The sequence below is a fragment of the Alosa pseudoharengus genome, unplaced genomic scaffold (assembly GCF_046254945.1).
Source record: "Alosa pseudoharengus isolate Yale_2024_CS ecotype anadromous, Long Island Sound unplaced genomic scaffold, YU_APseudo_1.1 YU_APseudo_1.1_scf_22, whole genome shotgun sequence".
NCBI classification, from domain to species: Eukaryota; Metazoa; Chordata; class Actinopteri; order Clupeiformes; family Clupeidae; genus Alosa; species Alosa pseudoharengus.
Window position 1 is genome coordinate 8440440 of NW_027468680.1, and position 144179 is coordinate 8584618.

The window sequence follows — 144179 nt, forward strand, 5'->3', positions numbered from 1 at the left end:
GGCGAATAGCTTAAACAAATTTAGGGGTTTGTCCAGTCCACATTGGCAGTGGTTTTGTTATCAAACGTCAGGCGCCTGGCACAAAAAGGTTGGTCTTAAGTTTCTTAATCAGTCATGGATGTGTTTTGGGCGTTACATCCTTTAAACCAATGAGAATGACATCTGTCATTCCCTTTAACAGCAAGCAGCGCAACTTCAAACAGCGCTTCGGTATTTTGATAGTCAGCGGCGCATTTGAAGGAATCTGCTTGCACAGAGAACATATGGAACAGATATTCTACTACACCATGCTTTACTAAAACCTAGCAGTGTAAAACCTACACGCATCTGTACTGCACTCGTCTATTATTTGATCTCATAGGCAAAGTGAAACTAACTTCACCGTGGTGTCATAGTCTTCAGTGTCTTCAGCTGTACTTCATATGCGCCTTTCACTATAGACCAGATTTTTCTTGGTCAGTGGTGTAATGCCTTTTGTAATGCAGACCACACCTTAGGTCGTTAATTGCCACACCCCTGGGCGCATCGTGTAATAAAAAGAGAAGGGCATGGCGAAAAACTCGAGTGTAAGATAGGAATACCCTTTGCATCGTGATAAGAATATGCTATGTGCTGGGTTTTAGATCGCCAAGATAGGGCCCAGAGAGTGAGAGAGAGAGAGACAGAGAGGGACCAAACATATAAGCACATGCACAAACACACACAAGAGCACAAATACACACACACACACACACACACACACACACACACACACACATACACACACACACACACACACATTATTATACTGTTCAAGAAAATCTATTAATCTGCATGTGTGACATGTTCACACTTTTTACTGCATTATATACAATTGCTTTGGCAAAACAAGTGACCAATTTGTCATGCCAATAAAGCATTTTTAATTGAACCACCAGTTACACCGTGTTCCAAATTATTATGCATTTATGTGTCATAAACATTTATTTTTTTGTTTTCCAATTAAACTAATGTTATCATTGGGAGGTTTGTTTAATAAAATGAAAATTATACTGACTGTCATTTGCATCACCTATTTAGGAAAATCTGAGAAAAATGTAATTTGCATAATAATTTGGAATGCAGTGTAAAAGCCAGCCTCAGCCCCAGCCCCAGATGAAAGCCTGGCCTCTGGCTGTGTGACCTGTTTGAGCTGTGCGATGATGAGCATGCGTGACCTGTGTGACCTGTGCGATGATGAGCATGCGTGACCTGTTTGAGCTGTGCGATGATGAGCATGTGTGACCTGATGTTGAGCTTGTGTGACCTGTTTGAGCTGTGCGATGATGAGCATGCGTGACCTGTTTGAGCTGTGCGATGATGAGCATGCGTGACCTGTTTGAGCTGTGCGATGATGAGCATGCGTGACCTGTTTGAGCTGTGCGATGATGAGCATGTGCGAGCGGCTGCTGTTGGCGTTCATGTGCGTGGCGGCGGTGGTGCGGGTGCGCGTCCCCTGCTCCATCAGCTGTTCCACCCGCGTGGCGCTGTCGCACGGAACCCGCCGCAGGCCTTCCACGTAGAACCCCCGCAGCTGGTCCTCACGCACACGCAGTCCGCCAAGAGAGCGGCCGCCTCGGGACAGCAGGTCAATCACCTGTGGTCAGGGCAGTCTCCATCAGTTACATACACACACACACACACACACACACACACACACACACAAACACAGCAATGCACAGATGCTGTATGAGTTTATGATACTGACGGGAGAGCTAGGCCATGGTTCCAAGCTTTTGCAACTGAATTTCAATGAAATTCAATCTATTTTAGTTTTTAAAATACTGTAATATACCCAACACTGGCTGAGGCTTGAGGCAAAGTGAGGTGTTCCGTGGAATGTTGAGGAACCCAATGCATTTTTATACAGGCCCATGAAATAGGCTATTTTTAAATGCATTAAACTCATTAAATGCATGCTTCTTAATCGAAAAGCTCGGTCAAAAATCATGTCAGCATATGTCTATCGCTGTGGTCTCTATACAGACTCTCTGCATAAACAAAATATGGGTATACACACCCCTGTTATAGCCCAAAATAATGTGTGTGACATAATGTTGCTTTATTATCAGAAAACATAAGTCAGTGTGACTTGGCGTTTTGGTTTGACCTTTGGTGTACTTTAGCCCCATAAAGGTTGATAACCTCTGATCTAGATCTCTCACCCAGGTTGCTCACCAATGGCCCAGCCAACTCACATGTACTGTAGATATACATGTGCCATAGAGTGGTGGTTTTTGACTATCAAGAGCTGTTGGATTTGGTTTCAGAATGAAGAGATATTTATGATGGCCGATTACCTGCTCATTATAAATCTCCAGCATGCTAAAAAACACCTAGACATTGGAGGAAAAGAGAAACAGAATCATAATTAAACAGTAAAAAAAGAAAGATAAAATAAAAGCATTTCCATGACCGTTTGACTTTCCTGGAGAAGTTGGATACCTGACACTGGCAGCTGTCCTGGTTGGCCCTCACAGCCTGGAAGAGTCTCTCGCACAAGGTGGGCACCAAGCCCTTATTGGGGCCGTAGCCAACCATGGAGTAGCTCTTCCCCGAGCCTGTCTGTCCGTATGCCAACAGGGTGGCATTGTAGCCCTGCAAAGCATTCTCCAGGATGCCCTGTCCAAGGTCATTGAATACACTCCCCTGTGTGCAATGATAATAAACCATGATTTCAGTGTGTTATCTGTGATCCACAGTGTGCTATAGCAAAGTCCTTTTAGGCAAGTCCCTCCATTCGGCGGCCATATAGCAACGCTTTTTGGGCACTCGTCGGCCGTCCTATTCAGCAGAAATGCGCGTGCGCAAGGCTTTACGACACCAATCTTGAGTTCACAACACATGATTGGCACGATGTCTTCACAACACACCACATGATTGGCTCAATGTATTCACATGTCGACGTTTTGCCGAGGAAGGGGTGGGATATGTGTAGCCAACGGCCATATTGGCGTTACAAACTATCATCTATTGCCGTTACAAACTATCATTGGACCACCACTCCCCTCCCTGCAGGACATTTACACCACCCGCCTCACCCGCAAAGCACTAATGATTGTCAAGGACACAACCCACCCTGCACACGAACTGTTCAGCCTCCTGCCCTCTGTAAAGAGGTACAGGAGCCTCTGCTCCCGCACCACCAGACTTGCAAGTAGCTTCATCCACCAAGCAATCAGGATGCTGAACACTCTACCCACTCTCCCATCACTGACAGCCCCCCCACCCACCAGCCAGCCAGGAACCTAGGAACCTAGGATCCTGTCTACCCTAACCCCCCACCCCCCCAGGACCGCCCTGTGGAACTGCACTGTGACTGCGCAGCCTAACGTGTTGCTGCTTCATATAAAGCCTGATATACTTGGAATGACTGCATATCAATGTAAATATACAGTACACACAAGCACAAGTTTAAACTTCATCTAAATGTTATCAATGTTATTTATCACTCTGCCACAATACTGCTGCTGCTGCTACTACTGAACTACTCTGTCAGAAGGTTACGCTAGGACTATGTAAATATACAACACAACTACCTCTATTTTTTTTATATATGTTCTATATTTCTATATTTTGATATATGTTCTATATTTCAGTCTCGCACTTTAATGTCTGTATGTGGTATGTCTGTATATATATTTTTTTTTATTGTCTATGGCTATGTCTATGTCTAAAGTATGTCTATGTCTGTATTTAAAGTATGTCTATGTCTGCATGGGAAAGTAAGAAACGAAATTTCCAGTGCATGTAAAGAAATTGACAATAAAGCCGACTTGACTTGACTTGACTTGACAAACTAACCCCATGCATTTCTATGGAGGATTTTTTGAGTGCTGTGTCTCCTCATTAGAAAGTCTCTGGCTATAGTCTTATGTACTTGTTTCTGATTAAATGCAGAAATACATCAGAGCTGGTTCCCCATACTGTACATGGGCTTTTCTCAGTGGAGAGCTCTATTGAGATTCTCTTTTCATCAAGGCCTAGTTGACTAGTGTTCCCACACGCAGTCCTCGGTCTGAATGATTGACTGAATGCTTCATTAGTGCTTCCCACACACACACACACACACACACACACACACACACACACACACACACACACACACACACACACACACACACACACACACACACACACACACACACACACACAATTAATAGAAATAAAGTCTCCTGATACAGGCTGTTGTCAGGTACTAATTAATGTGTGCATTATTCATGTATGCTTTGTAATCACTGAAAATACCATAATTTCCCAACTATTAGCCAAGGTTTATACATTGATTTTGAAAAATGTCTTCAGCTATGAGGTTAATAAACAGGGGCAGTTAATATATCGTTTTGATTTTTTTTTCTTTGTCCTGCGGCTAATAACAGGAAATTACTCTATATAAATTGAATTGCCCCAAAGTATATTTTAGAGTGGGTACAGGGTGCCGCCCAGGCTGCCTATGCCTGGAGAAGCCCCTGCCGCTTCATTACCTGATCTGCATAGCGTCCACCTGCCGCTTCATTACCTGATCTGCATAGCGTCCACCTGGCTCCTCGGCAGCAAACAGGCCGTCCCTGTTCCTGACGAAGCCGCTGTGAGACCAGTACGCGTAGTCGAAGGTGAAGGTTCGTCGCACCTGTGGGTTGCGGGGGTCCTGGATCGTGATGGTGTTTGCCGCCATGGACACCACGCAGCGGCTTCCTGCATCTCTCTCCCTCTAGAAATAAACACCACATCTCTCAACACCCCATCTAAACGTTCATCTGCTTCCATCAGCATTGATAACCAAAACAGCACATCAACAGAAAGACGCTACTACACCCGGGCTTAGTAGATAAACAGGCTTGACATGGCTTGACCGCACTGACCTTGTTGAAAGGCCTGACCCGTACTGCCACTTTTACGCAGTCTTTGCCGGCCATCTCCTCTCCCTTCTGTGCTTGTGCCGTGTTTGTCAGCGGGCAGGGGGGCGGGGGACGGGCATGGCGATGCCCTCTGGCCCTGACATACGAGGACTGGAGACGGAGCTGGTAATCAGAGCCAGGTAGCCACAGCCGAGCCATGGATCACTTTCACTGCATCACTCAGGACATTAATTATACAACAGCTTCAAACACAGCCGGGGAAGAACGGACTGCCCAATTATTGACCGTTCAAGCCCTCGTGTCTATTTTTGTTATCTGTGTTTTTTCATTTAAATGTATATCTTTCATGGCATGGAAATGGTCCATAGTTGGCAAAGCTCATTGGACTCACGGTCCTGATGCAAAGTCACTATCCACCACTATCCTATAAGTTGGGTGGCTAGGCTGGTGAATATTTTTGGGGCCATGAGATGAGTTTACCTCCGAGATCTTGGCTTTATTATGACTTCAGTATCAGTATGGTGTCAATGTTTGTTATGGTCTGTACACTGGGAAATGTACTGGCTATGCGGAGTACTGGACAAATCCTGACCTTGGTTATGGTTATGGTTAGTTAGCAACTACTTTTGTCCAAAGCAACTTACAGAATATGAACATTAGAGTAGTTAGAAATTGAGTTTTTCTGTTTCTTTTTTTTTTTTTAATGGTATGTTAAGCAAAATAACATTAATACTAATGATATCAATAACAATATCTAATATCAATAATGAAAATATACAAAACAAAAACATAAATATAGTGTCTTTCCAGTAATTAATGACTTTTTATTTACATGGTTCATTTGAAGCAATTGTTTCTCTAAGGCAGGCCATTCAAACTTTGGGTAGTGTAAAGGATAGGTTTGAAGTGAGACAGCCCCCACCTCCCAGGGATACAAATAATTGGGGGGGGGGGGGGGTACTTGGTCACAGGAGAACCAGAGTAGGCTACGATAACAACTAACAATGTGCTACACTATAAAGCTATTCTCTAATGTACCATGGGTGGTTAAACACATTACAGTTTGTTGGTGACATGGTGATGAACACCATAATCATAATTATTTATATATTTATAACATTGTGTTACGGCCTTCAACTCCTCCCCTGAGACTGACTAAAAACCAGAGGTGTAAAAATCCGGCTTCAGAAAGTAAAAGCCACATTTACTCTAACCATTCACTAAACTGCCACATGTAGAACCAATACATGGTAGGATTTTTACTTTCTGAAGCCGGACTTTTACACCTCTGCTAAAAACAGACATGTGTTGCTTGGTATCATCACTCCACTAGATGGCGGTATTACACATCCCCTTTCAGCTCCCCTCAACTGCACAAGACCAGTCCAGTGCAGTATCGCCAGTTACAACCAGCTGCAGTGCTGCAGCCTCATACCAAATGCAGACATCCATGGGTCTGGTTTCCCGAAAGATAAACAGCCATGCTTGTCCTCAGCTTGTGACCTGTGCGTGCAAATGTGGGACGACTTCGTGCTCATGCTCTAGGAAGGCGTTCTTCAACCCCTCCAGACTTATTAAAAACAGACATGTGTTGTGTGGTATCATCAATCCACTAGATGTCAGTATTACATATTGGCTAAAATAAACAGACTAATCCCTTATCAGCTCCAAGGTACAGTGCTGCCTGTCTGTGAGGAATCACTGTGAGGATTTACTGTAAAGGTTCAACAGATTTGTGGTTCCTCATGGAATAATGGAGCCATGTGATTAGCCATTAAAGATCCTTTATTTAGAGTGTACACCAGCAGGCAACACAAACATATAGTAGGTGTGTGCACTCTATAAGCCCTATAAAATGGCAGTGTCATGAACTGGGAAATGTCTAATCTTTTTTCATTTCCTGAGTGATCCTTAAGTGTGGAAAAAAGGGGAGAGACCTCGACCTCCACGTAAAGCTGAGGAAAGTGCACTGGAACATCAAATCACAGTTTTAGGAAACAGTTTTTAAGTGATGTTTTTTGGGCTTTTCAGCCTCTGTCATTAGACAGAACAGTGTAGAGAGTACAGTGATGACAGGAGATGGGGAGTGCGTTCAGAAAAATGACCCCAGGTCGGACTAAACCCTGGGTTTCTGTGAGTCCCACTGAGCACACTTACGGTGTAGTGTAAGATGCTGACTGTACTGCTGCACTGTCTCCATCCGGAACACTATATTCTTATTGGATAAAAGGGCCAGCTTGAAATCATTTAGGACAGAGGAATGAATCCTAGGCCTCTGGGGGCCTAGGGATCTGCATAATAGACATAGGGTGGATTGCCCTAATGCGGGACATTTTTTTCCTTTCGGACTTCTGTAGTAGGCTATATTAGGCTACAATGTGAGGGTGTACAGAACAGAACAGAACCCTACAGCTTTGGCTTTCCCATAGATTCACCGACATTTATCAGTTTGGGGAAGAGCTACACCCCACTGGAGCAGTTCCGCCACCTCAGATACATTTTAATTAATAATAATATATTCTTTCATACAAACAATGTAGCACGATGATATTTGTTAAAATAAATGGTGAGTTAATTATTCATGTGTACAGAAGTGACCAAGAAGCTAGCAATTCTTGTCCAAAAAGTATTGCTACACCACAATACTCAATATGTTGTCCAACGGTGAGTCATTTTTCCCTGTTGCACCGACACTGGATTTTAGGGTTCCCCCACCTGCCAAATCCCACTTTAACCACTGGGTGTCCCACATTAAGCAGTCTCCCACATTAGGACAATTAAGTATACAATACGAAAAGGACTACAGGACAGATACATATTGTAGGACATAAAGAGGCAATGTTTTAATTATGTCATCAGACGCTTCGGTCATTCATGTTGTTGGCGGAGTACAAAACAGGTTTATTACCGGCAGACAGCGTGGGTGTTGGATTATCAGTTACGCCAGATCTTGTGCATAGGTCACTTACATGTACAACACCGAATCAAAAAAAATTGAGACATTGTGTAAAATGCAAATAAAAACAGAATGTGATAACATACAAGTTTTGTAAACACTCATTCAGTTATCACACCCAGTGATCTGTTAGGATTTCAGTTGCTCAACTTTATGGGGTATTCTTAATCATGTTTTTCATTCCATGATGTACCTAATTTGACAGGTCTGGACTGCAGACATTTGAGCACCTGGACTCTTCCTCTATGAAGAAATACTGTTTAAATATGTGCAGAATTCATTTTGGCATTGGCAATATTATAATATAATACATCATTCAGAATTGATTGTGCCTTGCCACTAATGCAACTCCACACTGTCATAGTTGTTGGGTTTCAAACTAAGCACTAAAACAAGTTGGATATTTGGATAGGCCCTCTCCTCTTTAGCCCAGATGAGTCCATGATTTCAAAAAAGAAATGCAAATTTTGATTGGTCTAACCACCGTTTTCCACTTACCTCAGTCCATTTTAAACAAGCTCAGTCCCAGATAAGATGGTGGTATTTCTGTATCATTTCTAAATACTATAAATAATAATATAACAAATTTGGCTGTTCCATGGTAAAGTTTACACAAGCATTTCTAAATTGAGTATCAAACTGTCCTCATAGACAATGGTTATCAGAAGTTTTCATGAGCCCAAACAATATTTTTCTTTACAAAAACAGGTCTGGTTTTAATGCAGTTCCATCTGAGGTCCAAAAGACCAAGGCCATCCAATATTGTTTTTCAGCTCTATCCCTGGTTTGCAAAGATTTCTCTGGATTTTCTGAATATTTTAATGATATTATGTACTGTAGATAATGAACTCCCCAAATACTTAACAATTTCATGTTAAGCATTAAAATTAAATTTTTTCATCATTTGTCCACACAGGTTTACACAGAGTGATGAATACCCTACATCTTTACTTCTAAGAGACTCTTTTTTTTTTAAACGTGTTGCTCAAAATGAACATATATTTTCCATGAAATAGTCAAATTTGTCATTTTCAACATTTGATAGGTTGTCTGTATCCTTTTTGCAGCTAAATATGAGTTTACGAGATTTGCAGATTATTACACTCCGTTTTTAATTCACATTCTACACAACGTCCCAACTTTTTCTGATTTGGGGTTATACTGTACAAATAAAGTCAGGAACGATTAACATATTGTTATTGCCTTTGTCAACACAAAGCCAAAGACCAACAGTGCGGGGCATGGCCAGTCCATGAGACCTGTGTGGCTACTATCCAGAGGTCATTTCCTCTTCTTCTGGTCAGCGGCCAGTTCCTGGGACTCGGGGATGCACTGAAAGCCCGCCAACATGGCCACAATGGAAAAGCCTGGAGGTACACAGAATGGGTAGTAGGAAATTAAAGGTTGTCACACGAGTCATTTCACGATAAATCAATGGATTTGGGGGAAATCTTCCCATCTGACATGATGTTACAGTATACATTTTTTGTCTTTTAATTGACAATGTGTACCTGAACATCTGAAAGGCATGCAAGAATTCATAATATGATCATATGGCCAAGTTGGCATAACCTTGTAAAATAATGAGGTCTTTTTTTGCAATTTGCAACATCCTCTACATCTATTTTCTATACAGGCTAATTTCTATACAGAACTGAGTGATTATTATACAGTATATTCTTAGATAGTGCAAATTTAATGTAAAATATTTAAATAGATTTTACAGTTGAAAGTCAAAAGTTCACATACACCTTGTCTAAATACATTCAAACTCAGTTTTCCACAATTCCAAACCCCTCAATATCCATCCCCTATTTGAGTTCAGTTGATCCAAATATCTTGTTATGATGGTGCAAAATTTGAGAATAATAGTAGAAATGATTTTTTACTTTCAGTTTGATTTATTGTATCATATTCTCAGACAGTCAACCATTTACATACACTTTGTGACAATTTTTGGCAGTGTCTTTTTAAGACGGATTCCTGCCGTTTTTTACACCTCTACTGTAAATCTCTTCTCTGTTGCTCTAGCGGTCCTGAAAAAAATCCCCTCGTGGCCTTAAAACGGATTAAATGTAACTTTACACTTTTATCTTCATTTCGGGAATTGGGATCTATCTGTCCCCGCCCCCTCTCCAGTCACTCCTGCTACTGTCTGTTGCACAGTTAATAGCTTGTTTGCAACTTGTAGAATTGTCCCACCCACAGGCACTTCTTAAAAATAAATAAATAAACAAACAAACAAAAAACAGAATGTGTATAGCAGTGCCATTGAAAATTAATTTAGTGATGGGTGTGAACATGCAATTGAGTGTTGTCAGATCACACATTAGAGTCCTGAATATCAATGTTCTATATATTGCACCTTTTTGTGGTAGACGAGGAACGACATTTCATCTTTGCAAAATGTTATATGTATGTTGCTAAGGTGACAATAAAGCACTACATGTACATGACTACTTGACTTGAAGGTAATTGTGTTCTACTAGCCTGGAAGCCAGCCCAAATGAAACCCCACCCAGTCATGTAACTGTACAGTTTTTCTGACAAGCTGAGGTGCGTTCAAATTCGCAAACATAGGCGAACGTTCACAAACGTTTGCAAAACAATTTTCTGTTTGCCTTGAGTTTTCCATAAACATTTGCGAACACTTGCAAACAGTTTAAGAAGGTAGTTCTCCGCAAACATGTTGGAAGTTGGATGGAGAGTTACTACTGAGATGGAATGTTTACACAAAATTGTTTAAAATGTATCTGTTCATACAAACATGTTCACCATGAACGTTTGCCTCAGTTCAAGGAATTTGAACGCACCTCTGGTCAGTCAGATTGCAAACCACACAGTTTGCAGACTCAGTCGGAGTCTTCATGCTAGCTGAGCTCTTCCTCCTCCTTGCCCTGCAGCTTCCTGTCCAAAAGGCTCTTCTTTGATGTCCATCCCTTCGCTGTCCTCACAGTCAGGCTCATCAGTAATCAACATGAGTGACTCAGGCAGGATCTGAGTGTATTGGCTCCTCTCTCCCTCCGTCTCAAATAATAATAATAAAAAAAAATAACTGAATGGGTTATTCCATATCAATTCAACACAATTGTTTTTATCCAAACAGTCCCCATCATCATACGAAAATTGCAACTTGTTATCTTAGGCTATTTAGTTCCCTTTTCAAATATAGATAGACATGCCCTAGAAAATGGCTACAAATGCCACCATTTCATGTGTACCACTTTTTCCTCTCAATGTTCACAATATTCCTCTCCTCTCTCCTGAAATCATATTCCTCTTTATCACAAGTCTGCATTCAAAGTTTATCTATCTGTGGCATTATCAACTTCAGCGACGAGAAAGGATGACGCTATAGTTTAAAAATTGGAAGTGGGTGGTAAACGGTAGTAGCAACGCCTGCAAACATAAAACATTGCAGTTTGTAAAGTTTAGGCAAAGAAGGAAGTAAAGTTAGGAATCCCTGATCAATGTAACGTCTAAACCAATGATTTCAAAGTTATCGCTATGTTTACGCCAGTCACCATGCTAGTGTTGGAAACATTTTCCAATCGTGAGTCCCTAGACCCCTATTCAATCACTATGTAAATAGAGTCTGTTTTTTTTTTTTTTAAAAGGCTAACAAAGAAATGTATTTTCATTCATGCTTATGCTTTTACTATGTCAATGTATATGCAATTAGTTGTGTGAAACTCAATAAAAATAATTGAATATAAAAAGGCTAACAAAAAATAGTAAATTATGCAACAACTTTTGACGGAATAGCAGAGTTATTATAAAGTCAATGAAGTCAGTATTTGTATAGGTGACATCGAGCATGAGAGAAAACATCCTGAATATTAAATGATTTCTCAAGTAATAACAAACGTTGGACAAACGATAATAACAACACATTCAATTATTTTTTTACCTCAGTTCATCTTGAGTTTCTCACTCAGTTGAATCATGTGTGATAATTTCTGACGATCCTCCTTTCTGACATAGCAAGCAGATTGACTTGAAGGCATCATGAAGATTTGACAAGTAATAACAAAAATCCTGAACAAAAAAACACCCCTGAACCAATAACTGTAAAGCTTCTCATCTGATGTTTATCAAGGAAGTGTTCATTGATAAAATAAATGGCTGGACGGCAGGAAGTAAAGCATATTTTACAGCAGCTTTAAATACCTGAATTCAGTGGTCAACCATCACAATAGATGTAATAGATTAACAATGTTTCCTTTGACCTAAAAAAATAGCACCTCCATTCAACACCTAAATGAAACAAATTAGTGTTGTGCTTACTTGCAACTAGAAGAGGTGCCATTACACCAATAGTTAGGGGAGCTGTTTTATAGATGAAGGCTTCAGAAAGAAAATGCCCTAGAGCCAGCACAAATGTCCACAGTGTGATGTGATAAAGCCTGAGAGAGAGAGAGAGAGAGAGAGAGAGAGAGAGAGAGAGAGAGAGAGAGAGAGAGAGATTCATTAGTTGGGACAGAGCATTAAACACAGAACTTTGATAAATGGTGGAGAGAATCTTACGTTCTGTTATGGATGTCCATGGCACAGAAGAAACGAATTATAGATGATAACAAGGTCCATATTCCAAATGTTCTAGCCTGAAGGCCATTCACTGAAAGCACAAAACAAACAAATGATAATATAACTACCAAAACGTATCTGGGTGTGGACAATCTTGCAAAAAACATCAGTGCTTTACACCTGAATATCTACAGTTGTAGCATTTTATGATAGGTTTAGGTTTAGGTATATTTACAGTTGTGCAAACGTTGTGAAAAGATTGTCAATAGTGCAAAGAGAGCAGCAAATGCAAGTCGGAATTAACACAATGCATTGTGCATCATACATTCCCAATACTAATGAAACTGAAATTAAACATAAATTTGCAAATGTGTATATTTACACTTTTACACTTACAAATTTAAGTTAAAGCGATACTCCACCATTTGGGGAAATACACTTATTTTCCACCCCCCCATCGAGTTAAACTGTTGAGTTTTACCTTTTCCCAGTTCATCCAGCCGTTAGCATCTTTAATCTGATTCAATGAGCTGGAGCTAAAAGTGTTACTGTCAGACTCAGAGAACGGCTGGATGAACTGGGGAAAGGTAAAAGTCAATTGTTTAACTCGAGGGGAGGTGGAAAATGAGTGTATTTCCCCAAATGGTGGAATATCCCTTTAAGTTTTCATTGAAGTGCAAGCAATATTCTGTAAAATGTTTTTTTTATTATTGTAATGTATTACACAAAGTATCGCACTGTTTAATGCTCTTTAAAATACTGAGTATAAACTCAGACTGCAGTACCAATGAGCCTGGCTCTTTGGCGTTGCGGTCAAGCTGCACGTTTAGTACCCCGGAGACCCCGGGTGGGGTCACTGCTCTCTACTTTTGCTACATACGGTGTCAGAAGTGGGATGGCTTGCCATGAGACCATCAGAAGTGTGTCCGTTGTGTGAGCCATATGAGGGGACCCCCAGGATAGGTTGGCCACCGTGTGAGGGACCCCAGAGATGGGGGAAGCTCTAGTGTGTGAGGCATCCTGAGATGGGAAAAAGTATGTCTGGTGGATGTGTGAGGGACGCCAGTGTGCGTGAAGCACGTGGGCACGCTTCCCGAAGGGGAGGGCAGTGTGACGGAGTGCCATCACTACAGTTGCGCTCTGACTGCCATACCAACGAGCCTGGCTCTTTAGCGTTGCAATCAAGCTGCACGTTTAGTACCCTAAAGACCCGAGTTTGAGGCCGGGTGGGGTCACTGCTCTCTCTCCCTTTGCTACAATTATGGTAAGACAAAAGTAGCCATCATAAAACGGAACAGTCAAACCTTACCAAACTCCGGCGACCCAGTGTAAAGTTTCTCTGACAGGAAGCTGTGATCGCGAAAACTTTGAACTGTGTTGCCCATAGCAATCACAGACACCATAACCAGCCAACTGCGCAGCACATTCAAAAGCCGCCCCATTTATCGTCCTGATATTGAGCGCACACCTGCAGAACAGACAATAGGGCAATACATTAATGATGTGACTTACAACCAACAGTAGAATTAAATAACCTTTTATAATAGTCGTTAGTCACAATATCATATGAACGTTATCATATCAGTAATTAGAAAAACTTCAACAACTGCACAACGCCCAAACTGGATCTGCACCTGGTCATCTTAGTTACGTGATCCAGCTTCATGGTCAGACCAGTGCACTGATGATGGTCTGAGACTGAAAACGTTTTGCACTTTTCACTTCTTTTACAATAAACAAGTTTGCTTATTTAAATGGACAGAATTTGGTGTGCAAGTTGGTCTTCATCCTGGTCTGACTGTAGCACAGTACTTCAAGTTGGAGCTACCGTACCTGCCTGGCCTTGGTTTGGGGCGTAACACCCAGGAGTCATCCTACCAGCAAATACGTCTACAAAATCCATTGTATTCTTAAGGTTTGCAGTGTGCAGAGTATCCACATTTTCCAAAATTTGAAAAGAAAATGAACCACATTTTCCAAAATTTGAAAAGAAAATGAACCACAGTCACGTCGATTTAATCAGGTTTGGAAAACTCTTGTAAAAGAGGACAAAGAATAGTTTTCTTAGCTCTCTTGTACTATCAACAGAGTGTACTGTGCCAATGTACCACTGTTTATGATGAAACAAATGCTTTGCCAGTGGCGCAAAGCAAACTTAGGAGGCCCCCTGCAGCTAGCAGAGTGCTGGGGATCCCCGGTATGGGGACATTTGTATAGCAATATTATTTGCAAATACGTACACATTTGCAAATTTGTCCACACATTTATAGTAAGTAAGTATATATACTCTTTTGATCTCGTGAGGGAAATTTGGTCTCTGCATTTATCCCAATCCGTGAATTAGTGAAACATACTCAGCACACAGTGAACACAGTGAGGTGAAGCATACACTAATCCGGACACAGTGAGCTGCCTGCAACAACAGCTCTGGGGAGCAGTGAGGGGTTAGGTGCCTTACTCAAGGGTACTTCAGCCGCTTTCTACTGGTCGGGGTTCGAACCAGCAACCCTTCGGTTACAAGTCCGAAGCGCTACCCCTTTGCAGATTTGTCCACATATTCACAGATCTATACACACATTTGCAGATTTCTCATCTACACGTTCACAGATCTGTGCATTTACATATTTGTCTACAGTGACAATACATAGTAAATGTAAATAGGCTACATTTGTAAAATATCTCACCTATTAGGCCTACCTACTGCCCCCCCCCCCCCTCCCTTAAAAGGACACCAGGCAAGCCTGATGCTTTTTCTGTACGAAACTCCCCCTCACTCGGTCTGAAGCTCTTTTCCTTTTCTTTGCATCTTCCGTCAAGGGTTTTCGCTGCTTCTTAGCCGGCTCTGCCATTATACACACGTTTGCAACAATCAGCAATCAACAATTGGGCTTTAATCAGTAGGGTATATTAAATTATTTTTTCCTGCTCGATTTAAGAGTATTTTTTCAATGGGTGACAGTTCTGTATCATATTTTAGGACAAACTTTCCTGTTATCAGATTTTTTAACTGTAAATATCGTAATTTTTCCTTATCAGTTAAGTTAAAGTTGTTTTTAAGCTGCCTAAATGGAATAATTTCATTCTGAAAAATGATATCTGAGATGGTCATTACTCCTCTGTTTATCCATGAGATCCAATTTATTTTCGTATTTTGAATAGTGATGGCCGGGTTATTCCAAAGGTGAGTTGTCCTCGGGACACTAATATGATCTCCTAAAGTATCTTTTAATTCCCTCCATGTTTTTAATGTACTGTTTATTACAAAGCCTGCATGTTTAGTTTTTTTCTTAGAAAAGAGCTGAAAACCAGTTGCCTGGCACAAATTGGTGGTTATGTTTATCCAACTTTCATCTGAACCATTGATTATTTGCTTGACGTAATATGCCTGTGCTGCAAGATAATACAGCTCCATATTTGGGATTAAGTTTAGCCCACCTTCCTTTCTGCTGCTCTGGAGGAGTGTCCTGCTTAACCTGGAAGCTTTGTATGACCAAATGAATGAACTAAATAGCCTGTTGATGGTTCTAAAGAAATCCTTTGGAGGCACCACTGGTATTGTTTGAAAAACAAACAGAAAACTTGGGAGCCATATCATTTTTATCTAATTCTACCGATAAGATTAATTGGTAAGTCTACCCTTTTGTCTAAGCTTGTTTTCAGGTCTTTGATTAATGAAGAGTAATTATCCTTGTACAATTTACTTTTATCCATACTAATATAACATCCTAAATATTTTCCTTTTGCCATTTACTTTTGCTAGGTTGTAACCCTAGGGTGGGAAAGATTTTGGTTTTATTAACGTTAATTTTCTTTGATTCTTTTGAAAACTGCTCTATGGTTTCCATTAAATTAGGGATGGACTTTTCAGCATTAGTTAAGTACAGTAAGATGTCATCTGTGTACAAGCTAAGTTTATAGCACTCTCTACCCACCATTATACCACTCACCTTTTCGGATTGGCGGATCTTCTGAGCCAGTGGTTCAATAGCCAGGGCCAACAGTGAGGGGGTTAGGGGGCACCCCTGCCTTGTTCCTCTTGTTATTTGGATCTTTTCTGACAAAGTCCCACTTGAGTAAACGTAGGCTGTGGGTGTCTTGTAAATAGTTTGGATAATGTTTATTATTTCTTTAGGAAAATTGTAGGCTTCCAATCCACAGAGGTAGGGCCACTGAAGCCGATCAAATGCTTTTCAAATGCTTTCTGCATCAACTGCCATTAATGTTAGGTCAATGTTTTCCTTTTAAGCAAACTGTATTAGTGAGATGCATGTTCTTACATTGCTTTTTAAGTTTCTATTCTGTATAAATCATGTTTGGTTATAGTGGATAATTGAAGTAAGGACTTTAGCTATTGTATCACCTTTGTAATTATTTTATTATCGCAGTTGATTAGGCTAATTGGTCTAAAATCAGATGGCTTAATACATTCTCTTCCTGGTTTAGGGATTAGAGTAATAATAATCTGATACATGGATGGAGGGAGTGTTTCCTTAGAACTGACACATGTTATCACTTCAAGAAACAATGATTTTACTTGTGTCCAAAATGTTGCATAGAATTCCACTGGCCCCTTAACTTTTGGGAAGCTATCTATTGCTTTCTTAACTTCCGTTTCAGAAATGTCCTTAGCTAATTCTTGGTTGTGCTTTTCCGATAAGTGTTTTATAGTCACAGTTTCCAAAAAAGTATTTTCTTTAACATTATTAAATTTCTCAAAAAAAGTCCACTACAACTTTTCACCTGACTTCCGGGTAGCAGCAAAGAGCAAAGTCTGCGGTAGAGCTACAACTCTCATTCATTCAGCTGTTTGGAGTGAAGATGCACTGTCAAATATCTGAATAGGCTACGGTATATACAATGTAGCTGATCATTTTCCATTCATCACATTAACATTAACATTAACGTTAACTCTCACGGGGAGGGAAAGGTGGACACTGCTACATCTGTTCAATTACTGTACGCTTATATCACGCAGATCTAACGTTACACTAACAATCTGATGTTATACCATGATCATTTTCAGATTATTTTCGCCTTGCTATTGGAGGCGAATTAGCCTAAATGACTGAAAGCCGATTTAAATTTGATTGACAAAGTCCCATGCACAGCAGCATAAATTGCAACAAGCGAAGAAACATTCCCGGAAGAGAAAAACAACCCGTGCAATAGGCTACATAGGCTACATCACTCACCTTGTCAAAGTAGGCTAGTCTGTGGCAAATTGAGTAGCCTAGTTAACGCCGAACTGTATTGTTGTCGATTGATCATTTGTGTTGTTTCACGACCAATTAGCTAACATGACTGACAATTATTTCCACCAATTACGTCGTCTACTTGTGACAGCTTGAATCGGGCGATATCTCCGGATGGCCCATTTGAAAACACGTGATATATCAAATTTCCCTGATTTGTCAACCCTGAACCCTTCCCATAGACTGGCCATCCCCTCGTCCTATACGCAAGTCGACCTGACGTTTGTAGTTTTTAGTGTTTTAACACGTGCTGGTTCCTAAAAAATCCGAAAATAAATGGGGTCGAGTTTAGCAAAAGAACACAAGGAATTTACCTCCGGCAGTTGTCTCTCCAGCAGTAGTCCTAGACCCAAGCTTGAGGGAAAAAAAGGCTAGGCATTGTGCAATGTGCATCAATATAGACAAATTGGACATAATATGCGTCAGCGTAAACTGTGTATAAATGTGCTATAAAAAGAAATGTTACCTACTTTACTTACAAGAGCTAGCCTACAAGTTCAGATCATACAGATTTAATGAATAAATCCACTTTCAAAATGTGCACAGTTTAAGTAGCCTACTTCTTAATTCTTCATACTGTCCTGTTTTTTTATTTTTATTACACACTCTTTATAATCAGCTGCCCATTACTACCATGCCTTACTGCTGTGGACATTTATCACAACCAAATGTTGTGTTTTTACAATAAACTGCTACATCAACAGAATATGAAGGGGTGGATATTGCTTTGGAAAGTAAATGTAAAACAGGTTTCTAGGCCAAGTATACTGATGTATACAAGGAATTTGGTCTCTGAATTTATCCCATCCGTGAATTAGTGAACACACAGAGCACACAGTGAGGTGAAGCACACACTAACCCAGATGAGTTGCCTTGTTACAGCGGCACTCGGGGAGCAGTGAGGGGTTAGATGCCTTGCTCAAAGGCACTTCAGCCATTCCTACTGGTCGGGGATCGAACCGGCAACCCTTCGGTTACAAACCCGAAGCCCTAACCAGTATAGACAATAACTTGTGTTGTTTTCAACACATCTCTGTGTCCAGATAGGGACAACACAGTTTGTGTTGTTTCCTTTTTTATTTGATACACAATATGTTAAAAATAACACAACTTGCGTTGTTTTTTTTAACACATCTCTGTGTCCAGATAGGGACAAAACATTTGTTTTAAGAGTGTGGTTGTCTATTCATGGAAACCCTATAGGGCCTTCACCGAAAAAAAGGTAGATATAAAAGGTGATTATGGAAGACCAGAGGCACTGCTGTCTATTTAATTTGTCATTAAAGTCACAAATGGTACACAAACGGTATCTTGTAAACAAGGCACCGTTTTTAAATTCAGATTTCTAGATCCTGAGTTGTTGAATGAGGTTCCCAAGACAAGTAAATGGAGGAACAGTATACCCTAGGCAGGAACTGCCTGCAGGCCTGCACTGGACATGGTGAGGACAATGATGGAGAGAGACAATCCAGCATTATTTTTATGAAAGGTTAGCCTGGAGATTCCAGACTCTGGTAATCTAGAAAGATTAAGGTTCTGGCCACGAATAATGTAATGGCCCAACTCAAGGGGCGGCAACAAGCGTGCATTTGAAAATTGCCAAAAAAGACCAATGTTTACTGACTGATTCCAGACTTCAACGCAATTGGACAACACTATGACTGTCATCTGTTAAGCTCGCCTTTGGCCCGCCTATATAAGATACACCGATGTGATTGGCTCCCCGCAATACAAGTGGCAAAAGTAACGTGCAATTCAAATTGTGCTCTTGCGAGAACTCTGGATTTTCCAGGGTAATGAAAGGTCATATGCAAAATTAATAATCATACCCATTTAGTAATATGCCCAAATTACCTTATTCACACAGACACGTTCATAAACATGTTCAGATGAGACATTATCACAATTTGTTGTATTAATCCTGGACTTTTCCCTGACACACAGTTTATCTGCTACAGCAATTGAAGACCAGCTAAAACTTTTCAGCAACATTCTTAAAATGAATAACACAATTTGTGTATTATTAAAAAACAAAACACATCATGTCCAGATAGGGAGAACACAGATTGTGTTATTCCTTAACACATTACTTTTGTTACACTACGTAACACAACAGTTTTGTGTTATTCCTTAACACATTACTTTTGTTACACTATGTAACACAACAGTTTTGTGTTATTCCTTAACACATTACTTTTGTTACACTATGTAACACAACAGTTTTGTGTTATTCTTACACAAAATCAACATGTGTGTGTATAGACTTAAATTAATATACCATTTAAAACAAATTGCAAACAACCGCCACAACTACAAATTGACATGAATTTTATTAGTCGTAGTCAATAGCAACTGGTCATCAAGTAAACCTATACAAGTTTGTATTTCATATTTATGTAGATATCAAATCACAGTGTCCATTTGTCCAGGATACAAACACACACAAATGGGTGCGTCCACGAACTTGCATGACTCATAGGTCTTTACAATGACTTTGCGGGCCAAAGGTGTGACCGTGTCTTTGTGGGGGAAGTCTGTCTCATCACGTGTCTGTATTAAAGGACCAGTATGTAGGAAATATATGGAAAATAAATTGTAACCATTCCAAAAATGATCACCATATGTCATCAGAGAGTATGGAAACACGATGAATTGAAGTAATGGCTTATTTGATATTACTCTAACCCATATAAACCCGTAAACCCGTAAAAAAAATGAATTACGGGGCGGAATCTTTTGGAATTTTTGTTTATGTTTTGAACGATTTAATTCTAGAATAGCGTATTAATAATGGGCTGATGCATTCTCCTATTTGGGTTGCCAGATTAGCAAAGGCCAACTGTCAACATCTGTCAGTTGTAGTCATGAACGAGTAGCCTACGAGAGGCAGGCACATTTTCAAAATATTGTTTGATAAAACAAGAAACCAATTATATCGGAGGAGCCTTCCTGAGATGGCGACATTTTCGTCAAACAAAGAATATCAAGTCTGACGCAGAGCTGGCCATATTTCTCCTCAACATGTAAGCCTAGGCTAAACTTCATCTGCATCGCTAACTTCAGCTATATAATATGTTACGTTGGTTAAAGAGGTATTTTTTGTTTTCACTGTTTCCGTAATGTGTAGGAGAAACGTTAAAGCAGCTGCAGGTCGACTAACGTTAGCTACAGTAAGTCTTCATTACATCTGGCAACCCAGAAGAGGCTCGTGTCTAGGTAGTCTTGAAAACATTCACCAGTGTTTTGATTTTGGCCTACAGAACGTTCGGTAACAATCCTACAAACCGCTCCTTTAAAGGTGTGGGTTTTTGAACATTTTAATAGTGGGGGTCTTAAGCACATAAATAGGTCATTTCGCACAAATTCATCTAAAAGCGCCACATTTGGCACAGATGTACTGTAGCTCAAGTCATACTGAAATGATTTAGCTAGGGTGCCAGAGCCCCAGCGACCCTTGGGGCCAAGATGGCAGCCAAATCCAATATGGCCGCTGCCCGAAAAAGGGTTCTGACTATAACTTTTGAACCACATGAGCTACAAATACAAACCTGATGTCTTTTTCAGCTTAATTGATCATGGGAAACACAAAGGAATATTTATATTTATGACCCAGTATATCTGGACTCCTTAATCCTCCAATTCCAATATGGACGCTGTCCAAAAAAGCAGTTTTGACTATAGTATGGGGCCTTACACCCCATTGTTCGTGCAAATTCTAAAATCTACAAGCACCAAATTTGGCACAGATGCAGCTGAGGGCATACTGAAATGATTTAGCCAGGGTGCTCAAGCCAGAGACCCACAAGGCTGCCAAATCCAATATGGCCGCCACCTGAAAAGGGATTATACTGCATATTTTGAACCAGATGAGATACAAATGTAAAGTTGATAAATATTTCACCTAAATATTGCCTATGTTTAGACCCCCAGTTAGAAAGCAACTACCTGATAATTAATATTCCCACCAATTTTCTAATTGAGAATGTATGGAAGGGATATATGAGGGAGTGTCAGAATTCCAGCATAGATTTGGGCAATATTGAGCAAATATTGAGAATACTAGTTGACTGTATGAACTGTGGTGGAGCAGCTGTTTAGTGCTACTCCATGCTTGTGAGCAAGATGGACAGCAACGGTGAAAGATGAAGATAGATAGATAGATAGATAGATAGATAGATAAACTTTATTCATCCCCAAAGGGAAATTACAGTGTTCCAACAGCACATACAAACATAGCATTCACATACATAGGCCTACATACATGCATACATAAATTATTAAAAAAATATTATTTCTCTCTCTCTGCTCAGGGGGGAGTCATTATAAAGTGCTATTGCAGTGGGTAAAACAGTCTTTCTGTATCTGTCTTTCTTACAGCTTAGTTGGTGTAGCCTCCAACTGAAAACACTTTTTTGTTTGACCAGTAAGCTGTATAGTGGATGCAGTGTTTCCCAGAGAATTAAATTCCATTTGTGGAGGTTGGTTTGCAGAATTAACTTGAATGCAACAAATTAGCACAGCGTGGTTATGATGCTAACCAGATTTAAGCACAATTTAGTACAACCTGGAAAATCATTGTGTGGTGGTCAATGTTGATATTGTGGTGGGCCGCCACAAATAAGTCAATGTATGGGAAACACTGGTGGATGTGAGGTATTGTCCAATATATTTGACAGTTTGTGCAGCATTCTTCTCTCCACCATCAACTCTAGGGGCTCTAGAGCTGTTCCCAACACAAAGCCAGCCTTCCTTTATTCAGTTTCTTAGTGTCCCTGGCTGTAATGCTACTGCCCCAACAGATGGCAGAAAAGAAAATTGCACCTGCAACAACACTCTGATAGAACATCTGCAACATGTTGCTGCACACATTAAATGACCTAAGCTTTCTCAAGAAATAGTGTCTGCCCTGACCCTTCTTGTATACAGCCTCAGTGTTGTACCTCCAATCCAGTTTATTGTTTATAAGAACCCCAAATATTTGTAGTTCTCAACAACCTCTACTTCCTCACCCAGTATTGAAATGGTATTTAGCTCAGGTTGTTTCTGCACAATGTCACAAAGTGGTCCACTACTGCAGAATCGTGCGAGAACTTGCAGGTGGCATGACTCAGAGTTGTACTGGAAGTCTGAGGTGTAGGCTACAGTGTGAAAAGAAAAGGAGACAACACAGTCCTTTGTGGTGCTCCTATGTTGCTGACTACCTGTTCAGAAAACACACCCTTTCATTCTCACAACCTGTGGTCTGTCAGTCAGGTAATCAGTAATCCATGAAGTTGTCGAGGTGTCTACCTGCATCCTTCACAGCATAGGCTGTATGGTGTTAAAAGCACTTGAGAAATCAAAGAACATGATCCTCACAATGCTGCCAGCCATGTCCAGGTGAGAGTGTGTTGAACCAGGCAGATTAAGCCATTCTCCACACACCCACCTCTGGACGGTATGCAAATTGTAATGGGTCCATGTAGGTCCATCTGTGGACTCAGAAGATGACCAACAACAGTGTTTAGCAGGGTTCTCAAGTCTCACGCAATGGGCGTGAGACACACGCAATTCAACAAGTTCACACGCTCACACGCCACACCTTGCATTTCTCACGCAGAAATATTAGGCTACTATGTCAAGGTATTTGCATAATTATTAGAGGCGCAAGGATACCAGAGGATTTCTCGCAGAGTTCAGAACTAGGGCACCACTCACCGGCCAAATAATAATAAAAAAAATAGCTACTACATCCAATCAAAAAATAGTGTTCGTTGTATCCGGGTAAATTTCCAAAATAGGACATCCCCTACCTGCAACCACGTTATGCTTGTGCGCTTATGTGGGGTTACACGTTTAAGATTTCAAAACTGCACCAAAATGCTTTTTATTCAGAAATTCAACTGTCTGTCATTTAGTAAACCAGCCTATGGCACTTTCACAGTGTGTTTTATTTATAAACTAAACTAAACAGTCGGTCATTAAGGAAACATAATGATTGTGTCGTTGTAGCTTTGTGTAAACCAGACATCAGCAACGTTCATTTTATACGACCAATCACTCTCGTGGCTGCCTGCACTTTCCCTGTCGTCACGGCTGCAACTTTCGCACTCGTTTGTGCTTTTTAGCGGCGTGTTCATCGAACACCCGTCTGAGCCTCCATGGACCATGTCAACAATGAATGAAAATTAGCTTATTATCAATGAGTGATCAATTTGAGCGAGTATGCTACACATACATTTTTTTCTAAAGATACAGGACTGCTGCAGATAATGAGCTGCCAACCATCATAATGTAATAGCGACCCAAAATAATGTACTTGCTGTCCTTATAAAAAAAAGAAAATAAAAAGTTGGTCTCAGCATGCACATTCTTGGTCCAATAGTTCAGTGACAATAGGCTACTCAAGTGAATAAAGAAATTAGCTTAATAAATAAACTATTTGTCTCACTCAGTACATATCTTGTAAATTGGTGAGCCATAGAATATCCCACCGTCAAGATTATTATATTTCAAGATTCCAATCTATCCCACCTAAATATGAAAAGTTATTTCTACTGACATGCTTCCTGGTGACATAAGAGACATAGCTATGCAAAATGGGTACAAATCCCAGACTGTCCTGAAAAATAAACAAATATGTATGTATGTAGGCTATGGATGGATGTCTAGACAAATTCAAGGTCTCAAAGGGTTAATGATTCTTTCCAAAAAACTCACCAGAAGTCTTTATTCAATTCTACCTTCATTGAATGAGCACACAAAGACAAATATTTTAGTGAGTGAGTGCCCCCCCTCCCCAAAAAAAAAAAAAAAAATCTCACTCCAAGCTGAGCTCAAAACTTGAGAACCCTGGTTTAGCCAACTACTTCCTTTCCTACAAACTTCCTTCCTAACCAGGTGTACTTTTTTGTGTTTTGTTCTTATGACTACAATTGTGAGAGAGACCATGAGAATGAAGATTCATGAGAGAGACCATGAGAATTGGTCACTGTTTACTGTTTTTTTTTTAATGTTATTTCTGTTTTTTTGTTATGCTAAGCAAACCTTTTTTGGATTTTTGGACAACTTGACTATATTATTCTTTTTAATTAGACATAATATAAATATTGCCTAGCAATAATAATTGTGTCTTATTATTTCTTATATGATTACACTTTGAAATGTATTCACCTGTGGTACACTGAAAGCATTTCACTTTTATATAAGGAAATGAACCAACATTGAGAATAACCTTTAAAAACGCGAAATGAAGAGGAGGGAGAAAATGCCACTGCAGTTGAAAAGGTGTTGGTTAATTATATGATATAGTAAGGTAGACAGGTGATGTGGTTAAAACAATGAAAATCCTAGGCCTATCGTGGCTAATTTCAGGCATAGTGAACTATAAACGGCAGAAATGTAAATCCAACGTCACGCATCATATTTTGTTTTATTAACGTAATGTATCGACTGGCTGTCAATCAGCTATATATAACCTTGGGCACGCTGATGATTGGCAGCCTGGTGAGAAGGGGCGGACCCCCTGGGAATATAGGGATTGGGTTGAGGACATGGAGGTATTATATATGGTTGAGGAAGTTCTGAGACTGCAAGACCGCCTAGAGACAGCCCACGACTTCGCACGCGTAAGGCTGCAGAGCACAGGGGCGAGACAACGTAGAAACTACGATCTAAACTACAAGGGCTGCCCCCTGGAACCAGTAGAGCTGGTTTGGGTCCACAGCCTGCAGAAAAAAAAAGGTTGTTGCCCTAAGCTGTAAGAGTGTTGGAGCGACTAGTGGAGGTGGTATTCATGGGTTTCATCAGGTCCCTTTCCACAGGTGTATACAATCATGCACCTTGATTATGAATGCAGACTGCATGGTGCTTGATTAATACACCTGTGTAAAGGGACCTGATGAAACCCATGAATACAGAGTACAGCTACCTCCACGTGGCAGACGAGTGGCAATACATAGAGACAGGTTGGCCCCCTACCACGGAGATGCTAACCCCCAGCTCCCACAAAGGCCCTCACAGACCCCCCCTAACAGCCCCCAACCAGACACTACTCACCCTGCACTCACTCAGCTGGAGAGGCACTGAGCCCTACACACGCCCAGAAATGGCCACACAGACACACATCCAGACATTTTCACCACACCCCCCTCCCCAGTGCCACTCTCTCCCACATGTGATATGGTGGTGTCTGCTCGGCCCCAGAGGCGAAGAAGACCGCCGGCCCATCTGAGAGACTTTTTTTTAAAGTTGTTGTGTTGTGTTGTGTTGTGTTGTGTGTATTTGTTGTTCCCTCAGGGTCGAGGAACTTTGATGTGAGGGGGTAATGTAGCGACTGGCTGTCAATCAGCTATGTATAACCCTGGGCACGCTGATGATTGGCAGCCTGGTGAGAAGAGGCGGACCCCCTGGGGATATAGGGATTGGGTTGAGGAAGTTCTGTCTCTTTTCGGTTCTGGGCCTAACACGGTCCGCTGTGTTCTATACCTGCACTTGTTTTTGTGTTAATAAACCCGTTAACTGAACTCTGGCCTTTTGTGAGACTCTACAGTATTTAGGCTAGGGCTATTGGTTGTAATCGGTTGTAGGCCTAATGTATGCAGACTCATTTTCTGCTAGTGACAGCACAAAATATTCAGTGTCTGTCAAAATAAACTGCTTATAGTCTATTTTATTTGATGTTTGGGAGTTTTATTTGACTTAAATATTTTGGACACACGTGCACCCGCAGTTGCATGTTGCATGGGTGGACAGCTTTAGGTTCTTAGGGACCATAGTCTCATCCTCTATGAAATGGGGAGACAACCTGAGCTGTATCATTAGCAAAGCCCACCAGAGGCTCTTTTTTCTCCGGCAGCTGAGAAAATTGGGGGTGGCCTGCAAGGGGATGCTGCAATTCTATCACGCCACTATTGAGAGTATTCTCTCCTTCTCTATTACTGTCTGGTATGGAAATGCCAGTTTTCAGAACAGGCTACAGACAGAATAGTTCACACGGCCGAGAAGATCATAGGTTGCAAACTCACCCCCTTAGCAGAAATCTACAAGGCCCACATGCAACGCAGGGGCATGAAAATCCTGCTGGATGCAACTCATCCTGCCAACCACCTCCTTAAGATCCTCCCATCAGGTAGAAGGCTGAGGGCTATTAACACAAAGACCTCCTGCTTTTTAAATAGCACATACTGTAGTGTAATCAGACTTTTAAATAACTCTCCATCCTTGCACCAATACCTTATGGAAGCAGATCAAGCCAGCATAGGTCTTGGATAGTGTGTTTTTGCTCTTTTTTTTAGCAATATGTTTTAAATTGTATTCATGCTATATGCCACAGTACTATACAGTATATTTATTTTATTTATTGTCATCATCACCCTGTGATATTTGCACTTTTGGAAGTGAACTTAAATCCTGAACTTTGGGTAAACTTCCACTAAAATGTCAACTGCCACTTTTGACTCTTGCCTATGTAGGGACGAGCCATGGATGAATGTACTATGTCTGATGTCTATGTCTATGTCTTTGGCTTCTTATCTCTGTTTGGTGTTGTCTTGTCTGTTGTACTGTAGAGCACACTGCAGCAAATTCCTAACAACTTCTGTTGTATGGCAATTATTGAATCATGAATCTTGAATGTCGCCGCCGTTTCAGGCTTTAGAAATGTAGCCCTTGCCCAGCCTAGTAGTGCTCAGGCCGATAAGGAGGGTGGGGCGCAAACTGTTTATGATAAACATGCATTGACACTATCCACTTTGTGTTTTTGAAGTTGTAGCCTATTGCAGAGCTGGATTGCATTGAGACAACTGTTTCATTAATGGCTGCATTGACATAGCTGTCTTTGGCTTCCTTTGTCTATAATAAAATTAGATTGTCAATCCAATGTGTTACAGAACACCTTATATGGGCTCTCCGTTTCTGTTCCTAGAGGGTTTCACATGCAAATGAATTGGACTTTAGTGTAATGCTCTATAAAATGTCAAATGTAAAACTTGTTTTAAGAAAAATCTGGGTCTAGGCTAATTTTGAAATATCGAGAGTTATGACTAGGACGTTCATAGTCTTCATAGTATTGAACCACTTTTAATTAGGCTAATTTTGTTGTAGACATTAATGTAACACTCGAGAACACTTCATTACGCGCAGGTGACCTAACCTAACAGAGAAACAAACAGAAACTTTCAATAACGCCCCCATGAAGTCAGTCCCTGCGAGAGGCGGATGTTTCCAAATTTGGTGAAGGGTGGCCCGATAAGTTCACACCTTTGGTGCAGCCTGGAGGGTGGAGTTCAGGGGGAAGGGGCTAAAGTTAATCAGTGTGGTGAAAGGAAGTTGTAAAGTGTCTGTTAGATTAGTCTTCATTACAGTTGTAGTTGGCTTTTAGCGCAGTACAACAGAACCGCTGAAACATCTTCAAAGTGAACGAATACGAAAGGATCACAAGTCTGTTTCACAGTAAGCCTATATACGTAACTCTAAACAAGGTTGCTACAAAGATCTCAAGACCATGAGGATTCACTTGACAAGGATAGGCCTACTTGTTTTCTACATCAGCTCGTTGGTGTCTGCTCTCTCGGTGAGTTGGTTTGTTTTACTGTGGCGCTTGTGAGAATAAAGCTAAATTAAATCACAGCCAAAAGTATTTAAAGTTAGGCTACTTAATATCTTATAGCATATAACGTTACGCATGCCTGTTAGGCCACTGAGGAAACCTTTTATATGAAAACTCTGACGCTGCCATTGTTTTCACGTTTGTAATGCGAGTTAAATATGAGTAAGGCTAGAGTTCGTGTCTCAGCATGCTGTTTTTGCGGGTGTGTTCCGACAAAGGCGAATTACAGCCAATCTCGTCCGAGTAAAATTCTCCATACCTCACAGGCTACGTCAGTCATATGAAACAGTGTACAAGTATGTGTTGGCAGGCTACTGAACTCACCTAAAGAACTGTTTTCGTTTAGTTAGGTTAAATGAAATTAAGTGGTTACCGTTGCCGTTTAATTTACCTTTTCTATTTTGGATAGGCCTAAAACCGGGCTAGGCTACCCATCCATCAAAGGAAAAGGATGGGTTTTTGATCATAACGAAATTTGATCATTGCGTCACTAGCCTACTGTAATTGCTCCATTTGACCAGTTCCACCCGTATTCTTTTATCCTGGCCGCTGTGAAGGCATGCCCAGACAGGCTTGATTTCCTAAGACAGCCGCCTACACATGACCTTTGTGTTGTTCTCTGGAAGGGTAGGCTATGACTCAGTGATGATCCCATACGCCATCATCACGGATAAACTTATGATCCGAAAATGGTTCAGAACTTATTTAAAAAAAAAAAAAACATTTGTGTGAGAAGAGAGAACACACAGAACAGTGTTTTTACAGTGGAAAAGTATTGTGATACAGTATAGTTCTTTCAAATTGAGAGTGTGGGTTTATTTCGGTTTACAGCATACCACATGTGCTCGCCATGCAGTTTGCAAAGTGCCACATGAAACTGCTGTCTGAACTATTCACATTTATTGTGCACAAAGTATAGATAAGGGTCATTCATACAGACTAAATATTTCAATGGCCACTGATGCCACTGAGTGAGTGGATTAGACAGAATGTTAACATTAAAGGGATATGTATGGGAACACACAAAAATTCATTTTTCTGTTTGCTGATGAGGTTCTAAAATATTTAGCACATTTTAAAAACTGATGGATGAATTGGAGGAATATGGGACTGTTTTCAGGGTAGGTCTACAAGCTAAATGTCAGAAAGACTTACGCAGTTACATTGGATTATTGTTTGATTATAGGGATATATAACTTGTTATGGAAGGCTGAATCACTAAGATATCCTGATCCACAGGATTTGAAACCTGATAAAGAATGAGAATGACTCACTAAAAGAAGTTAGTGAGTCATACCTGGAAATGAAGTACAGAACTTTTCTTCCTTGTCACCTTCGTTGGGCACTTAACCACCCCAGTGATGTCGTTACTGACATGTTTTAGTGAATAGATCAGGAGCACAACAAGAGGGGGTAAAGTGAAACTAGTATAGAAATTCCATTGATTTTTGTGTGTGTGTGTGTGTGTGTGTACATATATTGGAAGTCAAGTCATTGGTATATTTGGATAAACTGATCCCACCATCATTAGGCCTATCTATAGTGACATGGACACTTACATACTTGTTTTTCGGTCCGCAAGCATTTTATTGGGTGTGGGAGATCACTGCTCAGTTAACCATAGCCTTTGTTTGTACATTATGCGAAGGCTGTGTACACTGTCAGACCTGAACAGTCATATTCCAGACAATATCTGCTGTTTACACACTGACAAATGGTTACCAATAACAGATGAGGAGTGAAATACTGTAGTAGCCAGAATGTTAATGCAAACTCCTAACAAATCATCTAGCATGGTTGTTGATGACCATTTATTTGCAGGAACAAATTAAGCTTACGCCATAGCCTGTCTACTTTAGTCAACAAAACCGCCTTCTCTTCTCCTATCGAACATGTTTGTTTTGAGTGGTACTGCACCACTTAAGTTGTAATGTAGCTTGTTGCATTTCTTAGCTTTACAGTACCGACGTTTATGTAGTCGTCATATTTCATGTCACTGTGAAGACGTACTTCTAGTTGTTAGTTGGCATATGCCTAGAACAACCTCAGTTTAAAAGACACATTTCAAAAAGATAGATAAGGGCCATCGAGTATATCAGAATAATCAGTTGTCCATGTCAAAAAAAAAGGACCTTCATTTGTCATAGTACAGGAATGTCTGGCTGCAACAATGTGGCATTTATAATAAGTACTGATGAGTATCCAATGGTCTCCACCTTTCAGTCCTCTACCAACACCCCACCAGAGGATCTAGACACATCTGGAGATGACGCGGAATTCTCCGGTTCAGGCTCAGGAGAAGATGGTAAGCATTATGCTGGCTTTCCACATACCTCAGCAGAAAATGTGGAACAATGTTGTCTGTACAATTATGATTCATCCTTTTGTGTACACACTTGTGAACCCACTTCTGCTTTTTAAAGGTTTCAGTTGTTTTGAATCTTTTCATCCACAGATTTGGGTAATGTCAATGGAGGCAAGGTCACACTCATCAATGTCACTGAAAAATCCTGGATAACAGATGCACCATTCAGCACTGTACAGCAAACAACTGAAAAGATTCCCATTGCTATCGACAAGTCTCGCATATCTGTCTCGTTATCTCCAGTCACTACGATTATACCTCCCATGGAGACCTCTGACTCAGACACACTTCAACATCACACCACACACATTCCCATTCATGACACTGTGGAAGGGAAAAACACAACTACCCCGCCTGCTGAGAAGGTAGACATTACTACATTGGTGTCCGGCACTAAGGAAAAAGTCACAGTGGTCACCACAACGCTGCAGGAGACAAGTATAGATTTGGAGGAGGAGGAAGGCACGACGACAACAACAACAACAACAACAGCAGCAGCAGCTGTAGTGATTGTGGAAGATGAAGCCACTGATATGCCCCCACTAGCCCCCACCACAACCTCTTCAGCTCCCATCGACAACGAAAAATCTACCACTGCCTTTGTGTCCGACACTAAGGAAAAAGTCACAGTGGTCATCACTAAGCTGCAGGAGACAAGTATAGATTTGGAGGAGGAGGAAGGCACAACGACAACAACAACAACAGCAGCTGTAGTGATTGTGGAAGATGAGGATGGGACCTCAGTTCCAGAGGAGGAAGCCACTGATATGCCCCCACTAGGCCCCACCACAACCTCTTCAGCTCCCAACGAAGAATCTACCACTGCCTCGGTGTCCGGCACTAAGGAAAAAGTCACAGTGGTCATCACTACACTGCAGGAGACAAGTATAGATTTGGAGGAGGAGGAGGAGGTGGTGGAAGGCACGACGACGACAACAACGACAACAACGACAACAGCAACAGCAGCAGTAGTGACTGTGGAAGATGAAGATGGGACCTCAGTTCCAGAGGAGGATTATGATGAAGCCACTGATATGCCCCCACTAGCCCCCACCAAAACTGCCATTGTGGACATCATAGTCCCGGAAGTCAGGAAGGGAGTTGAGAGGCCAAAGCCTGTAAGTATATCCTTCTTTATTTTTTACTTGTCACATGCTGAGGTGTTTCCCTGGGTTGATCAGGGGAAATTGATAATTGCATGTTATTGATGGTAATTTTGATACCACAGATGAATAGAGACCCAGTCAGATCAATAGTATGAAAAATCAGGAACCGAGTTTTATTTACAATGATGCACATCAAGGGAGAGACAGCATGACTTCACCTAAAGATCCATCAGCTGCTCTAACTAGACAAGGAAATAGTTAGGGTTTAAGTATCCTTCCAGGCTGACGGGAGATGACGTTGGTCATCCCATCTCACATGGACTACACTGAATCAGACTGTGATTAGTGGCAACCTGGCAATCAGGAGCAGACCGCTACTAATGCAGCTATGCAGAGCAGTGAAACACTGCAAAGTCATAATATTCCCGCTTATCTAAATACATAGTCTCACACAGATATACACAGGGACAGTACAGATATCATACAGTCATTACATAGAATCATACTTTTAGTGTCAAAGTGACCCACTAATGAAAAATGCAGAACATTAAACCACATATTGGAATATTGGACATAATGAGAACATTAAACCACATATTGGAATATTGCACATAATGTTCTATTCCACTTTCTCTCACTATCTTAGTGCCAAATTTTGCCTGGGCCGTTTGTAAGCCCTCATTTATATTACACCTCCTGTCTCTGTGGCCCTGATTAACAAAGATCTAAATTAATGAGTAATAAGTAGTTTGCTTTGCACATGTTAAATACTCCATGTTTCATCTGTGAGGAAGGGCTCCTTGACCATACTGGAGAAAGTTCATTGTAAACAAACTCCTCCCAGATCTAAGTAGAATTCCTTTATTTTGAGGTAAAAGCTCTGTAGATGTAGGAAGTAGATGATGTATGGCATTTTATCAATTTAATGATACACTGATTTTGGCAGCCGTGGCCTACTGGTTAGCACTTCGGACCTGTAACCGGAGGGTTGCCGGTTCGAACCCCGACCAGTAGGCACGGCTAAAGTGCCCTTGAGCAAAGCACCTAACCCCTCACTGCTCCCCGAGCGCCGCTGTTGATGCAGGCAGCTCACTGCGCTGGGATTAGTGTGTGCTTCACCTCACTGTGTGTACACTGTGTGCTGTGTGTGTTTCACTAATTCACGGATTGGGATAAATGCAGAGACCAAATATCCCTCACGGGATCAAAAGAGTATATATACTTACTTAATACTTATACTGATTTGCAAAAAAATTCCCAAACCTTTAATCAGGGCCTCTGTGTGTCTATCAATGTGTTTACCATTTCAGGCAACATAATTGTTGTCCTGTCCAGAAAAATGAACAACTTTTTTTTTTCTTTTTTTCATAAGGATGAAGACTTTGTCTTTGCCAACGATATCAGGCGGACCAATACCAAGTCTCTTGAGAGTTCATCTGACCACCAGACCCTTCTGGAGAGGAAAGAAGTTTTGGCAGGCAAGGATACTCCTCTCTTACCAATGTACCAACACAACAGAGTATATCATTGTATATAATTGTATAGGACACATTAGAAAACGGTGTAAGAAACCAATTGTAAATAAGGCAGTGATGGAAAGTTGAAAATCTCTACGCACCAGCCTGAAAATCTCTACGCACCAGCCTGAAGAAAACACTGTTTGCTCGAAACAGTGTCGTTTTTATAATAAAGTTTGGGAGCTACTTCGGTGTGCGAACACGGACATTCTCTTTTTTCACTATATCTTATACTTTGCCCCATGGACATCAATAGACCCTTTTTACTGGGGCACATGCTCCAGTATTGAACTGCTGGGCCCCAGTAATATAAATATGTTAAGATTTTTAACTAGCTCTTATTCCACTGCTTGGTTGAATTTCCCATTGTCCTGCGTTCTTTAGAACGTGTACCGTATGCTATTTGCACACCTGTGAAGTAGATCCAATTTTTTGACCGTATCACACTTATATTAAGCACTTATATTAATTTTCCGAACTCGTTGTGAAGTTTAAATGAACAGTCACGTTGCATCCAAGCTGTAAAATACAGACGTTCAGAACATAGCAACATTTAGCAAATGACAGAGGTGGCATTTAGCTAGTTGGATGGCAATGGGCTAAGTAAAATAACAATATTAATGGATAATTGTAATAAAATTCTTCGTCCTGTGCAGGTGTCATTTGTGGGGGGATTGTCGGTCTAGCACTAGCAGTCATGCTGGTCTCAATCATGGCCTATCGGATGAAGAAGAAGGACGAAGGAAGCTACGCACTGGAGGACCACAAGCCCTTTAATGGAGATTACCAGAAAGTGCAGAGGCAGGAGGAATTCTTGGCATGAAGACGTGCCCTGTAGCCAGCCTCATTTTACAGTGCCTCGTCTCGTGCTCTCTCAGCCCTCTTTACAGGGCCGATCCTTCTCCTTGCTTCCTTGGTGAGTGGAGTTTTCTGTCAAACGATCAGTCCTTTTCTTGTTTATCCAAACAGACTTGGCACTTTGATGGACACTGGGACAATGCATTGGTCAGTGGATTTTCCAGTTGACCGTTAACCATGCTGTAGTCTGCTCACATTTGAACCACACACATTTATATTGACTTTTATAAAAGAGGACACAATGACCACTCTTGGACTGTCTCCATGGGACTGCATCTTGTATGCAAAGGCATCACTTCTCACAACAGAGATGACGAGAGGCTGATTATGCTGTACTGTGAGTGGTAGCAGAGTCACTGCTCATCCCGGATTGCCATGGTGCCTTAAATGGGATCTTTGGAGTCTGGGTAAAGTTTCACATTTGTTGTTAGAAACCTTTGTATTTTTAAACAAGTGGTATATTTTGGTGCACCTATATGTTTTGTTTGATCAACAGGCTCATGAAGCTTTGTTCAATTAAGGGCCATATATTTATTAGGTTTTTACAGTTTCAGTCTGTAAGCTTGGACTTTTTTGATTCACGTTTACTTATGGCTGACGATATGAGCAGTGGGACCTTTTTAAAGTTACATGCCCATATCACCTAAAAATGGATCTTTTATTTCATCTTCAGCACTTATAATGATATAGCCTCAAATGTTTGTACAAGTGGTATGTTTTGGTGCAGCTGTGTGTTTTTTATATAATCTTCTTTAGTCAAAAACAGTCTTTTCCCTCAGGCATAAGCACAGGCTCATTTAACTTTGTTCCTTTAAGGGCCCCTTTTTTTTTTTACAGTTGCATTCTCTAACCATGGACATTTTTGATGCACGTTTACTTAAGGCTTACAATATGAAGACATTTTTAAAATGCCCAAATCACCTACACTGGATCTTTTAACTCCTCTCAAGCACTTATATCGACGTGGTGGGAAATAGATATTAGTGTCAGCTTTTGAGGTGCACAGAATACAGTCAGAATAGCTACTTTTCTGTTCCTTAACGTTGGTACTAAGCACCATGCAACAGCATGCCTTTTATCCAATGCACTCTCACGGTGCAGTACTGGGTAAAAATAGGTTAAACATTCCTTCATTAAATCATGAAATAATTAGTTATATGTTAAAGTGTACGTTAAGTTTCAGTGGTTTAACTGGTTTTTCTTGGAGTCTTGAATGTTTGTTTATGTGGTGATGGTTTGTGTCCTGTCTTTGGTTGTTTGTGATGAGCAGATTGTATAGAAGTGTGTGTGTGTGGGTGGGAGTGAGTGTAATTTGTAGTCTTAATTCATTTGAAACGACCAGCGATGGCGGCAGGAATGTTTCAATTAATTTAATTTTTGGTCACTTTTTCAATTTGGCTTGCGTTTGGGTCCCAAGGAGCTCATTAATACTGACTTAAGAGTCGCCAGACAATGCTTGACGGTACTTTTGAAGAAAAAGGTAAGGGGGGCTCCTTTAGTCCCAAGCTAGCGTAACAGCACCAGTATCAGTTGTACATCCATGTTTGGGCCTGTCTACCTCTTTGATTTGTTGCTTGAGGCCATTATGGCCATATTTTCATTATTTGTTAACTGTAGTTGACTATTTTGTATGTTCAATAAAGGAGGACCTTTTTTAATGAACTCTATTCAGTCATCTATGGATAATCCTATATTTGCTCATCAAATGACATCACTCACATCACACATATATTGCTTAGAACAAATGTAGTAGTATACGGTAACAACCTTAGCATTGTACATAAGCATGAGTAATAAGTGTACCTACGTCTACGCACATGATTCAGATTGCAGCCAACTCAATGCCTCATTGAGGATTTTTGTTTATTTCGACATCTGAGGCGTCTATGCATTTGACATGGTTCCATTTAATTTCTGGTGTATAAATCAGTTTTTTTTTTTCAAAACACGGCACTCTCCTGTTTGTTTTCAGTGGGTGTGTGATCCAACAGACTGTTCGGAAAATGCACTCCCAAAACCTTTCTTTTTGATTTATTTTCACCTCATAGCAGCAGGGGTAACACACATCTTATCCTTGCAGCCTTTGTCAGTGTGTATAATGAGACCGTGACTAATGGTGGATATAATATAATTGGTGGTGATCATCCCTCAGTCTGCACTCTGTACACAGAGCGCACCTTAAACCTTGCAAAAGTAATCAACAATAAAAACAGTAAGATTAGAGGACGTCTCACCCAAACCACCACATCTCACAGCTTCCCTGCTCTGGAAAGCACTACAGATCCATTTAAACTAAAACCACCTGTTTCAAAAACATCATATTTTCTTCTGCTATAAGACTACTCAAAGCCCCAATGACCCCAAGCCTATCATAAAAAAATAAGCATTTTTGCACTAGTTTTATTTGCACTAAGAACCCCCCCCCCCCAACCACCACCTCTTTAAATTTACTAATTTACCACCAACACAATTGTAGTATCCTATTGTAGTATCCTGTTGTGATTTGAGTTGTGGCTTTTGAGTTAACCTAAGTGCAAGGGGATGGAGAAATCATTGAAATAATTTTAATTTAATTTGAAACCTGTAATGATGCAATTCAAGTTCAACTTCAAGTACCGTATTTGTACCGTATTTGTCACCTAGTTGTAGAGAGTACACACGGTAAAAGTACCGTATTTGTCACCTAGTTGTAGAGAGTTCACGCGGCCTAATGACTTCATGTGAAACTGACACCCTCCTTTGTGCGGAAAACAGAAGTAATAAATATACTACTAATAAGCATTGATATTAATAATAATTATTATTACAATAACGAGCAGAAAATATTGAATGCAAGACAGTGACAACCACATCTTTAAGTCCTGAGTTCAGGTGTAAGTCCTGATTCCAAGTGTAGTAGGCATGTCTGTATTCGCATTAATGAGTCTGAGGACCTGAGGGGAGAAGTTCCTGAGCCATTCCGTGCTGGCCATTAGACTGCAGAAATGCCTGCCTGCCATGTTCTAGGATCATTTCAATGGGTCATAGCATCGCCTGAACTAAATATCATGCAGAGAGGGGAGAGCTGTTCAGGAGATGCACTGAGCTAAACCAAAGTCCTTTTTGGCAGCCATCTTGCAACGCACTTTGGGCAATTATTGAGCATCTATTTTCCTATTCAAGGTGGGATATGCGTAGAGACTACTGCCATATTAGCGTTACGAACTAACCCCATGCATTTCTATGGAGGATTCTTTGAGGGCTGTGTCTCCTCGTTACAAAATCTCTGGCTGAATGCACTGAGTAAGAGTATGTTCTGCACCAGTGTACAAAGTTAACATTCCAAAGAGCCCAGACCTAGTTTCTAAAGAAAGTATCTTTCTGCTAAGAGGACTCAGTGTATGTCCCAGTCTTGCTTCATAATAAGTTATCATATTGGCATATCAAATGGCACAGGATATAAGCTCTGCATTTATGATTTTTCTCACTGCGTGATTAATTATTATCCAGTGTTTCCAATACATTGACTTATTTGTGGTGGCCCACCACAATATCAACACTGACCACCACACAATAATTTTCCAGGTTGTACTAAATTGTGCTTTAAATCTGGTTAGCATCATAACCACTTTGCGCTAATTTGCTAAAAACGGTTTCATTCAAGTTAATTCTGCAAACCTACCACCACAAATAGAATTCAATTCTGTGGGAAACACTGTTATCCTAGTATTTGTTGAATAATGTTGGCAAGTTAATACTTACGAAATGTATATACATCATTACATAATGTTGTCTCCATGATTAGTTACCTTTTAAGTCCAAGATGATATAGGCTATGGCAATGGGAAAAAGCTCATCTTCACATTAATGTGACTGTCGGGAACCAGTGCCAACATAAGTAGATTATCTGACTGATTACCATATCCAAGACAATAGCTATGTTGCATTCATACCTCTTTAATTCTGCAAGACTGAGACCCATGTAGTCTATAACAATAAAACTACTTCACTTTTTAAGTCCAGGAGACAATTAGCAGGGCTTCATTCAACCAGTCCATTTTATTTAGCATAATGAACTCTGAATACAATTAAGTGGACTTGTAAACATACTTTTAAGATGTCCGTTATGTGCAATGTAAAATAACAGAATGAACTTACCACAGGTTTAAAAAACAAATAAAATGGTTTATATTGTGTTACTGAGTACCTTGCCATAAGAGTGTGTATCTAGGATAATACTATTAAAACACAGTTCAATAGAACTCAAATTATTCAGTGCAATCTTAACAGTTAAACCTTAAATCTGTCCCCTTCAGTATTGAATGGTGTCCACCCATCCATAAGGCGATGGGGATGGTGCAAATTGAAACGGCATTAAAACAGTAACATCATGGCATTTATGAATGTTTCAACCGAAGTGGACAAACTATATTGAACTCAGTGTATTGAACAATTATGCTAAAGTGATTTTAATATATGTAATGCGAGTGTATGTAATGAATGAATGTAATATATGATCTGTGAGTGTGTGTGTGTGTGTGTGTGTGTGTGAATGAATAAATGTAATTAAGATCTGAACAGGGTGAAACTGCAAGTAGGGTACCATAAAGCCCTCTCCTCCCCCACTGACAGGCACATGCACACACACACACAACAACATAGTTACTCTATAAACAAACACAAATTAACCATCTGACCAAGACTAGCCCTTCTCATAAGCTCATGGTAACATTGTCCCATCCTTTGTCGCTCCTGTTGGCAAAAAATCCTTCTGTATCCATACGAATATCCTCCAGCGAGTGGGTTATCATTCATCTTTGCAATGGTCATAACTCATAAGATTTGCAGATTAGTGTTGCTGACTTCTTTCACCATGGGTTATCAACCCCATTGTTATTCAAACTGTAGCACATCACTCCAGTGTCCATCATAATGACCACCTATTTCATTAACTTGGACTGCAGTTTAACCATCCCAAAATACAGAGACTAGCTCTCATCAGTGAAAGCCATTCTTCGTCTGGCTCCTTAACTTTTGTTTAATTAAGCTACTTTGACATTTCTTATTGCTCATTTCATATCAATTTGCAGCATTCCACACAGGGCTTGGAAGGTAGCTTTTTCTGTAGAGCAGCGCGAGTTGCGGTCTCGAAAACGTCCCGTACTCCTTCCTTCGTTTTGGCTGAACACTCCAAGTAATCGTACGCTCCGATGCGCGCAGCCATGGCCCTCCCATCCTCTGTCTTCACGGGTTCCTGTTTCATCCGTGCTAGCTCGTTCCTGACGTTCTCGTCATTTCGCATGTCCTTTTTGTTCGCCACTAAAATGATCGGAACGTTAGGACAGAAGTGCTTCACCTCTGGTACCCATTTTTCTGGGATATTCTCCAACGAATCTGGACTGTCCACTGAGAAGCACATTAGTATTACATCAGTGTCCGGGTAGGATAGGGGGCGAAGGCGGTCATAGTCTTCCTGCCCAGCTGTGTCCCACAAAGCCAATTCTACTTGCTTGCTGTCTACCTCAATATCCGCGACGTAGTTCTCGAACACGGTTGGTACATACACCTCAGGAAATTCATCTTTACTGAACACGATGAGGAGACAAGTCTTCCCACAGGCGCCATCCCCGACCACCACAAGCTTTTTCCGAATAGCAGCCATCTCAGCTGCCGTCCACCTAACGCAAAATGTAGGTCTGTCTAGTCCAGGTTATCAATAATAATTTCACAGTGGTAAACAGTACACAATAATCCTACAAGGCTACATCCAGCTCTCACGAATTCGAGCCCTTTTCCGAGTGGTAGCCTGCATCCATTGGTACCTCTGCAAAATGTCACTCGGCTCCCCTTTTAAAGAGCCCTGTTGCGTTCTTAATATAGCATCCAATAGGAGGAGACATGGTGAAGTCACTTCGTCTAAAATAGGATGTGATTGGCTGTACCACGCCATTCCATGTGTAAGGAGTGGTTACTAGCCAAATGGACAGTTAGGGAGACAGAGCACATGTTTATTCCCTTTATCAATTGCGTTCGGTTTCGCCGCCTGACCATCCTGGCAGGCGAGACTTGTGAGAAGAGCTCTGAGTTCTGAGTCATGCAGTCTGAATAACAGATTAAGTTCACTTAAAGGTGCAGTCAGGTATTTTACGCAATTTCAAGCCCATAACATTTTTTTTGTCACATTCAGCACTCATCTTCAAACGACCGCTAGCTGCCAATTCCGTGAGGGCCTACAACAGTCTCCAACGTTTTTGGGAATGAGGACTACTTGAAGGATCCGAAATCATATGGAGGGCTACTAATTTGAAACAAACAGACCCTCACCCCTTTGAGAGTGTAATTCTCCAAAGTATGTGATTTTTACATTTAAATTATCAATATTAAGTAGGCCTAGGCCTATATTTCTATCTGATTCTTCTATACTTCAATATCAATATGCACACACCAACAACACAACCAACATTTTTGTTCAGTTTGCTCATTTCAAAGGTTGCACGAGGAATCTAATCTCATTTTCTAAAACAAACAAAAAATGCAATCTTTTAGTGCAATGCTAAATTTAGGTTGCAATTTTTAGCATTACCTTCAGAGGTTGTTTAAATTCTGATTTCAATTCTTGTGCAATTCCTGACTGCACATTTAATATTGTGAATAAATATTGAATTGAATTCTCCTCTGTGTTTCATGAAAAAGGACATTATGATCATGATCATTATGATATCGTCATAATATCAGTGTTAACTGTGTGTGTGTGTGTGTGTTGTGTAGGCTACATAACTTCACCTCAGGTAATATGAGAGAAACAGTAGCCTAATAAAATGAATGCAAAGGGATCCTAAAAAGTGGTTTTGTGGCTTAACTTGCCATCTGAGAAAAACATTACTAGGCTTAACTGTTTTTTTTGTGCTAAATGATCACATAATTAAATCATTTGAATTCTGTCAATTTTATTGGTGCTGAAATATCTCAACTAACAATCATTTGTCAACAATAGCCTATAGTTGTAAACACAAATACCAACTTGTCATAATTGTTAATGAATACTGTAGTCACTATACAGTGATGGCCAAAAGTGTTGGCACCCATGCTAAAGTTGACTGAAAAGAGGAATATAAAATCATCTTTTGGAAATTGATCTTAATGCCTTAAGTGAAAAATTAGGAAATATCTAACCTTTAAGGACACCAATTTTCTTCGTGAATGAATAATGTATCATAAATAAATAAATGTTCTTCCTTAAAATACAGGGGTCATAAGTATTGACACCCCTATGTTAAATTCCCATAGAGACAGGCAGATTTTTATTTTTAAAGGCCAGTTATTTCATGGATCCAGAATACTGTGCATCCTGATAAAGTTACCTTGGCCTTTGGAATTATATATAGCCCCACATCATCACATACCCTTCACCATACCTAGAGATTGGCATGGGTGTTCATTGAGCTCAATGCAAATCAAACCAGCTAATAGGCTAACTGATATAACACCCATGCCAATCTCTAGGTATGGTGAAGGGTATGTGATGATGTGGGGCTATTTTAATTCCAAAGGCCAAGGTAACTTTATCAGGATGCACAGTATTCTGGATCCATGAAATAACTGGCCTTTAAAAATAAAAATCTGCCTGTCTCTATGGCAATTTAACATAGGGGTGTCAATACTTATGACCCCTGTATTTTAAGGAAGAACATTTATTTATTTATGACACATTATTCATTCACTAAGAAAATTGGTGTCCTTAAAGGTTAGATATTTCCTCATTTTTCCTTTTTTCCTCAATTTCCAAAAGATGATTTTATATTCCTCTTTTCAGTCAACTTTAGCATGGGTGCCAACACTTTTGGCCATCACTGTAAATATATAGAAAATGGCACTGCATGACACTGGCAAAACAAGACACATTTATATCTTACAGGTAACCTGGAAGCCAGCCCGAATTTACCTCGCAAACAAAATTTGATGGTGGGAAATTTGAGTTCCTCCATTGATAAGTCTATAGACCGTTTCAATCTGTTCCTAGAGCTTTTCCGGTTGAAACATTAAAAACCAATGGCGATACTTTGAAATGAAAATGAATCAGACTTTAGTGTGATGCTCTACAACAGTGTTTTTCAACCACTGTGCCGGGGCACACTAGTGTGCCGTGAGAGATCATCAGGTGTGCCACAGAAAATTACCGAAATGTCACTCACTGGTCCAGAAAAGCAACTGTTGCATCAAAGAATTTATAACCACATACTCTCATTGATTGTATGATTGCACTATTTGTGGTATGCAGGCATTGTACAACGGGGGCCCCATATCCAGTATTCACAGAATCATCACATATTCAGTTCAAAACAACAATTAAATTAGATATAGTCACCTACAAATGAAACAGAGGGCGCTTGTTATATTGAGCAGGTCTTGCATAGAAGCCATATCTGTGTATTATTTTGAAATTTTAGGCTATGGTATGTTTATTTTTTCTTCACACAGGATTAGTGTGTTAGTGTGCCGTGGGACATTTTAAGTGTCAAAAGTGTGCCGTGGCACAAAAAAGGTCGAAAAACACTGCTCTACAAAATGTTGACTAAAACTTGATTTTAACATTTTTGTTTGTCCCCAAGTTACCATTGGCTCAATGCTCTTCTCTGTGGCACCGGAAATGTCCTAGGAACGCACCTGTTTGTTGAAAGGGTCTATGTACCCGGTTAGGATGTTTTCGGGCCGATCAAATTATTTTGGCAGGCTTTATACAAGTGGACAGTCATCCACACTACCTAAGCTCACTTCAGATTATTTTGTTTACAACAAAAAGGCTGCTATTCGCATGATTCACCCGGCTGCCAGAACGAGGCTACAGGGTACCCTTGCCATTACACCTCAGTGCAGCAGATGGTGGTAATAAACTCAGTTTGCAAACTGCCAAAAAAAAGCTCACCGAAAAAGAAGGGTTCGCTGGCCTGTTCTTCCTCAGTGAGTTTTTTTGGCAGTTTGCAAACGGAGTGCATTACCTCCACCATCTGCTGGACTGAGGTTAAATGGCAAGTGTACCCTGTAGCCTCGTTCTGGCCGCTGGGTGAATAAGGCAATTTGGAGAAGAGAGGTTTAGATTTTGTTATTGTGTCTGTTATAGAAGATATGTAACAGTGCAATAACTTTAAAAGAAAAACAGAAAACAGCGATTACGGCATTTGCCATCCTCTTATTTTGTGGGCGGGGTAAATTCGGACTGGCTTCCAGGCTAGGTTGAAACGCATCCAAAATGGTGTGTTACTAGACTCAAATTCTGATTTAAAAAAATCCCATCCCAAAAGCATCCCAACATTTTGGAAACAGGGTTGTATATCAAATATGATGTGTTGGACAGCCGTGGTTAGCGCTTCGGACTTGTAACCGGAGGGTTGCCGGTTCGAACCCCAACCAGCTTGAGCAAGGCACCTAACCCCTCACTGCTCCCCGAGCGCCGCTGTTGTTGCAGGCAGCTCACTGCGCCGGGATTAGTGTGTGCTTCACCTCACTGTGTGATCAATCACTGTGTGCTGAGTGTGTTTCACTAATTCATGGATTAGAAAAAAATGCAAAGACCAAATTTCCCTCACGGGATCAAAAGAGTATATATACTTATACTTACTTATAAATGAAACCTTTGTTATGACTAATGTTTATTTTTGAGCAACCAACACCTTTGATTTATTGGTTATATTCAAACTGGAATTTGATAGGCTAATTTATGATTCTTTGGCTTATCTCATGTGAATATACTCACATGAGATCAGCCAAGGTATTAAACAGTTTGCAATCACACCTTACACTGTCTAACCATAGTATTTACTTGCGTACCCTGAACCTCTTCCATACTGTTTAGCCATCTCACAGGTCACATCTTACCCCCTAACTCAGCGGTTCTCAAAACTGGGGGTCGGGACCCCCAGGGGGGTCGCCCAAAATATTGGAGGGGTCGCGAAATGATTTAAAAACATTTTTGTAAAGGTTTTTAGTCAAAGTCTGCCATTTGACATAATGCCTTTGATGTTGACATAGCCTACCTATGAGAGAAGACATTTTCTGCCTCTGCTTCCAATGCCCATCTCACAACATTTGGAAACCAAATTCCGCCAGTTGGAGAGAAGTTTTTTGGGTGTTCGCCAGACAAAAGGTTTAAGAACCACTGCCCTAACTAAACATTTTCTGCAGGTGCTGCTTAATTGTAATGCCAAAACGAACATAGAGTGCATATTACACACTAGTGCCAACATAACTGCTTAAAAAACAAGAAATCACTACACACAGTTCTTCTCTACTTCACACTCTCATGTCCAGGATTTAGCTGGTTCACTGATAGAGGGATGAAGGAGTTTATATACTTGCAGTCATCTTGTCCTGAAGGGAGCAGTTTGTATTCTGAATACAGGATAGTTTCTATACTTATTCAGCCATTTTGTCCTAAAAAGGAGCAGTTCATATTCTGTATACAGGACATGTGAGGGGTCTGTGATAATATCCCACGCCATTGTAACTATAGCCTTCTCAAACACCATTCCTGATCCCCATCACTTTTATTGCTAAGTGGGCCAGTTTAGTTACCAAACCAAACTGAGACTCTGTAGCATACAGCATGGACACACCCCCTTCATCACATGTACAATCTGACTGCAATGCGTGTTTGATTCAGATCAAAATCAAAAAATGGATTTGTATACTAATCTGATTTCAGAATCCTGTTTTTACTTTGAACAACTTATTTTTAATATTTGGTCCATTCCAAAAGCTAGAATTTAACCAGATTACTTTATTACATTATTTTTTGGGGGTTCCGCAGTCGCATGGCCTTTTATAAGGATTGACTGGGCCTTTACCTATGCAAATTAAGGCCAACTGGCTTGTGATTTCTACTGAAGAAGAACAATTCTGAGGTGTGGGAACATGTTTGCGAATCTTTTGAAGAAAGCTCCTAAGATCAACACTTTTGAAAACAAATAGGAAGATAACTGGCGAATGAGGCCCAATTTCTCAAGAACACAGAAGGGAAACTTCTTCAAATTTAACCTAAATGTTCATTTGGACAAAAAGGTGACTATGACTTTGGGGGGATCCATAGTGGTAGCATCAGCGTCCCATACCATAAACAGGCTCAGTTCCCATAGGTTCATTTCCCTAACCCAATGTACGTCTCTTTCCCACTCATTTCCTGTCCTCTCTTCACTGTCCTATCTTTGGCTTAAAAGCTTGAGATCATATTTAAAAATATATATTATGGAAATGTGTATAAACGCAAGCTGAACTGGGTCATAGTGGCATACAACTGGGGGCAGTAATAATAGTGCACTGTTTCTTTTAGTGTTAGCTTTACTGTTTTTCTGTGACAACTCCAATAAGCATACAGCCCTGCATGACACAATAACTGTCATAACAGTACATCATACTGTTATTAACTATACTGACAGCTGTCATGGTATGTCGTGTGTCTTTTGAGTTTTGTATCGCAAGTTGTCTAGAACATTTGGATGTCCCAGCACTTTGAATAGCACACAAGGTAGGCATAGGCTACATATACCATATCATCAAGCTAGCAAACCCAATTTATCTTATCAACCTTACTAGCTTTCTGTAGAATTTTGCATTCTAGATGGTCATTCCAAGGTCTTCTACCCTCTTTGAGTTTCTGCCTTGTGAGTGGATAGTTTTTGTAACAAAACAACAGAATTTTCTTTCATTGTACACCTTGCCATTGTAGTATGCAGGGAGGGCAGTATTTATCATACATGTTTTTGAAATACGTATTTCAAATTCAAAATAGTATTTCGTAATTGTATTTTATTGGGTTGAAGCAAATGGCTTTGTTTATTTATTGAATATTTTTGTGCAAAACAATGAATGTAGCCTCTGACTGATGTTGACTTTGTAATTTGCCTGAGTTGAGATTTAGGAAGATGATTCAGTGCGAGATAAGTAACATACAAAACAAACAATACACCAGTGGCGTGCAGTGAGGTCACATTGCTCAAAACGTTGCCCCATGTATCGCCTAGCAACACACATGAAAAATGTATATTTATGCTCCTTGGTGTCAATATAACACCATTTAGCGCTTATACAGTACCCAGTCAGTTAAAAAACAACTAAAAGGGTCATTATCCTTCCTGATCATTAGCGTTACACAGTGCAATATCAAGCAATATATGCATGCATTGACAAAATCAGTTGTGACTTTGAGTGCATCTCTAATACAGTATTTAGGCTATGAGATGTTGACTGTTTGTAGGTTTATGGCAGGTCTCGCAGGCAGAGAAAAGCTGTTGCTCTCAAAAAGTTATTTCATGCTTCCTTTAAAGAGCATTTTTAGTATTTTCAATATAACAAAATACAGCATTTTATTTTGATACATGGCATGGCTACTGTATGTTTTATATGTTATGGGGTGTGAACAAAAAAACAGGGTCAAAAATTCTCCATATATATAAACATGAAAACAATACCAATTTTCTGGCAACAAAAACAAAAGTGTGAGAGGCTGGATGCACTAACAGACATGCTTTCCAAAAGTTCGATGACTTTCACCAGCATCCAGTAAGTATGTAGCTGACTGTGCTCACATTAAAAAAAGAATGGATTTTAACAAATTCTGAGATACTAACAGGCTGTCAAGTGCATTATATGAGTCTTTTTTTCCCCATTTTTTATTTCATATCATATATCTCATTAACCTATGTTATAGTAGACTTTCTTCTCTCAATACTTTGACAGAGGTGCCATTGTTATGAAGCCTCTGTGGTATTTCTCATTACAAGTTTTTGTCAGCTGGGGCGACCTCCAGAAAGAGTTGGAGGAAAACGGTCACTCTGTCCAGTAATCCGGGGAGCAGCTTGAAGTGGATGAAGGGCACATAGATAATGATACCACTGAAGATGAATAGTGTGACATACAGATACTCAATCTTGGGATCGTCAATGATTGGTGCAACGACTAGGAAGACCGCAGCCATAATGACTAGGATGGGGATCAGGATGGGAACCTAAAGGGGTCAAATTGTGAGAAGCAAGTCAAGAAAGCATTATGTGTCTGGCTCTCAAAATTGTCTGGCTCTCAAAATTCTCATTGGCCCTAGTTTACGAAACGAATGACATAAAACAGGCCAGGGAGACTGGCTCTTGTAATAATTGACAAATGGAAGTGGCTTTGTATAAAAGGCCAAATAAATAAGTAAAAAAAAAAAAAAAAAAAAAAAACATTTAAGCTGCAATTGGTAAGTCTGGCAGATTGAGGGGACTTAGCCAAATTTTTTTCAAAATTTTCAAAATGTTTACAACTCTCATGCCCCTCCCCCTCTACCACCGAGCACCCTCTCATCGAGTTTGTGCTCGTCAATGCACACCAGACTGCACCAGACTGTGATTCAGTCAGATTTCACACAGCCCTGCTCTGATTGGACCAGAAGAACCGGGAGCTGTGGATTTTTGCAAAGCAAATAACTGGCTCTAGGTGGAGGTAGAAGTGTGTTTTTTTTTTTCTAAAACCGGCTGATTTATGTTGTTCTGTCGGAGCATAGTGTCGGTTTCAGTGAATATGATAAAAAAAAAATCTTGCCAACTGCAGCTTTAAAACAGCCGTACGACAGGCATATGGTCATTCCAGCTTGTGTATGCAGGTCAGCATGGGCTTGTAGTGCAGCATGATAAATCTGGTGTGAGAATAGTTATATTCATGGAACGCAGCCTATTGGACAAAATATTTTTTCTGCACACCTGTGTAGGACACTTTCCGTAATGTAGCCTGTTTTTTTGTGGACTAAAGTGTTTTTCATGGACAGATGGCATTGTGCTGTTGCATAGTTTTGTAATAAATGAATGCATTTGGTAGCAGGATGTGTTCTACGAAGTAATGGCAATCACATTTTGTTTCGCTGACTTTCTTTAATGCCACTTTATAGGCTGGCAAAACTAATTGGTTTAACTGGACTTTGTGATTACAGAGTAGCTTTGACCAAAGAATTGTCTCTTCATGGATGTATTGTACAACTCTGTCGTAAATTCTAGGAGTGAAGCCCTACACTGCCCAGAAACCACTGTAACATTACCATCTTCTTACACAGTAATCTGACTTATTCCGTTTAAAGGGGTTAACTTAGCAGTGCTGCTGGTAAGCTTTATCCAAATGCTTCACTAAATAACTTGAAACTTGACCACACTTTTATATCTTTCTCTGATGTTTCTGTTTTTTTGCACATGCGTCTTTAGTTTCCACCAGCAGTTTTCGCTCTCTAACTCTAGCCATTTATATTTGTTGATAGCCATTTGCAATTCTTATCAGATTTACATAGCATATCTACTCAGCACAATGTAATAAAGAAGAAATTGCGACAACCCTTATAAAAGCAGAATAGAAAAAACATTTGGAAAGCTCTTATCTGTCACCTACTTTGAAAACCCGTGGGAGGTCAGGTCTCCTGATCTTTAGATAAAGGAGGCCACACAGAGTGGTTCCATAAAAGAACCAAGCTGTAAAACTAGACAAAAAGGTGAGATATTAAAAACTGCAAACATCTAGAACATAGTATCAAGCTTTGTTTCTTAGCAGATGCTTTTGTTTTTAAATGGACTTACAACAATAAGAATAAATTATGAAGCTATTATCAGGGAACAACATTTGCATAAATGTCTGTGATGACATTGCTCCTTATCACTATAATCTGTAATTACATAATCCATAGTACATAATATATTCATAAGAAACAAGTGTACAACTAGGAAGGCACCTGAAGAAGTTGACAATGCTCTGGAAGTCCCCAGGAATCAGCACAAGGAGAGAGATGAAAGTTGTGAAGATGAGAGCTGGAGAAGGGGTGAGATGTCTCACATGTGCCATGGACAAGATGTCTGGCTAGAAGAAAATACTTCTTTTAAACAAGCAAAATATCTGTGATGTTTAAACATACAGGGAACAGTTACTGTGTTGTTAGCTTAGCCACTGTGTAGAGAGGTTTGCCATGTAACATGGTTTTAAACTCACATGTTGCAGCAGAACTAGGTGCCATTGTTAATAGTGATAACTACATTTGCTTGAGGATTTCAACATAGGCCTACCTTAAATGGTTTACCTTTATGTAGTATAATTTAGGTTAATGACCCCTGATAAACAGATAGTAGATAACCACCAATACAATGATAACAACAGTGTAACAGTTCTCTATTTACTGTAAATATTTGTTTAAAAGCCTAGTCCCGATTAGACGCAGGTCCTTTTACTGGCCTGGTGTGGCTACAGGTTTGGACAAATAAAAGCAGGTTTCATTTAGAAGCCCCTGTCAAGGGAGTAAAGGGGAAAAAATAAGTGAAATGGAAAAAAAGTAAAACGTGCCCTGTGCTCTTTGTTGCACAACATCACAACATCCTATTTAAATATACTTGTAATGCAATTATTAGACAGAGTAATTCAATTACCAAAATGTGTAGGAACTGACAAAGAAGAACAACGCTTAAAAGGACATTTTTGGATGAACCTAAATGATGTGCTGGTGCACCTAAATGAAACAGTTAGGCGCAGCCATAGACTGTGTTCTATATATACAGTCTATGGGCGCAGCAGTGTAACGTTGGTCTGCAGTCTTACACCAGCAATGTTCTACTTGGACTTTGTAACAGTGGCTGTCAAGAGACTTCAGAGGGAGAGAGTGTGTCATCGAATACTACAACCAGACAGAGAACACAATTACTTAATACCGTGGGCCATCACAGAGGCTGTCGGCAATTTCAAGTATTACCTCTGTGGCCTTCCATTTGTGGTCAGGACTGAGCTACTTCAATTATCCAAAATGTGGAATATTGACCATTTTCACCATCCCATGGTTGCCATATTGAAATCCAGTTTCACAAAAATCAGATATAGGATCAGGGGGCACACATATTTTACATCACTAAGATTAGGAAACCATTGTTAAGTTTCATGCTTTCTCCAAAAATTTAACAATTTTGGTACTTATAGTTGCTTTATCATACCTGAAGCGCTGCTAAGCTAACCAAATGCTAACTGACAGTGCAATTGGCCCAGGATGTTTGGGTTTGGGTTTAAATCAAATATTGTCCTGTGGCTTAACTGGCTACAGTGTCCACGGGGACCGGGGTTCAAGTCTGACCTGGGTCATTTTCCTGATCCCACCCCATCTCTCTCTCCCACCTGCTTCCTGTCAGTCTCTCACTGTCCTGGCACAATAAAAGCAAAAAAGCTCCAAAAATATACTTTAAAAAAATAAATATATAAATAAAATTCTTCTCACCATATGCCCTTCCCTGGCAGCCACAAAGCACACTCGTCCACCACTGAAGAACGTTCCATTCAGAGATCCAAAGGCAGACAACGCTGCCGCCACAGACATGAACCATCCCAAGCCTCCGAGCACTTTATTCCTGTCAACACATAGAGGGTCTTTAATGTATGACTCAGAAATCTGGAATCTGGTAACTTCCCATTCAGAATAATCTGTAGTGAGTAATTTACCTGTAATCAATTAAACATCTTTTTTTAACATCAAAACATTGAAAATAGATATTTGTTCACCCCCATGTCACGGCAACTGCACTTGATGACATCATCTCCCGTGGTGTCAGGGATGCCAAGTAACTCACATTGACCAGCAAATACAGAACTGTTACCATGGGAATGGCAATCAACAAAGCCCTGGGTAGATTCACCTGAAAAGAATGAATAAAATGTGTCAATGGACATTCAATGGGAAAGATGTGTCAGTTGAATGTAGCCCAGATACAGCGCCTATAACAAGTATTCACCCCCCTTGGGTATTTCCCATTTTCTTGCTTTAACTAGTGCAGTGAAACTGTAGGCTACTCAAACATGTCCTAAAACAACCCTTAACGTTTGTTTTCAAAACTGTGAAACTCACCGAGTGGTTAGTGGAGTTCGTTGACTATTAACAGCAAATATATCGGCACAATGTATGATTTCCAGCCGTCTTATTTGCTAGGCCTATTGTGCACTTTCTCTTTTGTCTTTGCTGAATATGAACTGCTCCTCTAGTTTCTCTGCACAGGGCTATTTCTCCCTGCACACATGGGTTCGTCAGAGCCGTGCCATTGGAAGAGGGGCCGCTCACAGTGGCGTAACTATAGTAGGTGCAGCAAGTGCAGTCGCACTAGGGCCCGTTACCTCCCGGGGCCCGTCGCTACCCCCGCCCTGCCTCCTTTTTTTTTTTTTTTTTAGAACTTTAGAATGTTAGAGCACGGAGAGTGAAGCGTCACTTTGACGATCTATCGGAAGATGAGCGCTTAACCGATGCAGAGAGATACTTCAAAGTGCAGGTATTTAATGCAACTCTGGACATCATAATCAGTCAGCTCTCCCAAAGATTTGCAAGTATGCGGGAAACTTGTCATGTGTTTGAGTCTTTATGTCCTATGACCATTCAACTCGCAGGTGATGATGAGCTGCTTGAAAAGGCAAGACGTTTGTCAGACCATTATAGGGACATTGCACCGACATTCCCAACACAACTCCTCTCATTCAGGTCTTGCTTTAAAGCAGAGATTTCACAGAAGTCATCTATTTTTCAACTTGCCAAAATGCTGGTGGTAGATTATGACAGTGTAACATCCACATTCGGGGAAGTGTGTAGGCCTACTCATGTTGTTTCTGACATTGCCTGTGACTGTGGCAACAGCTAAGCGATCTTTTTCCAAACTCAAACTTATTAAGACCTATACCTAAGGAGCAGCATGGGGCAGGAGAGGCTCCGTGGGTTAGCTATCCTGTCCATTGAAAATACGAGAGCCAGAGCATTAAATATTGGGAACATCGTTGACGATTTTGCACAACGAAAGGCTCGTAAAATGGCCTAATTCACGCATATCGGGGATTGTATGCATATGAATGATTTTATTTGGTTTCTGGACGGTTAAATAAGTTAGGCTACATTAAGTTTTGTTTCTGCGCAGTGCGAGTTTATAATCAAGCAATCTACGCTTGCAGTTTCAGCAGAGGCGCATTGAGTGTTCCCATAATTCCATGCGAGTTGATGTTAATGCAGTAATATTAGATTACCCTGGCCTGCAGGCTGTTAATAAAATTATTTTTTTTAAATTAATGTTTTGAAATTGTAATCTGTAACTACTAAACTACTTTGGTGCCTCAGGCCCTTTGCATAAACAATTGAAGTCACCCTTAATGTGTATTGCATGTATCAGAGCTAATTCATCCTGGGCCATAGTAGGTTACGTCGATATGGGGCCCGCGTAGCGCTCTCGCACCCGGGCCCACCATTGATTTGTTACGCCACTGGCCGCTCATATAACCTAGTCCTACCCCACTTAATTATTACAAATATAGACTTGGTTTGAATTGATGTGATCATATTTAATAGTGGTGCTTACGTCGTAATTATGCTTTTAAACAAAAATTTGACTTCATTCACAAAAAGACCCTAGGATGCATTAGGAGAGAGTTATGCTTTAACCTACCTTACATTCAATGTGCTTTATGATTTACTGGTAATAAATTGTTAATTCACCCACCATTTATATATATATATATATATTCTCAAATGCCATGCCACTACTCTGCTATAGTTGATAAACTACTTGGTAATTATTCAAGGTCAATTTCTTAATTTCATGAGGTCAGATTAATTGTAGTTTCTTGAAATATGTTTCACTGCTTCAACGTTCTGTCCTGTTCTATACATGTTTAAACATTTTGATGGCCAATGCAATTCTCATCCTGAGGACACGTTATGTGCCTTCCCCTACAAGAACAAGGTGAATGTTCTGGAGAGGCCAAGTCAAAGCCCAGACCTCAATCCTATAGAAAATCTGTGTCTGGACTTGAAAAGGGCTGTTCATACCTGATCCCCTTCCAACCTGACAGAGCTTGAACAGTTTTGCAAAGAAAAATGGAGTTGCATTATGGAGAATTGCAGTATCAAGATGTGCAAGCTTAACAGAAACCTATCCACGCAGGTTCCATGCTTTACAGTAATTGCGGCCAAAGGTGCATCTACTAAATGCTGACTTGAAGGGGCTGTATATTTATGCAATCGCTTATTTTGCATTATATATATTTTTAAGTAATTAACATTACATTGTAGAAATCTGCTTTCACTTTGACATGAAGGAGGGGGTTTCAAAGATTCCAAGATTCCATTTATAAAAACAGTAAAAGTGGAAATATCCAAAGGAGGTGAATACTTTTTATAGGCACTGTAAATTGATGAATCATTATTTTTACATGGACATTGACTATCCCAGTCAGTTCTCCCCTCTGTGCTGGGAGAGGAGACATATCTTCTGAGACAATGCACAATTTACATTAAATTGCACAGATATATAGTGATATCCTAAATTACATTTTATTCTAGCCATTTTGGACCGTGTATGCATGTTTGTGTGTGTTTAGACCCTTTCAAGAGAGTTCCATTATCAGCATCATAGTTGGCCCCACAAGGCTTCCGTTTTAACATTCCATATATCTTAATGCAGATGAAGTAGATTGGGAACCAAATAGAACGTTCAAGCATTGTTTTTGTTTTTAATGTTGAAAGGTTCTATATGGTTATGGTTATGGTTATGGTTATGGATTTAGCAGACGCCTTTGTCCAAAGCGACATATAAATACAAAACAACATAATAATATTTAAAAATGAACAGGGAACAGATTAAAATCTAGGTCAAATATAGTAAGGAGAATAGTTGTAGTACACAATAATATCAATTCAATCAATAGCCTAATAAAAAAAGCAATGTAAAAAAGGGGAAAGGCAATAATAAAACAATAATGTCAATTCAATCAATAATATAAAAACAATAACATGCTAAGACTACATTAAGGAGAATATCAATAATAAACAATAATGTCAAATTAATTAACAGCCCAATTAAAATAAAAACAACATTATATAAACCATAACACATAAGCGCTTAAACAACTAAGTATATGTTGAATAGGAATGTCTTTAGACCCCTCTTAAACGACCCAAAACTACCACAGGAACGGAGAGCACTGGGCAGTTCATTCCACCAACATGGAACCACTGAAGAAAAGAGTCTGGAATTAGACCCAGTCTATATGATAGTATGATTCCCCTTGGGGATCAATAAAGTATCTATCTATCTATCTATCTGGTATTTGTCGCTGCTGTAAAACCACATTTTACCTTTGGGGATGACATAAAGTGCCTATTTATTTATTCATATTCTATGCACATACCATTACTTACATGTCAACAGACAAATAATCTTTACTTAAACTCACAACTCTCAAAGATGTTTGCATACTTAGACCCACACTGACCTGTGGCCAGAACTCAAGGTGTAGTTCACATGAGGTAAAGCGGGCAACTTTGCATCGTGTTCGTTTTCATTTTCATTATTCATTCTTTTAAAAAAACATTTTTGAAAGTATCTATTAATAGATACCTTATCTTTTTTAATGAGTCTATTGTTACATAAACTCTTCTGACGGAAACAGAACCAGACATTTGAGTAGGCCTATAGGCTACATTTGCTTAATCAAAAGCTGAATCAGTGACCGCATTAAAACAATACAGACTTGAATATACCTGTGGATTTTTTAGCTCTTCTGTCACAGAATTCAAATTGTTCCAGCCATCGTAGGACCAAAGGCACTGGAAAAAGGCCACACCAATGGCACTCACGTCCAGCTTGGTGCCTTCGAAGGAGTTCTCAAAGTTGAGTGTATTCCCTTGCACAAGTAGCACGACACCTCCAATCACAATAACGGCAAGGCTTAGCAATTTAGCTGCCATAAAGAAAACCATAAGTTTCATAGCCAAGCGTACATTCAGACAGTTCACCACGGCCAACAGCAGGATGCCTGCTGCGGCCACGCACTTTACCACATTGTCTGGTGGAGGACAGTCCTGATAAAAGGGGGCCACCGCATTCAAGGCAAAGCTCAGTGCTACGCCGGCCATGCTGGCAGGACGCACTACCACCACCGAGGTGAAGATGAAAAGAAAAGCAGCGGGTTGACCTGCTGTACGCAGTATGTAGATATATTCCCCTCCGGACTCCCTTATTACAGTACCCAGTTCTGCATAGCTTAGCGATGCTAACATAGCAAGAAGTCCACAACATGCCCAGATGACAAGGCTCGCACCAGGGCTCCCGATGTTTTGAATCACAGACTGGGGAGACATAAATATTCCAGAGCCTATCATGGTACCAGCAATAAGGGACATGCCTCCCAACAGTCCCACTTCACGGCGTAACTCCAACTTCTGTGTTTTCCCATCCATGGCAGAGTCAACAAAAATACCTAATATTTTAGGTTTGTTACAACAAGGACATTGAAAGAATGAGAATTGTTGAGTTGTGAATCAGAGTGGGACAAAGTCACCACTGCTGTTATGACATGGGTTAATTACTGACCTGAGTCCACTCACTCACCCTTTCTGATAGCCACCGAGTTTGTGATGGTGTTAAGAGGAGGGGTTTAAGTGAGCTAGCTACTTAGCTCAGTGAACAATCAAGTCCCACCTTCAACAATGTTTTAATTGCGTCTAATCAAGTAATTATTTTCAGAGTCATAGGTTATTGTTGTTATGAAGACTTGCTAGCCTATTATTATTGTAATAAGGCCTACTCTTATTTTTATTATTAGTCTATTAAGGCTATAATAATTTCAAATGTAATTTGAATGTAAAGTTCACTTTCTAATCATTCTAGCATTCTCGTTCGTATCTAACTAATCCCATACATACACAGACAATTTAAATTTGAAATATATTTTCACAATATATTTTTGAAATAGGCTATTCGAAATGGTCCCCAAAATATACTTTGGCACATTTCAATATATTCTTTTCTGTATGTGATACAAACTCTGCAAGGGGAGCTATGTGATTATGGTAATTGTTTCTTTTAAATACCTACTATTATTCTTTCTTTCTTTTCCAGTGTTGATTTCAGATGCAGAAGATTTTATCTCTTGATTCCAGAGCTCTGTCTCTAAGCCTCCAAAATAGATAATCATTAATCTTTAAAGCACTAACTTCAATATTTCTGTGACCCCTCATAAAAGAAAGTTGTAAGAAAGTTCAGGAAGCACATGTAAGGACTGATGGTGTGTAACCCCCTGTCCCTTTAGTCAGTTTACGTCACATGGTGCCACCATGATTGTGGCGCTCATCAGTGATGTGGACGTTCCCTGGGCAAAAGAACAATTTCAGTTGTGCGTGCGTGTGTGCGTGTAGTAAAATAAGCAATCTAGTTGTTAGGGATCTGGATTTCCAAATTGAACACTAGAGGGTTGTGAATTTGAACCCATGGGGCTGCCACCATTGCATCCCAACAAGGCATCCAATGCTGAGTTGCTCCAGGAGGACTGGGAGTCCAGTGGCGGCGGCACGTAATAGCATAGGCCCAGAATTTTTCCCGAAAGGCCCAACATTTTTAGTGAACCAAAGATAATTAATGCGTAGCAAGATGGGTCATCCTAGTTCATGTCTATGAGGGCAAAGTGGAGTTCAGAGACGGGCTCTGGTTCAGTCCCCGCCTGCACAGGGGCGTGTCACTGACGTATGACTGACGTTTGAACGCCTCGGTTCCACACCAGACAGAAGCCGGAGTACAAAACAAACTTGGTGTACACCTTCATTAATGTTGATTTTCTCCCGACTGGAGGGTCATACTGTCACAACATTCTCCTGAAATGGGGAGGAGGGTTTGGAGATCATGATACCGTGTCCGAAATGTGCATCCATTGCTCAGAAAAATAAGGCTTTGACAAATTCTGGGAAATTCTTGGATTCTGCCATAGACCTCAATGTTAAAAAGGGAGCCCGATCACTGCATAAATGGGGGATAGTGGCCCCCCCTCGTGCAGGGCATGTACTACTGCTACCCTATTTGCATACATTTCCAGGGACAGGAAATGGCCTCTCAGGAAGTATCTTCGTAATCAACCATCTTTGAGTGAACCCTCCTTCTTTTTCTTCTTTTTTTTGGCAGTTTGCAAACGGAGTGCATTACCACCATCTGCTGGACTGAGGTGTAATGGCGAGTGTACCCTTTAGCCTCGTTCTGGCCGTCGGTTGAATAAGGCGAATTGCAATTGTACCTCACTAGGTGATGCATACAGTGTACAAACAAACATTTGTGTTTTTACAGTGCATGAAAATGCACTGTACTGTTCTTCCTAGGCTTCTTCTTCTTCTTCTTCTTCTTCTTCTTCTTCTAACGCAGTTAATGCAGCTTCAACCGTTTAACGTAGAAACTTCATTCAAACTGCGTTGCGTAGGTCTTACTTAGGACATGTGGGCTTTGTATTTTTCATCTTTGTAACTTTTATACTTTTTAAACTATTAATTAAAAACTACTCAAAATGTCCCCATAGACTTAACATGGGCTGATGACATCACAATGGACTAATTAACTTGATTTGCACCTGTATCATCTTCCAGCTGCTCATCTAGGCCCCATCAAAGAATCAGTTCAACTGATTGCACCTGTATCAACTGCTTTCTACTGAACTAGACCAACTCTCTCTGTGTTTCTCCATTCTACAAGGATATAAGACACATTTCATCCAACTTTCTATCCATTCATCCTCTTCAAACCATTCACTCATCCACCCATTAAACTATCCATCAACATCCATTCAACTTTCTGTCTATCAACATCCATTACACTATCTACATTTAACTTTTAAACTATATACTCTGTCTCAGGCTTTAAGCATACAATATGGCTCTATTAAGACTGCCGTTAAGCAATTAGAATCCTAGGCCAGGTGGCCAGGCCACCTGCACCCTATCAGTTTCTCAGGCTAACCTTTTAAACTATCCACCTATTTGACTGTTCAGTCAGTCCAACTATATTAAACCTCATCTACCTAGTTCAGTCATTCCAACTATATTAAACCTCATCTACCTAGCAAATAATTTAACCTTTTACACTATCCACCTATTTAACCGTTCAGTCTTTCCAACTATATTAAACCTCATCTACCTAGTTCAGTCATTCCAACTATATTAAACCTCATCTACCTAGCAAATAATTTAACCATTTAAACTATCTACCTATTTAACTGTCCAGTCATTCCAACTATATTAAACTTTGTCTACCTAGCAAATAATTTAACCTTTTAAACTATCCACCTATTTAACTGTTCAGTCATTCCAACTATATTAAACCTCATCTACCTAGTTCAGTCATTCCAACTATATTAAACCTCATCTACCTAGTTCAGTCATTTGAACTATATTAAACCTCATCATGTTGGTTGCCAATTAGCACATCATCTGTTTTAACAATATATTTCACACCATATGTTTTGCATTTTCATGCACTGGTAATTACCTGGAATTGCGTTTTCTAGTTATTTTCTATTATACCTCAAACTGATTCCCACACTGCATCATAATTTAGCAAAGCAGCAGGTTCAGTGTCCAACTGCACAGTAACAAGTAAAGACACAGCTGTTATAACCTTTACTTTTTAATTTCACACCAGTCATTCAAAACAACAAAAATAGCCGTGAGCAACAATGATCGGGGTCCAAGCACAGGGAGCTTTAAGAACCTTATTTGAGAATTGCGATTCAAATATCAAAACAATCTGGACAAGGCAAGCATTGAGCCCTGGGCCTCTGTAAAGATTGGGGGCAACAGGAGATCTCAGCCTAATCCTTTGAAAATTGGAACAAAGATTGAAAACAGGCATAGTCTGGGACTGGGAGCCTCAAATACTCTGGGTTACTTTCTGAGTTAGCTATTGCACAGTCACAGTAACAGCAGTAGAATGTGCCTAGTAGAATGTGATTTCCCAGAGTGCAGCAGGACACAGATGCTACTGATTCAGCCTCTGCTAAGGTTATTGAGACAAGAGGGACAAGGGGAACAAAAGCAACAGGTGTTGAGTGTGTGCGGGAGAACTGGTGAAACTCTTGCAGGACGCACAATCAGTGACCATGGCAGTTTATTTTGTGGATTAAAGCTTTTTGTTTGCTTGTTTTCTCAGCCTATTCACACAGCCGTAGAAACTTATGAACGTTATGTGTCAGTGTGTCTAGTCTTAAGTGTGTGTTGAGGCATGTACTTGTGTCTGTCTGAACTTGTGCATAGGTGTGGGTGTGTGACATCACTTACAAATGGATGACAATGGATTTTGGTTATCTGGCGAGGTGGTGGTGAGTTAGCCTAGAAATCCAGACGCACCCTAGAGGCAGCAAATGTAAAGGGTAGTCTAGCAACTCTCCGTTGGATTGCAAGCTGGAAAAATTAAACTTTGATAATGCCAATCACATTGTGTATAGAGTCGGTAGGCGGGCTTAACATAATGATTGATGGCAGAGTTGCAACGGTTCGGCGTGAATTCCCTGCTACTTCACAGTAAAAAATGGGGTGTTAATATTTCAGAGTAAAGTTATTTAAACCCAGATGGAGTATTTTCAACATTTTGGAGAGTAAAGTTGCTCTATCAGTGGAGTTAAAAGTAAGAGTAAAATTCTGCAGACATGCAGTGAAAAATTCAACTCTACAGCGTGATGAATAGGTTACCCGCCACTCTGCTGCTGTAGGCCAACTACCGAGGCTGAAGGACGACTGCGAAGGAGTAGCCAACTGATATTGTCAGGTAAGTAATGTTAACATTTCTGTGTTGTGAACAACAAACCGGTCTTTTTTCAAATGTACATTAGGCTATTTTTGTTGTTGTGTTAGTTGCAAGCAACCATCTCTATCGTTATGTCGTCGATTTCCATATGGCGGTAACGGTAACTCCCCACCTTGTAAATTAGTGAGTTCGTTAACGTTATCAGCTGGCAAATTGGGCATTAGTTCAAATGTTCGACACATCAGTTCAGACCAAGGTTTTCCCCGCATTGAGGTAAGAAATAGGCCTACTGTCCGTTTTCTAGAGCTAAGCATCAGTTCGTTTGAAGCCGCTAACGTTACGTTGGCAGTCTGAAGATAGATTGTGCTTGTCATGGTGTAACTTAACGACAAGGGAATGTAGGCTAGATTACTATAAGCAAGCTAGCATCCAGTAACTCTTTTCTGTCTTTCTTTATGGTGGATGTTGTTAGTGTTGCAATATTTTCATCAATGAAGTTGGTAAGAATGGTAAATGCTTAAAACAGCGTTAGCTCAGTCGCTAACAACGCAACCTTTATAAGATTTTAGCTGTTGTTCGCTAACGTTAGTTTCCCAACACTATTCTATTCTAGCGTTTTCATGCTGGTAACTTTACTGTTAGCATACTATTGGTCTCATAGTTAATGTTAGTGTTATAAAACGATAGCTTAGTTCACTGATTGCATGATGGGTTCGTTTAACGTGGCTTAACCATTTTAACTGTTACTGTTTACAGAAACCAGAGCGAATTGAAATAGCTAATGAATGAGCTAGCTAACTCAATTTGCTAGCTAATGGGACAAGAAGCTAGCGCCTCATTTACGTGAACTTCACGTCACCCAATTTGCTGCGGAGTATAAATTATTCAACCAGCACGACTTTGCCTTCTGTAACCTTTGTAGTTACAGTGTACTCTATTTTGCATAGAAAAACGAATAGGTAACTCTCTTAGTTGAACTAGCTTAAATTATGATTTTTTATATATATTTTTACCTCTATCAACAGGTGCACAATGCTTTTGCGTGTTCAGTTCAGGGAGAGCAAAAATATGTGAAGCTGTCTGAACCAACATTTGACGCTTTCTTGAAAGAAGGTGAGTAGGCTACATTAGATTAAAGCAATATCTCACTCTATTGCAAGAGTACAGCATTAACCTATTATATTACGAGAACTAGTTAACTTTGTCTTTAAACATTTTTGTGAATACATGAGGCTAAGTTAAATAATTGTTATTTGACCTTTGGTTCTTGCAAGAAGGAAAAACATGGGGGATCACCATCATTTAATTATTTCCCTTTTTCTTTTTTTTGAACCAGTTTGCCTAAAATTCAACATACCAGACAGCCAGACATTAAGGTGTATGACCAGTCTGACACAGAAGTTGACTCAGGGGTTTTTGAAGAAGTATTGAAGTAATCACCTGGAACCTTTCGAATCATTCTAGGCGATGAAGGACTTGGTACTCATTCAGACAATTTCGAAATGTGTTTATTTAGTTTAAAGGCTGGAATGAGAACATTTATCGTCTTAAAAATAACAGCCTCATGTAATATATTTCTATGTTTTATACAAATTAACAGCTGCCTCTCAATCATCATGCTTAGTAACATCTGATGACACCGTCGTTCAGAATTTCTCTCTGTGTGACCCTAATGAAGAAGCAGCCGCTGGTGAACAAAGCCATCCTAAAAGGCCATGCCGAATAAACTATAAGGCAAAAACGGTAGGTAGTGGAAATTGCTGCTAAGTCCAGTCTGAATGTTATATCATATCATGGGAAGTGTTTTTTAAATAACTATTTTCAGTGTTACATATGGTTTTAAAATGACTAAAATTGCATTTTATTCCACCTAAAGTTGATTGAAGAAATTCTAACATCAAAGCCTGGTGGTGAACTCATTATGCAAGAGTATGGAAAAAACAAATCTTTGACAGATGCCACCAGAAGACAGATGATTAACATACTTGCTGCTGAGATGACAGAAACACATGGGTAAGCATTACATATGTAGATGGGCTGAAAGAAACATTGTTATTATTTACAGTAACAGTAATGTAAATTGGGTTGTACAATATCAATTGAAAGATGTTATCTTTGAATTCATATGCTAGGACATCACCCCCCAAAAGTGTCGGAGTGACTTATGCCCAGGGGATAGTCGCCTTGTTTCCCTATCTGGAAGACCCATACTCACAACATGATATGTAAGTATAAGGGCCATTGCAACATTATGCACGTATTCACTCTCTGAACTGTTGTAGTACTCTTTTGTGTGTAATGTATTTATAATCACATAGGAACATTTCTACGATCCGAAGAGTGGTTCTGGATACCTTGCATGGCGATTAAAGACCATACAAACAAAAACTGCAGAGGAAAGATGCGCTTCAGTCAGCAAATCTCCAAAAGGTATGTTTACTGATCAGTAACAATGATGTTGGTGATTTGTGGATTGTGCAGAAAGTCTTTGACATTGTATTTTGTCTTAAGTTGGTGGGCCAGGCCATGGTCAACAACCCTTCATCTTTGACAAAGTGCCATCTGATGAGGATGTGGAAGCAGCTATTAGTGTTTTGAGACACTCTGCTGATGAAGACACTGTCCATGAGATGATGAAAACGACCTTCATTTATCGGCAAGCAATGGTCAATGATGAAAACAAATCATCAGATGTCTTATTGGTCTTTCCACGATTTCTGGACACACCAGGACTGGTACGACATCTCAGTTCGCTGCATCACTAATATATCCAATGCAGCATCAGTTATCACTCATCACTCATGTCTATGTGTGTTGCATTGCAGGTGGAACAAGATTTCAGACTTCTGTTTGGTGAGACCACAGCCAACAAATTCTTAGAGAGGTGGCCAACCACTTTCAAAGCAAAAGTAATAAAGGAGAGCCATGGACTTGTACCCACCACTGAACTCTTGGACTTGATGCACAATGCTGAGTCAGCTGCGCAAGTTGAGAATGGTAAGAATCAAACCTTTTTACTTCATATTGTTGATTATGTAGGTCTGCAGTACACATTTTGGTAATTGTGCAAGTTGATAATTGAATACTATTATGGCATAATGTTAATCAGATGTTTCTTTACTTATTTGTAGGCTGGGACAGTGACATGTCTGCCATCTTGCTGCTGCTACATCTGCTACCTCCATCTGCACAAGGTCGAAAGAGTCTGGGAAAGATGTCTGCATCTCAAGCTATAGATCAGCTCATCAGATTTCAAAAGGTATGCTTGGCAGTTGTTAAAATATATATTTCCTATCACTTCAATCTCATGCACAGTTTGAGGTGATCTGATTTATTGTTAGAGATTAGTTACTAAAACAATTCTGTTGAATTTATTTTGTTGTAGGTTGGAACCAGTGTGCAGCAGCATCTAGACAACATCACCCAAAGTACTCAGCCCTACCTTCTCGCCCAGGGATCCACACAGAGCAGCATTCACTCCTACTTCGTTGTGATTGACAAGCATGCGCTTCAATGCAAGGCAACAGGTTCAGTGGGAGCTTTTGAAGAACTCTTTAAAGCCCATTATGTGTCTTTGGTATGTCATACAGTTCTTCCTTGAGCAGCTTTTACACTTTTGTGCAAACAACTATCTATAACATTGATCTGGGGGAAACAAAGGAGACTCCAAGAGTTGTCGAGTTGCGTGCAAGAATTGTGCGTTAGTTGATGTTTCTTTGCAAGCACAAAAAAAAAAATCGAAAGTGACCAAGGAAGTCCTTGTCTTTTCTTTGGTAAGCATTGTGTAGTATTTTATTTTTAAGTGTTATTGGGGGCCTAGCAGCGAAGCTGCGAAGGCACCCATTGAGTTAGTAGTTTTTCCTATTATTATTATTATTATTATTATTATTATTATTACACTTCTGCCATTGGAGTCTATGGCAGCCCATAGAACGCCTGGCTAAAAAGTTCAGATTTTTTGCCAGAAAGTTTCGGGACACTCCACTGACCACTAACGCTAATTTACAGATCTCTAAACCCAGCCATCTAGCGCCACCAACAGGTCAAAGTTTGGCTGAAAGTTGAAAAGCTGGGTTGAAAGGTATTTGCAAGTCATTATTATTATGAAATTTAGCGCCCTGATTCAGGACCGTCCCATGATCACTCTCACCAATTTACAGAACTCTATGCCGAACACTCTAGCGCCACCAATGGGTCGAATCTGGACTCACATTCACGTATGTAACAATTGAACGGTGCGTTCGATTTTCACAAATCATGCACCGTTGGAATCCCTGGACTGACTTGAGTTGGATGACCCCTACTACGTCACTTTCGGCCAGACTGGACCTCCGCCATATTGGATTTAGTCCAAATTCTACGAAAAGTTTCAGCGGTTACAAATTTCCTCCGAATTTCACGAAACTTGTTAGAGATGATCTTTTGCCCGGGCCGCACAAACGATACTGGTCAGATTTTTCAATTTCATTTTTATTTGCCCGTGACAGCCAATCAAATATTGTGACGAAGCCGCAAAACAGGAAGTGGACAAACATCTAGGTGACGCTTTGAGTTAATATAACAAAACTTGAGACCATTAGTCAGGACACTGTCCCAATCACTCACACCAATTTTCGTGCATATACATTGAACACACTAGCGCCACCACCAGTTCAATGCTGGACATGCGTTCATGCGCGTGATCCTTGACTCTTTTGTCTGATTTTCACAATTGAGGTAGTGTCTGAATCCTTGGACCATACAGAGTTCATCGACCCCTAACCTATCACTTTCCGCCATATTGGACCTCCGCCATATTGGATTTAGTCCAAACTCTACGAAAAGTTTCAGCGGTTACAAATTTCATCCGATTTTCACAGAACTTGTCGGAGATGATCTTCAGACCGAGCCGCACAAACGATACTTGTCAGATTTTTTAATTTCATTTTTGTTTGCCCGTGACAGCCAATCAAATATGGCGATGAAGCCACCAAACAGGAAGTGGGCTAACATCTCGGCTATGCTTTAATGTATGAAGTCCAAACTTGGTACAGGGACTTGGTATCTGATAGTGAGGACGCACTAGGAAATTGGCATCATGTGTCCTCTATAGGGTGCGCTGTAATACAGGAAGTGAGCTTGTATCTCAGCAACGCTTTGGTGTACAAAGTCCAAACTTGGTATAAGGACCTGTTACCTGATTATGATGACACACTAGGAAATTGGCATCATTTGGCCTCTATAGGGGGCGCTGTAATACAGGAAATGAGCTCGTATCTCAGCAACACTTTGGTGTATGAAGTCCAAATTTGGTACAGGGACATATTAGCTGATTGTGAGGACATGAAGGAAAGTGGTCTTATTTGGCCTCTAGGGGGGCTGTAATAAAGAAAGTGAGCTCACATCTCAGCAACACTTTGGTGTATGAAGTCCAAACTTGGTAGAGGGACATGGTAGCTGATTGTGAGAACGCACAAAGACGTTGGTGTAATTTGTCCTCTTGCTGCTGAGTGCTTGCTCTGCGCTCTGCTCTATAGCGCTCTGCTAGGCCCCCGCATTGCTGCTTGCAGCTATATTTATTTTTGTTTTTATAGACAAAGCAAGAGGGCAATGTGTTTGCAATGTGAATTCACATATTTACAATAAATGCTGGTGCTGTCATCTTGTGTTTTTGTTTTTCTCTTTTCATTAGATATTAGTTCATTATTGTAATTCAGTAACACCACATCATAAGATTTACATTAAAAATAACACTGTAGAGAAATTAAAAGTAAATATTATTACACTTTAAAGTGTGTTTTTTTAAAAGTAAATTTGTAGTTAAATTAACTCTATAAAGTGTAATCACATTACTCTTAACAGTGTAATTCGACTACAGTGTTAAATATTTTTACACAGGTCATTGTTGATTTTTACACAATATTGAGTAGAATTAACTCTGAAAATCTTACACTGGCTACAGAGTAAATTTTACACTAGTTTAGGGTGGGACCAAATGTTATCTGACACAGAGTTAAATTCAACTCTTAAAGAGTAAAATTAACACTTCTGTTTTTACTGTGTTGAAAACAAAGAAGATGGATGTTGCTGTTTGAAAACAGCGTGACATGAGTTAAGCTTTTTTTAAGTTGGCAAAAGTTTGAACTAGTCAACTAGCTCCACTGGTGGGAAAACGCATGACTCATGAGTTGTAGCGCTATCCTATTGCATGTAGAGGGAATTTGAAAGACAACCGATTATCCTGCCCCTCGGACTGAGCACTGCAAATGGTGAGTCCCCAGACCCTACATGTGGGTCTGTCTCGTCAGGCTAGTGGTGAGTGTGAAAGATGTTTAAATTCTGGCACCCCGGAGTGTCAAAATGGTACTGGAAAATGAACAGTAGAGGGTGGCAAAACCATACAATATCTCAAAGGGCCAAAACAAATTCACTCCAACCCAGAATGAGAAATTTCAGGAATATGCTGGCTGTAGCATTGTCAGAGAAGCCAGCAGCTCAACTTAACGTGTTTACTTAATCTTCATGGCTTATCATGGTCATTTTATAATTGAGTACAGTACCTACAAAACTATGGTACCTTTAAGATGATGGCCTATTTAGCTGATTTATCCTCCATGAAATCTCCAGCCATAAAACCTGGCTACCATAGTGGAAATGAGATATGTTGCCTGTTTCCTTGAGGAGTTCTCTTGTCCTTGAGCATTCATATAGCCATATAGCCAGGGGCGTAGCACAAGATCCTGGGCCCTATGCATAGGCAGTCCTGATGGGCCCCCATGTCCCCCCCTCATGCAAATATTCCAGACTTTTCAAGGGCCCTCTCCCCCCTTGGGGCCTTGGTAATCAGTTCCGCTTTTACCCCCAGTTCGCCCCTGCCTATAGCACTTTTACCCCCAGTTCGCCCCAATTCGCCCCTGCCTATAGCACTCCACATATAAACGCCAAAATGAGTCCTGTGCCATTTTTTTCACCTATAACCACGCTGAAATATTTAACTGATAAGCATTCAAATGACAATGGATTTTAGTGATCGGCGAAGACAAAAATAGATCTGAATCATAATCGACACAGTGGAGGTGGCAGAATTTGACGCTGGTGCGCGGAGGTGTATTGAAAATAATGGAATTTGAATGTAATTAACTTTGAAAGCAGAGTGCACCAGTCATGTCAGCGCCCATGTGTAAAAGAGAATTCTGGCCATTTTTTCTCATAGATCTCTGTTTCTTGCTGCAGCCAACAGCTAGAGCAGGCTGCTACATTGCTACACATGATTATGATTAGAGATCTATGTGAAAAATGGCCGGAATTCCCCTTTACTGTGAGTAGATCACTTTGTGTACATCAGAGTTTTGTACCAAAAAATCTGTTTAGTCCAGGGCCAACCCAACAGTTTAAATCAGTTATTTAGTCAGTTTGCCCTTGTTCTTTTAGAAGATCCGACCCAAGCATTATTTTAAAGGAGAATTCCGGTGTGATATTGTGTGTGTTGAAAATAATTCAGTGGAAATGCATGGATTCCAGTTTCTTCCAGTAGCAGCAACTGGAATCCATGCATTTCCACAGAATTATTTTTGGAATCTGATCCCTTATCATACCTGTTCATTCTTACTCGTCGCTCGACTTATCGTGACTAAATTCAAGATGGCTGCAAACGCTAAACTTGTGAAGATACTGTCTGTATAAATCGTCTTGTAAGTAAACTACTAGTGCTTTTTTTTAAAGTTCTCAATGTCTCGTTTTAAATGTCAGGGCCCTCGGAAGTCTACCAATGAAGTGTGGAGATACATTGAGCCTCGTAAATGGTGTAAAACAGTGATTTATTTGCATGGCTAGCCCGATGCCGAAACACCACCATTGAAAAAGCTGTTGGTAGCATCGGCTAACTAGCGCCAGATTTTGGAGTGCAGGGGACAAGTCAAGATGGGCTATGAGACATACGTTCACACTCGTTATCATGTTTCAACACACTTTAGGTCAATATCACACCGGAATTCTCCTTTAAGAAACACAGATAAATGAAAAGTCAAAGACTGTTCTGTTACTGACATTTTTTGCCCCGCAAAAACATATTCTGTTAGTGATTTTGTTTTTGTTGATAAATTGGCTTGGTTGTTGATTGACTGCTGTGTAAAATGCCCTACCTATAGCACTAGGAATTGAACATCTCTCCTGTGTATATTTGAAGAAGAAATTTCTGCAATAACATCATGTAATTTTGAGGCAATGTGTGCAAACCAGTTATTCTAATTCAATGCACTTTTTTGTTAAAAATTTGTTCAATTGAGGATTGTTGTGGATGTATTGGGGTGGATGGAAAAGGATGGGCAGTGTACGGAGACAGGGGTGGGGATGTATGTGGTGAGGGCTGGGGATGTATGTGGTGAGGGCTGGGGATGTATGTGGTGAGGGCTGGGGGAGGGGTGGGTGGATAAACTCTTTAATCATATATTTTGTATATATTTGGCCAAGATTTTGGCACCCGTTTTACAAATTCCAATAAAAAAGAAAAAAAAAATTCAATTGCACATCACATTCCTCTAGCTGTTTATGACATTCATGGGGCGTAGAAATCCTGGTCCAGTTAATGGTAAAATGGCATCTAAAGCTGCAGTTGGCAAGATGTTTTTCAGCATATTCACTGAAACCGACACTATGCTCCGACAGAACAACATAAATCAGCCGGTTTAAAAAAAAAACCACACTTCTACTTCCACCTAGAGCTTGTTATTGGTATTGCAAAAATCCACAGCTCCCGGTTCTTCTGGTCCAATCAGAGCAGAGCTGTGTGAAATCTGACTGTCAATCGCAGTCTGGTGCGCACTGACGAGCACAAACTCGATGAGAGGGTGCTCGGTGGTAGCAGGGGAGGGGCATGAGAGTTGTAAACATTCAAAATTTTGGCTAAGTCTCCTAAATCTGTCAGACTTGCCAACTGCAGCTTTAATCAATTCCAGCAAATCAACATATTTCTCCAGGAGTATGAAAGGGAGTAAAGGTGTAAAGATACACATATTCGTACCGAAGTACAGGATGTTAGGTTCAATACAGATGCATACCGCATGTAGGAATGCCATCTTTAACAGTATTCAACGGTACACTTTTTTGCTTGCGGACCATGTTTTCCCTCACAAACCTTACTAAGTAGCGGACCATATGTCAGTTTAGTCAATTAACACCAAAAATCAGTTGACACCTTTTAAAAATACTATTCCCATTGCACAACAAAAATACTGTATAGTCAGTGAATGTTAGGTTAGCAGTGCCTACAGGCTTACTGTACTGAAAATAAACCAAACCATGACTTAAAAACTGAGGTACACACCGAACCATGATTTTTGTGTACCATTACAACCCTAAGGGAAGAATGCAATGTGGTTATTGATAGTTAGCATCAACAGGCAATCATTCTCTCACCATCTCACACCATTCTCATATCCTCATCTAATCAAAGTTTAACTTACTTATTCATTTGTTTGACAGGTTTATTTAGAGCGACTCATGTCAATTATTACAAGGGCCAGTCTCCCCAGAGCAACTCAGGGATAAGTGCCTTGCTCAAGGGCACACAACTTTTCTGGCAACTGACTCATCTGAGTTGAGACTCACACTTAATTCTTGTTTACGCTTATTTAACTAAATAATGATTATTTAATTAATAAATTCTCTAACAGAGTTAGAGTTTGCCTACGTATGGTTTTGTTAACATAAAACTCATTATTTTCACTATTTCAACTTTTTAATTGTTATTATTATTATGAATCCATTTTGGTATAAATATTAATAATGTATATTAATAATTATTACCATAGTACACGCTAGCCCAGCTCCTTACCCACTATGCTACGACCATTGTAATACATAGGCAGCCCTGCCCACTGCCACTGGTCAATTTGCCAGTCTCCCACAAATCAGCGGTTTAAAGAATGCTCTGGAATACTCTTCAGACTTTAATAAGACAATAATTAACCCCAATTTTCAACCAAAGGGTCCAAGAGGGGCTTACTATCTTACAAGCTTTGACACTTTTGTTAGGCATGAGGTGACTTTACATTTTTTATCAAAATGGATCATGGGTTAATCTTTGTATAAGAATTTCTGTAATAATGACGTCCTTAACTGGTGGTTGGCAGGTTCACTGTTCACAAGTTTATGATGCTTCAGCCCCATAGTGGTACAGGATGTATTGATGGGGTATACATAGAATAACACCACTCTACTTCAGCATTTTGCAGCAATGACATACTTGCATTAAGTTATTTCAGTTATTTGAGACATAAAATGCCATGAAAAGAATAGTTCACACTTTGAATTGAAACAGTCAATTTTAATAATGGCTGCATTGAAGAGATGACAAATACTCTAACTGCTTACACCATTATATTATGAAATGACATCATTTAAGACTCTGAAAGGAAAAATCTTTAAAAAAAACAAAAAAACAACTCATAGAAGCATAAGAGATTCTAATAGAAAAAATACAAAAGAACATGCATAACAATACTACTTTCAAAGCTGCCATTTCTCCCCAATCACTTCTAACTATTTTCAAGGATATCACTGATCAATATATTGATAGTGAATAGTCTATTATAACAGTACTGTTGGGACACAGTATTGGCATTTCTGGCCTAAGTCTAATTTGTATTGAAATGCTGCTTGAAATGTCTTATGTAAAAAAAAAATAGAAGTAATGTAAAACGTTAATGCCACAACTGTTATCACAGTTTTTTACAACAGACAATTATGCTTTACAAGCTGGGAGAAACATACAAACTAAGAAGTAGTGCTCATGCTGTTAGGATGCTTTTGCTTAACGTTCATATCTATTTTACTTTTGTGCAATGCAATGGCCAACAACTTATGACTGTGTAAGATCAGATGAACTCCAGGAGTATCATGTTTTCTATACAAAACACAAATTAAAAAGTGTAACAAGACAGTGCACTGCATCTGGAAAACCACAAATTATGTGAAAAATACATACCATATTTTTGTTTGTTCAACGAATAAAGAATCATAGATGGAGCTAAGATTCAACCCAATTAAATTGAATAATGAATATTAGCCTACATTTTCAGACCTGATAGGCTTTAACCTAAAAAAAGCCAGGTTGGCCAATACAGTTCTAACTTTTGCTTGCGTATAATTATACTTAGGTGCCGTTTTGGTAACTCATGCTCCATCCTTAAGACAGAGAAAATAACTTGGACCTCAAGTTCTAAATTATTATTATAAAGATAAAAATGGTGAACTCAAAGAATAGGTAGAAGCTGGTCCCCCAAAGACAGAGGGGCACTTTTGATAATTCACGATTCACCAACAATTAACAGAACATATTGTAAAAGCAAAGGTACAACACAGAATTCTTTTTAACTGTGGAAGAGGCTGAGCTTACAACATGAAGCAAGGGACAAAATCTACAAAAAGGACAAAGAACTCGGCCAAATCACAGAATGCACTGCTCTACTTAAAAGCCACGATTAAGACCTTTTTGGTTTAGTTTGTTTTGAAGTTTTAGGAAGATCCACCATTGATGAATCATCTTTGATTCCCATGTGGGTATATAAAAAGGCATTGTGGAAGTCGACCGGAAGCCTGAATAGCTTGCTTCGCCACATACATTCGGTTGGTTCTAGGCTGTCCTCTTGAGAACATGAATAAAATAGCATGGTGTAGAGGGCTGGTCAGGTTTGTAGGGCTTGAAGTCACCATAGACATCATGCTCACACTTTCCAGCGAAGGCACCCTTAAGCAGCTCCTTGAAACTTTCCAGACGGTGAGGGTAATAGGACAGACGGAATTTACTAGAAAAACAAAACAAAAACAGCTGTTTGGGGTGTACTTTTGAACAGTAGTGTGTGTGTATACATGTATATATGTGTATATATATATATATATATATAATATAATATATATATATAATATAATATATATATATATATATATATATATATATATATATATATATATATAAGAACAAAACTACTGTATTCATACCCCTGGTAAATCTTGATTTAATGTTGATTTTCTCTTTATCAATATGTTTGTTCTGACTGAAAATGACACTGCCACATGCCAAAAGGTTGCAAGACAATGTGGTAGAAACATGGCAGTGTCATTTTCAGTCTGAACAAACATATTGGTCAAGAGAAAATCAACAAAATCAATATTTGCCAGGGGTATGAATAATTCTTTGTTCTTAACTGTACACCAGTATATGTTTTTTCCCCTCCAGATCTACAGGATTCATGTGAATGCCATATTTACAGGTTATTTGGCCAAAAGGTGACAAGTTTGCACGATATGTGTTTTAAACTTTAATGTGAAAGAGCCTGTCCAATCATTCAGTACAAATAGGAATCCACATCCGCATTTTGATCACAGGGCCCTACAGCTTTGGCTTTCCTATAGTTTCACTGACATTCGTTAGTTTGGGAAAGAGCCACACTCACTGGAACGTAGGTGTCCCACATTAGGCAGTGTCCCACATTAGGACAATTTATACCGATGTGCACCATATCTGTTGTCAAAATTGACTTAGATGATATTAAAATTACTTATCAAATCAAGAGTTAATTATGAACACCATGGCTTATGATGGGTCCCAATATTTTGGTTTGTGTTACAGTACCTTGTCTGAACCTCCTCGGCGTCTCCCTCCTGATACTGCAGAGTGTAGTCCAGTGTGATCATGTGGGGTTTGCTGTTCACCCAGAGCACAGACGTGGCAATGTCCTGCTTGAGGTCACTCTGAAAGAGACATCACTCAGTTGAAATCAAACCATAATGGTTCTCTCCCACCTGGGCTTCCAAATTAGATTTAGAACACAAATATTCTTTAGGTGTACCCAGAGCCTTATAGATAGAAATACTATTTGAACAATTTGCTTCTGTCTACAACTAATAAAACATGAAAGGTAATTTAAAGGAGCAACATGCAGTTTTAGCTCATTCAAAACACTCCAAGCAGATTGGGGACAAGTGCATCACTACTTCTGTCTACCCTGGGTTGATGCTAACGTTAAAGAAGTATTACCTGGTAATAGATATTCTTTCCCTGAGGTGCGTTTCCAGTCTTTAGAATGTAGTCATAGTTACGGTGGTCAATGATCAGGATGCCCCCTGGCTTCACCATACTTGCAATGTTGTGAAGGGCCAGTTTTTGATCACTCTGATCCCCTATACATACAAAAGTCACACACACACACACACACACACACAATTAGGCGATAGACTCTATGCAGACATCTAGGCACTTCCTCCATTGATATTGTTATTTATAAATAAATAAATAATAGATAGATAAATAAATACATGTTACGTTGATGATAACATGTCATTGTCCTTAATTACCTGGGAGACTTTCAGGTGCTTACGGGGTAACTTATCACACATCCCACTTAGCATACAGGTCAAGCATAATTTTAGTGCCCAACATGATAAGACACTTAAATAACAAGACTGTCATTTGAAAGTATCGTCACCTAAACATCCCCACTTGCACTAGTGTTGTAGCATTTTCAAACACATATTGACACCCTTGAGAACATCAACATTAAATTAACTGTTTACTGGAAGTTAGATTAATGACTGACTTCCACATGTCTGAATCGAAATGTATATTTACTTTGGATAACTAACTGAAAATGTTAGTGTCATTTAGCTACCACTGTAATACCACATCTATTACCAATAATACACAAAAATGGTAAAAACAGTGTTTCCACTGGTAACAATTTGTGAGGTCTTGCCAAAGAAGCCTAAAGTGAAAGCCTCCTCAGACATTGTGTTCTCATCTAAAATACCACTTCAAAATAAAAGTATGAGTTCCCATCTGTCTCTCATCTATGCATGGGAACCCTACAAAACAGTATGCATATCGGGACATTTCAGCTTACTCAAGATTATCACTCATTTTAAAGATCAGTGGTCATCTCTGAATCCTTCATTCCCTCCTACTTACCTTTAAAATCTGGCAGATGAGCAAATGAGTTTCCCAAGCAGATGACCGCATCAAATCCATCGCCTGGCTTCTGAACATCCTCCTTCAACGTGAGCCAGTTTGCCTCATCGATAACTGCAATAATTTCAACATGATCAATGTTGTATGTGCCAAACTCAGAGTTGAGACAGGTATTGATTATTAGTGTATAGCTCTCTTACCCCATTGGTCAAATGCTGGTTCCCTTCTTCTGTCCCATCTCTCTTTTAGGGCATATTTCAGCATTTTGTCACTGGCATCCACACTCACCATGTTGAATCCCTCCTCCACCAACATGATGGAGTCCACTCTGGACAGAACAAGAAGGAGAAGAAGACATGTCAAGATGAAAACTATAAAATAAATAAACTCTTGGACAAGCTGTGAACAATGCTTCACTATGAAATAGCCTTGGCAAATTAATACTAGAGAAAAATGTACTGTTAATCTACTATTATCTGCTAAGATAATAATAATACATGTTATTTATAAGCACCTTTTAAATCAGTCAAGGACACTGTACAAAGGCTCATGAATATTATACATTACAAACAGACAGAAGCACAGACACAGAGAATACTGTACAATTAAAAGTTCAAGGACGCTGTACAATACCTGATTATGATATCGATATATAATGATTAAGGTATATAACGGACAGTTAACCATTACTTTGGGCCATTATTCAGTCATCAATACTAACCATTGCAATAACAAAACATAATTGGAATTGTAAAACATTTATTTGCACCGAAGTCCACTACATTGACAACTACATTTTTGTCATTTGTTATTTGATAATATGCATGGCATGGCAAAATCAAATTCAAACTGTAACCCAAGTGAGGTGGTGAGGAATAAACAGAGCCAAATTCACTTAGTAAGCTGGAGGCTACTGTTTTACTAGTTAAACTCTTCATAATTTTTTAGATAAGGGGGGGGGGGGATTGTACAAAAATGTTGAGGCACAGATAAACTTAGGTCTCAGACTTCAGAGGGTTTAAAAGCAGCCACTTCATCCAAGTGGATTCTTTCTAAACTCAGGATGGGTGTGACCATCGACATTTTTTGAACCAGATACAGGACGGCTGCCACTTGCAACTGCCCAACAGCAGCCTAGGAGGTTATTATTAGCAAAGGGTGAACATGTCAACATACTGGGGCCAGGGAGAAAAATAGCACAGCAAGGAGAAGAGGAGCCTGGGGAAGATTGATTGGACTGAAGTATACATGTGTGAATGCAGCAAAAAATGTATTGTGTGCACATCCCACCTTCTGGCAGGTGCAGGACAAAAGAAACTTACTCAAATGAAAAGATATGTCCGCAACACTGCCTTTGACTCCCATATATTTAATATACAAAAGGCAACATTTAGACCCTGCTGTGTCTTCTTCAGGCAAAACGTGTGATTACCTCACAATTTGATCGATCTTTTAACCTTTGAGCAATTAGCCTCCATAATCTTTGCAGCAGGTGGATTTCTACACCCCCATTTTGGCTTCACAAAAGCCATGAGGTCTCCTGCTCTCTGCACTGCATATAAATTTACAACCCTTAAAGGCCAGAGCTGTTACTACAAAACAATCCCTTGAAATCTCTGTAGTTAAGACCATGATGCAGATCTATTTTTTAATGTGTTGTGATGAAACATGATCATCCCTAAGTCAATATGTAAATGATCACCCGTGAGAGTGTAGAAATGTCAATGTGCTTAGTGGAAAGGGTTAAATAACAAGTCAAGTCAAGACAAGTCATTTTATTTGTATAGCACATTTAAATGAACGACAGTTGACCCAAAGTGCTTTACAGGTTAGAGCAGGAAAGGCAGAATCAATGCCTTGAAGATACATAGACAAGATAAGTTAAAAAGATACGTTTAAATAGGTAAAACAAACATAAATTAAAAGACTATAAAAGCCAAATGATTAATACCCAAGGATAAGAAAGAATGAAAAAAAAGGACACTTGGTGGAGTAGACTGGTATATTCCAGTATATTCTGGTGGACCAGTATATTCACTGGTGTCAAATATTCTGATACATGCTTTTGTGATCAGAGAATACACCTAAAAACTTATTTTTTGCCTTGTTTAATGTTCAGAATCAATTCTGCCTCCGCATAAGGCACATTTTCAGTATGCGCAAACAATTCAGTATGCTAAGGCATTCATAAACAAGCCAGTAAGCAGATCATGTTGCAGTGACCTACTAACATGGAAAAAATATGGTACATTTTAGAGTAGGCCTAAATTGAGGATAAGGTTTTTGCAATACATAGTACCAGGGAAGAAAGTGTATACAATGCACACAATGCTGAGTGGATCAACCCTGCACATCAACACATCTGTCTGTGTGTGTGGTGTGTGTGTCTCCTCTATTCAGTCCTTTGTGTAATCACAATTAACAAGGGTTGCTGGCAACAAAACACGATGGCAATTTGCGACATTTCAAACAAACAATAATTACGCATGAAACGCGTCTAAATATTAACCTCCATCTGTGCAGCACCACACTGCGTGATTTAACGACACACATGGTGGCCTGCACACACCTGTGCAGAAATCGGAATGTTTACCTAAATGAAATCAATGAGAACCAAAGTAGGACTCTGCCTGGATCCGCCCACCTATACCCTAGCTGCCATCCAGCTGGTTAGTGATATGGGTCTGGTTATACCAAGCTAGAACAAATAGCCTGCCGATGGCAAGGTAAACATCCTGCTCTACCCTAACGGCATGACGACTGCATTTTAACTCGTCCGTCAGCCACATGGGGGTGGAGTAGACATGATGCAACCCTCATGAACACACATGCGAGAGAACGTTTACCAGTGTAGCCTAACACCATGCTATACAGTCACATAGCATGGGCTTAAATCACATATGGCATGGACTTCCCATTGACCATGAACCTGTGAGAAGCAAAGAATGTTTTCGCCATCAAATTGAATGCAATGACTAAATAGAGGGGTAATGTAAAAAAAAAAGGATGTCATGTTTACATCTACATCCCTAACCTGTTGCTTCAGGAGACAATTATCTGCAGTTCGATCAGCACTGGTGTAACTAAACGGTAACCAGCAGGTTTGTCATGGACAACCACCACAAAAAACGTCAGTTTGGCTGGGGACAAAGAAGAAACGCTAAGGTTAAGCTACTGAATGTCAGAACACAAAACACCATGTTGGTTTAGCCTACTGCTAGGTTTGCCATTCGTTTGATGCATGAAAGGAGCTGCAACAGTCAACTACTTACGTGTTCCACCAAGTCTCGTTTAACACAAGAGGTGACGTTAACAGTGACTGAAAACCTAGCCTTACCTCTGCGTACGATTAACTAACTTGTTTGGATTGTAAGTGTCAGGGAATTCTTGACATACCCTGTTCCACAGGCTACATCCAGGATCCTTTGACAACCATGCTTTCTCAGCAAAGCCACGACCCAACTTTTGTATTCTTCTGTTCTCTTTCTCGTGTCTCCTATGTAAAGCTGCCACACTTTTGCTGCTTTCCCATCAGCATACTGATCTGGAAGTCCGACTACACCCACACCAAGAGAACGCGTACGAAAAACACTGTCGACGCTCATTCTGCTGAAAACTGGAGCTAATGCTTTAGAAATGTGTCTAAAGACAGCTTTCACGTACTTCTATTCATCCGCAGAAACACTTTGTCATCATGAATCGCCACCGTTACAATATATACTTTTGCCCTGCCAAAGATGGTTACCAGGATTTCCAGGCAAAACTTTGAACCAATCAAAGGCTAGATTGTATCCACGCCTAGGACTTCATTGGCCATCAAGTAAGCTGACGTTTTCGATTCACCCACCTGTTCATACCATGACGTAGAAAAGCTTTGCAGTCCTTAAAGCGGCAACTGTGGTTGATGTGATTGATTGTTTTGTGTGTAGGCCTACTTAATTTTGACCTATAGGCTACTCTTGGATGCAATTAGTAAATCAAATTAGGCCTATTAAACAATGTGCATCTCTAATCAAACATTTTAGCAATCTGGCATAGACTTTGTACCGTCTAAAATTGCCGGTTTGAAAACATTAGTTTAAATAACAAATGTTTAACTTTGGCATAATATTTCAGTAAGCCTGTTATTGCAGGCTAGCATTGATTTCTGCAATTTGAATGTAGCCAATTAATTTTTTTATGCACACTCCTCACAAATCTGGGTCAAATCTTTCTTGCGGCTTTTTCTCCACCCTTGTCCAGTCTTGGCTGAGGACTGACACCACCTCTTGCTCTGATTGGTGGAGGGTTGCAAGGCAGGATCCGCCACTCCAGTGAGCGGAGGTGAAGGAGTGCAGATAGAATCAGGCGGAACCAGTGCCATCCAGGCCAAAGCAGAACCTACAAGGACACAAGATTTAATGGATAATGTCCTCAGCCTACCCACACACACACACACACACCTCCTCTGATTTTGTGTTTCAGTAGCCCATAACAATCGAAGTGTAGGGCAAAGAGCTGCCTTTGTTTGAATTGCACACGTATCCAGACTGTTCAGATTGTTCATTTTCATACAAATGCATTGTTAAAGCTTCTGTGCTTTGGTTTATTCCCAATAGTTTGTGAATTAGTCAGTAAATTAAGTTGCCCTCATTGTAAGTTATCTCTGAGTGTATACAGTCTGGCTTTGTAACATGAATGTTATTTTAGAGATTTATGAGCTACATACACTGCTGTATTTGTTTATCTTACTAAATTACTGTAAAATGCAGAGTATATATTATAGTATTCTATTTGCATTACCACTACAAGGAAATTAGACCTTAGGCCTGGGCAGGCACTTGCACACATTGACTGTTTCCCCCAAAATCTGTACTCAGTGACACAGTTTTAAAAACTTTCCAATCAATGAGTATTGCACAAAGGTAAAAGTTCCAGCTATGTCTCAAAGCTGCATGTTTTCATGCCATATCTACTGGATATCATTATTATCTAGGACATATTCAATATTTTTGAGTGTTTAGCTAACATAAACAAATCTTAAAAAACATAGCACAAGTATTGGAAACCAGAAAATGCTTGATAGTTTTTCTGTGACCTGCATATCCTACACATAATGAACACAGCAAGATTAGCAGTTGTTTCATCATTTCGATGCTGATCTGATGAAAAAACAATTAAAATTGCCCTTCCCAGGTGCCCCTTAATAAACTACACACTATGAGACTTTGAAAAGCTATCAATTATTAAGTGGATGTTCTGAGTTGTAGACATAATATGTAAGATTAGGTTTTGTCTTATGGACTCCTTACACCAAAAAACTTTGACAAGACTTGGGAAAGATTCTTAAAAGATTGCTGAGTCCATATCTGACATTTTCAAGATTCAAAATCACTATTTAAACTTGGTTTGGTCACGTTTTTACTCTCATTAAGCTGATTTTGCTGAGTTTTTGGGGGCGATTTAGACGGATTTTTGGAGGATAAAAATGTTCAGTGTTTAGGAATAATTTGGATTCTCAAGTTATTTCTGAATTCCACAATCATTTTGGAAATAGCTATTCACTGGCCCTCTGCTGTGACTCACAATTGAGTAACAAAGGGAAGAACTAGCCTCTACTACTCCTCACTGTCCTCATCCGTTGTCCTGTTGCCATCTTCTCCAGACTCTTCATCCCTGTCCTTCTGCTGTTTTTGCGGTGTAAATATATTGCCACATGTAACATCACTGCCTTTGCAGAAACAATAATTAGTACAGGCCAGGCCTGCAGCTGCACAGCTGCACTTTCAGATACATCTATACACAGTTTTAACTTCTAACGAATCAGGAGGAGCAACAGGACAGGACAGAATCAAGGGTGGGCAAGTTCATCTCCTTTTTTTCATACCTGTCTTCTAACTCCCTCGAAACGCGGTTATATCCACAGCCGGTGAATCAGGACGGTCTGCTGCTTTCCAAAGCAGCACCTGTAGATGGGCACGTTTTCCATGGAGGAGCAAGACCTCACCGCCAGGGATGAATTACTGCATGGGCCTACCGGGCCAGGCCCAGGGGCCCAAGGGGTCAGGGGACCCTGAAGGCTATGAATCTGATTGAATTTAGTATTGGCCATCCCCAAAATGCACCAGAATACAGGAAATCACATCAAACAAATTAAAACATTTCTGAGGAAGGACCCCCAAACCCCCCTTCCACATATGCGACAATTAATGGGGGGCCCTTAATACATCTGGGCCCAGGGGTCCAAAAGTTCATAATCCGTCCATGCTCACCGCTAGGTGGAGGCCCAAGCAAAAGGATCTGAAGAGAACCCTTGTAAGGGGTACTGAAAAGCTTACAGAGGCCTTGAGACCTTGAGCCCCTTCCTCCGCCGGACAGTTTTAGGCTGGAGTTGGCGGTGGCCCTGGCTGCGGAGCAGAGCAGAGGTGGAGCGGCAAGGAGGTGGTGCCTTGAGGACGGACGGTTGGCAGAGCGTGTTCGAGTCAGCCTGTTCGCCGGTGCTCTTTAGAAAAACTAGATGTACCGCATAGCGGTACAAAATATGACCGCCGCTCAGTCCTGTACATCCGTTCCGCGAAAATAAATCACACTTCAATTTGTCTCCATCTTTTACTCCATCCCCCACTCTTGAAACTTTTGTGTATGCTTGTTTGGCATGCCTGAGTGTGTGTGTGCGGCTGCACAGAAAGTAGCCTACTGGTGCTGAAAAGGGTGAATAGATTATAGAATAGCCAAAGAAGATGTAGCATTGTTATAAAACCTTTAAAATCTCTAAACAATCACAAGTAGGGCAGTTCATCATTCATCCATTGCAACTGGATTGATGAAAGGTCACTTACACCTGTAGGCTACATTGTATTTGGGAAAAGCAAAAGGTATCAGCATATCTATAGCTATCAAAAACAAAGGTCATTTTTGGATGGATGGATTTTTTGTGAATGTTTCTTCTTAAGATTTTAGTCATCTTTATTTCATGTGATACTTTATTGTCAATGCACAAATTAGGTAACAGTAGTCTGAAACGTTATTGTTAATGCACAAATTAAGTAACTGAAACAAAATGCTGTTTTACATCTAACCAGTGGTGAAAATATATGACATGTCCAAATGGGCCTTGATGAAATGCGTCGCTTATTATGTATCGGCAGTTCTAATACCGATAGTGGGTGCCTGTGTGTGTGCATGTGTATATGTTTGCACCGCCATCTACAGGCCAATGAGTGTACAGTCACTAAATGTACACATAACCTAATTTTTTTTTAGACCCCCCCCCCCATGGATGAAATTCTACGAAACTTGGCATAACCCCAGAGAATGCCAGGTCAATCATACACACAAAATTTGGTGCAGTTCTGAACATCTTAACTGAAGATAGGGGCGATTAAAGCAGAATAATATTGCATTTTCATTTTTTACCAGGGGGGTGCAAATCACAAATGAGTGATTATGGGCCAGGTTGATGTGGGCCCTTGAGACCAACATACCATAAAAGATTCTTCATCCTCAGTGCCACGGTTCAGGTAGTTATTTAGGAAAAACTGCTTTTTTTGCGGTTCGGGGGGCCCAGAACGGGGGGGGGGGGGGGGGAGAGTGGCCCCCGGGGACGAAACAAACATTTTCCGTAAAAGTCTAGTGGGGCTACATACCCACCAAATTTCATGTGCACCGGTGTTTCGGTGTCCCGGGTATCGTCAAAGTCCTTTTAGACAAGTCCCTCCACTCGGCGCCATATACCAACGTTTTATGGGCACCCATCGGGCACAGTCTTTGGGTCAAACTGCACGTGCGCAAGGCTCCAGCGGCGAGATCACAACACATGATTGGCACGATGTCTTCACAACACACCATATGATTGGCTCAATGTATTCACATGTCAACGTTTTGCCGAGGAAGGGGTGGGATATGTGTAGACAACGGCCATATTGGCGTGACAAACTAGCCCCATGCATTTCTATGGAGTATTTTTTGAGTGCTGTTTCTCCTCATTAGAAAGTCTCTGGTATCGTTGACCAAAAATTCAGGAAGAACATGACAGGGGGGGGGGGGGGGGGGACTTAAGGGGGAAAAAAAGTTTGTTGTGTGAAATTCGATGGCACGAGCCAGAGAGAAGGTCTAGGCCTTGGCGGTGTGAAGCGGCCGGAACAGCGGAGGACAGCTCTGCGACAAGGCAGCAGAGGAGGGACGCCAACGTCGGTAGCTGTAGCCTGATTGTGCAGCGTGGTACGGCTGCGATGGAACTGGAGTCTGCTGCCCCGACTGGCGAGACGACGGAGTGGAGCATCGGAGGTGCAGTGCCGGGGAGTCTGTGGCAGTGGAGGCTAGGCCCCGCCAGGTGTTGGAGGAACGTTGCGGTGGTGCACACTGTGAAAGTGCGACCTGAGGGCATTCTCTGAAGGGAGCTGGGGACGAGAGACGACCGACCAGGTGACTGCTAGCACGCCCTGCATTGGGCCGCTGGTGGTTGTGGTTCCCCAGGGTGAGTAGGGCTCTTGTGGTGTGTGCACCCCACCTGCTGTGTGGCAGTGCCAGAGACTAATTGCTGGACTGAATGTGGGAACGCCCGCGCCGAGGATGGCAATGGCTTGCTGGGGGAGCTGTGCAACACCAGCGTGCTGGACTGTGCTTGAGATTCCCACGATGTTTAGCGCTGGGGATTCTGGGAGAACTGAATGATCATCTCAATACCAATGTTTCCCAAAAGGCTTGTCCCAAGGAGAACAGTATTACCTTAAACACACATGAGGAAACTGAACAGTCCAATCAGTAGACTAGGATAAGCTAGCCAACTATGCTACTTTGTTTACAATATTTCCAGGCTTCAACCAGACAGCTGAATGTGGTAGAGTTGTAATAGAAATAGTAGGCCTAAGCTATAGGCTAATCTGCATAAAGTGTGCCGTCATAAATATCAGACATTCAGTATTCTCTCTTTTTATATCAGGATATAAAATACAGATATATTATACCTCTGGTATTCTAAGGTAGGCTATTCCAAAAAAAGAAAAATCAAGGTTCGTATCAAACCGTGGGTCAAAAATCGTGATACGAATCGAATTGTTAGGTTGGTGTATTGTTACAGCCCTACTGTATATTGCTACAGCCCTATCCTCCAAAAACCTGTCTAAATTGTACCAAAAAACTCAGCAAAATCAGCTTAATGACATTAAAATGTGACCAAACCAAGTTTAAATAGTGATTTTGATTCTTGAAAATGTCAGATATGGACTCAGCATCTCCAGTAACCCCTAAAAACATACTAACATTGTCCATTTTGGCCAAGCAGCTCTTATAAGATGATCAATATAGGCGATTATGCTAATTTATGCTAATTAGCTCAATTACACAAATGACCAACATATGCAAATTAGCATCCGGCAGTTTCTGCATGCTGGGAACCCATACTATATATTTCCATCATAAAACTTTGGTGTACTCAACATTTCCGGGTCCACAATGGGGCTCTATGGGCTGTCCATTGGACTATAACATCAGGGTGACGCCAGACATATTCTGCTGGGTTAAAGCCTGCTGCTTTTTTTGTAAATTTTGGATGGCTTTGCCTGATGCAAGGATTACGGTTGTGCCACCACAGTGCCATGGTGTATAGCGCTGCAATTACAGTTACCAACGTCAAATCCAAAGTGTAAAGGAGGTTTGAGATGGAAGTGTAGGTGGCTGGCTTTATACCAGTGGAGGTGTCGGTGAGAACTGTTTAGTCCAGTCACTTTTAATTCCACAGTTTCTTCCTTTATTGAGGTTACTTCCAGTGTGGTTATGGTTGTGTGTGTGATAAATGTTTGGATAGGAGCAGGTGTGTGGGTGTGTGTGTGGTGTCCTAAGAGGGAAAAGGATATGAAATACAATTAGCTCCATATTGCCATACAAAGCCACAATTAGAATGACAGAACATTTACAATGATGACAGAATAAGATTGCCCACAAAGTCAATACATAAGTTTCTCTGCAGCATCGTTGGCTCCGTAATTAATCACTAAAAATACGTAAATACTCAAATGCACATTTCCTAACAGAAAGTTAAAGGAACACACCACCCAAAATCAGTAGTAATATATGTTCTTACCTTAACTTTCACGAGTTGAGTCATACCTCTCCCGCGCCGGTAGGTGCACTCAAACGCTCTGTCGCGCGGCGCGAATGTGTTAGCATGTTGCTATGCTAGCGGGCTCTGCCGTGGCCGTAGAGAGAGGAACATAGCAGTAATCAAACACCTCCATTTTTTCCCTACTTAAATACAGTTGCACGAGTAGTTGATAAAAATTTGTACGTCACACAACATGAAACGTGGTGATTTTTCAAGCGAATAAACAAGAGAACTACAATGTGTGGCGCAATAGCACTTGGGAGTACTTCGACCTTTCTAGAACAGGCAAGGGCTTTCTATCCTCACGTCAGCAGCGCTGCATCACCCATATAGCCTACATCAACCAACGGATGGTGGGCGGGTGCAGTTTTGAAAATTGGTCAACAAACTTTGGTGCTGATGGATGGCTGATGGATGATAAGTTTTGCTATGCAGTTATGGTTGAAATAATAGCCCATCAGCGCATCTCTAGTGTGTGTGCCTCTCTCGCTCAGAGGGGAGGGAGAGGCTGAGGGTCGATCCAGCATGGATTCTAAACTCTGTGGTGGATAGGATCTACAATTAGGTGTTAATAATATTACCACGCTAGGTCGAAGTACTCCCAAGTGCTATTGCGCCACACATTGTAGTTCTCCTGTTTATTCGCTTGGAAAATCGCCACGTTTCATGTTGTGTGACGTACACATTTTTATCAACTACTCGTGCAACTGTATTTAAGTAGGGAAAAAATGGAGGTGTTTGATTACTGCTATGTTCCTCTCTCTACGGCCACGGCAGAGCCCGCTAGCATAGCAACATGCTAACACATTCGCGCCGCGAGACAGAGCGTTTGAGTGCACCTACCGGCGCGGGAGAGGTATGACTCAACTCGTGAAAGTTAAGGTAAGAACATATATTACTACTGTTTTTGGGTGGCGTGTTCCTTTAAAGGGAGCATGGTGAACCAATTCAACTGTTCAGTACAACAGCAGCTCTAAACAGCAGACAAACTGAAATGAATGTGAGATTTGCACTCAGTGTATCATAATCAAATTATCAACATTTAGAGTAAAAACAGAAAACTTACATAGTTTAAAAACACACAAGGCAGGAGACACAGCATTTGCAGCAGCAACAAACAAGGATTCCTCCATATGGCTTGAACAAAGGGAAGGGCTTTGGGCACAGGTGTTGGCTAATAAAGTGTGTGGCTGATTGGACTAATTGGTTGGAGCTGCAGTGAACTAAATGGGGAAAGGAAAATGGGCATGGCAATTGCTCTGTGAGTGCAGGACAGAGCTGAAACTTCCAAACACAATGCTTGATAAGAAATAATATTTTTTAGGGGTGTCATGAAATTTGATTGCAGTAACTGCATCGCAATCACATACTTCCTGAAAGGCTTTTCAACGAGCACAAACATTTCTGATGGACCATCACCTGCATTGTTTTAGCATACCTGTTAACACGGACACGGTTGGATGTTACACCTGTTAAAATGCTGAAGGATTTATGCGTGTGGAACCCGCATTGTGTGGAACCTGCACAATTCAGTCCAACACACGCCTCGACTCGAACCCGCGAAATAGCAGCACCTTGGATCGGGAGGCGAGCGTGCTGCTAGCTTTCATGCCAGCACTACTCTTGAGGTACCCTGGAAATTCAACAAAAAAAACATTATTTCTCTCTGTGGCAGTTAGTTTGCAGGAAAATACAGTGCACAAATGAAGTTTCCCATCAAAACTGCCCTGACTGATTCATCCACCTCAATGATGAATGGTTGCGTGGGCTCCAGCAAGTGCTATCTTAGGGCCTTGACTGCTGTTGGACGTGGATGTGGAATGTTGAAAAAGAGTGGTTCTTGAAGAAGGGACTCAGGATCAGATCAACTTGGACAAGTTCTCAGCGTTTCCTAGAGAGGATCAGAATGTTGTCGAGAAAGACAAAGATTTTTCAAAGCATTACAAAGATCCAACTAACGCACTCTGAAAGAGGTCAAAAGTTGACTCTATCTAAGATAGTCACAAACAGAGACAGTGACTCAGTAAGATCCTGATGATCATTGTCACTCCACCCATGACCACTGCTGAGGCTGAGAGCTTCTCAACTTTGAAAAGGGTCAAACCATTTCTGAGGAACACCATGAGCCAAGAGAGGCTGAATGCCATGGCCACCCTCTCAATGGAGAAAAAGCTGGTGACTGACTTCAATCAAAGAGTCATTGAAAAATTTGCCAGCCTTAAAGAAAGGAAGCCACAATTGCTACATAAGTATAGTGCTACCTACTGGTAGCCAATGTTTAGGCAGGCAAAGACCAAATGCCCCAGTTCATGCTGTGTTAAAGTATTCGTGTTTAAGATTCAGCAACATTAAAGTGTTTTAGGTTTAAAGGGTTCATCCTCGATGTCTTCAAATTCGTTCAAATAACCTGCCATCTCTTATGTCTGCTGTTGCGTTCAGTGCTTCTCTTTTGCACAGTCCTTCTGCAACAACGTTTCAACCGAGATTCACTTCACATCCCAGAGTTCTGTTTAACCAAGGCGCCTGCCTGTATGTGAACCAGACGTGAACGGTAATGTGTTTCTTTTTAATAAACTGCCTGTACACTTACAAAGTTCTCAATGCTTCGGTTTACATGTAGAGACCCTCATGCTACTGTGTAAGTGTGGTGCTATTTTGAGCCTTGTTAGTGGTATAGAAATAGCGATTTCTTTTTACTGTACGTGTGCCCCGAAGGCTAGCGTTAAACGCTAATTCGCGGTTTGCAATAAAACTGGTCACATTCGACTAGCATGAAAATACATCCCAGCCAACGGTCGAACTCGGTACACATGTGTTATTAACCCCTAGGTTCATTTTGCGCCGGAATTGTCCTTTAAGGGTTAACTATAACTGCATCGCTTTTATATATCTGCCAGGAACATTTCAGTCATTACTAGAGTGATGCAGCGTTTACAAAGTATTTCTCCGGATACACCAAACTTTATTATGAAGCATAATACCAGACATTTGCTATGGGATCAGGGGGACCTATAAATCCTATTCTCAACATTGTGGCCAAATCACTGCACTCAGTGAAAACAAAACCACGTTTGTATTTGTTCATAGGAAAGTATAGAACTATTCTAATGAGCTAGATAGAATGGCAAAAGTCAGTCTGTAGTTGACAACAGCTGGATTGAGTGAGTGCCCTTACAAATTACCAACTGGCTCATAGAAAAATTACCCAACTAAATGACCAAATATTCAATGTCATTTTTTTATTCACTTCAGTTGTCCTTGCCTTTGTTTTTTTTATTCACTTCAGTTGTCCTTGCCTTTGTTTACATTGAGTTGTCCCAAACAGGAAGTGGCAAAAGCTACCTAGCACCATCTCACCTCATCTAATCTAGCATCATGCTACATTAAAAAATATGATAATAATGCCTCAAAACTTTTGTAATAACAAGCCCTGGATTAATAAATCACCTAAACACCTATTGAACCAGAAGAAATAAACCTTTTATCTTGAGGGACAGAACAAAAAGCAAAGAGGTCTGGAATTGTGTTCAAGTAATACAATGCGGTTTAGTTTTTTTTGTTTGTTTGTTTGTCTGTTTGTTTTTGCTGCTGCTCCCCCCACAGTTGCAAGGTATTTGTATTTTACAACAGTCATAAATACCCCTCATGGCTTGCACCCTCCCCCCTGGACATTACTATGGTTGGCCTGTGAAACAGAAGACACTTGGACACCGAATTAAGTTCCGAGACAGGGTAGAGAGCAATTTGATTGGCTGTTTTCCCCCTTCAATTCCTGCTCAGCATTAAACTTGTTTTCTTAATTAGACACACCCTCATTCGTTTCAGCAAGTCTGCTGGGCGGAGAGGTATATCAGTACCCTCGATAAAAGCATAATTTCACCACAGCCTTGATGGCCACCTCCTTGTTGTCCCTGTCAAAGCGGCCATAGAAGTGGTTCAACTCATCAGGCAAGGAGGTGTCGGTGGTGGTGGTGGTGGAGGGGGGGTGGATTTAGTATTTTTGTAGTCTGTGATGGCCTGGATGCCTTGCCACATATGTTGAGAGTCATAGTTGTTCTTGAAATGATCCTCGATCCTTAGCTTGTGGTTCTGCTTGGACTTTTTGACTTTTTAACCTTTTCAGGTTAGGCCTGGATGAGCTATAGGTCTGAGCATCATCTTATCTGAATGCGATGTCTCGTGCCTTCAGCAGGAGTCTGACCTCACTGCTTGATGGTGTTTTAAACCCCACCGTCAACTTCAAGGCAGCGCTACGTCCGTCGACTTCAAGGCACCTAGCCCTAACCTTAAGCCTAACCCTTGCCTAACCCTATTGCCTTCCATGCAGTGCTGCCTGGAAGACAACGTTGGGGGCTTAAAGCACCTTATTATAAGGCTCTTCACAATGCAAGTATAACGCTCCATTGACTTGAATGGGATTTCCCAAAGTTCTACCGGTCATTATTTTCGTCTAAGGACCGCTGTCAATGGCAACGGATTTTCATTCAAAAGTGAAGGCAGACGGTTGATCAGCTGTGTTCTAAAGTATGTTTGATTCAAGTTCATCGTGTTTTGCGAACTATTTGTTTCTCAGCAAAAGCCACAACAAAACGGTAACAAATAAATGTAAAGCATATCGTGGAGATTATTTTTTCATTTTGGCAAGTAGCCGTATAATAAGCGGGATAATGTATAGAACACCAGTCATTATTGGGAAAATAAGTCCCTTCAGGGCGAAGCAAGACCCCTCCACTGGCGCGTCGGGGTCCGGTTTGCCCTGTCACCCCATGGCTTCTGATTAGGGAAAGTGGTAATCCTAAACATGGGCTGCATTCTGTGAAAGCAACACTACATAGTGGTATTTGTTTATTGAATATGTCATACAACTATTCTGATAAGCAACACAAAACAGCAAAAGTGTTACAGTCTGAAGTTGGCAACTACTGGATTGAGTGAGTGTCCCTACAAACTACCAGCTGGCTCATGGAAAAATTACCCAACTACATGTCTGAATATTCTGTGCCTGTGCATTTTTGAATTCACATCAGTTCACCGCATTTGTTTTCACCGGTTTGTCCCAAACCGGAAGTGGCCGTGTTACCCTCCATATGAAAATATGTTCAAACAAGATAATTAGACAAGGGCTCTGTCTCAAATCACATACTTTCGTCAGTACAAAAAGTACTACACTGAGCGCTAACTTGCCCACTTTTTGATGATTAGCATTGTCCCAATATCTGCACTATATACTTAAACTAAGTATTTGAAGTGTGCAAGTAGACACAGCCAATGCCAGTGCAGATGTGCAGATGTTGCATTAAGTTTCTTCAATAAAAGGGGTGTTAATGTTTGTTCCTCTCTCATCCCCTCCTTGCATCCCTTTAGGTCCCTAGGTCAGGGGTCGGCAATTACGTTTGGACCCGGGCCAATTTTTTTTCAGACAATGGCATCGCGGGCCATAGCTTTTGTAATGGGGGGGGGGGGGGGGGGGGGGGTTATAGGCCTACTATTTAAATTATTAATTATTATATTATATTAAAATAAACATCATCTAACTTTTAAAATGCATTTAATTTAATTCCATTAAAAACGTTTATTTGCTTATGTGCGCTGTTTTTATGCCGCCTGCTGCATCTCCTGTCGTCTCTCATGAAACAGGCGACTTGCCTAGCAACTTGCCGTAACTAATGTGTAGGCTACAAATATTATTCTTTTGGATGACGTGTAAATGATTAGCTGAACATTGCTATATGCTAGTTATCGATGCAAAATGTCGTTGTCAAAAGCCTTGAAAAGAAAAATTGATTCAGAATGCAGGACCTACAAAGAAGAATGGAAGCAGAGGTATGTGTTGAGCCTGCCTGCATTTCTTAATGCCAAGCCTATTAATTTAACGAAACATAGGCTATTTTTGACCTTGCCCACTGGAAGAGGGAGACAGGACACTGTTGTTGTTTTTTTGCACAAGATTACGCGCACTCGCGTGCCAATACCGTTCCGACCTGTGCGTCATGGATAACTGCAAGGATGTTCCACCTGTTTTGTCACTTTAGTAGGACTATCATCTATACCTCAATAAATGTTTTGAAATTGATGGGATTGCTGTAGGCCTTTTTTTCTTTTTAAAAACATGGGGTTAAAAAAAAAATTCATTCAACAGCAAATTAACGTCATCTCGCGGGCCAGATAGAATAGATGGCGGGCCAAAATTGGCCCGCGGGCCACTATTTGCCGACCCCTGCCCTAGGTGCTTCACAATACCTTAGACATACACCTTACCTCTGCCAATCACTAAAGTGGAAAGTAGAGCCTCGCTTTAGTGTTAAATAGAGCATATTTAGCTAGCCAACTAAAAGTATAATTTACCAACCATTGGCGCTGGTACGAGTTTGAAATGGTTATGGATTCTAAATGTAATCCTACTATATATACACAAGAGTGGTATTAAATTCCTAGTGCTAGGTAGGGTAAAGCTGTATATATGAAGAGAGTTAGGACAGGGTTCAAAATTCATTTTGGTCACCTGGTTCATGTAAACTTCAAAAAGTTCCAGGAAGTGAATGATGTTTGATACGCTGAATGCCTTGTCAGACAGAGACTCAAATAGAGACAGAACTGCTATTTTTGGTGATAAACAAATTATTTTCTAAATAACTCAAATGACACACATTCATTTTTTCATGTCCTCATTTTAGGCATTGTTTATTAAAATGGTATTTAAATGTGCTAATAAGTTAGTTAGGCTCTTTAAACACCTGTAATTTATTTTTTTACACATCTTACCACGTAGGAGAGCATGACTAATAGAGATACAGCTGTGAAGAGGCATAGTGTTCAATGCTAATGTAATATGTCAATGCTAATGTAATATATCAATGCAATGCTAGTGTTCAATGCTAACTTCCGGGAACTATCGAGGGGCCCCATGATCCACCATGTTTAAAAATAAATAAATAATAAAATAAATTAATGCTGTGAATGGAGTTGACACATCTCCCTCTGTATACGGCTCTGGGTACAGTGCCCAATCAACAACCAAGCCTACATACCATCAAAAACAAAACCACCATCAGAGAAACATTTGTGGGCAAAAAACATCACCAATAGAACAGCATGGAGAGCATTTCACTGGGGTTATCAAAGTTTATATTGAGCAGCTCAGGTCAGCCACCACCACAGGCATAGGAAGTTGTCTATATACAATCTGCACAAATAAACAGAGCATTAGGCTTAGAAGTGGACTAGATGACCACAGCAATGATTAGCTTTTGTCTGTTTTTGCTGTGGATTGGACTTTGCTGTTGATTATGAGATATTCGTGGCACTGGCAGTGTCTTCTTTGTTTTGCAGGAAATAAACTAGACGGGTGAAAATATAACTTCCTTGGTAGAGGATGTTTGGGTTACACTTTACTTGACAGTATCGACATAAGAGTAACATGATACTGTCATAGATCAAGTCATAAACGTTTATGACATAACACTTCTTTTATTAAGTGACATTCAGTTTTTGTCATAACAAGTAAGAATTAGGGTTAGGTTTAAGGTTAGGGTTAGGGATAGAGTTAGGGTTAAGATTAGGGTTAGGGTTAGGATTCATGTGTCATGTGTTCATGACAGTGTCATGTCACTCTCATGTCGATACTGTCAAGTATCCACCAGTGTTACCAGATGTTTTACAGACCTAATGCTCTTGGCGGAGCTATATGCTCTCTATTGAGTGCCATTCTGGTTTACAAAGAGATTGTGTGAAACTGAGCGCCAATATTTTTTATTGTGCTATTCTAATGTAAGATTCTAATCATAGTCAAGGGGAGAGTACCTGTTGGCTGAAAACCATAGAGGTGCACACTTTTTATTGAAGCACATGGGGGCACCATTGTTATGAAAATCCACCCACAGTTAAAAAAAGAATGGCCAAGGCGAATATGAAAGATGACATGCCCATGTACTTGCCTTTGTTTTGTGGTCTGACATTTTATGTCAGTTAATAAAACAGGAAACAATTTTGTTCATTCTAAGATATGAAGTGTCAATGGTTGGTTTTGCATGACAAAGTTCAAAGAGCTACAGATTTGCCATGAGGGGTTCCCACCAGAAGATGGCGCCATGGGTTATCTTTCCCCTGTGTGTGGAGTTGTCCCACTGTACTGGGAAGTACTTATGGGAAAGAATCGACAGGTGCATCACAAAACTTTACAATATTGTGGAAAAAACGTTTTTTAAATAAATTATGTTATCTAGTTATCTACATCTACGTACTGTATACAGTATCTATAACTACTTTAAGCCTGTAGAATGAATTCTGCACATGTTAAACAGTATTTCTCCATAGAGGAAGAGTCCAGGTGCCAAAATGGCCTGCAGTCCAGACCTGTCAAATTAGGTGCATCATGAATGATATACATGATTAAGAATACCCCATACTGTTGACCAACTAAAATTGGACATGAGACACCATTTCATTCTCAAAACTCTAGCAACTGGTCTCCTCAGTTCCTAAACATTTACAGAATTTTGTTAAATGAAAAGGTGAAGCTGCACAGTGGTAAATATACCCCTGTCCCAATTTTTTTTGAAACACGTTGCTGGCATCAAATTCAAAAATGACAAAAACATTTTATATGTTGTCTACGTCCTGAGATGATTAGGGTTTTTTCAGACTTGTACATTTTCACATTCTGTTTTTATTTGCATTTTACACAACGTCCCAACTTATTCTGATTTGGGGTTGTATGAAATACACAACCTCCCCCCAACATTCTAAATGAATTGTATGCACCATATTGCTATGAAGCACATAATATTATACACCATTTGAAAGCTTGGACTCTTGGGAATCCGTACATGACAACCTTTTTCAGGTACAATCTGTATAGTGCTTTATAGTGCCCTCCTCTGCCTTTGGTGCTTCCCTACCTTCTAGCTGCAGTGTATATTCTTAGCAATAAGTAGATACAGCATATTGGGTCTTGAAATATCCACAAGAATCCATATAAATAGAATATTCATGTTGTTTTATCCAATATACGTTGTGCAGATGTATAGTCCATTTTATACAGACCCATTGAACCAAAAACAATAGAGACTTTTTTATTTAAATTAATAATAAAACTTCCTTGTGTTACCTTTCATTTGAGACCATGGTTATGCTTCTACACCAAGGTGTTCATATACAGTAATCCTTTTATTGTCAGTATGCATTTTGGGTGACCAAAAGTCCTATAGGGAGTCTCCATAGGGCATTTTGCCAAACGCATGGACATACCTTTACAAATTACTGTGTAATCTCCTCATCTTTTTTACTATATTAATCTACTTTTACACACAGCTTCACAAGACCTGGTGCTAGGGCTCAGTTGTGTTTCTAAAGTGACTTAGAGGTTTTGGGATGAAATCGGTTTTAATTTTGCTATGGTTTTAAGCTGTTAGAAGCCACCCTTTACCACACTGGTTCGGGTCAGGCGAGTTGGTTGGCCAATCAAGCACAGTAATACCATGGTCAGCAAACCAGTTACTAGTTTTGGCACTGTGTGTTGGTGCCACGCTCTGCTGGTAAAAGGAAATCAGCGTCTCCATAAAGCTTGTCAGCAGATGGAAATTATGCTCTAAAATCTTCTAGTAGATAGCTGCATTGACTCTGGACTTCAAAAAACACATACATTGAAATTAATGGCGGAATGTTCAGGATGATTCTTGCTTTGAGGCAACATACCTATTTTATCAATGTACAAAATAAATATTTGAGGAAAACATTACTGTTACGGAGAGGCCGAAAGGCCACAAAGTTGTCTAGGGTATAATACCAATGCCTCCCGCAACGTCTAACAAACAACACAAAGGACCTAACTGCTCCCTACACGCTAGCCCTACGTGTGGTGCAGAACTTGGTAGTAGGTCCTAACCATGTGTGAATGTGTGTGTGGGTGTGTGTCAGCTAGGCAGGAGCCTCAGAGAGTGGTCAACTGGCGTGCTGGCACTCCCTGCCACAGGTAGTGACATCACTGAAGCCCCACCTGTAAGTCAGTGCTATCCCTACCATGTAACCCTAACCTATATCCAAACAATTACAAATGGATAAAAAAGAGTTCAGGAGTTCAGATTGAAAAGATATTTTTTAGTTGATGAAATTCCTTGAGACCAAAAATATGGCCGCCACAAATGTTTCAAGAGTTTGAAAGAAAAGTGTGAAAGGTCATGTTGTTATTATAGTGGATGGAATCCACTATCTTGAAATCTCCTGGCTTCTTCTTATTATAACCTTTTTTTTCTTTTTACCTTTTCAAGAATTAACGCGACTCTAACCGCTTAATGTACAGACATGTTGAAATAACCGTTCTGAAGGTCTGGAGTGGGGCAAGAGATGTATTTTTCAGATTTTTAAAAAAGTTTATACTTTTTGAGAAATAAGGAATTAAAAAAGTTAAAAACCTCATTTTTCCCCCATAAACTTCAAAGGCTGTGATGTCTAAGTCTAAGTCTGCTTTATTGTCAATTTCTTCACATGTCAAGACATACAAAGAGATCGAAATTACGTTTCCCACTATCCCACGGTGGAGACAAGAAATATTTTTCCAATTAGGTCCACAGACAAACATAACATTCAAGTAAACAATAAAAAAAAGTAAATAAGAAGGCACATACAATGAAGAAATAAGAGCAGCAAAATTTGGGTTGAAATTGTGCAATTGTGCATACAGTAGACAGTCAATATAATAGTGCAAAAGTCAGGCCAATAAATGGCTGAGGTAGTTCTGTTTGACCTAGGTATGCAAGTGGCATAGTGGTGCAAGTTATGTAAGAGCAGCAGAAGTGTGTTATAATGGCCTAAAGGCAGCTGCGCTTGTTAAGCTCCCAGAGTAGTTCCCGGGCTAATTATAACACTGGCACAGGTGTCACCTGTGAATTCAACCGTCTCAGCTTCTAATGCATACAATCTGGTGCTCCCTAAAACAACACATCCTGTTTAAGTGTTTCCCGTGTGTCAAAATAAAAGTCACAGCCATATCTCATGCTTTGAGCATTATATCTCCAGAACGGTTTGACGCATATGCTTCAAATTTGGTACAAGTGTTTGTATGGACTCAAAGATGAAGTGAGTTGATGTTGGAGGTCAAAGGTCAAAGGTCAAGTCAATGAACACTCAGAGTGCGATATCTCAAGAATGCCTTGACATACATGCCTGAAATTTGGTATGAGTGTTTGTATGGACTCAAAGATGAAGTGAATTGATGTTGGAGGTCAAAGGTCAAATGTCAAGGTCAAAAACACCTTGAGGTGTTATATCTCAAGAACACCTTGACACACAAGGTCTTTTGGTATGAGGGTTTGTATGAACTCAAAGATTAAGTGATTTAATGTTTTTTTTTCGAGGAATTTCCCCACCAACATTAAGCCAGCAGCTTTCCATCCACTATTGTAATTCCTCTGGCATTACATTCTAGTATTAATTGGTTTCCTTTACTTCTCTCCTTTAAAGGTGCCATGTGTAATGTCCGCCAAAAAATCAATTCATACTCCACATTCCATAAAAGATGGGGCAGTATACCTCCAGAAAGTGTGTTGGTCTACCCTAGAGTAACAACCGACACACATGTATTGCAGTTTTGCTGGCGGTTATGTTGCCCGCATACCGCCTCCCATGGCCGAAACTGGTATTATGACACCTGTCGGGCTGTGGCTAGTAATTTAGCATGCTAATTCAGGTTGATATCTCTGCAGCACTATACCTTGTCATCATCATTTTTTAATGACACCATCGCCCTTATTTCTTCTCATTCTTTTGATGCGTGTAGCTCATTTTTTGGATATTTTTACCTCAATTCTTACACATGGCACCTTTAAAAAAGGCCATTTTTCATTGGTGTTTGTATCTTTTTGCTTGAGAAACAAATGGGGGGAAAAAGGTATGTTACCCAAAGGCAACGCTACTGCAATTGAGGGATGTGTGTGAGTGTGTGTGATGAAATAAATAATAATAAAATAATAATCAATAAGGATGAATAATGAATGAACACAAAAGTACACAGTGCACTGACCTCTATGAGAACAAGTGTAAACACATTATTGTTTGAAAAGTTTGCGGTACTGGACATGGCTTAGACTGAAGAGTTTGTGACCACTTCTCAACTCAAGGTTGGGTAACTGTTTGATCAGACTAGCAGCTGGTCACTGGTGTTTTCAGGCTTAACTGAACCAAGGAGTGTATTTTCTATCTGACTTCCTCCAGACAATGTCATCCCGTGCACATGTTATTCCTGTAAATCTATCTGGCATGCTCTCTTATCTAATCTCTCTCATTTCTTTCCACCAAGAATTCCTCTGTAATGTAAACATTTTAAGTATTCTCTGGTGTGACTTTTCATTTGCCCTCCATCAGATTTGTGGATAGAATTCCAGTAAGAAGATAAGGGAAAGGCAGGTAAATAAATCTAGATAGAGCACAGAAAGTGTGTTATATAAACAGGCTGGTATAAACATACTGGCATGCCCACAATTTTAGAAACTCCTGTTTTATACTAGCCTGGTTAACACCACACCGCTTCTGAAATCTCAGTTGAGATTGAGAGAGGGTCTGGAAAGGCTTCATTGACGTTCAATTTCCAGGGGCGTAACCACCCGTGAAATTAAACTTAAATTGGTGCATTAAACTCTTACCAAATAATTTCAGAAGTGAAGCAATCAAATATAAGCAATCCCCTATTAATAACCCCCTGACATCTTGAATGTATTGTTTCTTGTCTGTTACGGTTTTGGTATGTTTTTACTTAGCATGGAGCCGACTGTAACATTTCACTGCATTGTATGTATGTGACAAATAAAATCTGAATCTGAATCTATTTCTTGTAAACGAAGGTTTTAAATGCAGTTGTTTACTCAACACCGAAGAAAATAGTCATCCATCTGTTTAACCCTGTCGCCATGAGCGCAGCCATTGGTTGTGTTGAATGCATCTATCTGTCATCATATGAAGGCCACCCCATGCTGGATAAGCGACTGTGATTGGTGCCTGGGTTTTTGGAATGTTGGAAATGGGTGTCAATTGCCTCTTTGCCAGACTGACCTGCAAAGCAAATTCAAATTTGCTAACGTCTGGGTTCTCCCAGGCTAGTTTTATACAGCTCCTTTCACTGTTATTGGCACCTCTATTAAAGTTGAATAGCTGTTTTTTATGGGGAAACCTATAAGTATATATACTCTTTGTTATATGTTTTGGAGAAATAAAAAAAACAATTTGATAAACATTTGATTTTATTTTTTAATAGACATTTGGCAACTGAGGCAGGGATATACAGTACAAATAAATCCCCCTCACCTCCCATGGCAAATAACACCTGATCCTATCAATTACTTGGATTGTACACATTTCCTTGTCTTGCAACTACAATCAATGAGAAAGAAATAAAAACAGAACACTGTAGAACACTGAGTGTGTGTGTGTGCGCGCATGTGAGTGTTGTTAAAAATCCATCAGGAAGCATGCACCAGAACTAGTTATTTTAAACGACTGAGCATGCAATGCCTGGACACAAGCAGAGCAAAACCTCATTGTTTCAGTAGATCTTCTGTAGACATGTAGGCAGCAGGCAGCAATGGTTTACACCAACAAATAGCCTTGTTCCTTTTCCTTCACTTATGTAAGCCAAATCTGTTATGCTTGCCATAACAACTGGCCAATGTCCACACCAACATTTAGTGTACATCTGCTGAATATAACCAAGTCTTAGATAGAGGTACAGATGTATTAAGTGATTGAAATGGGAAGGGGCATACATCTTGAAAATATAGGATAAAATAGAACAGGAGGAAAACAATCATATTCTGAGTGAAAATATAACACCAATATGGTGTATATAAAGGAAAGAAATCTGAATCGACTCCAAGATAATCTTTTCCCTAATTTTTCATAAAACAAAATCAGCCTATGATCTAAGTTCTATGATCTAAGTTAATCATCAGTCAATACATTTTTACTGGAAACACTGGACTTGATTTTAACAAAATAAATCAATTTGGCAATTGATTCAGAATACATACAACCCACATTCACACAGAAAAGCTATTTGAGACCGTACTGTGAAATCTAAAAAAAAAAACAGTTCATTAGTTAATAGTTGCCATTTCAAGTGATTAATGGATACTCAGATGAAAAAAATTGACAAACATCCAACCGGACATTTACTTTGATACTTTTAACTAAAACATAAGTCCAGGGCTTACTGGTCAAGGTGAATGGCCGATTTAAGTTCAAAATCATATCAAGTCCTTCATTTAATTTTTTTCAGTGATAAGAAAAATACTGTTCGGCAGTTTGTGTTCAAGCTCCACCAGCATTAGGAATGACAATTCAAGTTTAAGTGTTGTCCTCTTTAGAGTACTCCTCTACCAGCTGCTCATAGGAGTGACAATTGTCTGACCCATCTGTTGTAAAAACGGACTCCTCGGACTCAGAGTCCTCCTCCTTCGAGTCTGTTTCTGAGTCTACATTTTCCTCTGTCATCACAGAAAAGTTAGCCTTGGTATCACAGGCATCGTCCATGTTGTAGTGTAGGTTTTCTTCATCTATGAAAGTGATATTGGCGGTCTGGAAGACCATCGTTTGCTGTTCTTTAGAGTCCCACTTGTCTCTGCTGCCACCGAAGCTGCACATGTCCTGGCCCGGATGGTTCTCTCCAGCGTCTTTGTCGAGTTGGTTTTCGTACATCCTCTCCTGGTCCTCCTCCATGTCTGCTTCGCTTTGGACCTCATTCAAGAGCAACCCACTGTCCTGGCCCAGTAAGTAGTTTTTGGACTTTGAAAAGGCCACCGTAACTCGGTCGCTAAAACTGTAACGCCGTTTTTGCCTCGGGGATCGGTCCAGGTTGAGAATGGGGTTACCGTTGGTGGCAACCGTATCGCTGCAGCTCTTGGAACGGTTAGGAACTTTGGCTCTGCCGCTGGCAGCAGTCATTTTGCTTGCACCATGGCCCCCATTCACATTTTTTGAGCCCATTTGCTTGATGAGGTCACTGTAGCCCTCCTGTCTCTTGGAGAGGAAGCTGAATATATTGACCTCATTAGAAGAGGGGGGAAGATGTAGAGTTTTGGTGCTCTCCTTGTAGTGGTGGTGTGACTCGTCCAGCGAGAGCTTGCGCCGCTTCCTGCGCTTTTTGAGAGCCTTGTGGGCTTCCACCACCATCCGCACTTTCCAGTTGAAGAAAAGCGATAGCCAAGCCAAACCCAAGTAAATCCACACCTCCACAAAGTAGCGGTACAAAGTTGGGTAGTCTGCATTGGGGTCGATACCTGAAAATATTATTGAGAAAATAAGATGGACATCAAAATTTGGACCTGATTTACATGCAAATGGACGTAATGCACAGTATATGGACTTGGAGAAAAGTATAATACAGAAAAAACATTTCTGTATTATAAATTCTTTATTCTAATATTTTGATATACTGGGTTTTTGATTTCCATGAGCTGTAAACTGTAATCGTCAAGATTAGATCAAGATCAAGATTAAAACAAAAAAAGGCTTGAAATATTTCACTTTGGGTGTAATGTATCTAGATTATATGAAAGATTTACTTTTTGAAATAAATTACAGGAAACGATAAACTTTTCCATGATATTCTAATCTGAGATGCACCTGTACTGGATTACAGTACCATACCAGAAAAAATGTTGTACCTTACAAGAAAAAATTAAGGAAGACTAACCTGCTACCAAGTCACCAAAGCCAATTGTAGTTAACGTGACAAACGAGAAGTATAAGCCTTCAATGTAGGTCCAGCCCTCTTGTGACATGAAGACAAAAGGTGGGATGACTAGATGTACCACTAGGCCCCACAGAAGAAAGATGGCAGTACAAGTGATCTGAGTCTTCCTCTAAAAACACAAAAGGACAGCTTTAAGAATTTCAGTGAGAAATGCACATTCACGTAAACATGCCAAGTTATGATGAATGTAATACAAAACAAAGCAAAGATGTCCTCCTCACCAATGAGACGCCTCTCTTGGTGAGAAAACGGCCCAAGTGTTTTGCCCGACCACCAAAAAACTTGCCCAACTCACTGATCCATGTGAAACACAGGGGCACTCCAAAGAGCCCGTAGAAAATGCAGAAGACCCTGCCAGCAGGGGTTTTAGGAGCAATGTTGCCATAACCTGTGGTATAAATCAAGAAAAGTAAATGTGGTGCCATCAAAACATCATTAAACAACTCTTTTCAATCAACACCAACTACCAGTACCTGATTCCATGCATGACCATTTTACTGTTGTTAGCTGCCATCTCAGACTACTAAAACGAACACTGACTTTATACTTTGTGTAATGCTATATTATCAAAAATCTGTACTGTACACTACATCTGACATACAGACACTGACAAGAGCTTCAAGAAATGCACTTATAAATGACTTTGGCTGTGATAGAGTGATAGAGCTCGTTACAGTCCCGCCCCTCCTCCGAGAGAGTTTAGTTTCCGGAAGTAAGTTTCCCATTCATTTCTCCAATTGATGCTGGAAAGAACCATATATAAAGACTTCAACTTAAGCTTAGGCTGACCAGCTATGACGTGACTCGTATCACACAACATTTCATGTCGAGCAAAAGAACTAACAGAAAAACGAAAAACAAAAGGCAAAGGAACAAGACTGTGTACATATTTTAATTTCCGAGTGAAGGAACTTCTCATCCCATGAGCCTTTTCGAACTGACACATTTCAAACATTTGCAGCATAACAATAGTTTACCACACTTCTTTAATGTCTAATGACTAACTTCCTTCCGTTTCCATTGAGTAAATCTAACTATCAAGATGAGAAAAACAGTTAGATATTATAGATTAGATATTTTCCCTCCTCAAAACAAGGTTGATGCCCCATGAACTTTTGGCCTATATACGAGCATGTACAATTGCTTAGTCATGTCATAGCTGGTTTATGGCTTATACTCCAGTTGTCAATGGAGAAATTGTGTTAAATGCTTACTTCTGGAATCTGCAGTGGGCGGGTGTCACAAGCTTGGTTCGTTCGCCTCTCACGGGCCTCGAACCCGCCACCTTGACACACACATCGGCATGGGAGACGAACGCTCTAACCACTGAGCTAAAAGCCCAGGCTTCCAACTCAGTGGTTAGAAGCATTCTTAAGGTTAGGGCTGTGAGGATTTACACGGGCAACTAGCACACTAGCTCAGTCTGCCTCCGTTACACTCACCTCCCTAAATCCTCACTTCCATCCAGGTCACGGACCAATGTCACAAGGTCGGTTCGTTCGCCACTCACGGGCCTTGGACCCGCCACCTTGACACACACATCGGCATGGGAGACGAACGCTCTAACCACTGAGCTAAAAGCCCAGGCTTCCAACTCAGCGGTTAGAAGCGTTCTTAAGGTAAGGGCTGTGAGGATTTACACGGGCAACTAGCACGCTAGCTCAGTCTGCCTCCGTTACACGGGACTGTTGAGGTCTATTGAGAACATTATTGTGTAATTACAAAACTTGTCTTTTAGGATGATGCAAACACAATTTCATGTCCTGTTCTCCATTTGGGAATTGAGCCTCTTTTTGGTGCTATACTTGGGCGGTGGTAGCATAGTGGTTACGGAGCTGGGATAGCATACAGGAGACAGAAAAGTTGTGGGTTCAATTCCTGGCTTCACCATTGTGCCCTTGTGCAAGGCACTTAACTCCGGGGACAATGGTCCTTGTAATGTTATTGACAGATATGTGGCGTGCCACGACAAAATGAGTCCAGTTCGACAAAATAAAAAAGGGTTTATTGGATATTCCTAATCCACAGACCATAGGGTTTAAAACAAGGGGTCCTTTGTTCAATTCCGTTTAGCCAACCCAGAGATAGTGGCCAAAATGTGAAAGCTATCCTCATCTCAGCAAAACAACAAGTTTTGAGAAAATCAGCTTTAAGAAATGTGTTTGTGGTGAAATTAGAAAATACATAATTTAGTAATTTTTCGACCCTCTCTGCATTCAAATCGCTATATCTCAAAATGGATTTCTGCGACATAGGACTCATTTCGTCGCCCCATATGTATGTCGCTTTGGATAAAAAGCATCTGCTAAATTAATAAATGTCAATTTAAATGTAAATGTACCTACCTATCGTTGTGATAACCGTAGCAGCAAAGATAACCGCATTGGGCCAGTTCCAGTTGTTGAAGGTTTTGTCTCCAGTTATTGTGACGCCTTGTCCTGCAGCATCAGAGACCACCTGGTAGAAAAAGAAACAAAAAAATGATTAACATATTGAGACATAAATGCATCAAAGCACACCAAACACACACATACAACCTACATTTATTTCTGGATGAGAAAAAATAGATTAAAGAATAGGTTATAGAATAGAATAGATACATTTATTTTCTATAAACCTGGAAAATACAAAGCAAGGGATTTGAGAAGATTCCTCCACATCCTACTGATTCCTAGATCCTCACTTGTGCATTCTACTCTCCGATTCACCCCACTGTTTCACTATGGTTTTCAGAACTAGGGACTGAGATGGTAATGACAAAAGCTTAATTTTGTGTTCAGTAAACCCTTTTTATGTTGATGTATTTTTTTTTGGTTCATTGACCTGTTGGATGATCCAATCATGACCCACTTTTAGTGTCTTGGTAGACAATGGCAGATGTTTTTGAAAATGTTCAGGTTTTTCTTAGAGTTCATGACACTATGACCCAAGTGAAGTTCCCAGGGCCTTTGGTATTAACATAACGATGTGATGACATGAAGTTTCCCAGGCAACTCTAGCCTGCTGGGCTGCTTAGCCCCCTCATCACTAAGAAAATTGAGAGGTTTATAAGAACCCTTATGCAACCTCTAAACTTGCTCTATAATTTAAGCGCCACCACACAAACTGAAGTTGCAAAGTTTGTAAAACACAATATTTGGAGAGGAAATCAAGAAAGGATAGCATTACAGGAAAAATGTTTTTAAATCACTATACCACTGCACAGAAAAACAAATCTATCAAAACAACAGTGAAATTGTTAAATTCATAGGGAAATGGTTCAGTTTTTTTAACTGGAGCCTGAATCCATCTCCATAGTGCAGGATTGAATTTACCCAGTTAAGCATGGCTATCCTGCAGTTAATATCAACAAGTTGGTCAGAAGCAAAACTTCTGTTAATGTAACGGTCAGATTATCCAGATGGCCCAAAAGCTTAAGTTTTTTAAAAGTGTTTTTAAAAGAGTGTTTAAAATGAAGACATACATGGTCTGTTTACCTCGACCAAGTTAATGTAACATGTACAATGATGTTGATGGGCATCAGTAACAGCCAGTGTAGATATCTTTCAGGCAACATGTTTTTGGTCATGTTCATGTAGGCTGCAGGCTTGGCCAAGGTTGTTTACTTCTGCCAGTGACCGTAAGAACGAACAACAGAACAGTTTTTTTCCTATTCTAGTCTGCAGTGACTGCTCAAGTGAAAGTGTTGAACCCTTGAAATAAAGCTGAGTAGGCTATGACAAAACCTAACAATGACAAACTCCAACTGTTATCAGGACATCTGATTCAGCAGCAAAGCACAGCGGGCTGTGGGTACTTTTCCATTGCGCTTGAAGGCCTGTGTACACATAGTGCCGAGAGACTTGACCCAGCTGCCTGTAAGAGGCGAAATCTCTGAAAGCCTAAACAATACAGTTAAAGTAAACTGACACTGACAAAAAAGATAATACAAAAATAAGTAGTACAATAGCAGGATGCATCTCAGAAAATTAGAATATCATGGAAAAGTTTAAAAAGTTACGCTTTTGTCCAAAGCGACATACAAATAACAACAATACAATAGTTAAATTTAACAGTAAACAAGTAAAAAGTTGGTAAGACTACATTAAGGAGAATAGCAATAATAAACAACAATGTCAATTCAATCAATAGCCTAATGAAAATAAATAAATACTATAATGCGATACAAACCATAACGCATAAGAAACGCTTAAAGCAACACCAAAGAACTTTCCCTCTGTCGCACGCATGCTATTTGTTTATTCAGCACCTGCTTTGCAAATAACAATGTCCACAGACAAGGTAGATTATGTTGCACGATTTATGAAAGTACGATGTATTGCGACGTCAGATGCAAGTCAAATTTGTAGTTTCTTATGCCTCATTCCATTGAACTACAGATCCGCTACCCGATCTGGCAAACTTACATAGTGTGGTTATAGCCGATAGAGGGCCGCAAAGCGAATGCAGAAGTGCCGTTCACCCTGTTACAAGTTGATGAACGACTGAAATGATTTTGGAAACATTATTTTAAGGTACAAAAAACTCTTTGGTGTTGCTTTAATAAACTAAGTGCATGTGGAACAGATATGCCTTTAGACTCAAAGACCCAAAACTATCACAGGAATGGAGAGCACTGGGCAACTCATTCCACCAACAAGGAACCACTGAGGAAAAGTGTCTTGAATTTGACCTAGCGTTTAGATAGATAGATAGATAGATAGATAGATAGATAGATACTTTATTGATCCCCAGGGGAAATTCAAGGTCTCAGTAGCATACAGACAACACACACACATATTCACTAACAGCAGAAAAAGTAATTAAAAGTATATATACACTATAAAAAACACAACTAAGCAATTAGGACCGTAGAAGATAAAGAATATACTAAATATACTAAAATACAAATTATACTAACACTTAATCTAAATCAATTCTAAAAACAGTATCCACAGTGGGTGATTAATCAATCAAGAGGCGCTTGCAATGACTGAGGCAGGGACTGATGGTGCATTCAGAGCACCTCGGAATGACAAGGACCGCCCCCATGGCTACTTTGTTTTTCCGACAGCAAGTGTTCAAGTGCTTTGCCATCGAATGTGTGACAAACACGGATGCCACAACAAAGGTTAAAACATATACTCACTAACCCTGTATTTAGTATAAAACTGTATTTGCTTAAAATATAGTGTAAGATGCTCGTGAAAGAAAGATATGCAGCTTTTCAAGTGATAAAAAGGGCAAATTCCCAAGTTCACATTAAAACTGTTGGACATGAAAGGCCACATGGACTACAAACGAACTACAACGTGACGACAAAAGTGATGACGAGCCCCTAACTCAGGGGTGGGCAACTAATTTCCCCAAGGGGCCACATGACAAACTGGGACTGTTGAGGAGGGCCGGACCCAAAATACCGAACTCAAGTCTGAACTCAATTCTGTTCAATTCTATTCTGTTCTTGTATAACATTAAGTAAATCATATGATTTTGTTTAGTCGTAAGAACAGATGAAAATGTGAGGGAGACAATGGAAAAACAGCAATATTTAATCTATGTCCAGTATTTAATCCTCATTCTCGAAAATTATTTTTTGACATTGACATTTTTTTCAGTTTTCAAAGACTGCTACAATAGTAGTATAGTATAATAGAGTACTACAATATGAAAATGTGAATGAGTCAGTACAACCTAGGCCTGTGCCACCATTTCATTAACACTCAGCAATATTTCCTCATTAAATCATTACCATCATTAAATTAACTCTATGCAGAATTAGACTACGAAAATGTGGAGCAGACAATAGTAGGCTGTCATTAGTTAATCAACATGCACAAAGAAAACTATTTTAAAAATGTAGGCTATGTTTTTGCTTTAACTTTATGCACATAACTGTGATTGGTCAACTCGCTCTGTGTGTTGAGCCGGCTGCTTCAAGCAACCTGTGGGTAGTAGCATCATACTAGTTCGCTAACATAAGCTTTGCAAATAAACTCAGACATATTTTGGTTACAATTACGGGGTTATCCGATTGTAAACTGTCTATCTGCCAGTAACGTTTTGAAATGAACACTTCGTATCGCCAACGAGCAGCAGTAGTCCAGGCAAAGTAGCGTTTTACGACAGACTAATTGTAAAAGATTTTTTTGCAGCTTAGATCATTTCTATGAGGTGTCCAGAACAACATACTAAAAGTCCTAAGAAATCCTAGTTGAGGAAATATGTTAAATTCTCATCAATCCAAGATGTGTGCCAATTAGACCAGGCAACAATAGGCCTACACCATCAATGGGGCTATTTTTTTCCTTTACTCCTATCAAAATTAAACTTTACACAATGAAAGTACCCATGAAAAGTATTTTTTTTTGTATTACAAGTTTTTTTGAAAATGAATTTGAATATGCAAATGAGCTATACACTAATCAAATATGCCCAAAATACACCCAAATAGGCTTAATTTTTCCTTTACTCTTACCACAAAAACTGATTTAACTATATAAACCATATTTTCTGGAAGGTTAGACCCTCAGGATGTGATCTAACATAGGTTTTGACCTTTCTCACCCTCCCCTTTACTTTGCTGCCCATTCATAATACATAGGATATGAGTAAATTGGGTATATGGCTCATACCTTTGGGTCTGTGCCATTTAGGAAAAACTGTTTCAACCATATAAACCATATATTTTCTGAAAGCTTATACCCTCAGGATGTGATCTAACATGACATGAAACATGTCCCATCCTCCTCATTAGTATGCTGCCCATGCATAACACATGGGGTATTGGTAAATTAAGTGTGTTCTGATACATTTTGGGCTGTACCATGAAGAGAAAACTAATTAAACCACCTAAACCATATATTGTCTGAAAGCATATACCCTCAAGATGTGAACTAACATGGATTTTGACATTTGTCACCCTCCTCATGACACGACAGCCCAAAAAGGTATTAGCCATATACACGATTTACCAATACCCAATGTATTATGCATGGACAGCATACTAATGAGGAGGGTGGGGCATGTCTCATTGTACCCATTGTAAAAAAAAAATGTTACCTTCCATGTATATTTTCACTGCGATGATTGATTGTGATAGGAGTAAAGGAAAAAATAAGCCCATTAGGGTGTATTTTGGGCATATGCGATTAGTATGTTGCTCATTTGCATATTCAAATTAATTTTCAAACAAACTTCTAATACAAAATGTTTTACTTTTCATCTAGACTTTCATTGTGTAAAGTTTTATTGTGGTAGGAGTAAAGGAAAAAAATAAGCCTATGGGGGCCTATATTTGATTAGTGTACAGCTCATTTGCATATTCAAATTCATTTTCAAAGAAACTTGTAATACAAAAAAATTTACTTTTCATGGATACTTTCATTGTGTAAAGTTTTTTTTTGATAGATGTAAAGGGAGAAAATAGTCCCATAGGGGTGTATTGTTGTCTGGCCTTATACTGGCACACATCTTGGATTGATGAGAATTAAACATATTTCCTCAACTAGGATTTCTTAGGACTTTTAGTATGTTGTTCTGGACACCTAATAGAAATGATCTATGCTGAAAAAAAATCTTTTACAATTAGTTCTATTTTTGGCTCCAAAATGGGTTACTTTGCCTGGACTACAGTAGGAGTTCGTTCTAACAACCTTTGCGGTGGTGAGCCACGCAGACAGAAGAGACACAAAACTTTAAAAGGGTTACGCCGACGTAAAGGCAACTGCATTGTGTCGACGCAGAAGCATACATTCTATTCACCAGCACATCAGTGAGGGTGTTTACGTCGTATGCATCCACGCACAGATGTATGGGCGTACAAATAGGCTAGCAGTCGCTTTCAAAAATAAAAACAACGATATTGATTTGCATGCATTATCTCTATGCTAGGCTCTTGACTATTGTTCTTTCACGGACCTTACGCGGGCCGGTCAGGGAAAGCCCACGGGCCGGATGTGGCCCGCGGGCCGTATGTTGCCCATGTATGCCCTAACTGGGCAACTCTGTTAGCAAAATCTAGCCCCAGTTTCCGACCTCTGACTCACACATTAAGTGACGTGAATTGACCTCTCCAGAATAAGTCCCGCCTCCGTAACTTCCGTATCCATCCAACTTCCGGGCGTGGATTGTCTATGAGAAATAACATGGCGTTTCGAAATATCATACCGGTAAAACATCTGTAGGTAGCAAAGTTGAAAAAGCTGGTGGGCAGATTGGCCTACACACTTCTGCCATATAGTTTCCACTGGATTTTTTGATTGTCGGTGCCGTTTAAGTAATATACTATAGACTATATTTCTTAAACGGCACCGAAAATCAAAAAATCCAGTGGAAACTAGATGGCAGAAGTGTGTAAGCCAATCTGCCCAGCAGCTTTTTCTACTTTGTCACCTACAGAGTTTGACAGGTACGATCTTTCAAAACGCCATGTTATTTCCCATAGACAATCCACGCCCGGAAGTTGGATGGATACGGAAGCTAGGAGGCGGGATATATTCTGGAGAGGTCTATGACGCGGAATGATGATGTTTTCACTCGGAGAAAGGTTTTTACGAAGCCCATGAACGCTAGGTGAGCCTGTGATTCTCTGTGCATAGTAAGGTAAGGTAAGGTGCTCTGTGTGAGTGAGTGTCATGGTGATAGTGCAAATGAGTAAGTCCAATAGTGCAACAGTGCAAGAATAAAGTCTATATATCTATATATATAACTATATTAAGAAAAGGTATAAGTGTGGCCACAGTTCGGCTGTGGCATGGAGGGAGGGGTTATGCCTATGTGCTAACATAGCACGCAAACAGTGAGGCAGAAAGACAGTGGTAAAAAGTGGCTAGTGGACAGACAGTATCCAAACATGGAGGGGGTGAAGAGGCAGACAGACTATGCAGAGAAGTCTATCTCTCCTCTTCCCTTAAGTGAAGCATTGAACAGTTCAATGGCCCTGGGGACAAATGACTTCCTCAGTCTGTCTGTTGTGCAAGGCAGTGAGCGAAGTCTCCAGCTGATCAGGCTCTTCTGCTTAACAATAGTGCTGTGGAGTGGGTGACACTCATTGTCCAAGATGTTGATCAGTTTGTTCAGAGTCCTTTTGTCAGATATTGAAGTGATGCACTCCAGTTCAGCTCCCACTACAGAACCAGCTTTCCTTACCAGCCTGTCAATTCGCCCCGCATCCTTCTTCTTTGTGCTTCCTCCCCTGGTCGACACAACAGACACTCATCAGAAGACCGCAGTGGGCGTTTGGGGATATACATCTTGATCATTGAATTAAGATAGCAGGGAGCAGATCCAGTCAGTGTCCTAGGCCATAGTGAGAGATTATGTAATTCTGGCCACTATAGGGAGCCTGTGGAGAGTAACTAGGAGAGGAGTTACATGTGTCCTCTTTGGCTGATTGAAGACCAGGCATGCTGCAGCATTCTGAATCAGTTGTAACAATCTTACTACACAAGCAGGCAGGCCAGCTAACAGTAAAATTACAATAGTCCATCTTGGAGATAACCATGGTCTGTACAAGAAATAGTGTGGAATCTTGTGTCAGATAAGGTCTGATCTTCCTAATGTTGTAAAGAATAAACCGACATGATTTTGCAATTGATGCTACATGCTCAGAGAATTTAGTTTGTCATCAATTACGACGCCCAAGTTACGTGCCGATCTAGTTGAGGTCAGTGAAGAGGAGTCAAGCTGGATGTTAATCTGTTGGGGAATAGCTGTTTTAGCTGGAAACTGCCGTTAACTGCCATTTTTGAGAGATTAAGCTGAAAGTGTCGATCTTTCATCCATTCATTTTAATCTTGATGATGACAGTTTAAAGCTCAAAAATCCTGAATCTCAAAATATTAGAATAAACAATTTAGGACAAAGAAATGTTGACCTGAGATGGGCTCTAATCAGCTAATTAAGTCAAAATACCAGCAATGGTTTCCTGAGCCTTTAATTGCTCAGTCTATGCAGGGCAATGGAATTTTCCATGATATTCTATTTTTCTTAGATGCACCTGTATAATTGAACATGATACTAGAGGTCATTGCATCAGTGGTGACTTATCAAATAATTACATTCCAATGTTATCATGATGATGGGGGGTAATTAGCAATTTAAAAATGATTCATAGTGTTCATTATTGTAGTCATTCTCTTTAATACATCCCTCCATTTCCTGCACAAAATGTACAGTCACATGGGAGAGGTCATACCCCTTCATTGCAGCAGATAAAACGTATCATTCTGACTCTTTAAAACTAACTCTGTGCTGAGTCATCTAATAACAAAGCTGACACAACAGCTACTTGTGCTTGCCCTATGAGCACATCTCATGTGTCTGGCATACTGTCAACCACACCTACCACTAAACAGGCAACTAATGACCCCATGTGGGCTAGGATGATCACCACCTCTTCCAACACTGTATATTTACAAACCTCTCGTTAGCAGAAACTTACTTAGGCCATATATTCCATCAAATAAGTTCCACATCAATCTGTAATAAAACTGGTTGAACTTATTTAGCAAATATGCATCAAATTTACAAATTATAACAAATTATATACATTTTCAAATACAATTTGAACATCATAATAACTAATCCAGTTGAAAAATCATTGTTAACTACTGAAGTTGGCTGCTAACATAAATCTTTTGGCATATCTTTACATTTTTCTTATGAAGACAACTAATTGGACAGTCCCATCTTTTTAAATAATGTTTCCCAGACAACATTTAACATGTTACCCATGACCACTTGCCATTAACCATTTTTTTTTTTGATGCATGTCAAATGACAACACGAATTATGCAATTTCAAGATTTGATGTTGAGCCTAAAAAAACAAACTGCTTACCCTGATTGCCCTTCACGGCACTCTAAATGGCTTCTAAAGTACTTCTCTGTCGTTGCCAAATGAAAATATATACAGATTAATTTTCGATTCTGTTGATCCACATCAGGTTGAATTAAATACAGTAGAATTTGCAGTGGGATTCATGAATCTTTTATAGTTTTATTCGGTTTAGTCAAGTCAAGTTTATCTATATAGCGCATTTCATACACAGAGGTCATTCAATGTGCTTTACATAAACAAAAGCAAACAGTAAAAGCTAATAGAAGCATAGAAGGGCGATAGTAATTGGACTGGAGTCTGTTTATAATCACAATTATGTAAACAGTACCTCTTTTGCCTATAAAATCCTGGATTGGATTATCGAAACTAAGACCTCTGCAATACAAGACCAATTTGGACAACAAAGAGCACTCAGGTTAATCACTGATAGGATTCCTGTCATCTCACATGGCATGAGTTGTCACGACATAGCGAAAAGCCAGACTGTAAGCCACCAACTCCCTAGTCATAATGCCATGGTAATTTGTAACCAATTCAAGATATCAAGAGTACACGCTGACCTGCAGCATCCAGTCACAGAGGTAGTGAATACAGTTGAGAACGTATTCAAGTTCTCAAATTGATGACCACTATGGGAACGCTGAGACAGGGCTTAGGGATCATCTTACATCATCAACTCAAAACTGTAAAACAATGACTTTATGATGTAGAACATGACCCATGGCCATCTGATAAGACCGTACTTTTCCTGTAAAGTCGACACTTTTAGTAAGTTAACCTTTATGGAGGCAAAAGTTAACCTTTATGGAGTCAACACACAAATACTGTACATCCTCACCCTTCATTACTCCACCCAAAACTGGCGATCGATCGATCGATAGATCGATCGATCGATCGATCGATAGATAGATACTTTATTGATCCCTAAGGGGAAATTCAAAAGCTACCTAATAAAGATTATACAAGTCCATGCTCAAGGAACTTCAGCCCCTGATGAACTGAAATTGTTAAACATGAATGTGCAGACTATGTATCGATATGTATTTATTTATGTATGTATTTAAGCTGACACTTTGCCCCCCAAAGTGATATAGATATCAATTGCAGGGGCCAGTCTCCCTCAAGCAACTTGGGGTTACATGTAAGTAGCTTACTTTGGTTTCTACTCCTTTTAACACTCAAAGCACCTTATAGAGAAATGACATTCACGGATGGTGATGGCTGCCACGTAAGGCGCCAACCTGCACATCAGGAGAAGTTCAGCATCTTGCTGAAGGACACTCCGGCCCTTTGCAAAACCAAACCCTACCCACTCCCCCTCTGTTGGGGGAGTGCTCTTGGGTGGGAATCACCCTCATAGCTAAATCAAGTCCCCTTGATTAGCGCATAGGGTAAAAATACTGCACTCAGCTTTCCATAGCGGAAAAAGTCCTCCTAGACGTGCCACATTAATTGATGCACACCTTTTAACAAATCACCATAGGTGTAGAAGGGGGTCACTTGCGCTTCAGCCTGGTTGGTGCTCTAGGAACAGGACGCAGAAGTCAAAAGAGGAGACCCAACGTCTAACAAGAACCAAGGAGCAGGACCGGAGCGCACATCGCTTTAAGTGATTTTAATTAGCCTAGTGCAAACCGACTAATGTTTCGACCCCCATGCTCCATAGGTGCACAACACACCATAGGTGTTCACTCAGTGTTGGAGGGTTTATAACACACTACCACATAAAAGTAATCGGTTTCAGATGGCCCTTAATATGGCGGACCTCCATGTGAATGTGCAAATGGAGTTTAAGTGGGAGTCCTAAATAGTTTTCGGAAAAGGCCTTCGAAAGGGTCGATAGGAACGGGGCTCAAATCATCATTCTTCCAGTTACTGAACGACTCCTCTACCTTTTTCTACGTTTGCATAAACATGCACACATTTGCTTATGGTCTGTTTATAAATACTCTGAGGACTTTAAATTCATGTTTTAAAACTCACCTCAAATAAATGCACAATGTAATATCACACGTAGCCAATTAAATGCTAAATCAGTACTTTAAGCACCAAAGTTGATAATCAAATATTGTAATTTTGTAGCATTATTTGTATATGTATAATGATGTTAGACACTGAAACTGCTGACTCATACGTAATATTGTGTTTTGTCTTGTATACAGAAGCACGTAGCAGTAAAAACGAGTCAGGGGAAGAACACGTGCAAGCCTTGTTTACATAAAAACTTTAGGATTTAGGCCCAGATTTAGTAGTAGCTCCACCTGAAATGTGTATCTTGGCGTGTAAGAGACTTAAGTCAAGGACAGAATACGCAGAGGCTGAAAAGCTCCTGGGACAACATGGCCCTATACATGCAGTCCCCACTTTGTGTTCTGGTACCAGGAAAGACCAGCAAATTGCTGTCAGAGGATATCATAAAATCAATTCTAAAAGAAGCCAGAAGGTAGAAGGCAGCCTGTGAAGAGAATAGAGACTTTTATAATATGGTCCCTCATTTTTATAATATAAAAATGAGGGACCATATTACTACTTTTATACTTTTATAATATGGTCCCTCATTTTAGTATGTGTTAAAATTATAGCAGCTGCATTATTAACAAACTGCATTGCCACTAGCAAACTGCTTTAAAGCAAAAATCTAGCACTTTAATGGCAAATATCTTGTGACAAGAAGGTACAAACTTCACAAGATTTGACACGTAGGATTGCTACCCAATTCTTTGGATGCACACCACAAATAGCTAAATTCCAAGCACAATTGACGCATTTCAACATCTGACGCATTTCGAGATATCTGCTACATTTAGCCTATCAGTATTCACATCTCATAAAGTTTACTAGCACTCAAGCTAAGTGCTCTCTATTTGCCTCTCTTATTGTCCTCATTGGATGTGGTCATAAAATACGCTTGGCTTGCCATCCAGGTATGTTTGTCACAGTATTGGTTATTGTCCAAAATGTAGATTCAGGCATTTTCAAGTGAACAGCTCTTCTCTAATAGCCATTCTCAGACATTTCCCAGAATAAATAAACTTTCCTTCAAGGTCGGAAACAGAGGTATACAAATCATTTCCTCATTGCGCTCTGTAAGAAATTATTTGTATACCTCTGTTTACCCACTTCTACCAGTGACAGAGACTCAAGAGGTTAAGGAGTCATTCAGTAAATGCACAGCTCCTGTTGAGCCAGTCAAAGTGTACTTGAGCAAGACACTGAACCCCAAACTGCTCCTGATGGATGTCATTCACAAAACATTAGACTCTAAGTGACAAACAGTGCAAGGACTGCATGGGTATGTGCAAATCGTAGCACTTTCCAGACATACAGAATTACCTTTTACACATAAAAAAAAACACTAAGGGCAAAACAAAACAAAAAACTGCACTATAGAGCCCTTAAGCTTACTCCATACCACAGCACATGAGTGCAACACAATCTACCACCAACATTCCATTACTTGGTTTCCATTGTTTTCTATCACTACCCCGCACACACCAGCAACGAACCCTTTGGCCACTGCCGTGTCAGTCATGCTGCTATGATGACCTTCACTTAGCCAATTAAATGCTAAATCAGTACATTAAGCACCAAAGTTGATAATCAAATATTGTAATTTTGTAGCATTATTTGTATATGTATAATGATGTTAGACACCGAAACTGCTGACTCATACGCAATATTGTGTTTTGTCTTGTATACAGTCCTCAGATTCCATTACTTGGTTTCCATTGTTTTCTATCACTACCCCGCACACACCAGCACCGAACCCTACGGCCACTGCCGTGTCAGTCATGCTGCTGTCATCACCTTCACTGCTCCTCTGGTGTGCCCGGAGCAGACGTCAGCGTCGCCGTTTCTGCACTGGTGTGCGGTAACCTTTACACTGCACAAGAGCCCTAACAACATTACCACCACCATAGTGTCTTCCCTCAGGCCAAAACAAAGACCTTACTATTCCTTTGCTGCAAGAAACAGCTAGTCATGTCTCTATAGATGTCAGAGTAATTATGCACTTTAACTTGTACTGTAGGCCTACCTTCTTTTGCAGTTTGCTGATGTATAGGCCATTTTTTATTTTATGTCTAAGATCAAGATTATGTCAAAATCTCTTTTTACTGGACCTATTTTTTTTATGTTGACAAGTCTGTGAAAAAAATCCTTATACTTCCAGTACTTGGCAAATAAAAATACTGATGAATGTATAACATACATGCCTATATATTGGATTTACATTGATATTAGTTGCTTCGACTTAATAAGCATCACAAGATAATGTCATGTGGTTTTCACTTATTCATCACGGCACTGCGGAGTTGCTTGTGTAACCCTGTAGAGAGATGATATAACCGACAATATGATTAGTATGGTAGGTATGATAGGTATTGCAACTATTGTATGATATAACATATATTACCAATACAGGCCTATCTCTAATCTATTCTGTTTTTAAACACTAAACAAAAATCATGTGCGGCGTCTGTTTTTCGCTTGGCTACTATTATTGCTAAAGAACTGTTTGATGGAAGAATGCTGATTTATAATGATAAATAAATGCTTTTTTGTGTGTGTTTACTTTATGAGACTTGGCCAGCCATATGAAGTAAACATTTAAGAAAAGCAAAAGCAATAACCTCTGCGAGGATGAGTCATTAATGAATGAGACTACTGTACTTTTACTTGAATACAGCTTTTGCTTATCCTATCCACCACCTCCACCCTCTTGCTCTTGTGCTTAACCTGCAGCCAAAACAGCCCATTCAAATCATGGAGCCACTGCCCAGTAGTTGCCAATTAGTGGGCCCTTAAAGGAATACGCCATTTTTTGCGGAAAATTAGTTTATCTGCTGTAAACCCCTAGCCTGGCTAACACCAGACCTCATCTCATTGAGATGGGGTCTGGGAACTACACATTCATCTTCTCGTATTTGAGACGTGGTTTACGAATGCCCAGAGCCGTTTATTGAGTGCTACGAATGTCTATCAAATGCGTCTGTACATAGCTCATAGCCGCTTCAGTGTGTCGCATAGATGTAGTCATCGTCTTGCTGTCCCCCCTCCGTTCTGTGATTGGTTCCTTCGTTGAGGTGGAAATCTGATCCATGGAATCCAGGCTGCCCAGCAGCGCGAATAAAATCTCACACAAGGCAGCATGGGGAAACCCAGGCTAGTAAACCCCAGAGTTAGATACGAGGATACAATGTTTCACTTTCCTGTGTGAAATAACCCAGTCTGACACCGTTTGCATAATTCACTGGAAGTAGGTACGACCAGTTAGCCTATAGCTAGCCTATAACTAAAAGGGAGCTATAGGCTAACTGGTCTAACCCACTTCCAGTTAATTATGCTAAGCTAGGCTAATGGTGTCACAGGTTATTGCAGGCACAGGGAAGAGAAGTATGTATTCTCACCTCTAACTCTGGGATACAAGGCAAATAAGATTAATTTCCAAAATGTTGATGTGTTCCCTTTAAGAATGGTGCATCATTCAGTGAAAAACTCTCCAGACTTTAATCCCAGACAAAATCTACCTGGGAAGAGGAGGCGGGTGAAGCATAGCCTTCACAGAATACTGTAAGGTATTGAGAAGTTGTCCTGTTCAAATGTATCAATTGAATAACATTTAGAAAGAGTTTGTCTAGTTTGAATAATCCCGCTGTATTGATTGATGACTCAGTAAGTTGATTACTGGTACAGTAATTTGTGAGGTTCCTAGTAATGGTACTGATGTGACCGAAGTGGAAGGGAGATAAAGCTGTTGCTATAGTTAAGTGGAGAGGGTTGTTGTTGTAGTTTAAGGAGACTGGGTGCCATTTTTAAGGCACCATTGAAGAGAGGCATGCTCAGACTTGTCCCTCCCTGACTGAATTTCAAATATTCAGTGATTCCTATGGATTTAGCCACAACCTATGTTTTGCATATCCATCACAATGTGGGAACAGGTAAATTCCAAAATCTTGGATGCCGTTTACATTTCTTTTTGCGCCTAGGGCAATCTGATCACTCCAACTGCTTGCTGAGGTGGTCTGAGATGCATTGCTAATGCCTTCTGATGCATTTTGGATAATGAGAGTTCTAATGAAGGGGACATTGACAGTAACAGAATCCCAAGTGATCAGCAACATCTCTGGCTGTAGTCCTTGAATACATGTGTAAATGGTCATGTGTTTCGGCTGACCACTTGTGATTGGATCACCCAAGACGCATTCTAAAACCAAATGTAAGCAGCCTCTAGAAGACTCTTACAGAGTACTGAAGGCCATCATTTTTCACAGGGGGGTGATAATGAGTCATGAATTTTACTCTTGCATAATGTGCAAAAAACATTTAGTCTAAGCTTAAGTCTTTGCACATATCAGCAACTGATCCTGCAGGGTCATAAGTGTGCCATATTGCAGTAAAGATAAGATAAGTTGATAAGAACAGTGACTGTAAACCAGACCACAGAAGAATCATAATTACTTTCTTTAAAAAAAAAGAAAAAGGAAACTACCACAATTTCAGTTATGGCTCTCTCTTGGATTTATATTGAAGGCTTATGGTAACACATCATTAAACTAAACATGATGAATCCCACTGTAATTATGTCTACATTACTAAACCATACACTTCTAAGTGCTGTTTCTGCAGATTAGATACTAATTAAAGCAATGGTTCGGAGTAATTTCACCCTAGGGTCCTTTGCACCATGACCCCGAGCCAAACATCCTCCCAGAACCTGTTTTCCTTTGGTCGAACCCTGGTCTAGTAGCGCTGTCAGAAACGAATGAGTTTCTGCAGTCGTAATGGTACCAACTTTTATCTCGTAAATTACCCCACTAATAATGCCCTGAATGGTACGAAACTTCTACAGTAGTACAACTATGTTCTTTACTCATAAAACGAGGCATTGAAAAGTTTGTAAATACACCAGGAGATTATTTAAATAAGACTTGCCTGATGGATGCTACTATACCGCTGCGTTGACGTTACTTCTGTGATTTGGGAAAAGCCCGTAAAAGTCCTGGCAGGTTTTGGTTTCAATGTTTTCAATGTTTTTTGGTATACATGGCTCCAACAATCCGGGTACTTTCCGTTTTTTTGACACATCCGGGCATTTTTAGGTGAAACTACCCGGAAATATTTGAATGGGGGTCTATGAGAATTTCAGTGCATTACATTTTTGAACTTTACCCAAGTGTTATATATAGCTATTTATACCGGCCAGCCAGCAGATGAGTTATACCAGAGCCCGTCTACGGAGAGCCTTGCCACTCCGTATTAAGTCCCATTGTACCGAATTTTGGTTGCAGTTCCACCAGAGTTCCACTGGGGGCGATCGCCATGAGTGCAGAATGAATGGGAGTCAATGGAGCTAGACGGCTAAATTTGCCTCTTTCACCTGATTGTCGTTGACAAATCTCAGATTTGATTGTAGTTTGTATAACTTCAACATGGGTTATAGGTCAAAAGTTGAATGAACGAGTACTTATGTCCTTTTGATTTCTTACAGGTTGGGTCGTTGTTGCCCATAACACGCTAGCATTGTGCTAATGAATGACGTCATTGACACGTTTGAAAGGCTTTTTAGAACAATTAAGTGACGTTAAAAAATATAATACTCAACCAAGTGTATTTTCTTTGCCTCCCCTTTCGAAAACAATATTCAAATTACTTGGAAAAAAATTATATCCCGAGAAAAGTGGATTTTAAGGGGTACAGCTCCATAGACCTCCATGCATTCTGCACTCGTGGACGAGCGCCCTCATGTGGAACCACAGAAGGAACTGCAACCAGTTCAGAACAGTTTAGAAACCGGAAGTTTTCCGAGAGTGGCAGTTCTCCCCTTATTAGACATTCTCTGGTTATACAAACTCTCTTCCAAGTCTGACGCGGTGTCGCTATTTTATAGGGCATTTAACATGCAGAGTGCAACCATGATAGCACTAGTGCTAGGTGTTGCAGGCTAACTTGGAGCTGAACTATGTAATCACAGCTCCTAGTAGTTCGCAAAGTTTCATTCATTCCTTCATTATTAGATTAGACATATTTAACATCAGACATCAACTGACTTTAGCTAGCATGACTGACTGACTTTAGCTAACGAAGTGTTTGCCGCAGACGTAAACAAATTTAGACGCTGGGTCCCGGTGTATATCCAGTTTTTAATATTTTTTTCCCGAAGTGTTTACAACTTAAGTGTTAACTAATAATTGTTGCAAACTGGTACTACGAACAAAATATTAGTGCATTCCTGGATCTACATCCTTATGCATGCTTCCTGCCAGGACTTTTACAGGCTTTTCCCAAATCACGGAATCGACGCAGCGGTATAGTAGGCCTAGCAGATAGTAGCATCCATCAGGGAAGTCTTATTTAAATAAACTCCTGGTGTGTTTACAAACTTTTCAATGCCTCGTTTTATGAGTAAAGAACATAGTTGTACTACTGTAGAAGTTTCGTACCACTAAGGGCATTATTAGTGGGGTAATTTACGAGATAAAAGTTGGTACCATGCTGACTGACTCATTCGTTTCTGACAGCGCTACTCGACCAGGGTTCGACCAAGGGAAAACAGGTTCTGGGAGGGTGTTTGGCTTGGAGTCATGGTGCAAAGAACCCTAGGGTGAAATTACTCCGAACCATCGCTTTAAACAGCATTAAACAGTATACTATGGTGCAGAGAGGGTGAGAAACTGTGGATACACGGGCCAACATCACATCTAAAGAATGCATGATAGTCAATCTATAGTCTATCAAGACCCTATTCCAAAATGCAGTAGGATTTTAGTTAGGCCCTTTTCTCCTTGCTCAATTAAAGGTGCCATGTGTAATGTCCGCCAAAAAATCAATTCATACTCCACATTCCATAAAAGATGGGGTCCAGTATACCTCCAGAAAGTGAGTTGGTCTGAGTAACAACCGAGACACGTGTATTGCAGTTTGGCTGGTGGTTATGTTACCCGCATACCGCCTCCCATGGCCGAAACTGGTATTATGACACCTGTCGGCTGTGGCTAGTAATTTAGCATGCTAATTCAGGTTGATATCTCTGCAGCACTATACCTCATTTTTTAAATTACATCATCGCCCTTATTTCTTCTCATTCTTTTGATGCGTGTAGCTCATTTTTTGGATATTTTTACCTCGATTCTTACACATGGCACCTTTAAGCATCAAGATTGACCATTTTCTCATATTTCTTAATTAAAAAAAAAAAAAAAAAAATAGCCCTCTTCTTGTCTCAGTCCAAGTTTAATTTAAGAGATTTAAAATCCACTTTCCTTAGTGGTCTTTTCTTTTGCTCCTTATGACTTAGGCTACTTTCAAGTAAACATCAATATATTGTTGCAAAGTGATAGAATAGTTTCTAGGAAGAGTCTTGCAAACACAATCTAAACCTTGTGATTTTCAGTATTAGAAATGTACACAGCTGTAAAAAAGCATTTTCAGCAATCATCTTCAGACTGAAAACATGTATCAGTTGTGCATGTCCTTATCTCCTTCTGAATGGTTCCCCCTAGCCTGGCTGCATTTCACCACATAAAGCCCGTTTTGCCTTACGGCAAAAAAGTAAACAGTGAGAACAGTAGCATTTACTCAATTTCCTCACTGAGCTGAGGGTCACGCTTCTAGACTAAAGCATGCCTTATTTGCCATACCTCAAGAATCTTGTCCAAGTCATCTTTTGTAAGACATGGGTAGTCTTTTAGAATTTTCTCCCTTTGAGCGGCGTATTGTTTCACAGCAAGTTTCCAATTCGGCTCCTCGAGAACTTGAAAAATTGCTGCCCCAATGGACAGATAAAAAATTATAGCAGATGTCAATAGTGGACCTTTGTCCACCATAATTAGGTGCCCGTTGCAAATCCAACTGCACTTTCACTTTTCAACAGCTACACCGCGTACATATTCCAATATGAATTGTGCTGATGTGTGGCGGCAAACAGATACGCTTTATCAAGTCTCTCGGTGAATAAGAAAACAAAACTCGTCTAACATGAGGCGACGAGAAAAATATGTAGGCTACTTTAAAAGAAGTTTGTTTGGCAATTAATAACACCCATAGAGTGGGAAGAAAGTTTCGTTCGAAGTTCCACAGGAGCATTCCACGTGCATGAGAGATAATACAGCAGCTGGGTAGAGCGACTGGCAATTGTAGCTTGTTGCTCGGGGGGGAGCAGGGACTGACCCGCCCATTCAACCGCCTTAAGCAGATGAGTCGAGAGATACTTCTCTCACTGCGAACAATAGTCTTTAGTCGTCGCTCTTCTGCAATAAAACATTCAAGCTTGTGCACTCTACATGCACACATTACATAAACCTGATTAGATTATTGTTTGATACGTTTTTCTTTCAGTAAGATGACACATAGCCTTTATTGTAAGAATGAAAACAGTTTGGACTAATGTGACTGGGACCAAAATACAAACTTCACAAAAGTAGCCTAGAAAAGTTTTGAAAGTACAAAAAAGGGCTTATGCACTTTTCAGGCGAAAATAATATGGAATGATTTATGACTAGTATAAAAAGTCATGTGGTTCTTCAGCAAAATGCCTATATTGTTAATATTCATATTGAGTTCTCTTTTTTGACCATCAGAAGTCATGCGCAACACTCTGCTGCATAGTCTTCATAGTGTTACTGTCTCTGGTACCTTGCAGGGTTTTTAATTACATAAGCCTATTTGTAGTGAAAAGAATTCTGATTATTCCCATCTGAGATTTTCCTTCATAGGGTAGCCTACAACCGTTTTATCCTCTGAAAAACTAAATTACCAGATGAGATCACTTCTGGTAAACCCGTAAATCTATTATTGATTGGCAATGGCACAGGCTACTTCTGTCACAACTATGTAAGCCAACCAACAGCTACGCCTAAGGCCTGTTTGTGGTTACACTGATTATGATTAAGCACAACAAGAATTCACATAGGCCTACGCATAAAGCTTCATTTGGTTCCTCAGTTTTAGAATTCGTTTTTCTACCAATAGCATATAGCAAACAGACTAAACTCATACAACTGAACATTACACCAGTGATTAGAGTGGGTAAAGCTATAGTTTTAAAAGTTCTGTCCCTTCTGCCATTGCTGTACTCAACAAACTAATTCAGTGTCCTGATAAATTATCTAGCGTAATTCATGTCTATAATATTTCTGCTATACCCATGTTCTGTGATGGGACTAAATCTGTATGCCTGTCTGTTGGGCTATGTCATGTGATTTGCTGTTCTGTAAGCGTTTGTCTGATCTGTTTGCACTTGAGTTAGAGTAGAGAATTAGCCCCAATGTGCTATGGGGTGTTCTGACTATCTTTTGTTTACAATTAACATGACAAGACCAGTGAAAACAATTATCCCTGTGGGATAATAAAGACTATCTATTTAACATTTTGTATAACACATGAATGAAGTATAATTGAATAAATGAAAAAGAGTTTTGACCACAAGTGGCAAAATATTGGGGCATCTGGTGGCAACCCGCCAGTGGACTGTAGAAAAACCGATGAGCAAAACGCCAGCGGACTGCCAAATCTGCCCCCAGTGGGCCGACAGTGATCTGCCAGCCTCTTATCTGGGAAGTGACCAATTCAGTAATGTAGAAGAGGGTGCGCACATCTGAATGTTAAAAAGTAGGTGCTGGACTCAAAAAGCGACAATAAAAATGGCAAAAAAAGTCTGCACACTAGAGCTCCAATAATTTTATCTATTTATTCACCACATGTGACATTTCGGGACACACTGCCCTTCCTCAGACATCCAAGTGACCAATTCAGCTCACAAATTGAGAGGCCTGGTGGATTTTAAAAACCTGTCTCTGTTATGTCTACCAATCCAGGGCATTATCATGATAAGTCACTTCCTGTTTAACTTCTGATTTTACACAAACAGTAGATGAAGCACAAAGGCCTGCTAGGACAACATCCCACCAAGGTTTCATTTATTCATGGTATTTCATGAATTGCATTGATCTTAAAGCAATGAAGATTTACGAAATAGAAAATACTCGAGATTTTAAATGTAAATGGATGAATTAAAATAGAATGGCACAGAATGGCACATTTCAAATAGACATATAAAGGTGTTAAATTCCTTGTACTATGCAGCGGCCAATCAACAACCAAACCTAAATTATGAGGCAAGATTTAGCAACAATGTATAATTGGCTTGTGGCAAATGCAAATGTGTTGTACCCAGGATCTGTAAAGTCCCTGCTTCACGGTACAACATGTGCTGGCACCAGTGTTGTGCGTGAACGAGTTCAAAAGAACGCGTTCATTGAACACGCTCATTTTTTCGTGAACGTTGAACTGAACGCAACACATTTTTTTAATAAAGAACTTGAACGTGAATTAGTTCACATTATGTGTCATGAACGGCAGACATCACTGTAAATGAACGTTGGAATTTGTTTTCCATTGAAAACTGAGTGGCATTTGTTTTCTCTTTTGAAACGCAACGAGAGAAAGTTCCTCCCTCCTGTATTCTCGCTGGTGCCGCTTAAATCATGTATCACCAGACAGAAATGGTTTTGACATTGTGTGCACAATGCATTGAGGGCAACGTAGTGTCCGGCTGAGAATAGTTGAATAGCACTGGCTTCCGCACAACGTTACCCGTGATGAATTGCAGCAGAGCGGGGTAGGCATAGCAACGCCGAGTAGCAGGCAACGACGAGAGCGCGGAGGGCTGGAGGAGCGAGAGAGAGAGAGAGAGACAGACCAATGACGAGAGTGAGAGAAAGCGCTGCAATTTAAAAAAAAAAGGCTAGTGGAAGTGATGGCACGGAGACTGGTCTGCCTTGTCTGTACTGCTGCAAGTTTCATCACCTGGTAAGAAACCCACAATTGCAGTGTCATGAGCAAATATCTACAATGAGCAGCTTCAAAGAACGTATAGTGATTTCTAGCTCGTAATAATGTGAAAAAAAGTATTTATTTGAATATCTCACGAAAAAAGTAAAATGAACTGAACTTTGAACTAGGTCAGAATTAAAATTAACTTTGAACGTGAACTGTTCACTTTGAGCATGTATGAACTGAACTTGAACTAGTTCAGAAAAGCTGTGAACTGGCACAACACTGGCTGGCACAGAGGCCAATCAACCACCAAGCTTATCTAAAATTACACAACAGGATGCAAGATACAACAACATTACACAATTGGCTGGCGGCAGTCACAAATGCTTTTCCATGTTGTACTCAGGATCCGTAAAGGCTCTCCTTCATGGCACAACATGCAGAAACAAAGCAGAAAAAAAACACATCACCGACAGATTCACTTCAGTGGGGTTATCAAGCAGGCATCTACCTTCGTCAGTGTTTCGTTGAATTAGGCCCACAACACCTCCGAACAGATACCCTGTTTGTGTAACGTTAGCCAGCTGGTACTGTATGTAGCTGTGCAATACGTACATTGTGCAAACCTCCCACCCGACTCCCTATCCGAGGTGCTGCATTTTGCGGGTTCGAGTCCAGGCAAGTGCAAGGCTGAGCCACGTGGTTTAGCACAACACGTAATAATTTGTGCCGTGACCTGGATCAGGAGTGAGGTTTAGAGGGGTGAGTGTAACGGTAGCCAGTACGTAGCTGTGCAGTATGTGCATTGTGTAAAACTCTCTCCCGACACCTTAAGAGTTCTGCTAGTGACAGAGCTAACAGTCTGCGCTTTTAGCTCAATTGCTGGCATGCTCGACTCCCGATCCGAGGTGCTGTGAGTTGGAGTCTGGGGTTGTTCCGTGCGGTTCCACGCAACACATCTGTGCTGAATAATTGAAGCTAAGGCTGGGCATATGTGGTGAAATTTCAGTCTGTTCTTGAGATGTACAAGTTTTTTTTGAGTCTGGCACCGGGCACACAACACATGCATTCCGTTTGTGGAGCATATGCTGCAACAATTAGCTTCTACTATAATCAATAGAACTGGCTGCGGCATGATGTGACATGATAGCGGCAGATAAACCAGGTCTCTAAAACAATTTTTACCCTCCGCAAATGGAAAGCTTCACTTGCGCGCTCAGTGTGGCTCAAGGTTTCTTCCTACAACAGAAGTTTATTTTTCTCTTTTCTCTCTTAGTGCTTGCACTTAGGAATCAATGGTCAAGTTCAAGCTAGTCTCTGGAGAGTGCCTTTAGACTCATTGTCTGCCACCAATATTGATTGGCTGAAATTCTTTGTAAATTCATTTTGATTGATTGATTGATTGAAATTCTTTATTTATGTTATTGTACAAAGGATGTTTCTTATAAAAAAAAAAAGTATAAATAAATAAATAAATAAATAAAATGTCTTTGTACATTATTGGTCAAAATGATAAACAAAGCCAGAGGGCTTATTTCCATTGTGGTCCTTTAAATATGTGGGCTTGGTAGTGTGTGAAAAGAGCAATAAGTAACTTTTGTGAGGTTATGACGCACAAATCACAAATTTCCAGAAATTTCACAAATTTCCATCCTTGAGGCTTTCCAATGTATAACAAGAAATAAAAGTAGAATTTTATTTTTTAATGCAAACACATACAGCTATTCACAGGAACACTTGACTTATTCATATGACTGAAATAGTGTAAATTAAAATGAAATTGATAGTTGAAGTATATTCAACATTGGGTGCATCTTGATAAACATATTGTAATTAAAATATGTGCAGAAATCAATTTTGAACAGGCCTACTGCTGTCTATGTATGTCAATATATTGCCTTACATTATAGACTGCAGGTTTAGAGTAAAGTGTTCCTTCTCTTTCAATCCTGTTTTGCCTTCCTTTGCTCTTATCTGTCTGATTGCACATGTACTGGATTGCATTAAATGCTCTATTTATTTTTTACTTTATTTACTTTGCCAGTACTGGTATTTCCTTCAGGAAATGCAAATCCTATTACTGTAATTGGAGAAGGGTCGGTTTATGTGTTTATGTTTCTGCTAGCTTTGCATGGCATGCCTTCCTCATCATTTCTTCTCAAACTTGGCACAGTTTGAACTTCAGCAGGTGCCACTTTTGCAAACAGGTTTTTTTGTGTGTTTTTTTTACTAATCATTCCGTTTGTGCGTGCAATCTGTCTTCATATCTACACGCATGACCCATGCAGTTCAGCATGTTGCACTGTGAGCATCGCTTGGGGTGATAACATTATTCACCAATCCTACCCCACTGGTCATCGTTGCTATGCCTGACAAACTGTCTTTGTCTTTGTATATGGTGTTCAGCAACGTCACCACTACTACACATACAGTGTCATGATAATTTTTGAACTGTTTGTCTACTTTGGCGCGATGCCTAAAAACACAGAAGTACTTCACACCACTCGGCTCGTGTGTACATGTTGTGGGGAGGAGAGAGGAGAGAGCATGCACCAGTCTTATAGATCCACCGGGGAGTCTGTTAGCTGGAGATAAACGTGTGCACGTGAGCACAACCACCTAGTCTAGTCAATATTGTTCTGTACCACATGTTAGTTGTGTATCTGTCATGTATAGGCCTACATACTTTGCCACAATAACTTTCTTTAAAAGATCACATAGCAATTATTACTCCATTGAATTATTTCTTCATCGTCTTCTTCTTTCCTTTCGTGTGTGTCTGTGTGGACGGTGTTGTTATGACACTCCATTTTATATGGATACTGTCATTGGGATAACTGTACTGCATAAAGCTATATAGCTAGTAACTGTGTGTTTGGACTCGTACAGTTTTCTGCTTTGAGGTCAGCGACATCGCGGTCATCCGCTGTCATAGTGAAAGGTGTGTGTTGTGACGCACACTTGCTATTGCCTCACCTAACCCCCCCCCCCCCCCTCCCAAAAAAGTCTTCACAGGGCTAAACTCGAGCGAAAGAGTGCAAAATATGACAGTATTAACATTAACAGTAATCGTTTATTTATTACTAAGTGAGCCAAATTTAGCATCTCTGCTTCCCTCTCTACCATACATGAGTAGACATGAAAGTCTTTGAAGTGAGAGTTTATTTCAGCCCTGAGAATATTAGTATTTAATACTTGTTTGCACTACTAATCACAAATTGCAGATGTCATATACTGCAATGCTATAATATTTCATCATCCCATGTGTACTGCCACTACTCAGCCCCTCGACCCCTGCTCTCCTCCAAGGAGCGTCGTCTGGCACTCCCCTGCACACACGGCAATCCAGACTATTCTCATCTGTGGTCCCCCAATGGTGGAACAACCTGCAAAGTGCCACCAGAGCAGGGGCGTCCCTCTCTGTCTTCAGAAAGCTCTGGAAGACCCAACTTTTCCCAGCAAACCTCCTCTTTTAACACTTCTAACACACCTAGACCGGCAGACCTAACATGCATTTCCCTCTTATACCTCCTTCTTCTACCACTTTCTCCTCCTTCCACACTTTGACTAGTACTTATAATGTCCGCACTCTTATCCTAGTAATAGTATTGACAAATGCAGTAATAATTCCTTGCTAAGTTCTCCCCTGCACTGTAGCTTGAATGCTGTACTCTTCTGTAAGTCACTTTGGACAAAAACATCTGCTAAATAAATAAATAAGTAAATAAATAAATAAATACATACATTTAAATGCATGCACTACTACTCCTAGTCATACTCCTACTACTACTACACTTTCAAATTCAACAATGTTCTAAACCATTTTCCAGCTATTCTGTTGATGTGCCTGTTGAGTACCATGCTTACGGAATACAGTAGAAAATATCCCAGGAAAGAAGTAATGCGATGAATGCCATTGCCTTTCTAGGTGATTGGAAAATCCAGAAAACGTGTCATGTGACCAGGAAGCATAAAGGGCAGTAAGTAAGTAAAGTAAGTGTCATGTGACAGAAGAGTCAGCACACAGAAACAAGACAGCAGTGGAGTAACAGCACCGGGCTTTATTCAGCCGCTCATTTGATTAGTGGTCCTGCGCACACACACTCCCTCTCACACACCCCCTTGTCTCTTACATGCTCATAGGCACACATACACACACACAGCCTCGCTCTCACACACCCCTCTGTTCGCTCATATAAACACACACACACACACACACACACACACACACACACGGCTACCTGCCAGGGGGCTGCAACTAGTGTCTTGTGACACCAATACGTGCACTAAAGTTTTTGGTGGTTTGTCATGAATTTGGTGGCTTAATCATTAAAGAGCTCTGGTCAATTTCTTATCAGGCTGAGAAGTAACAGATAGAGAGGTAGTCTTTAATGTCACTATGTTCTGCCATGTCTCTCCTTTTCTTGAAAGCTTTTACTTTCTTTCAACTTTCAACAAAGAGCATTTAGATTGTTTATTACAGTTTTTTCCTATTGCTAACACACTAAAATGACATGCATAGCACAATTATTTAAACTGACACGCAGAGAGCAAAACCTCTTCTCAAGTCTCCAAAAGTCTAAACACATTTTCTGCTTTACACACATTTTGCAATTGCAATTTAAATGCACTGAACACGGTTCTCTGCATAAGACACAACAATGTTTGCCATTTCAAAATACTGCCATTCAAAATGACACTACATGAGCTAATTGGTCAATATATGTGCATATGTTGCACTGACTTGTTTGGTGGAAAAAATAATACTGTTTCAAAAGGATGTGTTTGTATCTGCAAATATTTCTATGCATGTGGAAAACTTTCTACAATTTAAACTATTTTAGTATTATGGCAGAGCTTTTCATTATCCCCAACAGTGTAGTTGCTTATACAAAAATCTGGTGAATGAAGTGTGTGCCATGTGGTGCAAATGTTTGGTATTAATAATGCTATATGTTGCAGTGTTTCATTTTGCAGGATATATGAGGTATTTTGCCGTTTGGGTGTGTGGTTTTGTGAATTGTGTGTGGATTTTGATAAAAACCAGCCTAGTTTGCAAAATTGTGTTTTAGCAATTGGAAAAAAACTGTAATCAAACTATCTTTCAGAATAATACTGGTGGTCCATTGGACAATATTTACTTCATATTTGTAGACTACCTCTTTGCCAAAAACACCCAAATGATAACTAATATAACAGATAGAGTCACTTGGTTTGGGGAGACATTGAGCTAGACATAATACCAACACTGTTTTCCATGTAAGCTAATGATTACTGTCATCCCTGGCCTACTTGCTTGGTTGATGTGGTATATCACCATAGTCATCTCATCAGTTGGCAAGGATATCCAAGTTCCAAGTTAACGTGTTTGTGAAATACAGAGTTTAATAAGTAATAAGAGAGAGAGAGAGAGAGAGAGAGAGAGAGAGAGAGAGAGAGAGGGTAAATATGTACATGAGTTCAGGTGTCTGATTTTCTGGACGAGGGGGGTGAAAGTATGTGAAAGACAAATATGAAAGGCCCACAACTTCCAGGATACAGAAATCTTCTGGAGGGAGGAAAAGGAGGTGGGGGGGGGGGGGGTAGAAAAGGGGGAGTGGACTATTGCATCATGTCTCTGAGTGTTGTGGTGAAAGTAGAACACACGGTGAAGATGGAGGGAGAAGAGTGCTAAGCTTCTGTCCTGTTTTCCTTTTAGCTCGGTCATCAGGTGTTTTGTCAGATAAGGATCTCAGCTGAGCCATTTCAACTTTAGTCAGAGAAACTCTTTGCTGATAAGGTCATGACTTAATTGTGTCATAAATGTTTAGCAACTGATATGATAAGGTTTCAAATCACCTGTTTTATATGTTGTCCTAGTTCCTTAGAACCCCCTCATACAAATATTGCTTTCTGATTGGCAACTTTCTTTCTCTTTCTATGCCCTTCAAACCTTTTATGGGTCAAAGATAAAAAATAAATATATATATATATGATATCATACTACCAAGGTAGTTTCTTGCTAACAGTAGTCACTAGGGTTGTTTCTTGTAACAGTATAGTGTTGCTGCTATAAGAGAAATACCATCAAACGGCATCACTGATAATCCTTCCTGTCAATCAAGTCGTCAAAGTTGTCAAAAAATAGTTGTCAAGTTGTCAAAAAATAGTACAACAATATTGAGATTTGCTGGTCAAGTGATGGAGCCTGTCTGAATAACCGAGGTGCTACATGTAGTTCACAAAGGTTTCCTATCAGGGGCGTAAGAATCAAATGAAATACATGCATGTTGACTAAAATGGAACAGAAAATAGCTGGAATATAACATGTCGCATTCAAAGCTTTTTGGAGGCACATGTCCATGTGGATCATCTGTAAAGGAAGAGCTCTTGCAGTACTGGGAAAATATTCCATTCTGTTACTCTTCATTGTCAAACAATGTCAACATCATATTATAAATAGGAAATAACATGCACAATTTATAAGCTATCCTCGGCTAATGAGAGATAACACTTTACCCATATGTTTTTGAACATTGTTGTCTTAGCATTTATTTCGACATTCTCATTATGTAGCATAGCGTTCAGGCAGGCCATAGAGTCTTGCCAGCTTCCCTGAGCGGTCCAGCTGATTGGCCAGCTGTCTGCCCAGCTGGCTGCTCCGCTGATCATCTTCTGCTCTTTAAATGGTGGAGATCATTCAGAACGCCTTATCTAAGCTGCCTTAGGTCCTCCTTCCTTACACCAAACAACTTTGATAAGATTTGGGAAATATTCTTGTCTTTTAACTAATGCCCCCCATTCAAGCTTTACTCAAAATCTAATCTTTCAAGAGGATTTCCTAAATTTTGTCAAAGTTGTTTGGTTTGGTTGTTACCTTCTGCCTGACACTTCTCTGCAAGCCCTTTTTGCAACCCACCTCCACCCCATTTCCTCCTTATACTTCTGACTTATCAATGTTTGTCGTTGATGCTCTATTCTGTACCCTATGGGGGTTTATCTTTGCTGCTCTCCCTGGGCATATCGCCAAATGTAATATTGTGCAAAGGGTGAATAAAAGCTATTTCTTTGACAAAGTGGTCCTGACTGAAGTAGTAGGTCTTACTTTCATTATATATAAGCCCTTGTACTTGCATGTTACTTTGTGGGTTTTAGGATCACTGGTTCACCATTATGCTATTGCAGGTTGTTCATGTGCACAATACTTTTTTGTTCCATATATTCTTATTAATTGTAACATGCATTTGGATTGCATTATATTTTTTAACAAAGGTCCAAACAAACACACCAGAGCGGTAGCTCCCTTCAGCAGGGCCGGTTTTCCCTATACGCACACTATGCAAGTTGCGTATAGGGCCCCGCAAGTTAATGAAGGCCCCCTCCCCTTGAGTCAGTGACAGCTAGTGTCAGCTAGTGACACACAGGTACTGTATACAGTTATAGCAACAGTGTATCATACATTAAGAAGATGAACATGGAATCAAATTAGGATTCAGTGCATGAAAAACGGAAGAAACTTCACCAGGTTGAACAGCAGGAACAGCAGTCGGGTAAACTTGTGTTAGTTAGTTCCATGGTTTGATGTCGACACGCATCTCTCCAGCACGTGTTGCTGACCTAGCCTACAGCAGGCCTACATAACAGGGAAGTGAATCCCCTGATCTGTCTGCGGCTTGCTTACCAGCCTTTCCCAGTCATGGTACTTCACAAAGTAGTGAAAATTGCATGTTCCGTTTTTTGAACGCGGGCGACATTAAAAAAAGAAGAAGAAAAAAAACACTGCATCTTTAAATGCGCTCATGGTAACGTACAGCTCGGGATGAAACTAGCAGTTTTTCAGCAGAAACATGTGAGGACCCGTCGAAACTAATCGGTGATTTCACTCTTCCCATAAATTTTAAAAGACGTAAATAGTTTTACAATATTTCAGTCAAGCTTGTTTTGTGTGTGTGTGTGTGTGTGTGTGTGTGTGTGTGTGTGTGAGTGTGTGTGTGTGTGTGTGAGTGTGTGTGTGTGTGTGAGTGTGTGTGTGTGTGTATGTGTGTATGTGTGTGTGAGTGTGTGTGTGTGTGTGTGTGTGTGTGTGAGGCCATCAGAAGGCATGGCATCTCACCAGCTGCATGAGAAACCATCGGTGTGTGTTCACTGCTGGCTGAGGGAATGGGGGGTGTTAAAAGGGTCTGAAGTGATGGAACGGGCTTTAGAGGTGTTATAGTTGGTTTAGATAGCCTACAACTAAACATATGCAAAATGGAAAGTGGCCTAACATATTACAGTAACTTTGATTCGCTGTGCTGCATGGCCAATAGATGCACGTTGTAAATTAGGCCTACCGGTATATGAAGTATTAAAATTATTGTTTTAAATAAAAAATATTGAAGGGAATCGGGGGAGCCAGTTCAGTAGCTATGTCTTTGGCGAATAGCTTACTACAGACACACAGGTGAAGAACAGTCAGCCTCAGCCAGTAGGCTACTAGCACAACCAGACCCTTATAAAACAATAACTGCATTAGGCTACTTGGTGACAAGTTGTCGTCATTCTGTCTTCCACATTCGTGAAAGGTTTGGTATGAATGTTGAGTCATGTCTCATGAAACAGTCATGAATGCTTTATGTGCAGTTTATGACAGCTGCTATGAATGTGTTATGAACTCACCCGTCAAGTAAAGTGTTACCGGCTACTTCAATTGTCAAACTGCAGATTTCTGAGTATCAAAACTGCAGTTTTGGAGGAAATGTTTACAGTTCTTATGCAGGGAATGCAGTGTTTTGCACACAAAAAAACTGCATTGTACTGCATAGTACTGTAATTTACTACAGAAATACAGAATTTTGGACATGACAATACTAGGCTACTGCACTATAGCCTACTATAAATAAACTGTACTTAAAAAAAACTGCAGTAATTTTTTGTAAGGGAATATGTACAGCAAGCATCAAAAGCAAACAGCCCAGACCATAAAACTGGGCATTTACAGCTGTGAAGGTCCTATATTTGGTGACATCTAAACTGGGGTGAGATGATTGTATTGGGAGCACTGAGGTGTCAGATAATATATAAAAAATGGTTACATTTTGGCCCTCATATAGGAGGGCCCCTTAGCAGGTTTCGCCTAGGGCCCCATGGAGGTCTGAACCGGCCCTGCCCTTCAGTATTCCCAGAGAAACTCCACACAGGGTTTTGTTTTTGTTTGGGGGACAGGCTGCCCCCACTTTGTTTGTTTCCAGTTTTCAGACCCTGGGCTGCCTACAGAGACCGGATTTTTTTTACAATGTACTCACGGAACGGGCTGCTAGTGGATTGTAAGGAGATGATTGCTGAATGTAAAAAAACAATGTTATGGGCTTGAAATTGCGTATGATCGCTGACTGTACCTTTAACAGTTTGAGAACAAAGTATTGGCATTACTAGCAGATACTGTATACACACACACACACACACACATACACACAGACACACCTACACAAGAAGCATCCAAGGCATACCACTAAGTTACAGTTGACTGAGACATACTGCACTTATAAATGTAAACACACGGCTCACCACACGATCAGTATCATGCAGCCAGTGCAGAGACACAGTTCTCCCTCTCCCTCTCTCTTCACACTCAACACTCAAACCATGCCAACCCATGGCAGAAACAAGGTATATAAGTATAAGTATATATACTTTTTTGATCCAGTGAGGGAAATTTGGTCTCTGCATTTAACCCAATCGGTGAATTAGTGAAACACAAACAGCACACAGTGAGGTGAAGCACACACTAATCTCGGCACAGTGAGCTGCCTGCTACAACGGCGGCGCTCAGGGAGCAGTGAGGGGTTAGGTGCCTTGCTCAAGGGCACTTCAGCCGCGGCCCACTGGTCAGGGCTCGAACCAGCAACCCTCCGGTTACAAGTCCAGAGTGCTAACCAGTGGGCCACGGCTGCCCATAAACATGTCTAGAGAACCTTTCACAAGTGATCATCTGTAAAAAGATTCCTTAATTTTGAACAACTGATCCCAACTTTATCTATATGGTCAGCTGTAGAATTGTGAAGTTTGGGCCAACATTGTACATTCTGCTGAGCCAATTTATATGTAACAAAGGGAATTCATAATGTAACACTACAGGTAATTGAATCCATAAATGTGAACAAAATGTTTTGAATTCATATTCGGAGTGTCTATTTACACCCCTGGTACGAATAGTTTTGATTGCAACAATTAGCTAGTTCATGCACCAGGGTGTAAATAGCATACAGTACTATAAACACCAGGGTACGAATAGCATCCACTTCTAACTGTACATTGATGCAAACAGCATACCTTATTCAGAGGTGTCTATTACACAGCTGAGCTATTCACACCCTGTTACATAACAACAAAAAAACATGTTGCTTGTTTTAAAAAATATATATATATATATTACATTGTGTGATCAATATGCCACAATAAATGCACAGGGGTGCAAATAGCATATACTAAATTTTGTACCAGACGGGGTATTAATAGAACACATTGCTGTGTGCACCGGGGTACGAATAGCATACATTGATATTTGTACCAGACGGGTACTAATAGAACACATTGCTGTGTGCACCGGGGTACGAATAGCATACATTGATATTTGTACCAGACGGGGTACTAATAGGACACATTGCTGTGTGCACCGGGGTACGAATAGAATTCATTTCTTATTGCACCAGCCGGGTACGAATAGCATACACTGCTAATTGTACCAGGGGTGCAAATAGCCTTACCCATTCACTCAATTTTTTTTACTCAATTTAACAGTAAACATATTTGAAATTATTGCCCCCTACTGACAGCACTGCCATTGTCAGTTTCATTGCAACATTTCTCCCATTTCTCTTTTTGATGAGTGATTTTCTCCACAACAAGAAATCACAGCTGAGACTCAACTTCATTCACCATTCCGCTGTGGTGGAATGACATAACTACTGCTGTCCATTTCAGTACAAGCCATCGGCACAATAAAGTGTATCTGATACATTTTTCAACAGCATTTTATATTTTCATTTATTAATTTACTTTTTGTTATTTCTATAAAACTATAAACTATAGAATTGTTATATTGTTATTGTTATATTGGACCATAGGCTACCTACCCAAAAAACAATAAATCAAGAAGCCCATGAATTCCGATTCAAGAATAGTAGTCGTAACCCACAGAATGAAAAAACATGATTACTGTGAGTCCTGAACAGTGCATTTATTTCACACAAAAATGTTGCCGTGGAAATGCACAGATTTATGTTTTTTTATGTATTCAACTATGTTGCTGTCCACACAAAGTAAGATTAGTTAACCTTTTTTCGTCACCTTTCCAATTACAGTAAAGGAAGAAAATAGCCTTCACACAGATGGGCAAGAAAATGATTATGATATATTGTATATATTGTATTGATTATTGACTGATTTTTTTTAATGACATTAAAACATTTTGGATATATGAACTCAATTCAACTCCTATTGTAATATAATCAATTATACATTTTACTGGTGTTATATCAGATCTTCATACTTACACAGTTTGATGGTTGTTATATTTCCAAGAACATCATGCCTATTTAGGGTGCAAAGGGAATTCCCATTTGTGCTATTCATATAATCTGTTAGTTTTGAATGGTTGTGTTTTTAGTCTGTTGCACGTTACATACTGTAACATGTTACTGTGACAGATTTATATTTTGTCACAACAATAGTTTTCCATGTGTCAATCACTGGAAAACAAAATTAATGTTTACTTGAGATGTCCCCCTGAAGACATGTTTATTTTGACTCCGGTCATTACATGATTATGCAAGTACACCATGGTAAGCTATAAAAGACTAAATTTATTGTATATCTTGATATAGAAATATTATGACAAAAGTATCTATTTAGTCTTAAAAAGGCTAAACTATGTTTGGCCCACTATGTCATTCTCCATACTGTTTACCCCAGAGTTAGATACCCTTTTCTTCTCTGTGCATGCAATAACCCAATCTGACATTATTAACCTATTTGTCTATTTTACCATAATTCACTGGAAGTGGATTACACCAGTTAGTCTTTAGCTCCCTTTTAGCCATAGGCTAGCTATAGGCTAACTGGCGGAATCAGTGAGGAGAAGGGTATGTATCGTTTTGTCTAACTAGGGTGAACAGCAAGCTAATTTCCCCAAAAGTTGGCGCGTTCCTTTAAAGCAATTAGCAAGCTGCACTTGTGGCCTTTCTATTTGTTGCTCTACAACCTACAAAACTAGACTTTATTCTTGCACTGTTGCACTGTTGGACTTACTTATTTGCACCATACCGTAGAGCACCTTACAATGCATATGGAACAACAGGCTCAGTCCCTGCTTTATCATTGCAAGAGCCTCATGCTTGATCATCCGACCTTAAGCACACTATGTGGATATTTGATTTAGTTTTTTTTTTAGTATTTAGTATTTTAGTATTTTTTTTGTCTTCTACTGTCTCTATCGTGCAGTGGAGTTTTTTATATTTATATACTTATATTACTTTTTCTGCTGTAAGTGCATGTTGTGTGTGATGTCTGTATGAGACCTTGAATTTCCCCTTTGGGATCAAGTAGGCCTATCTATCTATCTATCTATCTATCTATCTATCTATCTATTTATCTAAACCACTCTCAAACAATAGACTGTTATCCCAAAGGAGATCTCCATTGCATTTTCTAGATTTATACTGTCACTTAGGACTTTTTTTCTGGTGCCTGGGTCTGTTCCTGCTGGCTGCCCTGTGATGATGAAGATATATCCTCCCGCTTCTCTTTCATGTAGCCATTAAATCGTTCAAGGAGTTCAATGCTGTGGTTGATGAGAAGGGCAAGCCACGCGAGGCCAAAGAATATCCAGGCTCCCATGATGGCTCCGTACCACTCTGGGTAATAGCGGTCAGGATTGTTATCTGAAAGAAAGGGAGAAAAGTGGTTGTTATAATAGCTTTGCAAATCTTGACTTAACTTTCAGCTACTGATTGTAACTTCAAATTGCTGTGTATGTCTACATTCGGGACCAGGCATAAACTGTAAACCTGACGATAGGCTAAATGGAGCAACTTTTTGAGCATTGTTGGGCAATGCTTTTCATTATTGTGGTTCTGGCATGTTCCCATTGATATTGGGCAACAAGTTATTTTCTGGATAACTTTACTCATCAGTTGGCAAATCATAATGATCATCCAATCAGGATAAATGGAACTGGTTATGTGGTTGCCCTAGCCTAGAAATCTAGATGCACCCTAGCGGCAGCAAATTACATTTGCTTCCAGGGCTAGTCTAGCAACTCTCCGTTGGCTTGTGAGCTCGAAAAATTAAACTTCTATCAGGCCAATCAAATCGTGTATAGAGTCGTTAGGCGGGCTTAACATAATGATTGATGGCAGAGTTGCAACGGTTTGGCTTGAATTCCCTGCTACTTGAAAATAAAGAAGACGGATGTTGCTGTTGGCCAACAGTGTGACACGAGTTAAGCTTGTTTTAAGTTGGCAAAAGTTTGAACTAGCCAACTAGCTCCGCTAGTGGGAAAACGCATGGGACTCAGCGCTGTCCTATTGCGTGCAGAGGGAATTTGAAAGACAACCGATTATCCTGCCCCTCAGACTGAGCACTGCAAACGGTGAGTGCCCAGATCCTACATTTTAATGTGGGTCTGGCTCGTCAGGCTATGGTTGCCCAGCAACATTGCTCAAAAAGTTGCCCCGTGTTATCATCATCACCTTAAAGGAATGTTCTGGAGCAAAAACCACCTAGGAGGGCTAACAGGTTCAAAATGTTGTTTGAGAGCATAATTACCTAAATTGCTGGAGTTTTGAGCAAGCACATCGTTTGCTTTAACACCAAATTGTTTTACAGTGTAAGTGAACTGGGCATACACTCACGTCAAAAACAAACTATTTTACACCACTGACAATGTTCAAAATAAAATGACACTTCTGTGGTAGAGTGGTGAGGTTTGTCTGTAGAAGTGTCATTCTATTTTGAACATTGTCAGTGGTGAAAAATATAGTTCTATGCCCTAGGCACTTGCATTGTAAGACAATTTAGTGTTAATGCAAACAACATTCTTGCTCAAAACTCCACCAATTTAAGTAATTATGCTCTCAAACAACATTTTGAACCTGTTAGCTTCTGAAAATAGACCCTAGGTTGTTTTTGGTCCGGAACATTCCTTTAAGACACTGATTATGCATCTAAGCCTGTTCATCATTTAAATAATAGGCTGTGAATGATGAAATTAGTTCAACTCACCAGCAACATAGTCTCCAAAGCCAATGGTGCTGAGAGTGATGAAACAGTAGTACACTGCTTCGGCATAAGACCAATCTTCATACTGCTGAATAACCATCACAGGTGCCACAAAATACAACACTGCCAAAGTGGCAAATGAGAGACTGTGGACTAGCACCCGCACACACCTCTGTGGGAAATTAAGGACATGTTCTTAAGATTCAGGCAAAAAATGAACTGTATTTTGGTAAATGGTAGCCTGTTTTCAAATTTATATATATATTATATATATATAAAGATCAATAGAGTTATGAATAAACAAATGAGAACTACTAAGCTCACTTTGCGGTTGGTCTTCTTCTCAATGAAGTCACAAAGTCTTCTCTCAATGGACAGCATGTATTTGCCAACTTTGTTGAGGACCACCACGTTAAGAGGTATCCCCACCAAAGCAAAAAAAACACAGAAGATCTGTCCATACATAGTGTTGGGACTGATATTTCCATAACCTATGATATGAGCATAATGAAAACAATGATGATTATGAGAATCACTGTGGTAAAGAAACTTTGGTAACATTTTACTTGACAGTATCGACATAAGAGTGTCATGAGTGACATATGAACCCTAACCCTAATCCTAATTTCTAACCTAATCCTAACCCTAATCCTAACTTCTAACTCTAACCCTAACCTAATCCTAACCCTAAACCTAACTTGTTATGACAAAAACCGAATGTCACTTAATAACAGAAGCGTTATGTCATAAACGTTCATGACAGTGTCATGTCACTCTTATGTCGATACTGTCAAGTAAAATGTAACCAAAACTTTAAAGAAAATTCGGTAACACTTTACTTGACGGGTGAGTTCATAACACATTCATAGCAGCTGTCATAAACTGCACATAAAGCATTCATGACTGTTTCATGAGACATGACTCAACATTCATACCAAACCTTTCATGAATGTGGAAGACAGAATGACAACAACTTGTCAAAATAAAAGTCCAACAAGTCCATCGCAAAGCAGCATTGCCATTTTTGTTCCAAATCTCTTACCTGATCACATCACATCTGAGTCAACAGGCTACTCCAGTGCCAAAAAGTCAGAACATGGTCAAGCAAATAATTTTTGTTTCATAAAAATGTATTTGTTTTATGATGTAACCTTTGCAGATGATTTCTCATTTTTTGCTACTGAATGTCCAACCGCTCCAGGTTACACAAATACGGGTCAGCTAAATGTAGGCTAGTTTACCTCCCAGTGTTAAACTCTGTGATTTTGAATACTTCACAACTTGTATATTAAAGTGACATTTGATGTAGACTTCATAAGATATTCATGAAATATTTACAAAGGCTGGAGTGATTCAATTAATGGTTTCCAGGTTACACAAATAGGGAAAGGAACAAAAACGGCAATGCTGCCTTGCGATTGTTGGACTTCGATCTGTCTTCCACATTCATGAAAGGTTTGGTATGAATGTTGAGTCATGTCTCATGAAACAGTCATGAATGCTTTATGTGCAGTTTATGACAGCTGCTATGAATGTGTTATGAACTCACCCGTCAAGTAAAGTGTTAACGAAAATTCAAGTATGTGGGATGAACTTTAAGTACTGTACCCATAATTTCCCAACTTCTAAACAAGGTTTTTGATTTTGCAAAATGTCTTCAGCTATGAGGTTAATACATGGGGGCGGGCTATATAGGAATGAATTTGTTCTCTTCATTCTTCTTTATGATTAAAGCACAATCTGATTGTGATTCATTGGGCTATTGGGCACTGTGGTTAATACACAATGTGGCTAATACACAGGAAAATATTGTATATTCAGGTGTAGTTCAAGTTTGTGTGTACAAAATTAATCCATCATAAAGACATTTTACCGATTGTGGTGACAACAGTGGCAGCAAAGACCGAGGAGCTTGTAAACTTCCAGAAGCCATCAGCGGTGGAGTTGCTCTTCAGACTAAGACCATACTTAGATGCTGACTGGATTAACTAAGCCCAAAACATAAAAAAGAAAACATATATTTTATTGTCCTGTGATTGTTGAAGCTTTAATGGGGCTATGTAGGATTTACGTTTAAATGAATAGGCTACTACTGTGTCCACAACGGCACTTTTATATTGACTTGCATGCATTCAATAGCCTATACAGCATTAGAAGATTTCATAATACTGTATATAATACATATTCAGAGAATCTGTGTTAACAAGGAACAGGGCTGAAAAACAATATTGGATGGCTGTGATCTTTGGGGCCTCAGATGGCACTGCATTATAAAACAGACCTGTTTCTGAGAAAGTTATTGTATTGGCTCAGGAAGACTTCAGAGAACAATTTTCCTTGAACACAATTTGATACTTCATCCAGAAATGCTGGTTAAAATTATAAAGAACAAACCATATTTAGACATGATACAGAAATGCCATCATGTTAGCTGTGCCTGAGCTCATTTAAGATGGACTGAGGCAAAGAGAAAACTGTCCAGTGGTTAGACCAATCAAAATTCTTTTTGCAAATCATGGACTCTGTATCCTCCAGGCTAAAGAGGATATGGACCATCCAACTTGTTGTTAGTGCACAATTCAAAAGACAGCATTGATTATATCAGGGTTCACTGGCAATGGCAGCTTGCACATCTGAAAAGGAACAATTAACAATTTTAAAAACAAATGCTGTCATCCAAAAACTTATTTTTCAGAGAACATTTTGAATATTTCATAAGAAACAGTTCCTAACTACATTCTGCATATATTACAACAGTATGGCTCAATAAGAGTTTAGGTGCTTAAATGGCCAGCCTGCAGTTCAGAGTAGATGCATCATGGAATGATTTTTAAGACTGTCCAGCAGCTGAAATCCTATCAGGCAAGAGTGTGACAGCATTTTATTCTCAAAACCATATTCTCACAGCCACTGGTCTCAGCTCAGTTCCAAAATGTTTACAGACTGTTGTCTGTTTACATCTACAGAAGAAGATGTAAAGCAACACAATAGTAAACATGTAGCCTGGTTTCACTTCATGAAGAGTCTTGCCCCTCAAGATTGGGAAACATTACCAACCTTAGCATCATAAAGGGCATAGACTTTGCATTAACTTTGAAATCATATAACCAAGCACATTGATCAGGGATTCCTAACGTTGCTTCCTACTTTGCCTAACCTTTAAACATTGATAATAAACTGCATAGACAGTCAGGAAACAATTAATTTAGGCCTACCTTTGCTGTGCATAAATTTACATTCTTCTGACTGTAATTCTTTGACGTTTGCAGGCGTTTCTACTATTTACCACAGCCACTTTCGATTTCTATTGATGTGTTGTCTAGAACAGTGTTTCTCAAAGTGTGGTCCGGGGACCACTGGTGGTCCGCAAGCCACCCCAAGTGGTCCGCAAGCAGACGTGGTAAAATATAATATAGATGAGTTGTTTGCAACATTGATCCAACTTGTATGTAAATCCAAACAGTTCTGCAACACTGCTTATGTAAGCTATGCCAGTTTAAATCATATGAATCCTCTGACACAATAAGCAAGGTGCAAAGACAATAAGCAAGGTGGTTCGGTGAGTAGGTCTGTTGTGTAATACACTGTTGAAATCTTTTTTTTTAGCTAGGTGGTCCGTGAGGGTATTTTTTTTGGTTATGTGGTCCTTGGTCTGAAAAAGTTTGAGAAACACTGGTCTAGAACATGCCTAGATAAACAAAAACCTGCTAGGCCTGATAATACATAAATACAATACTATTGGTCAGCTATAACCAAACCGTTCAGTGTTTTTCAACCTTTTTTGTGCCACGGCACACTTTTGACACTTGAATGTCACACAAAACACTAACATCCTGTGTGAAGAACAAAATAAACATAGGCTACCATAGCCTAAAATTTTAATACACAGATATGGCCTTATTATGGCTGCAAGACCTGCTCAATAAAACAAGCGCCCTCTGTTTCATTTGTAGGTGACTATATCTAATTTAATTGTTGTTATGAACTGGATATGTGATGATTCTGTGAATACTACCCAGATTTAATTGAATTAAATATTTCAGGTGGTCACTACTAATGTTTGTGTGTTTTGTGAAAACCCTATGCCATAACTAAAATAAATTAGTTGATTGTACTATTTAAGTGAAATATAGGCAGAGGAGGGGTCTAGCACTAATAAAAAGTCTGCCCATCAACCGTTCCTCCTGCTTCTCCTCAGTCCACACGAGACATGAATGACTCCATGCATCTTGCTGCTGTGACAAATAGGCTACATTTAAAGGAACACGCCACCCAATGTCAGTAGTAATATATGTTCTTACCTTAACTTTCACGAGTTGAGTCATACCTCTCCCGTGTCCGTACGTGCACTCAAACGCTCTGGTGCGCGGCTGGACTGTGTTAGCATGTTGCTATGCTAGCGGGCTTTGACGGCAACTAAGTGTAGAAGTAATCAAAAACATCCACGTTTTACCGACTTAAATACAGTTGCACGAGTAGTTGATAGAAATGCTACGGCCACGCAACGTGAAACGTGGCGATTTTCCAAGCGAATAAACCGGAGAACTACAATGTGTGGCGCAATAGCACTTGGGAGTACTTCGACCTAGCGTAGTAGTATTGTTAACACCTAATTGTAGATCCTATCCACCACAGAGTTTAGAATCCATGCTGGATCGACCCTCAGCCTCTCCCTCCCCTCTGAGCGAGAGAGAGGCACACACACTAGAGATGCGCTGATGGGCTATTATTTCAACCATAACTGCATAGCAAAACGTATAATCCATCAGCCATCCATCAACACCAAAGTTTTTTGACCAATTTTCGAAACGGCACCCGCCCACCATCCGCTGGTTGTTTTAATGTAGGGGAGAACTGGTACAATTGTAACAGCGGTACAAATGTAACAGTGTTTAATTCTCAAGATATGGTGTAGCTACGGAAACGTAAACAGACACATATCATGTAATTGTGTATAATCTTACAGCCATCCAAATATGAATGGTCTACTATAAATATGACCAGAGATATTAAGCAAAAAGGTGCAAAATTCAAGCATCGCAATTTATTTATTTTTAACCGCAACTGTTTGTTTAAGTTTGCTTTGTGAAATTTGAGCGTGTGGACTTCAATCACATGTCATTCATATCTTCAGTCCCTCTGTTTCAAGTTAACATGAGTCCTATTTGATTTATGTAGTCACAGCACATGCAATTAAATGAAAATAAAAACATGACCTGTGCGGGTCAGTTGTAACACCAGTCTCTATGGCAAGATGAACTGATTTTATCGAGAATGCACGAACATTCTCATTGCGTTATGGATTATGATTTTTGTGCCGCCATCACCCAATTAAAGTTAACACAGCAACTTGAAATATCACTGTTGGACCAAATGCTTCAGACATGTAAGAAATAAGCAGTTTATCAACTATATTTACTGGTTTTATCAAGTGGATATGGCCAAAATAAGCATATTTAAAGGTTATTGTGAGCTAGCATAACACCGTAATATGGTCTGCAATGGCTAATCAATAATGCAATAAATTAGCTTTAACAGTCATACATTTGGACTTTTTTTCTTGATTTTATATGAAAACAGATGCTCTTTGTTTAACACAGCACTGTTTTGTGTTAAAATATGTTATAGGATTCACGATTTTAGTGTTACATTCATGACGCTACTGTTACAACTGTACCGCACTTTTTTATGGCTGTTAAGTTAAATTATTGACAAACTATAACATCTTTTTTAAATTCTGTTTCAACTTTCATGGAGTAGACATGTACGACTCTGTTCTGGTCAAATTTCACAACTCTCAAGTCTATCGTCTTTGTGTAAATCGAGTTTGAATTGGAAAAATAAAAAAGTGTTACAATTGTGCCGGTTCTCCCCTAGGCTATATGGGTGATGCAGCGCTGCTGACGTGAGGCTAGAAAGCCCTTGCCTGTTCTAGGAAGACTGATCCAATGCAGCAAATATATTAAAAGGCTAAAGTCGTACATTGGCTATGTTGTAGCCTATCCCCAGAATATCAGCAGCAAACTCAGTCTCTGTCTCGCAAAACAGTCTCCAAATAAAACGCACATCGGCCTGTTGCCTTTTCTGCCAGCTTGTGAAAATATATCGTCCAAAATGCTTGATTGCATTGCATTCTCCACATTTTTAGCTACATTTTCATGTACCACATCAGCATTTTTGTTCAGTGAATCTTTTGTAAATTGCTTGGATAGGCTACAACATAGCCAATGTACGACTTTAGCCTTTTAATATATTTGCTGCATTGGATCAGTCTTCCTAGAACAGGCAAGGGCTTTCTAGCCTCACGTCAGCAGCGCATCACCCCCTACATTAAAACAACCAGCGGATGGTGGGCGGGTGCCGTTTCGAAGATTGGTCAAAAAACTTTGGTGTTGATGGATGGCTGATGGATGATAAGTTTTGCTATGCAGTTATGGTTGAAATAATAGCCCATCAGCGCATCTCTAGTGTGTGTGCCTCTCTCTCGCTCAGAGGGGAGGGAGAGGCTGAGGGTCGATCCAGCATGGATTCTAAACTCTGTGGTGGATAGGATCTACAATTAGGTGTTAACAATACTACGCTAGGTCGAAGTACTCCCAAGTGCTATTGCGCCACACATTGTAGTTCTCCGGTTTATTCGCTTGGAAAATCGCCACTTTTCATGTTGCGTGGCCGTAGCATTTCTATCAACTACTCGTGCAACTGTATTTAAGTCGGTAAAACGTGGATGTTTTTGATTACTTCTACGCTTAGTTGCCGTCAAAGCCCGCTAGCATAGCAACATGCTAACACAGTCCAGCCGCGCACCAGAGCGTTTGAGTGCACGTACGGACACGGGAGAGGTATGACTCAACTCGTGAAAGTTAAGGTAAGAACATATATTACTACTGACATTGGGTGGCGTGTTCCTTTAATGGTGGGTGAACTTTCTGATGAACTTGGTGAAAAATGAAAATTCTGATGAAATAACCCAAAATTATGTTCAGTTTGACAGGTA

General features: G+C 40.0%; 9 protein-coding genes across 11 annotated transcripts in view; 2 read left to right on the plus strand and 7 right to left on the minus strand.

Annotated features, from left to right (window-relative positions):
- Positions 1 to 4934, minus strand: part of kif28 (kinesin family member 28) — a 19448-nt gene extending 14514 nt beyond the window's left edge. Inside the window, exons 1-5 of the mRNA XM_076300417.1 lie at positions 4881 to 4934; positions 4538 to 4729; positions 2464 to 2667; positions 2319 to 2354; positions 1388 to 1615 (exon numbers count right to left, since the gene is read on the minus strand). Of these exons, the coding sequence (XP_076156532.1) occupies positions 1388 to 1615; positions 2319 to 2354; positions 2464 to 2667; positions 4538 to 4729; positions 4881 to 4934 (714 nt within the window). The remainder of the gene's footprint in view (positions 1 to 1387; positions 1616 to 2318; positions 2355 to 2463; positions 2668 to 4537; positions 4730 to 4880) is intronic.
- Positions 4935 to 7693: 2759 nt separating this feature from the next.
- On the minus strand, positions 7694 to 17723 carry erg28 (ergosterol biosynthesis 28 homolog). 2 transcript variants are annotated; one of them, XM_076300412.1, is made up of 6 exons: positions 17553 to 17723; positions 16308 to 16454; positions 13670 to 13828; positions 12361 to 12451; positions 12121 to 12239; positions 7694 to 9200 (listed from the first exon to the last, which is right to left on the minus strand). In XM_076300412.1, exons 3-6 carry the CDS (start codon positions 13800 to 13802, stop codon positions 9115 to 9117), a joined length of 429 nt encoding a protein of 142 aa, XP_076156527.1. In that variant the 5' UTR covers positions 13803 to 13828; positions 16308 to 16454; positions 17553 to 17723; the 3' UTR covers positions 7694 to 9114. The 2 variants fall into 2 exon arrangements, with proteins under 2 accessions (XP_076156527.1, XP_076156526.1); XM_076300411.1 differs by lacking the exon at positions 16308 to 16454.
- A 10164-nt stretch (positions 17724 to 27887) lies between these two features.
- LOC143139713 (uncharacterized) lies at positions 27888 to 35708 on the plus strand. The gene is made up of 5 exons (XM_076300413.1): positions 27888 to 28164; positions 30424 to 30505; positions 30656 to 31683; positions 33044 to 33149; positions 33845 to 35708. Exons 1-5 carry the CDS (start codon positions 28096 to 28098, stop codon positions 34009 to 34011), a joined length of 1452 nt encoding a protein of 483 aa, XP_076156528.1. The 5' UTR covers positions 27888 to 28095; the 3' UTR covers positions 34012 to 35708.
- Positions 35709 to 37526: 1818 nt separating this feature from the next.
- On the minus strand, positions 37527 to 39834 carry LOC143139714 (rho-related GTP-binding protein RhoB). Its single transcript, XM_076300414.1, has one exon. The coding sequence runs from the start codon at positions 39685 to 39687 to the stop codon at positions 39100 to 39102; it is 588 nt and encodes a 195-aa protein (XP_076156529.1). The 5' UTR covers positions 39688 to 39834; the 3' UTR covers positions 37527 to 39099.
- Positions 39835 to 46791: 6957 nt separating this feature from the next.
- Positions 46792 to 55269, minus strand: LOC143139257 (b(0,+)-type amino acid transporter 1). The gene is made up of 6 exons (XM_076299861.1): positions 54571 to 55269; positions 50562 to 50695; positions 50281 to 50410; positions 48763 to 48887; positions 48426 to 48513; positions 46792 to 47022 (listed from the first exon to the last, which is right to left on the minus strand). Exons 1-6 carry the CDS (start codon positions 55267 to 55269, stop codon positions 46792 to 46794), a joined length of 1407 nt encoding a protein of 468 aa, XP_076155976.1.
- Positions 55270 to 60983: 5714 nt separating this feature from the next.
- Positions 60984 to 63381, plus strand: LOC143139258 (uncharacterized). 2 transcript variants are annotated; one of them, XM_076299863.1, is made up of 9 exons: positions 60984 to 61066; positions 61188 to 61330; positions 61543 to 61600; positions 61720 to 61812; positions 61906 to 62017; positions 62099 to 62322; positions 62413 to 62584; positions 62719 to 62846; positions 62973 to 63381. In XM_076299863.1, the coding sequence occupies exons 6-9, from the start codon at positions 62218 to 62220 to the stop codon at positions 63186 to 63188; spliced, it is 621 nt and encodes a 206-aa protein (XP_076155978.1). In that variant the 5' UTR covers positions 60984 to 61066; positions 61188 to 61330; positions 61543 to 61600; positions 61720 to 61812; positions 61906 to 62017; positions 62099 to 62217; the 3' UTR covers positions 63189 to 63381. The 2 variants fall into 2 exon arrangements, with proteins under 2 accessions (XP_076155978.1, XP_076155977.1); XM_076299862.1 differs by having other exon boundaries at positions 61906 to 62322.
- Positions 63382 to 69875: 6494 nt separating this feature from the next.
- On the minus strand, positions 69876 to 77278 carry gnmt (glycine N-methyltransferase). Its single transcript, XM_076300416.1, has 6 exons — positions 76926 to 77278; positions 73730 to 73857; positions 73530 to 73643; positions 72603 to 72745; positions 72198 to 72316; positions 69876 to 71370 (listed from the first exon to the last, which is right to left on the minus strand). Exons 1-6 carry the CDS (start codon positions 77132 to 77134, stop codon positions 71199 to 71201), a joined length of 885 nt encoding a protein of 294 aa, XP_076156531.1. The 5' UTR covers positions 77135 to 77278; the 3' UTR covers positions 69876 to 71198.
- Positions 77279 to 96821: 19543 nt separating this feature from the next.
- Positions 96822 to 120280, minus strand: kcnk5a (potassium channel, subfamily K, member 5a). The gene is made up of 5 exons (XM_076300419.1): positions 119809 to 120280; positions 101695 to 101806; positions 99571 to 99737; positions 99290 to 99458; positions 96822 to 98873 (listed from the first exon to the last, which is right to left on the minus strand). Exons 1-5 carry the CDS (start codon positions 119992 to 119994, stop codon positions 97942 to 97944), a joined length of 1566 nt encoding a protein of 521 aa, XP_076156534.1. The 5' UTR covers positions 119995 to 120280; the 3' UTR covers positions 96822 to 97941.
- A 15348-nt stretch (positions 120281 to 135628) lies between these two features.
- LOC143139527 (potassium channel subfamily K member 17-like) overlaps positions 135629 to 144179 on the minus strand; it is a 10456-nt gene continuing 1905 nt past the window's right edge. Inside the window, exons 2-5 of the mRNA XM_076300110.1 lie at positions 139056 to 139170; positions 137507 to 137673; positions 137186 to 137354; positions 135629 to 135843 (exon numbers count right to left, since the gene is read on the minus strand). Of these exons, the coding sequence (XP_076156225.1) occupies positions 135629 to 135843; positions 137186 to 137354; positions 137507 to 137673; positions 139056 to 139170 (666 nt within the window). The remainder of the gene's footprint in view (positions 135844 to 137185; positions 137355 to 137506; positions 137674 to 139055; positions 139171 to 144179) is intronic.

Excerpts from the sequence above, each read along its gene's own strand:
- erg28 (XM_076300411.1), bottom strand. The coding sequence starts at position 13,802 with ATGGGGCGGCTTTTGAATGTGCTGCGCAGTTGGCTGGTTATGGTGTCT. Across the intron at positions 12,240-12,360 it reads ATGGACATCCATAACAGAAC|GCTTTATCACATCACACTGT; the intron begins GTAAGATTCTCT and ends TCTCTCTCTCAG. Across the intron at positions 9,201-12,120 it reads GGCACCTCTTCTAGTTGCAA|GCTTTTCCATTGTGGCCATG; the intron begins GTAAGCACAACA and ends GTGTACCTCCAG.
- LOC143139713 (XM_076300413.1), top strand. The coding sequence starts at position 28,096 with ATGAGGATTCACTTGACAAGGATAGGCCTACTTGTTTTCTACATCAGC. Across the intron at positions 28,165-30,423 it reads CGTTGGTGTCTGCTCTCTCG|TCCTCTACCAACACCCCACC; the intron begins GTGAGTTGGTTT and ends TCCACCTTTCAG. Across the intron at positions 33,150-33,844 it reads GAGGAAAGAAGTTTTGGCAG|GTGTCATTTGTGGGGGGATT; the intron begins GCAAGGATACTC and ends CGTCCTGTGCAG.
- LOC143139714 (XM_076300414.1), bottom strand. The coding sequence starts at position 39,687 with ATGGCTGCTATTCGGAAAAAGCTTGTGGTGGTCGGGGATGGCGCCTGT.
- LOC143139257 (XM_076299861.1), bottom strand. The coding sequence starts at position 55,269 with ATGGATGGGAAAACACAGAAGTTGGAGTTACGCCGTGAAGTGGGACTG. Across the intron at positions 48,888-50,280 it reads CTGCCAGGGAAGGGCATATG|CCAGACATCTTGTCCATGGC; the intron begins GTGAGAAGAATT and ends ATTTTCTTCTAG. Across the intron at positions 48,514-48,762 it reads AGCATTGTCAACTTCTTCAG|TTTTACAGCTTGGTTCTTTT; the intron begins GTGCCTTCCTAG and ends CTTTTTGTCTAG.
- LOC143139258 (XM_076299862.1), top strand. The coding sequence starts at position 62,218 with ATGATGAAAACGACCTTCATTTATCGGCAAGCAATGGTCAATGATGAA. Across the intron at positions 62,585-62,718 it reads AGCTGCGCAAGTTGAGAATG|GCTGGGACAGTGACATGTCT; the intron begins GTAAGAATCAAA and ends ACTTATTTGTAG. Across the intron at positions 62,847-62,972 it reads AGCTCATCAGATTTCAAAAG|GTTGGAACCAGTGTGCAGCA; the intron begins GTATGCTTGGCA and ends ATTTTGTTGTAG.
- gnmt (XM_076300416.1), bottom strand. The coding sequence starts at position 77,134 with ATGAGCGTCGACAGTGTTTTTCGTACGCGTTCTCTTGGTGTGGGTGTA. Across the intron at positions 72,317-72,602 it reads GAAAGAATATCTATTACCAG|AGTGACCTCAAGCAGGACAT; the intron begins GTAATACTTCTT and ends TGTCTCTTTCAG. Across the intron at positions 71,371-72,197 it reads GCCGAGGAGGTTCAGACAAG|TAAATTCCGTCTGTCCTATT; the intron begins GTACTGTAACAC and ends TTGTTTTTCTAG.
- kcnk5a (XM_076300419.1), bottom strand. The coding sequence starts at position 119,994 with ATGGTGGACAAAGGTCCACTATTGACATCTGCTATAATTTTTTATCTG. Across the intron at positions 101,807-119,808 it reads ACTTGGACAAGATTCTTGAG|GTGGTCTCTGATGCTGCAGG; the intron begins GTATGGCAAATA and ends TTTTTCTACCAG. Across the intron at positions 98,874-99,289 it reads CTTTGGTGACTTGGTAGCAG|GTATCGACCCCAATGCAGAC; the intron begins GTTAGTCTTCCT and ends TAATATTTTCAG.